Here is a 144,179-nt window from a genome sequence, read left to right as displayed (position 1 = left end):
GAGTCACTCACTATCATTTGATATACGACAGTGGAGTATGGAAAAATTCCAGCAAAATGGTCCCGAACAGACAAGTCGACCCGATGTCGGATCAATGTAAGTCTAATTTAAGGTCGATGTCGACCCAATGTCGTGTTGTTTACGGTTAATTTTGAGATTATGTCGGGTCAATGTCAGGTCAACATCGGGTTGGAGTTTGGTAGAAATCAGGTTGGTGTCGGGTTGGCTTAGCTTTTTCGCCGGAATGTCGACCAGAGCTCCGTTTATGTGTAGGTTACACTCAATTGAATGATATATAGCGTTTCTCAAATGAGAATGATCCATGCCTTCGTCAAATTACTAAGCAACTGATATCACCCATTCGGAGGAGGTCCCCTTTGATAGCGAATAGCTACTTTTCTCATTATCATCAAAAATGTTTAAATTAAATTTTTGAGAATTTACAGCACTGCGGTCATGTACGATGTTTTGTTCACTCTGAGCTTTCGCACCGAATTTATCCAGCGCGCATCGCAGACGACGCGGTAGTTGATTATAAACAACTGACCCTGAAATGTGTGACTGCTCTTAAGTTGTCGAGAGTGTATTTTCTCCTACCGTATAGGGGTCTATTTCTGGTTAATTTCCTACTCGGATTGATGTTGGAATTTTAGGCCTTTGCACTAGATCATCCAATACTGGGACTAAGTTTGTAGTGTCGAAATATGCCCAAACAGATTCATGGTGTTTATGTTGTAACGGGCAGAACAAAACTGCTTTTTCATTCACCTTAACTAGATTCTAGGGTCTATGGCGTGCCAAGAAGAAAAGGTTTTTTCAGGTGTGTTGTAAGGCTGGTTTTTCTTTTCTTAAATCGGTGATGGGGTTATTAGAGTGTGTACAATGGGCTGGAGTGTACTTAAAGTTATCTGACCTGTTTTTGGACGTGTGGTTTCGGTGATTTTTGCGATACGCTGCAGGGTGCCGGTGGGGGGTAGTTTTCAACCAACGGCGGGCGTCGTGGTGGTACGAAAAATTGTGGTTTCGATGCGATATACCACGCGGCGTGCGTCTTGGGTATCGCGTCGTCGAGCTTCGAGAACGAGGGCACGAGGTAGCAGATTACCCCACGCTACTAAGGTGAGTTTCCGATCGGTGGGAACGAAGCTTCCCCCACGATTTTCACCTGAACAGGTGGCTATCGACGGATAGGTGGCGGTCGAGTAGCGCCGGTATCGTTGGGCGGCGTCGAATCGTTGGGGTTCTGTTCGATAATACGGCCGACACGTGGACTCCGACACTCGGTCGAGTCGGTCTGGTGAACGGGATCGGCCAAGGGGGCGACCCCGGCGTAGTGGTTAACATCCATACCTCTCACGCCAAAGTCACGAGTTCAAATCTCACCCCGGACAAGTCACGAATAACCCAAGAGTGTTAAAGTAACTATATAAAAAAAAAAAAAAAAAAAAAGAACCAGATCGGCCGGTTCTATTTTTCTGTCCTGAGGGGTGCACCCTTGTTTAAAAAATTGGCTAATTGCAGGGATGTATGTTCAATTACCTGTGCGAAAACCTTATCACCCACGCGTATTCCACGTAAACCTCCAATGCGCTTTTTTTTTTGTTTCTATCTAAATAATAATTTTAAATCGCACTTTTACATTATTATTTTTTTAGACTTACTAAGCACCGTAAAATTTCCAGACGAATTACAAAACTCGTTAACTTTTTCTACCACCGTTTCCTACTAATCTCTGCTCTAACCCGATCTAGCCCTTCACGCAGTTTTGAACCAATAACTATCCAATTGGGGAGTCTCTCTCATCTCGACTCGTGAACGAACCCGAAGTGTAGCTTGTTGAAGTTCGGTTCCCATTATTGCACACGTTCGGACGAGTCTATCCTGCGGCATAAACTCTACCTACCAAATCGTCATATGAATTCCTCGTTTGACGTTCTTTGTCGGTTTGAATCCAGAGACGTGGAACGCGATTCGCTCATGTGAAAATAGTAATTTAAAGAGGTTGTGTAGGAATGTGTTTTAACTTATTTTTTTAATAAATGTAACCTTGGTACAATGTGCATCTTACATGACCTACTGTCATGTATACCAGATGTTCTAGGTTCATCAAATCATCCTGGAGAATGTGTGTAGTATGAAAATATATCCAAAATATGTTTCAATTGAATATGTTTGGACCGGAATAGGTCAGATCACAGAGGTATAACAACCATTCTGATATTTTTCCAGATAAAATTTGTACTGAAAATTTCATAAAAATATCTCAAAAATGAAGTAATTGGCCATTATTTTAACTTCAATTTTTATGTCGGACTGAAATGGGTTAGTTGTTGAAATTTGTATGAAATTAACTATAGTAATCTTACATCTCTGTGTCTATTGAATTTCTAATGAAGCAGATTTAGAGAATTAGAAAAATAACTAAGTTCATGCACTTTTTGTGAGTGACCTTTCTTACATACTTAAATGCCTTGAAATATGTTTGAATGTAGTCATCGAAATTAAGGCCCAGTCTATTTTAGATTATGTCAAGAGTAAAGGGTGTCCACGATGAAATTGCCACACACTAAATTGATTCGCAAAATTCGAGTTTTCATCCGATTGCCATCAAATTTTCAGGAATTGAGAAATAACTATTAAACTTCATTTTACCATTTTACTCGTATTTTATTTACAGTCCATACGCAAATGCCCGCACCTTGGCCTTAACCCCGGCCATAAGATTCTGCACAACCTGTGAATCAACCGTTTTTTGCATGTAAACCCAAACTTTTTTCATTTCCTCGACTGTCTTCACTACCTTAGGTCGTTTAAGAAGGTGCTGCTTCATAATCGCCCAGTACTTCTCGATGGGGCGGAGCTCCGGAGTGTTGGGAGGGTTGAACATTTTCGGCACGAAATTGACCTTATTGTCCGCATACCACTTCAGCACGTCCTTGGAGTAGTGGCATGAGGCCAAATCCGGCCAGAAGATTGTTGGGACGTTTTAGGCCTTCAGGAGAGGAAGCAGCCGCTTCTGGAGGCACTCTTTTATGTACACCTGTCCGTTCATCGTGTCCTGGGTCACGAAAGGTGCACTCCGCTTCCCGCACGTGCAGATGGCTTGCCAAACCAGGAATTTCTTCGCAAATTTGGACATCTTCTGAGTGCGGACATGCTCCGGAACGCTGAACTTATCCTTGGCCGTGAAAAACAGGTTGCCGGCGATCTGTTTGAAGTCGGCCTTCACATATGTTTCGTCGTCCATGATGCAGCATTCAACTTTCGTCAGCATGTTGAGGTACAACTTCCTGGCACGGGTTTTGGCGGACTTGTTCTGCTTCTCGTCGCGATTAGGGGCCTTTTGTACCTTGAACGTTCGAAGCCCAGCCTTAGTTTTGGCCTTCTGGACAAAACTTCGGCTTAGGTGCAGCTTCTTAGCCACATCCCTAACGGAGGCGTTCGGATTTCGGTTGAAGGCCCCAACTACGCGGTTGTGATTTTTGGTGTTGTACGGAATACTTTTTCCTTCACTTCTGGGCTTCCGATCGGTGGTCAACCGTTCCTCGAACCGCTTAATCACTCGCGACACCGTGGAATTCGCGATTCCCAACGTTTTAGCGATGGAACGATGCGAGAGATCCTTGTTCTCGTGATGAATGCGCAAGATTTTATCACGCACGAGCTGTTCTTTCGACTCCATTTCCGCGAGTTTTGATCACAGGACTTTAAAACTTGCAGGATGTAAATAATGCACTATGAACTAAATCCACCCGAATTTTCATTAAATTCTACCCAACGGTTAAAAAGTTAGAGCAATTTCATAGTGTGGCAATTTCATCGTGGACATCCTTTTAGTCATGGAAGTGTATTAGGGCCTCAATGATCAAGTTAATGTCATTTTATAAGTTGCCTGATAATTTTTGGCTTAAGCCAGCCCTGAGGGTTCCGGAGATTCAACTTCTCGGCAATATTCTAGTTTTTGAACACTTTTATGATTTTGTATGCCGCATGACGCATATTTTGTTATGATATGATTATGATGATCATAGTCACTTCCGAGGGGTCACTGCTAACTATGAAAAGGTGTAATTTGAAAATTTGGCGGCAATGATGAAGTGTTTTCCTTCTTAGAATACACATTTCTTCCATGTATGGAATAAAGTGTTCCTAAATAACATACCGAAATTTTTTGGGTTTATTTTCTATCGATCCAATTCCAAACGGGAATGCATGGCTAAATATATAACAATATAATTTATTGCTCATTTCAAGCACTGAAAGCATCCTTCATTAAAAAAAAAGAAAATACCGCGGCTGCAGCTGTTACATGGCTCAACCTGTTGCTGACAGGCAAATTATTTGATTAGTTTATTGTTCATTATAAAAGAATTTTATACAGCATCAGCCTCTGCACCTACAGTATTGAGACTTTGTGCATAACCTCCAAAAGAGTCCTGTAGCAGAGATGAGGCCAATTTGAATATCAACGAGGCGTTCATTCATGAGCGTAAAAACCGGCACGACCGTTAACTCATTGACTAGTTTTTTTCCAGCCACCTTCTTTTCCGCTGCCTGGAAAGCGTCGCAAAACAGCGACAACCGGAGAACGAAACCCAAGTAAACACACTCCACTTGGGTTTAACATTACTGCATTACCGTACTGCATCGTAAAATTTCAACCTACGCAAATTTACCTTTATTTCTTGCCAACCTTACAGCCTCTCCACTTTTCATTGACAAATATTCGAGGTCCGCCTTTTGAGTCTCGCACGTCGTTAGGTATACCCACCAATTCATTCATGAAAATCTCCAATGCATTCATTAAATAAAACTTTGGTATCACCAGTCACCATCATCGGTCGAACATGTTTATTTACCCATTTTAGTGTTAGAGTTTTGATAAATTTTACAGCGTTCTGCACTATACCATCGTAAAAGGCAACCAGTTCTCAACGATGATTACATCATCGAGTAGGAGATTTTACACGCTCAAAGTGCCCCGTCCGTAGGTGATGCTGTAAATGGCACGAAAACACCATTGGCCATTTAGTGAATGAAAATTTGCGCGGGTTTCAAAATGCATAGGGCATAAACGGCGACCACAAGAGCATGCTTGTGAAAGCATCATACATACGGCAGTGGATTTATTCCATTTCGCATGATAGAAGGATTTAGGTCAGGCGATGTACAGTTAATACTAAGCGATAATTTATTAACTTGATACTGTTGCACAATGTTGGCGGATCCATAAGACAAACTCGTGACGCCAGTATCTATTTGATAACCTTTTCACGTGTTTTCTAGAACTGCACCAGTCAATTACCGATATTGAGCATAGCTGCATCTTGGAACGTCAAATAATATAATATTGTACGTGACATAGAACTACCTAGTTAGTGAGGTTTCGCAATCCGGAGTGGATACCCACTTAGTTAGCAGCAGCAGCAGCAGCAATAATCCGCTGTCTAAACGTCAGAGCATAAATTTAGTTTACAGGCCGGTCAGAAAAGCGAACAAGATCCCATTCATTCAACCGGGCAGATCGAATTTCCATCTTTTGCATTCTAGGCGTTATGCACCCGTGCAATTCACCTAGTTTGCGCTGCGCTGCACCTCTATAGATCTATTTGAAAGTGGTTGCAAATTTCATGTAGGATAGCTATATCACGGTAAATGAATCCGCATTTACCTAGCTCAGAGTGCAGTCGGTTGTCTGTCTGTATAGTCAACAAACTATCTAGCTAGGTGGTTACCGGTCAGTCAGTGCGCAGTCGCTTGTGAGCTTCACGCTTGCACAATCTTAGTAGCTGGTTTCAAATTTCCTACGTTTAGTGTTTTGCTAGATTTCATTCATAAATTGATAAATATGGATTGAAATAATCAGGTCAATGCTAGCAACTGCCCGATGAAGATTTGATAAATGAGATTAGTGGACTTTGATACACCAATGGTGAGTTAACAATCTAGAACCGAGACTCATGCGTCTAATGATTTTTTTTAAATAAATCTGGCCATCATTTGATAAAATGTACTGTAAAGCGAAGGAAAGTAATCCTTAGTTACAAATGCACTGTATACAGTACAATATTTTCAAAATGAAAGTTTTGCATTTAACGTAGGCTTTAAGGATTAAATATATGTAGGGTTATGAAAACGATTCTCTGCCTGCTGTTATTTTTATTTAACTCTGGATCAAACCCAATAAACATTCAATGCTAAATAAGAACTTATTCCGACAAAAATTTACTCCTTCAGCTTGTTCAGCATTGAATCAGCAAAAAATATTCGCTGAGAAGCACCTTGTCTATTCTAACGAAACTCTAAATATTTGATGTAGCCTAAAGGGCGAACACGAAATTATTGCGACACCGAAAATGTCATGCCAATTTTCTTATAATGTTTAGAATCAAACCAAAATTTTAGGGTAGTTTTATACATATATTTACTTCAAAAATCAAACGAAAAGTTAATCGATGGAGCCTTGAGTGTAAAATTGAACGCATTTTCGCTTGATGCCCTCCATCAAAGTCTTTACAGTGTCATCCGGTACCAGTTTCTCAGTTTTTTCCATTTTCTTAACATGTCCTTCTCGTCTTTGACTGTCTTCTTACTCTTCCGAAGTTCCCGCTTCATTATTGCCCAGTACTGCTCCACCGGGCGCAGCTCCGGACAGTTTGGCGGATTCATGTCCTTTGGAACAAAATGGACAGAATTGGCCTCATACCACTCCAGGACTTTTTTAGAATAGTGGCATGATGCCAAATCTGGCCAAAATAGCGGAGCTTCGTCGTGCTGCTGCAAGAACGGCAAAAGGCGCTTCTCGAGGCACTCAGATTTGTAGATCTCGCCATTTACTGTGCCCTTTGTCACGAAAGGCTCACTCCTCAGTCCGCAAGAGCAGATGGCCTGCCCATGAGATATTTGGAGGCGAGCTTCGACATTTTCTTCTTCTTAAATTTGTCGTCCATATCGAACTTGCTCTTGCCGGTGAAAAACTCCAACCCCGGAATTTGCTTAAAATCGGCTTTTATATACGTTTCGTCGTCCATCACACAGCAGCCATATTTTGTAAGCATCTTCTCGAAGAGCTTCCGTGCCCGAGTTTTAGCCGTCGATTGTTGCCACTCATCGCGGTTTGGGAAGTTCTGTACCTTGTATGTATGTAGTCCAGCTCTCTTCTTTGCATTCTGGACGTAGCTCTGCGACATGCCGATCTTTTTAGCCAAATCACGGCTTAAGACGTTGGGATTTGCTTTAATCATCCGCTTCACCTTTCCCTCCGTCTTTTTGTTCTCCAGTCCCGGTTTTCTTCCAGCTCCTTTGCCGTGGTCCAACGTCAACCGCTCCTGGAACCGCTTCAACACTCTGGAGACGGTTGAATGGTGAATGTTCAACATTTTTCCCAACTGCCGGTGCGACAGGTCAGGAAATTCCAGGTGTTTGGAAAGAATTTGTTCTCTCAACTCGCGTTGGTTCACCTCCATTTTCGTTGAATCGAAAAACACGACTTCGAGTTTGACAGCATGTACACAATACACATCAATGAGAAAGTGTGCAAAATTTGGTTGATTTTTACCCAATGGTAAAAAAGTTATGCCCTGTTGAATGTGTCGCAATAATTTCGTGTTCGCCCTTTATATGAAAAGAATTCATGTAGAAGTATTTCAAACATAAACTCTAGTAATTTTCCTGAAATAGAAGCAGAGGGCTACACAAATATCCCGTAATGATGATAAGTTCCATCGATGATTAAAAAAGCGTACACACATTTCTCAGCTAGGCGTTGAAATCTTTGATGGTATGTCATAAAAAATATGATGCTCGAGATTGAAGTCAATGAATATTAGTAAAAAATTTATATTTGTGTAGGATTTTAAAATCGAAACCACAAAAGTTTAAGCATCTTAAATGATCCTTAAATTGCACTTACTACTGGATAAAATGCTGATTATGAAAACCTGGAAATACGTCGTATTTTATGTTCACCATAAAAAACCTGGAAAAAGTCGGGAATTTCAACATTTCACCTTGATAATCATTTGGCAAATAAATTCAAAATAAGATTCATTGAGATATGTGCTTATTTTCATGTTTGCGTTTTCAAAATACAGCATATCAAGATTATTCATTTGCATCTCGATCGTATTTAAGCCATTTTTCAATCAAATTTACTATAAAATCCAAACCTTTTCAAACGAAAGTTAAATAATGTGTTTATTAATTTTAGATAAATAAAAATAAACGGGGAATAATCTTGTTCCAAATAATTTGTTACATAATTTTATTATACTAAATTCATGACACATTTTTCATTTTAGATAATTATCTTTTGTTCATGTATTCTGATTTGCTCAATATGCATAATTACCATTTTGGTATTGTAATGTTTTTTTTTGTGAGGTGATTTAAGGCCATTTTGACGTATAGGGGAAATCCGGGTAAAACCGACACTGTGGGTAATACCGAAACCCTTTGAATTTTCAGATTATTTGCTGTTTTTACAAAGTCTTAGCAACCCCTATGCACACTTGTGATTTCTTATGTTCCGAATCCCATTATCCTGTAACTGTCAAAATAAATAACAAAACAAATTCGGTTAGCGTTGACCCAACAGATGGTTAAAAGATTTCGCTCTCGAGTTTAAACTGTTTTAGACATAACATTTTATAACATTCGGTAATTGATGTATGCCTAATTCATCATAAAACATTCTGTATGAAAGTTGGTGATTTTTTAGTTTATTTATTCTTAAAAACTTCGTTAAAAGATGTTCATTTCATTCGAGACACTTTCAATCAGGGCAAAATCGACATTTGCAATATGCTTCATAAACAGGATATACCTTAAGTTTAATGCAAAATTGATGTATTTTCTACATTTGTTTATAGATGCCTCGTTCATTTGATATAAATTTATATGGTGTAAATTTTACCCCGATGTCGGTTTTATCCCAACTGTTGTCGATTTTGATCAGAGTTTTGATCTTCCCCACACTCCCGATTGTTTCGCCTGAATACACATTTTTTTTTTATATTTTGTTAAAAGCTGTTATCGTAAGATCTCATGGAATGGTGCATGTAAAGTCAAAGTAAGATTCTTTGACGTGTAAATTGTGTAAAAACAATGTATACCTGTGAAAATCGTTAGTGTGTTGGTTTTACCCAGATTTTCCCTAAATAATTGTAGTATTTATGGCTTTTGGATGTATTTGCATTTTGGCGTTTTTGAGTCTTTTCCGAGTTTTGCGAGTAAAAAAATTATCCTTCTTTTTCAACTACATTGTCTTTATACTCATAACTGTCCTATGTTATGTGTGTAACGGTAGTACTAACAGTACCCCTTCGATTTTATCAACTCACATCTTATTCTTATTATCAGATGACTTCATATAGCTTCACAATTCTACTGACAATCTAAGACAATATTAAACCAGAGTTAATATTTAAAAATGCAGAGCACAAGAAAGTTGCAAACATTGAGATGTCGTGTTATAAAAAATCGAACGGATTCTGAATTTGAAAATTTTAAAATAAAGAAAAATTTGGAAAACCAGGCAAAAAAACTGGAGTTTGAAATGGGAATTCAGTTGTTATCCTAGTAATAGTTTTCCTTTTTAAAAGTTTAATTGATCTTGTTACAATTTAAGGTAGACAAGCCGTTTTGACTAGAAGTGATTGTTTTTTCTCAGTATATTTTAATCTATCAGTATTCAATAATATCTGACACATTCTACCGGTATGCCGTTTTTGCCTGATTTATTGAAAGATTTTGTATTGTAACTTAAAAGAAAATTAATGCTACTCTCAAATATTATTGCACATTGCCAAAGTATGATAAAAAATTTCTACAAGAATTGATCTTGAGTTTATGATTTGAGAAGGTCAAAATAATTTGGTGAGAGACTATGTTGCGTGACGTTACAACGTGTTGCACTTCTCAACTACTCACCAAAACGTTTTGAGCTACTCAAATCAAAAACTCTTGATCAGTTCTTATAGGCGCCACATCTATTGGCGTTAAAAAATGAAACAATTTTCAGTTTTTGTTTATGACGCATACTGTAGAATGCTGCATGGTCAAATTTTTAGTTGACCATATTTTTCAATTTACTAAAACATTGGCCACTAATAATCTGGCCACAATAAATCTATGGTGCCATGTTTTAATTATGCCACGCTAATTTGAGGAAAAATGTGACCCCTCCCTTCTTTCGTAACGCATTGCTTGCAACTCAATCTTATACCCGGAATTTGAAGCGATTTGGTGGATTAATGTCCTTTTCGATAAAATCCACTCCGTTGTCACGATACCACTAAAATACATCCCAGCTGTAGCGACAGCTTACCAAATCTGGCCAAAGCTTCATAGGTTCTTTGTGGCATGCGTTTTTACTTCGAGTGCTTCGTCTTCTTTGTGGAAAAATTCTAAGTTTTTGCGGCCGCAACTGCAGATCTACTGCCATATCATCAGATTCCAGGCAAATTTGTTGACGAAAGCTAACATAAACTTGTCGGGGACATCTCCTCGTGTGTCGGCATTTTTTTTTTTTTTTTTTAACGTGCAACACCCAATGCACACAATCGGAAAACATAAATTTTTAGTAAAAATTTGAACTTTTTTTACAGTATAAAACTCTTAAAAATGCCCTTGTTTAGTTATTGAAGTTTTTAACAGTGTTGAATTCCACATAAATTCATTTCCAGGTTAAATATTTAAAAAAAAATTAATTTCTGACTCAATCTTCTCCGATTTGCGTGAAAGTTTTTATTCTTTGGGGTTTTAACCAGATGAAGGTCATTCCCCCTAGCAAGATTGTTTGTTATGGTCAATCATTAACATTTGAGCTGAAGTTCAGCCATTTGGAATCTAACATAAAAAGGGGTATTTGAAATTTTTCAACAAATCATAATTCGACAATGTTACTTCCAATCTAATTGTCGTCTTAAACGAAGTTTTTGGAAAAAAATATTTCATTTTCAGGAAAAAAAATAGGGGAAATGGATGTAATGTTGGCCTAAATGCTCCTAATTTGGGCCCATACATATATTCACCAATCGACTAAATTTTCAGAAGCAACCAAAAATATCCATTAGTACCGTCTCAATGACGCGTTCATGTAGATAAAATTTATAAATAGCAGATTTTTAGCGATGGGCCCAATCTTAGATCCATAGACCAACATTAGGGCCATTTCCCATATAAACGATAAAAAAAAATCAAGTTATTTTGGGTAAAGCTACATTAAGCTACAATAACAAAAAATGACACTCTATAATATTTTTGAATATTATTTATAGAAAATCTCATGCAATATGCTGTGTCTATAATAATAATTAAAACCAGTCCAAATTTAGTTATCTGCGTAAAAGTTTATAAAAAAGTTATATAAACAAAAAATTACAAAATTTGGCCAAAAGTTGCTGTTTTATGATTTTTGTTAGTTTTGAAATGACCAACTTGAAAATTTCACATTTTACATGAGCTTTTCAGTAAAATATTTAAGTTTTAAACCTTTTTTTTAAATTGTTATGAATTATTTTTTCCTACAACTTTGTCTCACATGTCAATTCAATTTGAAGTGGCGTTTTCGAGTTATGATAAAATACATTCAAAGTGTTTTTATGTTACTTCATACGCGAAGTTAGCGATTTTCAGAGTTGGTTGGAAATGCTAACATGAAGCTTTAGTGAGATAATTTATTAGATAGAGAATGATCTTTAGAAGAGGGTAGGTGGATAGTTCCGTTAGAGTACGGCAGTATGAAAATTGAATAGAAGTTGAAAATGAGCGAAGGGCCATTACGTCACGAGCTGTCTTCGGGCGCGGACGCATTTGCATTTTGCTCCGCAAGTAATTTGTATATATATAAATTTTTTTTTTTACACTTCGACAACGACGCGTGTGGGTCTCGCTGGCCATTTGTCCTTATAGTATTCGTCGAATATTTACAACATAAGCAGTTATGCCGTGCGGTGTAATATCATGCAGTATCAACGACGACCGCTTTCTATGGAAGTGCGAATTGCAGTTCATTTTTGACAAAACTGCTAATTTAGGACTGAACCAAATCAACCACATCAAAAACCAACAAAATTGCTATTTGGACTTTTTACTAACGAATACTTATGAAGATTTCTGTGTGACCGAATCATTAAATCCACTGTGGAAAAATGAAGCGTTTCACACAGCAATCGAATATTCTTTATTTATGCATGAAAACCAAAGACCCAACGACTGCGAATACGAAGAAGTCTTTGAATACAAATTAGCAGACTACGAAAAAATAAAATTTAAATTAAACAGTGTCAACTGGCAATTAATTTTAAGGAATGTAGGAAATGTCGAAATTGGTATAGACGTGTTCTACAAAATTTTAACAGAAATAATTTCGGAAGAAATTCCTTTGAAGAAAAAAAGACGCAACAGAAACACACAAAATCCAGTCTGGTATAACAGACAAATAAAAAACTTGACAAATCGGAAGCAAAAAGCACATAAAATTTATAAAAAACACAATAGTAGTAATAATTTATTAATTTATTTGGATCTATGCGATCAACTGAATTTAGCTATCAGTACTGCATTTGAAGAATATAATGCAAAAACAGAACATGAAATAAAGTCCTGTCCAAAGAACTTCTTTAATTACGTAAAAACCAAATTAAAATCTGACAATTTTCCTTCAATAATGCAACTCGATGAAAATGTCGGTGATAGCTCGGAAAAAAACTGCAATCTATTTGCAAAATTTTTTCAAGAAATCTATACGACATTTTCTGAAGAAGATCGCGACCGCGATTATTTTGCATTTTTTCCAGAATTTTCAAGGGACATTGGCCTCAATCAACTTCAAGTGCAGGATATTTTGCAGGCTTTAAAAAATTTAGACGCCTCAAAAGGTCCTGGACCTGACGGAATTCCTCCAGTTTTTATTAAATGTCTAGCAATGGAACTCACTGCTCCATTGTTCTGGATTTTTAATATGTCCCTGGAATCTGGAACCTTCCCAAAAACTTGGAAAAGCTCATTCCTAGTGCCTATCTTTAAATCTGGCCGAAAATCTGACGTACGTAATTATCGTGGTATAGCCATTATCTCTTGCATTCCTAAACTTTTCGAGGCAATTGTCAACGAAAAATTATTTCTCCAAATCAAAAATAGAATTACTGACATGCAACACGGCTTTTTCAAGGGTCGCTCGACCTCGACAAATTTACTTGAATTTATAGACTATTCATTGAATGCAATGGATAATGGAAACCACGTAGAAGCTCTCTATACAGACTTTAGCAAGGCATTTGACCGCATAGACATACCAATGCTACTTTTTAAATTGCAAAAAATTGGAATTGAGTCAGGGCTCCTAAAATGGCTTGAATCATATTTAACTAACCGCCAACAAATAATTAAATTCAACGGAAAGAAATCGAGTCCAATTCAAGTCACTTCAGGGGTCCCCCAAGGCTCTCATTTGGGACCTCTTCTTTTTATTCTATACGTAAACGACATTTCTTTCATTCTCAAAAAACTTAAATGTCTTATTTATGCCGACGACATGAAGCTCTTTTTAGAAATAAGAAATGAAGAAGACATCAATATATTCCGGAATGAAATACACATATTCTACATATGGTGCAAAAAAAAGTCTACTAGAATTGAATGTAAAAAAATGTAACTTAATATCATTTAGCAGGAAAAGAACAACTTCAAATATTTCAATTGCACTAGGAAATCAAAATGTAGAAAAATGTGAAAGAGTTAGGGATTTAGGAATTATCTTAGACTCTAAACTAACTTTCATAGACCATTACAACACAATTATTCACAGGGCAAATAACATGCTAGGCTTTATCAAGCGCTTTTGCTATAACTTTCAGGACCCATACACAATTAAAACACTATATATCGCCTATGTGAGGTCAATACTGGAATATTGCAGCATTGTATGGTCTCCTTTTTCAATCACGCACGAAGAAAGATTAGAATCCGTACAAAAACAATTTCTATTATACGCTCTTCGTAAATTAGGTTGGACATCATTTCCTCTTCCATCATATGAAGCACGCTGCATGCTTATAAACATACAAACATTAAAAGAGCGTCGTGAATATGCAATGGTTTCATTTGTAAACGATATCGTTTCGCAACGCATTGACTCCACAGAACTTTTATCAAAATTAAATTTCCATGCACCTACTCGGCAACTCCGAAATCGAAATGTATTTGCCATAAAACATCATCGTACAAATTATGCAAAATATGGGCCATTAAACCGCATGATGGCCTCTTACAATCAATACTGCGAAACCATTGACTTTATAATGTCTCAGCATAAACTAAAACAATATTTTTACTCCATAAGGCATTATAACTCATAAAAAATAGGAAAGCTGACACTGCTTAATTTTTATTAAAGAAAAAATTATACTTTTAACCTTTTGTCCAAAGTTGACGAAATAAATAAATAAATTTAAGAAAACAAAACTGTATTCTCATATGTACTAGTCTACGTTGGTTGACGAAATAAATAAATAAATAAATAAATAAATAAATGCGACAGTTTTTAAATTCAAACGCACATCTTTTTATTTTAGAGTTTCAAAATGGGCGAGTTTTGGCACAATTTACTGTGTAAAGTTTCAAGCCAATCGGAGAAGGTCGTATCTGATTGAGTTGTCGTTAGGCGTGGAACTGCTCATTAGCCAAAAATAAAACAAATCTCTGTGACCTAAATTTTTTTCAGCAGCTTTGAGGACCTTTCAACATCGAGGACATCGACAAATTTTCAAGATGCTGAACACAGACAACATTTTAAAACTCTGGATCCTATCCCCCGAAGAACGTGTGACCCACTGAGTTCTATCCACCGCTTTTTTTTTCGGCGGGAGAACTAGTCACTTGCAGAAAATCAGAGCGATTGGTTGAAAATCCACTGAGAAAAAGCGATGGGTAGAACTCATTGGATAAGGCGTTCTTCGTTTACATAAAAACTATTCTGACCGCGACACAATCTCGACAGCGTGCAGTACTATGAACTGTTAAAAACCCTATGGGCTTTGTAGTCGTGCGGTTAGCGGTACCATTCATTGTTCAGGCATATTGTGTGTGCCACGAAGTGAGAGTTTGATTCCCGTTTCAGCAGCTGGAACTTTTCGATAAAAAAAAATGTCCTGACTGTTCTACTGTGTTGACCGTTGTCTAGAGTTAAGTGTTCACTCTGTGCAACCTCTGGTTGAAGACGGTGTCAATTTTCTTCGTACCTTCGGATCTAGAAGCCGACTCGGAATCTACTATACTACATCAGCTGTTGAAAATAAAATAGCTTTGTGGATAACGTATGAAAGCTGAAGTATGAAAACTCAACCAAACGAAGGGTGAAAAAAACTCATTCCTTCACATACCCGGATCATCACGTGTTGACCTATTTAAAATTTTAGTATAAATCACATCCATTATGGAATATGGCGCAAATGGCATCACAACATGAATCTGTGGCAAAGCTTGAAATTGCATACGTCACTACAAGCCATGCATTCTAATTAGCTAGGAAACGTACCCCACAGTGCAGTTAGGCGCAGTCTTTTCGTTTGATTTGCATTTTCTTGTCTGTATGTTCGTAGAGATAACTCTGGAAAAGGTATGGTTCAGGAGACATGTTTAGCATTTGTCAATCGAAAGATACATTCAGCTTGATCAAAATTTATTGGCATGATTTTCTAGAATCCGAATCTGTGAAACAAACAATCATTTATCGGATATACACGAACCAGTTCCTATTCACCTGCTTTAGAGTGTTTTTTTTCCGCGACACAGAAACAAGTACATGAGTTTACTTCAGGCTTTGGCTGGATAAATCGTGCACAAAGTGCAACCGAGGTTCACTGATTGCAATTTAGCTTGCGAAAATTCCACCTTGTTTGAGAAAACAACAAAGGGGCCCGTCTTAGAGGCCTCTGGTGAAGCAGGCTTTCGCAATCAATATCACATTAAACGTGATCAAAATTAATCTCCAGCTAATTGAAATCTAATTCTTATTACGAGTCCATGTTGTATGCTGGCTATCCTGGTGTGATTTGATCCCAATCCGCAAGCTATCGATCTCAGAGGGAAGTAGATACCAACTTTCAGTGAGTATCCATTTGCAAATATGAACTTGGTGACTTGTCGGATTACCAGTCGCCTCTGGCGCTCCTTTTCATATTGGGATTTCCGAATAGCGGTCTCTTGTAGCAGTAGTTTACGTGCCATTCTTTTTGATTTATTACTGAGTTCACCTTATGCACAATCGACCTCCTGTGGAGCTGTGGAGTGGTCTCACTATGTTCCTGTACTTCTACGATCAATAGCAGCTCATTCATGCTCCAACGCTAAATCTCATATAAATGATCAGGAAAATATGCTTATAATTCCACTATCGTAAAACTAGCCACTCATCAATCCATCAGCACAAAGACAATTCTGCTCGTATCTATGTATTGAAAGGCGCCTACAGATGATTTTACCATTAGACCAATTAAAATCCGATAACTGCCAAAAATAATGGCTCCCATAAACTAACTATCGACGCTTATATATGGAAGCAATTGTATCTTGTAATGGCTCCTTAATCGTTTCTCCAAAAAAAAAGCGTGCAACAAACCAGCGGATAATAATCTTTTTTTTTATGCTTCACCCGTTTGCCGTAAACCGCATGTTATTGGATGCACTCAGAGCTACCTCTCTCGGTTGCCGTCGTCGTCGTTGGCATCGTCATCATTGTAGTCGGTTAGTAAACAACAAGTTGAACAATCGGGAAAGTGAAAAGCAAAAACAAACAGTCGAACGTTATTATTATTGATTACTTTCCATTACCATAGGGCAGCAGCAATAATAGCAGTTGCAGTGAATAGTCCGTGGTTAGCGGTAATTTGGGTAACAAAAGCGAAAGGGATAGGTCGAAAGGCTACGCTTTTACCAAGTATTGTGCGCTTAAAACTGGCTTTTAGCTTACTAGTGTTGTATAGCTTTGGTGCTAGCATCTGCAAAGAAAGGGTTGGGTGTTTTGACAATTTGGTTCAACAATTTACTTTGAGTAATCAATAATCTCTGTACTTTACTGAGAAATTCAATGTCTTTCATTCATGTGACTAACAATGCACGATTTAGAGTCACTGAAAGCGTAAATGGATTTTGTTTTTCAGATGTTGATTGTTTAGAATCTAAGCCATTTAGTATTAGTATTATTCTTAATTATAGAGGTTTTATTTTAACATTACAGACGCCATAAATGCTTCACCTAAGCAACTGTTTGATGTTAGAGTTTCTGGATCTATTTATGTACCTCAAATTAGTGTTTGAGCACCTCTTCATGAAGAAAAACCCGAGGTACATGAAATTTAAATAATCCGTTACTTCGGACAGGGCGTGCCCCTCCCTCTCATGTAAGAAAACGTAACAATATCTATAACACCCTAAGTGCATATGTAATTATTGAAAGGTCCCTTTCGATTATGATGATGTAGAAATTGAACTGGTAACAGTTACAGATGTGAATTCCCTCTAGAGTTTACAGTTGGTCCACAGTGTCTCTTAGTTCGCCTTTTTGTCCACCTTAAATATTCATAAAGTTAATGAACAATCAACAAAGCACCTAGCAACGAGTTAATGAACAATCAACAAAGCACCTATTCAAAAGTCGTTATGACAGCTATCCATACAAAATAATCCGTTTGAGGTAACTTTGTCAAGATACATAATTTGTCAATTAATAATAAAAAAAAGTAAGAGGTTGTATCCAAGACACGATCGTAGATTTGACGTAGGATTACGAAAGATAGTTACGATGTCACAGCAAAAGTATAGTAAATATTAAATTGATTTCTTAACTCGTTGTCAGTGAAAAATTTACCTAGGTTGAAATTCGGAAGCAATTTGAGAGTTCTGTTTTTGAGGTGCTCTGTCGATGTCGATGTAGTACAAGCCAATCCTGGACGATATGTCTTGGATTCAAGCTCTTACTCTTAGTTAACTTTTTTATAAGTCATTTGTGGTCCTGAAAAGGACCGATGGGCTGGAAGCTTGGAAGCTAGTTTCCTCGATGTTTTTGGAGATGATGTGGAAATGAAATATGTATTAGGGAGAACACATCAATCACAGAATCTGAGCCTACCTGAAAGTACCTACCAAATTTTAAGCGCCTTCTATTAAGAGAATTCGGCAAGGTTTTTTTTTTTTGACAAAATGCTCTTAATAGGAGGGGCTTTAAATTTGCACCAAAAGGCATAAATATCGGTACCGTCTGGCATGCTCAGTGTTTGGTATCAATATTCGGCGGCTGTGTTAGGGAAACCACTTTTCGCATCACGAAACCGCCTCGGTTTTTGATGACAAAATTACGCATTTACGTGCACAAAACGCACGGAATTTTTGTTTTATTCAATAGATAATAAAAAAAGCGAATATTGATTGGAGGAATTTCTTGCTCAATTTTTTCCAATCGCGAACGTTCAATGACAATTAACTCTTAAACAAAAATAATTTAAGGTGATTCTAAAAAGGACCGTTTTGTCGTAATCAGGGTTGCTTCCACTCACTTGCTATAAAAAAACGATTTTCTGAATTTTGAAATCGTTCGATCTTATAATGATATTTTGTACTTGTTAGATACAAGAAGCGGATGAAAGGCAAGTGTTTGACTCATAAAACCTGTCAATTTTGCTACCAGAGTGTTACAATAAGCGATTTTATGATTCGTGAGCGTTCACTCAGAGTGAGCGCTCGCGAGTCGTAAAATCGCTTATTGTGACTATCTGAAAGCAAATTGGACAGGTTTCATGTGTCAAATACTTCCCTTTCAACCTCTTCTTGTATCTAACAAGTACAAAATATGATTATAACATCTAATGATTTCAAAATTCAGAAAATCATGTTTTTATAGCAAGTGAGTGGAAGCAAGCCTGGTCGTAATGGTTGAGTAATGCTGAGCTATTAGGGTGTTCAACGCGGATGAGGCTGGCGAGCTGTATGTTGTTTGGAGCAAGGGTGACGCGCTTGGCATAGATGACCCGCAGTGACTCACGAAGAAACTGATTCTGATCCATAGCGGTGCGGCTTCTTCCTCCTTCTATGGATGCTCATGTGAGCTCTGCAGCTCACTGCTTGCAGGCTGCCTTTTGTTATGTACTGGAGATCAATGTTCAACGCCACACGCCGAAAGCACTGCTGCTGCTGACACCAACGACCGGACACCACCTCACACGGTGATTTAATGAGCACCGTTCAGTGAGACCGCATGGAATTCGATTTTTAAACCTGAGTTAGGAAAATAGCTTTTTGAAGGCAATCGGTGATAATTTTGATCACCATTGCAACAGTTGGACATTTGTTTATTTTTCAATAGTGACCTATTGGAAATTAATAAAGTTTTTAGGGATTGGTAGATACATTTCCAATCGTTTGGCTTGTTTAGAATTAAAATCCATCAGTTATTGACAGAGTTATATGTGGCCAAAACCTGACCTCTTTTTGTAATGCGGTCGATTTTGGTTTTTTGAAATTTCACTCCCGTTGCCGAAAGACGTAATCCTACGTCAAAAAATCACTGAATGTCTCTTAAATTCTGCTAGTATTGTTGCACATCGTGGCATTGAATTAAAAACTTATTGAAATTTATTGCTTATAAAATTTATTGCTTTAAAATGCAATGAATTCTGTGAAGCACAAGTCAAGAAATGTGGTGTTTTTATTTCATCCGAGTTTCTACTATTATATCTATGAAAATCACTTTCTCTTTCAATTCGGTCACACAAATATCGAAGTAGAAAACAATTAACTATTTTAAAAATGAACACCATTGTCAAATACACTATTCTTTGTTTCAACGATAACCATTTTAAAGCATCCAGCATCAAAGTTGAGGAAGTGAATCTATAACATCGCAAAATCAAATGCATTATTTTACTCTGCAAGCGCTGTAATCTCAATATATGTGTTAAATTGCCCAAAATAAAAATATGGACGGGCAAAAGTCTAGATGAGGAGAGATGATTGTTTTGTATAGCTGTATTTTACTGGCAATAGTTAAATCGTTTTTAGTCGACATAGAAATCCATACTTCTTGGCAATTTTCTTGATGACATTTTCAGTGTGAGAATTGAACTGAGGTTGTCATCAATAATCACGCCAAGATATTTAATCTCCCGAATGCAATCAATAGTCTCAACACCAATTACAACAGAGACGTTATGATTTACTCGATTCCGCTAAATTACCATGAATTTAGTTTTACTTGCATTCAATTTCAACTGCTTACACTTCAACCAGCTACTTGAGAACACAAATCTTCATTCAAGTGTAAGATGATGTCTTCTATAGGGTGTCCCAGAAAGTATAAGCACAGTTTATTATTGAAACAATGAACTCAAATTTTCATTTTTTATTTATCGATAGATTTTAAATCAACAAACTTTTAAAGTATGTAGTTTGAAATGATGCCAATACATTTGAAATTGGTCAATAAATGGCTGAGCTATGATTTTTTAAACATTGCAAGTTTTCCGTTACACATTTTACCGGATGCACCGTGTTTGGAGTGTTAAAGTGTTTCCATAGATATCCCTTGGAAAGAGACCAAAAAGTTTTGATTTGCCAGGCCTACGAACAATTCGGAGGATTCATCTCTTTTGGCATGTATTACACATTGTTTACTTTATACCAAGCTACCATGTCTTTTGAGTTGTACATTGAAGCCAATTCGGATCAAAATAGTACTGGGCCATCATGTTGATGAATCATCGGCCACATACGCCGATTCAAACACTCCTAAACGTAAATTGCAGTGTTCATTGCCTCTTTCGTCACAAATGCCTTTGAAAACTTGCCAAACCATGGCCTTCTTACCAATTTTTTCGGTAAAAATTGCCTTATCGGCATCGCTAACTTCCTGACCATCACGGACTGTGTAGTATTGCTCTCCCTGAAGCGTCTTGTGTAGACAAATTTGACGTATGTTTCGTCATCCATGATAACACACGCCAATTTTCCGTAAAGCACGCTATCATATTGCTTCCGAGCTCTCGGGTTGACGGATACGGCTTGTTCCTGGCTCCGTTTCGGCATCATCTGCTTTTGAACGTTTTTAGCCCATTTCATGCCTTGGCACGTTGGGCATTACTCTTCGAACTTCTCAGTTTTTTACCAAATGTCGAACAGAGGCACTTTTTTTTATTGACGAAAGCTTGGGTGATCTCCCTGTCCACCCTCCCCATGGACATGGAGGTTGAGGGTACTGAAGCAAAGGGTTATGTTTAATTTCTTTATATTTGCAACGATGATGATTTCCTATAGTGACACATATCACCTTCTTAATGCTTCAGTATGCCTCAAACGATTAATTCTTGGTTGTTAATAGAACTTCCTTGATGAAATTGGCTGCTTCATGCAGACTGAGCAATTCTGATTATAGTATCAGATTTGTTCTGTATACAGAGGAACTGGGAGGGCTTATTAGAAACTTCGCACCAATAAAGTAATGATCTTCTAGTAAATTTTGCATATAATCTTATTAATATTTTATTTTATTTAAACATATTATTACAGTCTATTAGCATTAGCATACTATACAAGATATTTAATATTACTTGCTCGTTTTTGCGTAAAATAATCAATATGTATTTTACTTGTAATTTATTACCTTTGAAAGTCTTCCTCAATTTTTTTTTTGTGATCTGAAAATTTTCCCAGTTTGGTTAGAAGTTTCGAAGCTAACGCATGTCCACAGGCCTAATAGAAAGATAGGTAGAAAAAGTGTATCATGAAGAATGGTTGCATGCAGGGTTGCTTCCACTCACTTGCTATAGATGAGTGATTTTCGGAGTTCATGTTGTTATGGAGATTTGTGTTGTTGGATGCGGGAGGAGATTGGAGGGCGGGTGTTTGACGCATAGAGCCTGTCAATTTAGCTTTCAGAGTGTCGCAGTCAGCGGTTTTATGATTCGTGAGCGCTCGCGTTTCGTAGAATCGTTGAATGTGACTGCAAGTGGATCTGGCGGGTTTTGTGTGTCGGACGCTTGCTTTTTGGCCTCTTCTTGTGTCTAACATGTGCAGAGTATTATTATAGCGTCTAATGGTTTTGAGATTCCTGGTTGCGTGATATATATTTGTAAGAATATCTTTTTGAGATTTTAGTAGTCACGTTTTGTTTGTAGTTTATATTTTATTTCTTTCATGTAATTCTCGTAAGTAATAGTTATTCAATAATAGATAGTGGATCCATATATTCGTACTTTGACGCAAAGCGCTGTGGATTTTGAGATGCTCGATGACCCTGTAGGGATCGATTTTGCTTACTGAGCAGAAAATCATGGATTTAACCCCAAGCTCTTCCCCAGCACAATAAATCGCCACCATCATTTGTATATTTGATATTGAACATTAACCTCGGAAACTATTTTCATATCAAGCGAAAACGTAGTCCTGTATTGTCGCGAAGCGTTATGGTTCTGAGATGCTCGATGACCCTGGAGGGATCGTTTTGCTTACTGAGCAGAAAATCATGGGTTTAATCCCATGCTCTCCGTCATGACTCTTAAAATTCATGATCACTAAACAAAATGAATGTGTTCTTTCGACAGCCGGCTATCGAGAGATTAAATAAACAACAAATAAACAATACATACTTTTGGTTGCATCGCCAACTTGAGGTGAATCCTAACCGAATACCCTACCCAACCCTCCAACTCCGTAGCACTTATGAGGGTGTCGCTAAGTCGGTGGCCTTTCGTTAAGTAAGTACTACATCAACATTTCCTTCCCTATCCCTAGTTATGGTAAAGATGGGCGTGGCCGGGAATAGCGACAGTCATGCTTCTGTTACTCTTGTTTAGATTGGAACCAATGTTTACTCCCCAGCATTATTCCTGAAAGTAGTCTAACTGAGAATTTCAGAAGAGACGTGAGTGTCGCTAGTATCCAATCTACGAAGTATATCATAACAACGCTAACGCTAACGAAAGCTTGGGTGATCTCCCGGTCCAGTTTTCATTCCACCGGTCCCGGTTTACGGTCAGATTTCGGTGTGTCCTCGAAGGTAACTTCTTTACTGCACCCCCTTACTGATAGGTTGGGAAAAGTTTTGTGCACGATCTGTTTGCGTTTTTTTTCCGGGGAAATGCCTTGCATTTTGATGATTTTGTAAAAGTAATGCACTTTACACACACAATTTTGTTGAGTAATAAGTAAACAACAACACAAATCGATAAACAGTTGAAAAACTTTTTTTTCCTTGAGTTGTTTTTCGACGATCTTGTTTTCCGTACTGACTGCCAATGCTATCGACACCAGGGAGGCAGCTCCCACACCTGACCCTACCTATCGACCCATCAACTCATGGAGCGGGGACTTCGAAGGAAGGCGTAATCAGAGAGTTTATACCTCAGAACATCCCGGTGGTGCTGACTGGGATTGAACCTGGGTGAGAAGCAATCACGCTCACCACTACACCACTGGGGCCACTAGTTGATAAACTTCATGGGGGTAGAAATGGCGGCGAAATGAAAGTGTGCTTATACTTTCTGGGATACCCTATAAATCCTTAGCTGCATAAAAAATATGTCACAAAATCGTAAAACACGTCGCAAGTCACTAAAAAAGAAGCCTTAATACACTTTCCTGGGGCACTACAATGTTATTCCACACGGGACTGGAAACAGAATCATTTAAATCGGTCAGTTGAATTCTGTCACACAAATAGTTTTCAAATCATTAATATTCAGTACTCGTAATTCCAAATCGCTTGATTATATTTAACAAAAAGAGCCTAGAAATTGTTTCAAAAGTGCGATTCAGATCCAAAAAAACAGCAACAGGATATCTTTGTCAAAGCGCTCGGTATAGACATCGGCCTCTGGGAACTGAATGCGAACGAGTTGACACTGACAGAAACATTAGTCCATCCTGAGGAGGTTGGAGCCAAAGAACAGACGGTGCCCAGTTTTCTGGTAGAATGAGGCACTATGTTCTAATTATCTTCGAGTCAGAAGACGTATTCAGAGAACCAGAACTGAAACAGACACCGATGAGGGGAGGGAAGTACTTAAAGCGGCGAGAGTCGCACTAACACGGGTTATAGCTTAGCAGGATAAACCACCGACAAACCGACATGAATGACCATAGCAAAAACAATAAAATTTCTGACCAAAGCACACTAATGACATCTGGCTCCGGGTTGACGGGAAATATTTAGCTAAGCCATGAACCCCCATGCAAAAGTTATGAATTGGTTCATGTTTGATCTATTCTGGGCAAATTATTTTTATCTAGATCAAAAAATCCTAAGGTTTTGACAGTTCGGATCACTGCACATTTAAATCGACCGTTTACGATTTTCGGGCATAAGTCAGAATTAAGTGTCATGTCGGTTTGTCGGTGGATAAACTGCTTAAAGGAGCTGTGCTGAAACGGTGATGCTAACCCTGACGACACGGAGGATTGAGTTGAGATTGCGAAAATCAAAGACACCCCCTCCGAAATGAGCCCAGACAAGCTGAATGTCATCATAAGCTAAAACTGAAGGAAACCTTGAAAGATAAACCAACTACCTGCATGAATTTGAATTTTAACATGATAACATGCTCTTGATCGAGGAAACCGCAGTGTTTTGAAGTCAACAATTGTTTTTGTTCATTCAAAGATTCGTATTCATTATCGCTTGTTCTGTTGTCATATCAATATTCATAATCATCTTCGTGATGATGATTTTGAGTATCAAATGAGAAATGATTATTTTCGTTTTACACAAATATACCGTGTGGAACGTGTTATGCTGCTTTCTTTTCACTTAGATCGATAGACGATTATTGCCTTTTGCAGAATTGATGATAATATCGAGGTTTTAGGCTCTGCAATTGATAATATTCAAAATAATCATGTATGACAAAATGAATTCGATTTTTTTGCTTTTGAGAATCGTTTCCAATTTTGAAAATTTTGGGTTGGAAACTCAAGTGTTGATTAATATCAACAAACGCGTATTCGTAAATGGATATTGAACTCATTTGTTCGTTTCACTCGTACGATAACAGCGAAGATTTTCAAAACAATCGCAATTCATCTACACTGGGTAGAGCGATGGTCAGTGCATGTGAGGGTAAATGAGAAAAACAGACACTGGTCATCATTGAGAGACTCTTCACAAAAGTTCGACTTAACGACTTGGCCACCTACACCGTATGGCAGAGGGAACAAGTTTATCGAAGTTTACATTCGGGACAACCCTTACAATTATGCTTAGGATGTCTTAGAATTTTAAATTTGGCTGCGCTTAGTTGCACTACCACTTGCAGGGGGTCATTTTTGTTAGTAATAAATCAAATATTAAGCCGAACATTTTTAATTAAAATCTACCTACACCTTTAAAAACAAGCAATTAAACCGACCATTTGTTATGTACAAATGAATTATTTTACACATGGACGGAAAGCTGAACATTTGGTCTTAGATAATGTTCTATGCTGCCGGCGCCGGTGGTGTAGTGGTAAGCGTGACTACTTTCTCACCCCAATGGATCTGGGTTCAATCCCAGCAGAGGTCGGTGGGATTTTTCTAAGGCATAAATATCTCTGGTCACGTCTTCCTTCGAAAGAGAAGTAAAGCCGTTGGTCCCGGCCCATGTGTGTTGTTGAATGGGTGCGATATCCTACGCAGTTGTAAAAACTTGCTTCCTGCACATTCGATTGCCGTCAATGGATGGCAATCGATGTCCGCCGGTGATTGGCACTAGTTTGCGTGGCTGCGTTAAACGACGTTAAAAAAATTTGTTTATAAATATGTCAGTCATAATATTAATTTAGAATAATTCTCACTTATTTGTATCCATAGAAATCCCCGCAGAAATTAACCCTAGAGTAATTTGGAGAACATTGAATATCAGGGCTGTCATCTGAGCGCAGTGCGTTGTTTTTCTGTAATTCTCTAATTTAGAATCATACAAACTCAAAGTTTGCTAGTCTTTCACCCTGCTTAAGTGTAAAGCAGCGGAGAAGAGAAGAAAGACACACACCCATAAATAACAAAAACTCAATGTGTAGCCATCGCTCCGACGGCTCCGACGCAAAGAGCTCTACAAAATGTAGGGTAGCATGCTTCATTTAAAAAAAAATCTGATAGGCCACTCTCCAGGCCATTAAAACGGTCCACATAAATGCGCTAGTGTATTATGGGAATTTTCGAACCTACGTCCGAAACGTGGGCCGCAACCAAAAAAAAAATAACTAAAGACGTTTGCCATCAGGATTCATACGAAGAATTCCTGCCGCTAGTGTCCCGACGCCTGCGACGACGCTGTGAGCAACGAGTGACGGCGCGGACCCAACATAATTCTCAATCGACAAAGTAGGCAGCCCCTGAGGGAAAAGGTAAGTTGCATGCTACCTTTATAATGTTATAGGTTGCCAACAACCTCTCAAAAACTTTCCACGTGGAATGTGGACAGCGCCTTAGCAGAGTGATGGAGAATGTTATACAAGAAATGTGTAGAGACGATGGAAGTCAACAGGACTGTAATGCAAATATTGAGATGTTGTGAAAGTGGAATGACAATTAGCGAACTACAACTCAGGCTAGCTGAGCTAAAGAGAGGCTCATGAGAACAACAGAGAACAAAGCACACCGAAACAATAGCTGCTTTTGAATATACAGACAAGGGGAAATGCATGTAATGTTGGCCTAAATGCCCCTAATTTAGGCCCATACATAAATTCAGTAATCGACTAAATTTTCAATAGCGATCAAAAGTATCCATTAGTGCCGTTCTAATGACGCGTTCATCTAGATAAAATTGATAAATAGCAAATTTTTAGCGATGGGCCCAATCTTAGATCCATTGGCCAAACTTTGTTTCATTTGTGCCGTACAATATTATAACACCGACAAACCGACATGACACTTAATTCTGACTTATGCCCGAAAATCGTAAACGGCCGATTTAAATGTGCAGTGATCCAAACTGTCAAATCCATAGGATTTTTGATCTAGATAAAAATAATTCGTTCATAATAGATCAGACACGAACCAATTCAATGGCTTAGCTAAATATTTCCCGCGAACACGGAGCCAGATGTCAGTAGTGTGCTTTAGTCAGAAATTTTATTGTCTTTGCTATAGTCATTCATGTCGGTTTGACGGTGATTATAACATTTATTTCTATTTTTAGTGCATCTTATCTTAATTGACGCCATATTATCAATCACTTTACCCATAACTACAGTTTCCTGCTAATAAAAATTAATAAACACATATGCTGACATTGGCCAAATCTGGTTCGTGTAATCTTGATGGCAAGCCCCAGTGCCATTTCACTTTTGGAACATAACTTTTTCCTGTATGCATGAGCCTTATACGGGAAAGTGACATCCCGTGGGGTTAACACCTCTAGTATGGGCACGACCGACGACACGGTCTACGGGTTGAAGAGCTTTGGCAGCGACCATGATTTATATCCGAGCGGCTCCCTTTCTATGCTTCCCCAAACATCGACAGATTTAATTAGACGCGACGGAATAGCAAATTAGAAAATGTCAAAATAATGTGCACCATGTTAGCACTAATGTCGTATTTCTTGTTTTGCATTCACAGCGGTGGTGTGCTGTTTTGGTACGTGCTGGGAAAGCGAATTTTATGGAGACGAGCAAACGCTTTCAAGACTATGACAGAGTACCTTAACTGTGTAATCCCAATCCTGGATTTTCAAGTTGGGGTTTGAAACGGAAAAATAATGCAGATCTTTAAAATCTGATTTGTTCCTTTTGGCGTTTCGTTTAAACGCAAATTTGTGTACATGAATGCACCATATTGGTGTAAAGATTCTCTGATAAAAAAAATTTACACGAAATTAGTAAAAGTAGAAATGCTTCACGTGATAGTGAGGGGGGGGGGCAAACGGCACAAATCAGCATTTGAACTAAATCAACCTTCGATGCACACTTAGCATTCTTATGCCAAAATGTCAAGTATTTCTCATCTCGCTGGCTTGATGTGATACAAAAAATGCCGACTATAAATTTGTCAGTCCTGACAATTCCACTTGTCTGTCGCATGCCGACTTGTGCACTTCACAAGTCAACCGAAGCGTGGCTTGGAATAAAACATGTTTCTCACGCGGTAACTTGTTCAATTTCAAGGCAAGGCAAGGGCACGGATAGTATGAAGTGTCTACTCCAACCACATACCACTACATATCAGCTTCTGACCGACCGACCAACCGACCCCGGGTGTTTCCAAAATTGACCTGCACCGCCGTTGATTTTGTTATTGCTGTTGAGTAGTCCTTTCTTGAAAATTACAAGTAATCCAGAGCTCGAAAACTATTTGACTGGTGTTTCGATAATGACCGCGTAGCTTTCGCTTTTATAGCCATCACGACGCTGTTCCTGTATCTTGACGGTAGAAGATGCAGGAGGTTGAAAAAAAAAATGAGCGTGCGAAACTTAACTGCTGCTGTTGTAAAAGTGAAATCGAAATCATGAAATTCCAAGAAAATAGCGGCGATGCATGCATGCTAGTAAACAAATTTCTAGAGCATCGTTGAGATGAGTGACGTCCTGTCCAAAAGAGGTTAATTATGAGAAGCATGGTTTGCATTTTTTTTTTCGTTTATTCCAGGTGCTTAACATGTTGACTGGTTTTTTATACTGTAAATGAAGTGTTATCAGGATCCACACTAATTACATTCCGTTTAAAAAAAAAGCTGCGTATAATAATATTATCGATTTTTAAGCATGAAAAACAAGAACTAGGAATTATGTTAGTAGAAGTCCTTCGAATTAGAAAATTTATTGAATCAACAAATTTCCAACACTCATAGGATATATCCAACCACAAACAAAACCATGTCTAATGGCCCATTTATTTTTCACTTTGTCACTTTCGTTCACGGATACACGTTACATCACAGCGATAGGCGAAATACAGATAGGATTGTTTCATATCTGAAGTTCACTGCTTACTCGCTGCCCTCCCGTGAAATTGAGTTGAAAGGGAGACAACCCACTGCGAACTTGGATCAAAAGCTCATTCGTATTTAGAGTGGTGTGCAGTGTATAGGTGGTGTACCTATCTATTCAGTTATGAATTATGAAACATCGTTGATTCGAGAGTTCAATTCCTGCCGTCGTCCCCTTCATCATCATCGTCAACAGAGCGCCCATCGAATCCAACAGTGCCGCGGTAGACCATCGTGCCGAAATGAAATAGAGTATTTTATTGTGAGTAATTATACCTTTCTCCCACGGAGGATTGCGGAAATCTTTTCCATATGTGTAAAACAGTCCACCATACCTATACTAAAAGCTGAGTAGATTGGTCCAGGTGGGTCGCAAAATTTCTCACTGCTACCATCTAATCGGTTGGGTTCCCACTATGGCGCTACGCGTGCGGATATCCCATGACGGTGACGGGCGACTTTCGACGTCGTCGTACGATAGACTGTGTAGACTAAGCTTCGCGATTGAGATTAATGATTGATGACCTGCACCGTCGACAATATGATCCTGGACGACTGGTAGAGTGGTGAACTATTTGATCCGAACGAGATTGGAAACGATTGTGTGTTGCATGGATTGTGTAATCAAAATTATTATGTGACTGGAACGAATTAGATTTGATAATGTCCCTCATATTATCGTGTTGCTATGAAAGTAACAAAAGCAAAGCCTATAGCATTTGATACCTACCATGAATACAAGAAGTGTTTCGTCAAGCTTGGTAGCTTCGAAATCCAAACTCATCTTGTGGCTCGAAGCATAATAAGCAATGCTCTATGGAGCGTGAATATTGATTCAAGATTATTGTTGGTAAATTGACGACGGAGCCCAGCCTTTCTTCTGTGCAACGATACTCGTGAGAGGAATTCGCATCGTGTCCGCTTGATTCTACGTTGCATCACGAGACAGACGAGGAGGAGTGTTTCGTGCATTCAAGCGATGTACTGTGCTGTGTTAGTAGTAGTATCAGTAAGCAAAAGCATAAGCAATTGCAACAATTGATTGAATCATTCTTAGTTACGTGTTCACCAAATTGAAACGACTCACAATGGGGCAGTGAACTCGGTAGAGTGGCAAAAATATCTAGCGCCGTGGGTATGCATTCTACAGATTTTCAGTCATCGTCAAAGTAGCTCAGTTCATCAAAGGCCAACTTTTGGGGTTTTCTTATCAGTACTTATTCCTGCCGCATAGTATCAGAAACCACCAAAAGCTGTCTCTTTGTAAACTAAACAACTTTGTCGAAGACTGCAAATCTCTAGGAAAAATGCCGACGGTGCTAAAGGTTTTGACCACGCTATCTGGATGATTGCTTCATTGTGCATGCAACGGCAGTGAACCAAATAAGATATAACGTTTACAGATTAATTAGCAAAAATTGCAATGGTTATGTACCTAATGATGCGAATTTCTTTTAATTGCTGACTTCCTTTGCTTGAGTCACAGTCAAAGTCATCCACCAATATCAATTATATTTTTAAATTCATAAACTGCCCAGTTAAAGGTAAATTAATTTAACTTTATCATATGTTATCATATAGGGGAAATGGTTAATGTCGGCCTAAATGTCCCTAATTTGGGCCCATACATAAATTCAGTAATCGACTAAATTTTCAATAGCAACCAAAAATATCCATTAGTACCGTCCCAATGACGCGTTCATCCAGATAAAATTGATAAATAGCAGATTTTTTAGCGATGGGCCCAATCTTAGATACATAGGCCAACGTTAGACCCATTTCCCCTATATAAATATGCACCTTACTTCAGTTTGTGGACGATTTAGACTGTGATTCACTGTATATCCTTTAATAAGAGCATTCGGTTGGAAGGAGATTTTCTATCCCTGTAATGGATGTTGTGTAAGTCCATCAGTTAACTGGTCCACAACTCCGTTTTTAACCCCATACAACGGAATAGTGACGATTACAGGGTTGCATACTTTGATCTTAGTAGGAACCTTATAGCGAATTTGTTTTTGATCCAGTTTCAACCTGGATTGGATAGCAAGATTGGGTCGGCTAGTTGTTTGTCAAACGTCAGTGCAAACGTTTGTTTTTGTAATTTGGCTCGGGTTGAGGAATCCGCTGACAATAAGCTACACACTTAGAAAAAATCATTTAAATTTAGCTGCTCTGAGAGTGACATATACGAGCGTCAATTTTGACATAAATTTGAGTCATAACAGACGCGAAATATAGCTTAATCGAACGTACTTTTTGTCGAGCAACGAACTTTTCAGTCTCGGAGCACTTAATATTACATGACATGTTTGTTTACGTCTCATATTTTATGTCATAGACGGATTCCGTCACGTGTAAAATTAGTTATTTCTAAGTGTGTAGGGTTCGCACGGGTTGGAACTGCTTTCAACCTCGATAATAAACAAATTCGGTATTAGCCATCGCAATCATCTCAAAATCAATTGAACATTTTTGATGAAAATGAGAAAAGCAGCTATCCGCTATCAAAGGGGACCTCCTTCGAATGGGTGATATCAGTTGCTTAGTCATTTGACGAAGGCATGGATTATTCTCATTTGAGAAACGCTTGATATCATTGAATTGAGTGTAACCTACACATAAACGGTGCTCTGGTCGACATTCCGGCGAAAAAGCCAAGCCAACCCGACACTAACCTGACTTCTACCAAACCCCACCCCGATGTTGACCCAACATTGACCCGACGGGACCATTTTGCTGGGTTTCTTCCATACTTCACTGTCGTATATCAAATGATAGTGAGTGCCTCAATTGACAGTGACGATGAGAAAGGGGTTCTTCAAATGATGGGCATGTGAGAATTCGTTTTCACATAATTGATTGAATGGTTGAATTGGTTCATCTTCAATCGAATGATATGAAAATTAACAGCACTGATCGCAAGTCCTGCGCTGGCTGGTGGCTTCTTATCACATGACAACTGTCGGAGCAAAATTACTACACATCTAATCCTACACGGTATGAAAAAAGTACCCAAAAGTAAGTTCTTTTCACTCATCTCGGCACTATAGTGCAGGAGCCCAAAAGTAGGTAAAGCGGGTCAAAGTAGTTTTCGTTTACTTGTGTACAATTCGTATGGAATTATCCAATAGCTTTCTACCCAAAAGTAAGTTAGTTGTACCCAAAAGTAGGTATATATGATTATAGTCAACGTTGGGTTCCTACACTTTACTACCCCTGTTGCCTCTCTGTTTTTGACAACATTAGAAGGAGAAAAGGAGACAAACTAGTCAAATGTAGGTAAAAGTGAACTGGCCGTTGGGTACTTTTTTCTTACCGTGTAGTGTCGAAGGTAGGACGCAACTTGGAGCTACACTCAACAAAATGCACATGTTAGTATCACGTGTTTCACAATTTCATGTGTGAGTCTTATGCCAAAAGTTATTCTTGAACACCATACGCTCAAATGTGATGCATTTAGATTTCATATGTCTTCCAAGGTATTGTCAACAGGCATGCACATTACCATCAGATGTTTTATGCTTTAAAGCACAGGGTCAACCAATTCAATTTCGAGTGTCTTCGATTTGATTGATATAACAAAACATCCTAAATTATTTTTCATTTTGGAATGTTTAATATAGAAATTATGACATTTATGTTTATTCAACAAAGTTAAAGGTTGTGTCCAAAGCACGACTGCATTGTTGACGTAGGACTACCAGATTATTGTTTTTATTTCCTTGATTTGTTTTCGGTCGATCTTGTTTTCCGTGCTGAGCACCAATGCTACCGACGCCAGGGAGGCAGCTTCCACACCCGGACCCAACCCATCGACCCATCAACTCATGAACCGGGGACCAACGGTTTTACGAAGGAAGGCGTGATCAAAGATGTTATGCCTCAGAACATCCCGGTGGCGCCGACTGGAATTGAACCCAGGGATCCTGGGGTGAGAGGCAATCAAGCTTACCACTACACCACTGGCACCGCTAAGATTATTGTTGCTGCTTCATTCAATAATATAATGATAACAAAATAAATGGGTTAGAAATTAAAAATGCAAACCCAACTTTCGGAAACTTACTAATGTTAGTCATGGCAAAACAACTTTAGAAGTCAAAGTGTACCTGACATCACAAATATCTAGGTTGCAGAACTATGACAGACAACTGGATTCCAACTAAAACTTATTTAAGTTAATTTAAATTCAGTTAAGCTTTTCCTATTATATTTATTAAAAATCTATTAAATAGCAAGCCATTTAATTGAATAAATGAAATATCAATTTGATTGTTTCATTGTAGCATATTAAACTTACAATAGAATGGATCATTTGGAAATACAACATATAGTTCTAGTTAAAGTTATTGTTTTCATATTGTTCATTATTCATTATGGCACAACTCAAAATCTGTCAATTTTCACAATCAACATTTGAAAATGTGGGTAAAATAAAACTTTCTGCTTTTCTGTATTAAGTGTTAAATTTTATGAATCTTTTCATTTCCATTGGACTGAAACGAGTGTGTTTCATTCATTCTATCAAATATCCGATCAAAAAATAAAGAGTCCCAGGATTTCTACTACTTTTTATTTGAGGTGTACCCCATTGTCTTGCAAAAATGGGTTAACTTTTTTGAGCTGTGGCCATATTGCATGAAAAAAAAAACAACATGCTAAAGGTCATAAAAATAGCATGCTTATATGAACAACATAGGCACAACTGAAAATGTGCCTTTGATACTACTTTATTTTTGGCTTTAATTACATCTACCTATAACTTTCGATTTTTCAAAGGTATTCTGATAAGAAATCCAAGGAAATCTCAACCTGAGAGTTGCAAAGGAGTTCTAAGGCGAACTCTAATTCGCAGGAATTACGAATCACGAGGAAGATTCCTAGAGACTTGTAAGGAGAATATCGAAGAACATCAGGAAACATTGCAAGGATACCTTAAAAAAGGGCTGATCGAAATGATTACACAATGATTACAATGATTTCAAGAGTTTTTCAAAAATATTTAAGGAATAGTAATATGTGTTCCTAAGCAATAAACCGGAAAATTCAAAGTTAATTCTGGGCATAATTACTATTATGAAATTACAAAACACATTAAGCATCTTTGAAATGTTTGGTCAGTCTGCGGGCATACATTGCACAGACTGAAAGCATTCCGCGGGCCGCACAAACTCACCCGGCGTGTCACATGTGACCCGCGGGCCGTTGGATGAGTACCACTGGATTAGAGGATAGCTATTCAGTATAAATTAAGAACACTGTATATAGGTAATGCTGCAAATGTTAAGATCGGGTAAGTTAAGTTGATAAGTAACTTAGGTAGGTTCAGGCCATCTGACGAATCGACTTTCTTTTTCCCTCTTTGAATTCCATACAACTTTGCATAATTGTTCACTAGGGGCCAACCAAGTTTGTGCCGCAATTCGGCCATTTTGTTTCACGCCAAAATTTTTTGATATTTTTCAATAAATCATGGCGAAAACGACTCATCATTTTCATAAAAAAATAAACTATGACAAAAATCACAAATTTTCGTCATCAAATTAAAAAACTTACTATAAGAAAAAGGCTACTAATGTAAAGTCTGTATCCGGAAAATTCGGGACAAACAAAAGTTCATGCCAAACAAAATTGGCTATACACAGCAAACAAAAATTGCAATATCGAAGAACGCAATTCAAGCTGATGTATTAAATATTGATGTAATTGCAAAAATCAGATACAATATTACATCCATGAATGTAAATTAGTTCGCAACATTCGACTTGACGTTCATTATTCGACATTAATTTTCAACAACATCCGGAAAGTTTTTTACAACCTCTTTTTTACTCCTATTAGTTTTGAATAAGGCCACGTGTCACCAAACGTTGATACATTTTATTCGGAAGCATAATGAGAGAGAGAATGATTAGTAACTTCCATTTAATTCCACTACCTTATTTGCTTATCCTTGACATATACGCGTATTTCGTCTACAATGTGCAGACTTCTTCAGTGTCTTGTACTAATACTCTAGTGTAACAGTCGAGTATTAGTACAAGACACTGAAGAAGTCTGCACATTGTAGAAGAAATACGCGTATCTGGCAAGGATAAGCAAATAAGGTAGTGGAATTAAATGGAAATTACTAATCCTTCTCTCTCTTATTATACAGGTATTCTACTAAGACGCTCACATTCATCAGAATTCGGAAGCAATTCAAAAATGTTAACTACAATTTTTATTTTGTGCAATATTCGAATTTTTATTAAAAATTGCAACTTTTTTCAAATGTTTTGATTTTATATATAATCAACCCATGTTCCTGTAACACTTTGTTGTGATTTTCACACAAAATATACCATCATTTTGTTTTTCTCCTTTTTCGGGTTTTGTTTCTCTCAAATATCCCTTTCACTCTTCAAGTTGAAAATTGCATTAGGTCCAAAGTAACATTGACAGATTCTCTTCGTCGACTTTCTCTTTTCCCCCCCATGGCAAGAACAAAAACATCCACAGGTATTTTCAGCACACTGATCGATAAAAGAAGCTTTTATCTAGTATCTAATACGACAAACGCAACAATAAACGGTTATGTACTGAAGTTATTAACGAAAGAGAAAGTCGAAGAAGAGAATAGATCAATGTTACTTAGGACCTAATGAAATGTTCAGCTTGACTTGTATTTAGTTTCATACAAGACAGATATGTGTTTTGGCCACTTTCAATATTATTTTCAGTAGATAATCTATCATCGAAATGTGTTTAACACTAATTTTAACATACCTACTTTTAACATCATCAAATGTTTGGGCCAGATCGATAAATCAAGATTTTAATTAGAACTGTACAAATGAATGTTGAGCGACCCTTCACATTAATCCATACACCTCATAAAAATTTTATTCATTATGCTATAACAGCTCCCGGAACAAAGATGAAAATCTGCGCCAGGTCATTTAACCTCAATTGTACGTTTCGGACTGTCTTCCCCTACACAAATTATTAATGTACGCCGATTTCAACTGGCTTCAGTACCGATAAACAACTTCGACTCTGGCCAGAGCACAGAAGCACTTCAGCGACATTCGTTTCCTGTTGCGAACATATTGGCATGACGAATTTCACCTCTCTATGCCCCACTATCTGATCTGGTTAATCTGATTAATTAGAGAACGTGTAAATGTCGAGCACTGTCAAAACCGTGCTTGGAAATCATTAATTTGCCACTCGCTCGTTCATGATTGCAACCATTTGGGCGTAACATAAGGAAGTGAAGATTACTTCATCAACGCTTTAACCTATTCAAGTTATTACTGCGGTAGAAACGTGCACCAAAAACTAAGCATTGTGCACAAGGTTTCGTTGCTACTGTTACTGTCTCTCACTTGTTCCTCTATTACACCGTATCAAGTTTCAACAATTGCACTTACCTACCTATAATGCAACCCGACCTGGGAAAATCGGATCCCATCGTTTTCGAGTCAACCAAACATCCTCACCTCATAAATCGCTCCCAAAGGCAATTTAAATGCCACTTGAAGGCGGATAACCATAGCATTATAGCACGGTTCCCGAGGCTGGCCGACGCCGAAACTTATCATTGTTGTGTTCCGCAAAAAAGGCATTTTCAAACCTGGCAAAATATTGGCTATTCTGCCACATAAACCCTACTATTTGCGGGTAATGAAAAAACAATCGACCGGACCACCACGACGATTACGAATGCACTTTTGCCGCAGGGTCACATCGGGGGATAAGGCTTCATTAAAACAATAACTGTAGTTTGGCACTCGAGAAGAAATATACGCTTATTACAGGTATTTTTTTTATGTTCCTGCCACGTACACTGGCCAAGAAGAAGTCTTAAAATAAATGATAAATAACCCATTTCACTTTTTGCATCTCGAGCGCATTTCATGACTGTGTTTTCTTCTCTCGGTTTCCTCCCAGATTTGGCAGCGATTCGTAAGATTTTGGAAAACGAAACCGGTGGCGCACTATGTCCGAGCTGTCAGATGCCCTTCGATAAGGGCAAAAAGAGGAAGCTGATAGACACCTGCGGTCACGAGCGGTGCTACTCATGCATGTTTCGAAACGAGATCTGCCCAATATGCCACCCGAGCGTGCAACAGGATATTGACCATGGTAAGTTTACATTCTTTCTATTCGCATTGCTTTTGAATAAATTTTTGAATCCTAAATTTAAAAAAATAACACATAACAATGTGTTAACACATAACAAATAAAAATTAATATAATCGTACAGATCCTGAGATCTTGAACTTAGGTAAAAATTGGAGAAATTTACAAGATTCTGGAACTATGTCAGAGAATAATGCTGAAGATTGTGTGAGGAAAATTGCAGGTTAATTCTAAGAAAATTTCCAGGGTAATTCTGATGAGAGTTACATGGTGAAGAGAATTTAAAATGAATTCAAAGGCATATTCCACTGGAATTCTGAAGATAATTCAAATGGAATTCTGAGGGTAATTCCAAAGGAGTTCTGAGGATAATTTTAAGCTAATTTCATGAAGAAATCCAAGGAAATCAAATTCTGAGGATAGTTCGCAAGGAATGCTGAAAAGAATGACTTAGGGGAATAATCCAATGGAATTTTTAATAAATTTTCAAGATTCTGGTACTACGCAAGTAAATCTGAGGAAATCCATAGAAAATTATCAAGAGAACTCCAGCAGAATGCTGAGATAATTCTGAGAAGATCCATGAAAACTTCGAAGAAAGTTGCTAGGTTTTTCTGATGATTGTTCCAAAAGAATTTTTGGAGGACAATTCTGTGAAAATTTTCACAATAATTTTTAGCAGAATTTCATCACATTTCTAGAGGCATTCTATAGAAATTCAGACGAGAATTTGAAACATTAGCGTGGCAGGGAACAAAGGGAACTTCACTGTTTATTACTATTATTAGTTAACAAAAAAAAATCACATCATTTTAGGTGTCCTAAAGGCCAAATAAAAGCTCCCAAATGAAAACAATGACTGACAGTGCACCTTTAGGAGTTGTTTGCTCATTAGTGATTCGGGATATTTTTTCAGGGTTCTTGAAAATTTCTCAGCATGAGTGCGTTTGATGGTTGGTTTGGTGTGACTGGTTTTCCCTCGCACGTGCGAAGGTAGGGGAAAATTTCTCCTATCTGATGGTGGTGTTGGCATGCGTGGATGCATTGTTTGCGGGACCGCATGCGTCCCTTCGAGGGAGTAATCGAGATTTATTTGATCGTTTCCCATTTGCCAGAGGGATGACCTCGATCGCGTGAGACATGTTCCTCGGTTTTTACGGTTAGGTACCTACGAATAATGCATTATGATTTTTTTTTTTCATGATGAAGCATGATTCACAAGCTTGGCACGATCACGATCATGAGGGCCGTAGTGGAAGACTGACGGTAGTCACGGCGGGTCGTGTTTGTTTGTGTGGTTTGGTAGTTTTGATGCGGTAGTTTGACGCATAATCGGGGTGGTCCGGTGAAATATGAAGGAGCAAACAGTCGTTTTAAAACGTAATAGAGTTCGGTCGGGATAGTTTAAAAGATATGCAATATTTGTACGCTGGTAAAATCATCACGTCAGTCGTAGTTTACTTTGTGAAGTAAAGGGCACGGTAACCCAAAAATGTGAAAGTTTTAAGGCTTCTGTTCCCGTCTTACGTAAGGACCAAATGGAACAATGAACGTCACGTAAAAGTATAATTTAATGAAGGCATATGCGCTTTTTCGTAGCTTTTTTGTCACCAGGTTTAAAAGATCATCGGTCGTAGAGGCTTATTCTTGTGTAAATGGCACCGCTGTCGAGTTTGAATAGATTTTTTTTTTTTTTTTCTTTATTTAAGAGATTTTTAGCCTTAGGCTAGTTCATCTCTAAGTTTGAATAAATGCCAGGTCCTATAATATTAAGGATACTTATAGTAACATCGCTTAATTATCGTGTATTTTGTGCAACTAAACATCGTCATCATCGTCACCTTCGGGGCCGGTTTTGAATTATGTGATGAGTGGCTTGGTGGCCTTAAAGCGACCATTTTTGTTTACTGAGTAGAACATCATGAGATCGATATCAAGCCCCTCCACATTAAAGATTCGTTAATCGCTTTATTTGTAAATGTGAATACATTTGAATAACATCAAATCGATCATTGGTGTGTTGTAATGAAAGGAGCTCGTTTGCCTAGTGGCAAACGTTTTTGCTTACTGAGAAGAAGTCCGTGGCTTCAGTCCCAAGCTCCTTCGCGTTATAGGATCGTTAGGATATCAATTCAGTTTATCGTTAACCAAAACAAATCCTGCTGCAAGCAAACCCAACCCTCTACCCAATATCCCAGTGCAGTCACGTCAACACATCCCTACCCATTCCTTTCTTGAACTGCGTTCGGGCGCGGCCGGGGCTGGTATTGCCTAGTTTGATATCACCAGTTTTTACACATTGAGGATGATTGCTAGTCCCAAGCATCGTCCATTGGTTCTCTGTGTAACTACAGCTGATCTGACAATAACAGAGTAACAAACGTGGGCGGTCAATCACGCTCATGCTTATGCTCATGCCTATACTTGAAAATTTCTCGGAATTCTCAGCTTCTCCAGCTGAGTTAAAAGACGATTTTGAGGATAACTCCAAGGGAATTCAGAGGTGATTCTGGTGAGCATTTAAATTTAATTCTGAGGATTTGCTGGTTGAAATTCTAAGTTTACAGGCTCAAGAAAATTTCGAGGAAAATTCAAAGGGAATTGGATTCTGAGGAAAGTTTCACCGAAACTCTGATAAATAAGAGGAAAATTATTTCAAAAAAAAAACAAATAAGAATTTCAAGAATGATTAACAGCGGTGCCGGTGGTGTAGTGGTAAGCGTGATTACCTCTCACCCCAGCAAGCCTGAGTTAAATGCCAATCAGCACCGCCGGGATGTTCTGAGATATAACATCTCTGATAAAGCCTTTGTTCCCCGGTAGTCCCCGGTAGCTGCCTCCCTGGCGTCGGTAGCATTGTATCGACGAAAAACAAATCAAGGAAAAAAAGGATGATTAATATTGTTCATACTTTCCTCAAAGTTGTCCTTGATCGCTTTCTGTGTGTGTGTGTGTCATCCTCTATCCCTCACCCAGCCGGGGGCGTTGGACAAGTAGAACTGCGAATAATTTGATCAAATCTCATGCTCCGTAATGGTGCCCTTTATGTTGTGAAGACTAGTACTTCAAAAAGGGTAACTTTTGAGGCAAGACAGGGTGTCCTCAACAAGTTAAGGGAACAGGATGCACTAGATGTTCACAACAGGTACAGCAAAACATCACATAGACGCCCTTATTCACACTAACTACTCAGGGGGTAGAAGGTCAAGAAGAGCCACCGCCGCCAACTAAAGCTTGAACCGGGTACCTGGGACTCCCACGATATACCCGCGGCAATGGTCAGCAGACGATGCCCTGTGCGTATTTAGTATGTAATATGTTTTATTTGGATACACAAAATGTTTGAAGCCATGCGTCATCTAAACCATAATTTGCATCACCACAAATACACTTGTCAACAATCTTCAACTGGAACGTACTCACCAAATCACTTCACCCGGGAGCGCATTCCCTATTCCACGCACACAACAACCAAATATCACTTCTCTTCACTTTTATTTTTCAAGTCACTCCGTGCACAAAAGAATGCACATCGCAAAACCCTAACAATAGATCAGCGCCGTTCTCATCACCGCGCAAATAAACAGAAATTAAAATTTTCACTCGCGATGCCACAAATTTATGTTCCGGGAGAAACAATCAAACCACGCAGCGCCAAATTTTCTGATGCTTGCAAGTTTGCAAACATGATGAATCATGTTTTTTTTCTCGATTCTAAAACTTCTCAGAATGCGAGAAAACCACCACTCACACACGGATAACCGTCCGGGAGGCAGAGTGCCAGCGCTAATCCGGCAAATGCAGCCGAAAACTATGAAAGCGAATGCACACACAAAACAGAGAAAGAACTTAACACACAACCGTATCCAAAGGTGTTCGAAACTCGACTCCAAGTTGTCCTTGATCGCTTTCTACTCTCTATATAGGGGAAATGGAAGTAAGGTCGGCCCTAATGGCCCTAATTTGGGTACATACATAAATTCACCAATCGACTAAATTTTCAATAGCGACCAAAAATATCCATTAGTACCATCCCAATGACGCGTTCATCTAGATAATATTGATAAAAAGCAAATTTTTAGCGATGGACCCAATCTTAGATCCATAGGCCAACATTAGAGCCATTTCCCCTAAGCACAATTTTCACACTGCCGTACTCTAACGGAACTATCAACTCTATACTTTCATCTCCTCATCTATTGTATAAGTCTCCCTTTAAGTTTGTTATTTGACGCTTAGCATCTTCAACTATGTAGATAGTTAACTTCACACAGAAGTAATACAAACAAATAGTTAAAGTATTGTTAATATGGTTAATATGCGTAATATTGTTAATATGGTAATAAATGGTTTAAATTATAGCGCTTTTTTTTGCATGATGATACATAATGTATTGAAGCATCTTTTGGCCAAAATTAAGGACTCAAAACCTTCCCCCTGACGATATTAGGTAAACCAGCTCAGGGCTGAAAGTTTCTATAATAATGTAAAATAATAAGAAGATATGGGCTGTACGGTGGCTACACCCGTCCGTATAAGCAGATGCTCCTGTATTCACTATTTACACATGTCATCTTGCTTAATAACCACATTTGTTACCGGTCTGCATTCCTTTGTGTCCACGGATGAATATTAGAGTGGGTCAAAAGGCTAGCCTTCTTCGTGAACTTATCATTTGCATGGTCAATATAGTCTGAAGAAGTGATAGAAGTCTGCAAGTAGTAGACAAAATACGCGTATCTGTCAAAAAATAAGCAATTATAACGGAATTAAAAGGAAATAAATCGACACACTCAAAGCTCTTCATAAAGGGATTCCGTTAAGAGGTTCGACAAATTTAAAAAAATCTAAAATGATTTTGAAACGCCAAAATATTTAAGAAGGCAGCTCAATTTGGATTATTACTATATAATTTTATGTTCAGATTCATGTAGCACCTTGCAGTTGTCTGAAATTTGTTCCGCTTCGTAGCCGTTAGAAAAAAATATCAGCAACATCATACATTACATCTTTACAATTTGATATACAATCTACAAAACCGTCACGATTAATATTTCTTCCATACTTTTATGACGATTCTATAACATTTTCCCGAATGTCACTAGCCCGAATGTAACATTAGCCTGAATGTAACACAAGCCCGAATAGTCTGAAAGTAGTTTAATTTTAGACTCGGTATTTATAATTAAGTCACAAAAAATTTCTGAAATGTTTATAAATATCAGATATTCTAAATTTAAATTATGTTTTCTCTTCAAACATTCAAATACTATAATTCCAAAATATTCCAAAGCTCTCGAAAGAACTGCTAGTATTTAAAAGAAGAAAAAGTCTAACAAAGTTATTATTTTCGGGCTAGTGACATTCACGCTAAATTTTAAGTAACATTTTTTTTAACTGTACGAGATATAAATCCACTGCGACAAGTAATTGTATCTGTTGTACAGTATGAAGACAGTTTTAAGAGATTTTAAACCTTCCTTTGTCCCTTTCTTTTTTTTTCCAGGACAATAAACCATAATTTTTATTTTTATTTTGGATGAACTACTCAACAAACTACCTTCTCCTAAAGTATCCACGTGTTTTGTGAACAGCCCCTTATCTTAGCTAATTTTATGAATTCCCTCCATAAAAGGTACCTTTTAAAGGTTAATTTTCACTCGCTACAAACTGGTGGAAGCACTACATTTGAAATCCAAATACGCCAAGGATGAGAAAACGGCAGCAATTTTTTACATCTTAACGAAATACTCCAGCATCCCATAGTAGCGTAAAGCACATCCTCATAAATCGTCAATATAAGGTAATACCCTCAGTATAACAACCACATAAATTCTGGCATTTGATAATTTATTAATCCTGGAATCATGTGCCATATTAGCGGCTAGCATTATACTTGTAGGTGGCTAAAGTCAGAGTTGCAAGAAATGCAGAAGCAGACTTTTCGCACAAACGCGGTCTTGTTTCGGTAATTTGTTATCCGATTAATTCCTCACGATCCCCCACTGATCGTCCCACTCCTTCGTCGGAATCTCAATGGAAACGTGATGATGCAAATTATTACCCCTGCCTGCATATTGGCCCGATTTAGGTACCTACGTGATTTCGTTTACCCTCACAGGGATAAAGCCATTACTCTTTTTACCCATTTTCCTAGATCCTTCATCTGTCGTTCATCAAGTGCTTTAGTTTTGCTGGATGTTTTTTAATTTTCTTGAATTGCTTGCTTACCATTCACCCTTATTCTCGCCTTGCTTTGACAGACGATTCCTGTCCCCTAAAATGGAAATTGAGCGCATAAAAACGTGTGATATGTTATTGAATTAATGTGAAGGATTAACTTAATGGACAATGCATAGCCAATCGCGAGTCGTTTAGGACAACGCGAAAAAATTAATGCTTTATGGCGATTCGATCCGCACTTTGCGCAACATGAAAGCGACTGATGAAAATGTTACCGATCCAATCCATTGACAAGGGCAACTGAGAATGATTGAATGCATAAAAAAATAAATTAAACTATTAAAGTTATGTCACCTTTATGGACGCCGGTGGCATATAACGCGTTGTGAACACCATCCAAATTGATATGAGAACAAGTTTCCTTCCTCCGTTGATTACAGCCCATACAAATGTACCCTTGAGAAGAATTGCCCAGTATCAGACGATGATGACAGGCTTGAATTTGCAAAAGTGATCAAGTCTTCATTTCACAATCATCATAACCGAAGCTAATGTTCTTTAATAACATGAATTTACCATAAAGTTCGAACGGTAAGAATGGCATTGAACAGTGTTTTTAAATTCCATGGAGTTCAAGGACCAACGCACCATCACATTGGACACCTTAATTGATCGTTAACAGCTATGCTTATTATGTAAAGTAGACAAAATCAATAGCACCTTAGCATTGACTTTTTCGCTGACAAGGTGGCAGAGGAATAAACGGTTTAAAAGCAAAACCTTCCTCTGGATTGTGATCCTGATTGGAAATAACGAGGTGATGACAGTTTGTATGTGCGAAAATTGCAATCGCCCGAAAACATGTTCTACAGCTTCGTGCAACATGCAACCGTATGTAATTTTATTTTCGAAAGTAAGCCAACGAGCCAATCTGTCTGGAAAGTCAATCAAACAAGGACCTATAGTACTTGAGCCCAATTTACAGACGCAATTCAACGAAAACTTCTATGAATTTAAACTCACATTGCATGGCACGCGATACAGCAATTGGCCGGGAGACAATTTTTGCATGAATTCGTGTTTGATTGATATCTTGATAAATATATCATTTAACGGTGAGCAAGAGAGCATAGAATTTCCATACATGGATGTGGACACGTTCGAATCCAGGTCATGCTACGTCAACCAGCGTGTAGCGTAGAAGCTTGTCAACAATACTGATAGGCTGTTTTTTTACTAGCGATAAACTAGGACGATGATAAGTTTACACATGCGATTTTTAGAAAATTGTATGACTTTCAGTGAACTTTTGTATTTGTGTCAAATAAAGTCACAAGTGAAAAAATACCATTCTAGCTATCGAATTTTTAGTGTACACGGCCGCTGAGACTTGGCTCAAAATGAGTAGAATTTCTATCATTTTGGCGAAAACTGAAGTATATTCAGATCCCTTATAGCACTAGTTTTAAAGATCCTGAACCTTTAAGTAAGTTAAATTTCATCTTCCCTATTTATTTTGGCTCATAAAAATGGTATTTATACATACATGCAGTACCGGACATAAATGGATGTCCATGAAATATTTTGGAATCATGGCTGCTAGTTGATCAAATATTTGAGATTTATCGGTAACGTGTTACGTGGTAACGTAACTATGTTTTGAGCGTAATTGGATGAGCTTGTAATACGAGCATTTTTCAGAATGGAATAGCCTATTTAAAATTAGAATTTCCTGTTGTGCAAAGAACCTACACAAATGATAAAATTTTCCATGTTGCATAATTATTTTTTTTTCAAGGTCTCCGAGCCTCAAAATTTGTTTGAGTTGCGGAAACATGAAGTTTTTTGATAACCATTAGATAAAAAGTCATTGAGCTGCTTTGGCTGTAAACTCAAATATTGGATAGAGAAAATTAATCTATGAATTTTTGAATCCATTAATTAAACAAAAAAGTTCCAGGAAAAACACTTCGAGATCGCGGACATGTTTGATTATTGCAGACAAAATCTTCAAAATTCTAGGACTAGGAGAAATTTTCGATTAATTGTGACTAACAGGCATATTCAAGGTGGCAAAAGCAATAAATTCAAGGAGCTGCATTCTTAAACATACTACAAGATTTAGAGTGTTGGAATGTTTTGATTGTTCTTAGAATTGGAATTTATTTTGAAACTTCAAAGAATCTTCTTGAAAATTTCGAGTAAAATTCCAAAGGAATTTTGAGAAGATTGGAAAACCATTTCAATGCATAATTCCAAGAAATTTTATAAAAAATACAGGAATTTTTAGCAGAAATATACAACACCTGGTGCATTGTTAGAAGAATTTCAAGATAGTTCTGAAAATAACTCTATGAGAAGAGAAATCCAAGTGAGATCTAACGATAATACCTATAGCATTCTGAAGAGAATTCATTTTTTTGCAATTCGTAACACATTCCTTTCATCTGTATGTATCCTTCTCCTTGGCAGTAGTAGCAGTAGCTACTACCATAAGTAGCTTAAAATAATCCGGTTGTTGAATGAAATCCTAAAAAAGCAAAAAATCTCAAATGTTATTCTGAGCAGATTTCTAAATGTATCCCCAGAAGAATTCCAAGGGACAAAACTCCGAGGATGGTTAACCGAAATGAGAATGTTTTGAGGAGAGTCAAATGACGTGTAATTTTTTATTGGATTTCTGAATAGCAATTTTAGAAAATCTCGGGGAGCATCATAGAGAATTCTGCGAAGGTATATTGAAAACAATTTGAAGAGTGTTCTGAGAATAAACTCAGAGGAGAATTTCAAGGCATTGTGAAATCTTGTTTTCCGTACTGAGTAGCAATGCTATCGATGCCAGAGAGGCAGCTCCTACACCTGGACCCTACCTATCAACCCTTAAAACTCATGGACCAATGGCTTTACTTTCCTTGATCAGAGATTTTATGCCTTAGAAAATCCGACGCCAATGGCGCCGACTGGAATTGAACCCAGGCCTTTTGGGATGAAAGAATTAAACCTTAAAAATATGAAAATGCCAGTTATCTGTCTTAGCCTAAGATCTCACAAATTCGTATAAGTTCCTAAATATTGAAAATTGATATATTGGTTTGTCTGCAGGTCGGATGCTACATTTGCAGGGCTGGCGATTGCAAGCAACTTTGTGCATGCATAGCAGAACACTCGACAAAGAGTGTGTGGTACTCCCATTTTCTTCGCACACTATTTTCCAACTTAATCTTTGAGAAAGTGATGCACACAATGGGCGATACACTCGATGCGACGCAAGGAGCGAATAAAACACAACAAGCAGCTAACGTCTTCTTTGAGTTCTTTGTCGTATTTGCTTACCATGATAGCATGCATAGCAGATGAAGAGGAGCACAACAAAGAAGAATGAAGATTTGTAGAAATTTGAGCAATATTTGAATATTTGGCAAGCAAATTAATAGGTTCATTTAGTTTCCAATACAAAATTTAAAATTCTCCCGCAAATCCAGATCATAATAAAATTCGTTCATTTGTTACTCCGTTGTTGGGAATCTCAGTACATATCGGTAGAACAGTAGGGAACAGGGGGTTTTGATCCACAATACAAACTTGACCCACCCTAGCCGCCATCTTCTCTCGCTGTTCTTCGCTCACTTGAGAAAAAACAACAACTTTTTCGGTTTTTAGAACACTTTTTGTTTAATTTTCTTACTGAAATTACTACTAAAATGGAGAGAATTGTGTTGTATATAACAGTGATCCAGATTGGGTTGAAAAAATCAACCAGCATTCTCATTTCAAGGACTATTTTCGAGGGGACGAGCCTAAGATGTTGACAGTAGGCCGATGTTAAATAAATGTTCCTGAAAAGTTGTTATGTGAAAATGGTAAGTTTATCTTGCTCAATTGCTACGGAAATTATGACCTTATAATTAGTAAGTAGAGTGTATCTCAAAATTGAGTGTGCAGCTGTACTTATATATTTGTGAATTTACGGCTGAAATTAATTAAACATTCATCGGTTATCAATACAGTATTGGGCTGATTTGACTGAGTTTGTAATAAGTTAGAAAAATAGCTCTAGAAAACGTCTTGAACCAAACTTTTTGAAATTGTGCTCATTTGCAGTCATAATAAAGATCCTTCATATGCCACTAATTTTAGTAAAATCCGTCCACAAAAAAAAAAGTTGAAAATCAAGCGTAAAATAACTCAAACTTCATACTGGCTCTGTCAATAAAGTCTTAAACTAAATGGGGAAAATAGCTCTAATGTTGATAAAAATCTGCTGTAATTAAATCTGCCCAATAAAAAACAATATTGTTGCATGCTAGTGAAACATTGTCAAAAATGCTTTCTTTCAAAATTTATGCCTTTGCCCAATAGTAAGGACACTTAGGTCGACATTAAGGACAATAACCCTAGTTGTTGAACTATCAGCTAATATTTCAAAAATCTATCTATTTAAAGTGTTTAAAAAATCCATTCAAGTGTACGCTCAATTTTGAGATTCACTGTATGTTGGCAGTTGAATTTCGTCTGTAGGTCAATAATTTGTTGAGATATAATTAAAATTTATGGTCGTTTATTAGACTCAGGCAAGGGACATGTACTCTATTTGAATATTAAGACAGACAAAACGTAATTACAGCATTTTTTTTATAAAATAGATGTTATGTAATTCAACTATTTTGAATCACATCACATTTTTTTTTTTTTGAAAATGGAAATGGAAAAATATAAATTTCCCAATAAATCATAGCACGAAAACGTCTCGTTTTATCGCAATGAAAATAGATTTACCTTCGTAAAATTACGATTTTTTTTTCGCTCAAATTTGTTGGACAATCAATTACATTTATTTCGTGCATTCATTTACCTCTAATATTTTTCATCAATAGAATTCCGTAAAATTATGTATGAAGCTTTTGTAGGTTAAGGATATTAGCTACAACTTTTGAGAATAAATCAAATCTGTGTCTCTTATGCATGACGAACTAGAGCGTTATGCCCGCTTGTTTTTGTTTTTCAGTGAATAATGAATGTAATTTAAATTCACTGAAAAACTATGGTGGATTTTGTTCGCTTTGGTTCATCGTGCATAAGAGATACCGATTTGAGTTATATACAAAAGTTGTAGCTACACGGAAAAAAATCTGAATTTTACAGGTGATGTTAACATCCATGCATGCAAACATTTATGCATGTAAACTTCCTTTTCACGTAAATTAGCAAATTGCAGGAAATGCTGCTTACAAAGATGGACAGTTGCATACAAATAGATGAAGACTAACTAACTCGTTTTTTCCTTATTTCACGATCATCCTCGGTGGACAAAGCCAAGTCTTGTCACTATCACCAAGGCATAAAAAGTAACAAAGACTAATGTGTTCCTTTAATTACTGAAAAATTCTGTTCTTCTAGATTGAAGTAGTCAGGACAAGGAATCGATGGTAGATCTTACATCCCGTAACTTACTCACGTTACGTGGCAATTTTGAAAGATGATCCCATCCCCACACACATCAATAAAGTTTTACCACGCCCAAATCGCAATATTTTGTAATATTCACCCTATTCTTGTTTAAAATGTATGACGTATCCAATACGGATGCAAACAAAAATAAGGGTGATTATGTGTATAACCTTTAACAATGGTAACCATTTTGAAAATTTCAGAAAAGGTAACATTTTTGATGAGCATTAAAATAAATATAATTAAAAGATATTAAAAATACGTTTTTTTTTGCAATAGGAGTATTCATCGATGTCGTCATCATGATGTTAGTCGTTTCGATTAGATGAAAAGTTTTAGTGTTATGATTTATTTAAAATATCGAATACGCTATTTTGAAAAAAAAAATAAGGCGCTCACAATGATCAAACTCCAGCACAAATTTGAATAATTAGCCATTGCAAACAATTATATTAAGTTTCATGGAAACGGAAAGGGTAAAACCTGATCGATTCGTCAGATGGTGCGGAAATGCTCTACTGATCTTCGCAACATAAAGCTGGGTTTAGACAGGGCAAGTCAATTGATCAAGTCAGTTGAATTTAACTGACTTGAACGCGAATAGAACGTGTAAACCATGCCATTCAACTGACTTGATCAACTTGAATTGAAAAAAGGTGAACCAGGCTCAACTTTTCAAGCCAATTGAATTCAACTGAGTTGATCATTTGACTTGCCTTGTCTAAGCCCAGCTTAATGCTGGGTTTAGACTAGGCAAGTCAAATGATCAACTCAGTTGAATTCAATTGACTTGAAAAGTTGAGCCTGGTTCAACTTTTTTCAATTCAAGTGAGTTGATCAAGTCAGTTGAATGGCATGGTTTACACGTTCAATTCGCGTTCAAGTCAGTTGAATTCAACTGACTTGATCAATTGACTTGCCCTGTCTAAACCCAGCTTAAAGGACACCACTACGGAGCATGGGATTCGATCAAGATTTGAAGTTCTATTTATACAACGCTTCCAGCTGGATGAGAAATAGAGGATGACACACACACACACATAGCCTCAACTAAGCACTCATTCACAATTGAGAACTTTATGAGGCAACGGAAGCCTTCCTATACATAATACGGCTACATAAGCGGGATTTGAGTCTTAGGGTGCGGCCAGATTGGCACGACCAGGTGACACGACACGATGCAATCATTGCAAGGAATAATAATAAATAATAGGATTCTTTTAAATTTGTTGCGTCGCGTTGCCACCTTAAGTATTTTTACAAGGTGTGTAATCCAATGCCTTAATTGCTATCAAAACATGCGTCATTTAAAGTTTATATAAAAGTCATAACCTGTTTACTTTAAACCATAATATTTTCCCTCTTTGCAGACATTTTATCAGGCCACGGTGGATACTTAAGTAGAAAGATGCATGGTTACGACACAGGAATCGGCAGCACAACGACGCTGCTCAGTCCTCTCGGTTCACCTCAACCCGTTTGTCGCTCACAGGCTCGACAGCCTGGACACTTTTCACCAACATATCAAGTAAGTTTCTTTACATACCTGCTTTGTTTTGATGAATTAATATTCGATGATCATTGACTTATAGTCTCAGAATGTTATTTCAGTTACACTATACTGCCCATAGAATCATAACAGTCACATCTTTGCTACATTTCCTATTCTAATGGGACTGTTATGCGTTGATGTTTAGTATAGCTCTGATGAAGGGTTCAGTTTTATTTTACTTAAGGCTTCGGTTAAGGTGCAGCTATAAAGCAGGACCATGCTGGAGGTGGCTAGGTTCGATTCCCGGTCCGGTCTAAGAATTGTATGATTGTACTTGCTACACAATAATACTAATGCAAAAAATGGTAAAGCTATCAATTAACAACTGTGGAAGTGCTCAAACTTAGTGTTAAGTTGAGAGGCGGCATAAAGTCCCATTAGGGACGTATTAAAGTAAAAAATAAGAAAGAAGACACCGTCAATTTGTATTACTATTCTTTTTGAAATATTCTTCAATCATCATCATCATTAGTATACAGATACAGAAAGGTACCGTTGTTTGCGGATAGAGCTTTAACTGGTATTGTTTTTCTGGATTCCTTGATACTTGAGTTTTTGGTAATAAATATACCATTTGAGGACAGTATTATCGGCTAAAACTTCATCCACAAACAACGGTACCTCTCTGTACATTCACACACTAATCATCCAAAAATTCAACTCAAGGCTAGAATCGGAATCCTCCTTGTTACTTAATAATATTCAATATTTTAATCAATAATAATCCTTCATTTAAGTTATGAGTTATGAAATAGAAGTGAAGTTCATATATTTAATGCTTACAATTACGAATTTATGAGAACATATGAGCAGCATTATTGAACATTGGTCAATCTCAAGCTGCACCCAGCCAAGTGATAAACATGATAAATATATCAATCCCCTCATATAGGTAGGTAATTGCTGTTGTCAGAGTTTGACCTTAAACTTAATTAACTAGCTGATGAATAGAGCCGCTGCAGTCGACAGAGAACGAAACACCGCATAGAAAAGCTTCGGACCAAACCGGCGCTGGCTGCAACGAGTGAAGATTGGCAAAAACGCCAATAGCAACCGAAATGTATTATGTAATATGCCTCTTGCGCTACCGCTAACAGAATTGGTTCCGCTCTGTTCGGATTTCGGTGTGTAACAAGCATCACTTGCGGGGCTCCAGAAATGATAAATGACCGTTACAAACGCGTAAATGAATTTTGACCATGAAATCCGATGGCGGTCCTAGTTTAGACCGTTGCCGCAAACCAGCCGCAGTCGATTTCTTTCGCGGTGAACAACCGTTGAATAGCCTCCACTCATTATGGGTGCCATTATTCGCCGCAAAACTAATTGAATCGTGTCTTTTTTCTCAAAAGCAGACACAACCACAATTATTGCCGTGTTTGAACATGAAATATTGACGCGTTTAACCATTAATTGACACTTTTCGTCACGCTTTCTTGCTGGTGCTGAACAGAGAAAAAAATGTGTATACCTACATAGTGGCTTGCGAGCTGTTTAGCCTTTGCTACTCTTGTCAGAGTGTTTTGTCTATGTCTTTGGTCTCGGTCGCGAAAGCCTAGATTGCAATGCAAATTACACGGCTCGTTGACTGACTACTTGACTGCCATCGGGAGGTGGGTGCTCTATTGCACAATTACAGTTAATCAAACATTGCATAATAGTTTCGGTAGCGTTCGTTTTGAATTTGACATGATACTAAGAGTTTGACGTGTTTAATATGGCGTTTAGATATCCTAGTCATAAATTTGTCCCTCAGTACATCAACTGTTCGATGTGCTAGAGTACTACAAATAGTAAGGATTCCCACATGCAATAGACCAATATGTCTTTCACGTTGACCCTTTGCACTACTGGAATCATTTAGGGTAGGTTTTCCAGTAATAGTGGTGTAGGTACCTATAGTTGCATGGGGGTTGTGCCGAAATAATTGGGGAAAACCGGTAAGGTTATTTTTCATCGATAGCTCTCCAAAAACGAAGAAGATTTGCATATTTTAAACTTGAATTTACCCCAACAATGACGGAAAACAATTAATTTTCCTTGAGATGTTGACTCCTTTGCACCTCCTTGACAGTTCTAAAAGCGTAGGTCTCTCAGCGCATGAGTAAGCTACGCTTTAAGAAATATTTCCAAACGAATGAGTAAAAATTACTCACACTCTAACTAACAATTTTAGCTGCAGATTAGCTTATTCAGCCAAAAATTGGCTTATACAGCTAATTTTTGCCTGTATAAGCTAGTCTGCTCCTAAAATTGTTTGTTGGTTGGTGTCGTAAAACGCATCGCTTGCCTAGCATAAAACGGTTTCACTTTTAAATTCGCCGATTCTTTCACGTATTAACTACTGTTCTGCGGTATGAATCAAAACTCAATATTGGCAAAGGATGAACGTAAGCTGTCAGTTTTAATCTCACCACTTTTGACAGCATAGTGCCAAAAAGTTATTGAATATTTAATCTTAGAAGATTTGATTTTGATTTTAGATTTAGCAGATTTTATTTGATTTTAGAAGGGAGAACAAAACAGGTAGATCAGTTCGATAAAAATAAAAGCTACAACATGTATCTTTTTATTTTTTAGCAGAAGGGCTAATTTCGTAAAAATCTATATTATCCGGTTTTGCGCATTCAAATTTTTTACTATCGTCATCTGTTGCAAAAACTACAAGGGACAGCCTATGGGGTTGTACGCAATGGTGACGTAGAACTACGTGGTCTTATATAATAAATTTTATTTGTTAACTGCAGTAGGAGCTTGTGTTTTGTGTAGGAATAGGAGTTTGAGCAGGGTTCTCTCTGTTTATACTCTTTAGTATGACGCGCTTGACATATTTGGCCCACAGCAACTCACGAAGAGCTACTGATTCTTTCTTTGGATGCTCATGTGAGCTGCAGCTTGCTGCTTCCAGACAGCCTTTCGTTGTGTACTGGAGAACACCACCACTCACCACCCGGTGATTGAATAAACACCGTTTGGTGAGACCGAATGGAATTCAACTCTGAAATCTGTGTTAGGGAAATCGCTTTTCACAAGCAATCGGTGCTCAAAGCAACATTCGTGCAATTGTCAATATTATTATTTTGAAAATAATAAAGTTTTAAATTTAACAGATGCGTAGAAATATGTCTGATCGATTGGTTATAAAATTATTGAAATTGGTCCAGGGGCAGCTGAGTTATTAGCGTTCAAACTCTTTCATAATTTTGTTACATGTTTCATTTTCAGTTTTCACAAAGTGTACCCCCATATTAAAATCACAGATGTAGTCCTACGTCAAAATAAATCATGTTGGTATTCTATTAAAATTTATCTCCTAACGACCATTGAGCGGCACATTACGCGATTGTACCTGTCTCATAGCAGTCGTATGAGAAAACGGGAGAGTTGTCAGTTTTCTTGATATATTGTCTTCACTATTAGTGTCCTGGTTTCAAAATTGTGCACATTGAGGCCTGAGAGCGAAATTTAAAAATGCCTTTATTTTCTGAACAAAGTGTTTCTAATTTTATTAATTAATACTGGGGGAGCGAAATAATAATTCAGTAACTTAAAACTTATTTTTTTTTTCCCGAAATGTAACTAATATTGAATGAATTAGATTTCAATATTGCTTCCCCTGTAGCAATAGCCAGACCAGATATTTAAAAATTTTAAGATTTCTATTTCATACCGCAACGTATAAATTTTGAAACCATCACCATTAAGATAGTTCTCATATGCATCATCAGGAGATAACTTTTTATTTAAAAAAAAATAACGAAAAAAGGATTAAGCACCAAAATTAATTTGATCACCTAGAGATGAGCTAACCACCGGCTAAAAATCTTTTACATAAAGAATTAAAAAAGATCACCGCTCGTGGATTTGATTAGTTCTGCAAGGTTGAAAGTTTGTCGTTTGGCACAAATCATCGAATTATGTTTTATCCTTAAAGTCTTATGATTAAAAAATGATGTACCTAATAGATGAGAAAGCTGTTGTTTTTTTTCCACTGCTTTAAAAAATATTAGGGTAAATGTTGGCTTCGGCACCCATTGACTGTTTTCGGCAACCAAAATTTAAACGTTAATTTCACTATGTTTTCCCATCAACGCACTTCCCTGAATGTGTCCAAACGATTGTTTAGCCTTTCAGCTTCAATCTGATTATATTTGAACGATCGAGCAATCCAGTAATGCTACATTTTTCTTCAAATAAAGCATACGCACTACAAAATGGAGTTGATTTCGAGTTGCCGATAATAGAACAGCTGGTTAACACGCAGTTCTAATGCGAAGGTTGCCGAAGAAAAAGAGGCTGCCGACAATAGTCACACTCACCTGAGAAGTTTGGAGCGTTGTAAAAACGCTTTCAAAACGTTTTGAAAAATTCTGTCGATTGGAATGGGTAGAAAAGCAAGCAGCAGATGAATGTAAACCAATATACACATCATATAAGTGCGTGACGCTGAGAAAATGCAGACGCTGCTTAGATTGACGAGAATACGTAAATTCCCCTATGTTATGTTAAAGTATGTTCTTCGCATTACATTCAAATCATTTCACGTATTTTTTTAATTATCTATTTCTCTAAAACAATATAACTTAACAATCCATTATCACTTTATCACATTCAGGCTATATAAAAACCGAGTGGCATACTTAAAAAAAACACATTTGTTGGTTTTGGTACAAAGTGATGCACGAATCGTCATTAAATAACTGAAGATCGGCAACAAAGATCTGTTTAAGGCTATAATTCAAAGTTTTCCTGAGTATCAAAATATTGTTAGACCACAAACTGCTCACCACTTTCGTAGAAACAGTAATAATGGTCAGAATTTTGAAAAAACTTCAAAATCTTCCGATTATAAACACGATGACCGATCACCGTGAATACTCTTGAGATTTCCCAATACTGCATGCAAAATTACGTATGGTATCAACCAAACCATAAAAATATTTAATCATGTGAATGTACTTAATTTATATTGGATTATTTCCCTTGATTATGTATGCATGCAGTACATATTGCCCACTTCGAAAAAAAACCCTGAGGATATTCCAATAATCAATTTGTAGGGCCATTCAATGATTCAATCTCATCGAAACTACTCAATCGCATGTAGAAAACGGCTGATTTATTTCAAACTGAATGAATAATTGCCGGCAAAAGTATGTCATTTTCTCAGGTGTTGGCACGCTAACTAAAATGCATAATTTCAAAGGGTAATGCATAAACCCATTAAATTTAATTACGCTTTCAATGTCGCCGTTTAAGCGAATAATACGCTCACTCTGCACATTCGCGTATATGTACAAAAATGGAGATTTCATGCTAAATCAGGTGCGACCATTTGATCTGCCTGCATCAATCAGAGCCATCAACCACCGACCAGAGCTGTCTGCATATGCTGCTGATGATGGCTGGCGCAAGTGGTCAAAGTGTCACATCAATCAAACCATATGCAGCGGTTTATAAGATACGCACGATCAGTGCAGCTAAACTTGCATCTCTTCGTTGTAGTGTGTGACTGTGAGCTTGCAAGCACACGAGATGTAGCATATGTTCCTTGAATAACCGCTCTCTTCACACACTAGTGGCTAATATTTACTGCTTAAACAGGCATCAGTGAAAGGAGATAAATACCATTGAACCGTGAATGAATTGGCGCTTGCGATGGAAATGAATGGCAAAACGCTATCCAAATTGTCGATTCCAAGTACAACACTCATTGTTCCAATCCGTGTGACTGGAATCGGTAAGCTATAAGCAGCGCTAATTCACACCACTAGAAGATCATTTGGCGCTTACGAAGTGGCTCCTGTGTCATTTGCATGGGTTAGGAAAGCAAAAAAAAATACTAGATTGTAAAAATGGCATGAAACACACTATTGTTCGGCATCTATAGCACAATCGAGCCGCTCAGAGAATTCTTGCGCAAGCACATGACTATACTTGGAATACTATTAGGTGTTTCGATTCAATGAAATTGTAGCTTAACGCATTCGGTAAGGAAGCCTATATATTTTCACAACAATTTGCAAATTGCAGCGTAACCATAACCATAGGTCCACGAGTGGCACTTGCCTATGAAACGCATAGATTTATTGAACTGCAAGGTCATAAAAAAGTGGGTAAGTAGCACAGTGAACCCAAAATGTTTTCGTTGGTTATTAGTGGCGAGTTAAAGCGAATGTGGGAGATTGGTTGTGCATGTGTTGATAGTAGAATAGTTTTTAAAATGTTTAGAGAGTTTGTTGTCAAGATTATACTAAATAAATTGCGTAGGCTATGCCATTTCTGTTTAATTTCATTAACAATCATTTGAGTAGCTTTCAATTAGCATTGATAATCTAAAAAAAAAAGCACTCTTACACGAGTTGTTGCCTGTTCTCTTAAAAGAAGATGAAAAAAGTGTATCCTGAAGAATAACTGCATGAAATACATTTGTGAAAATATCTTGTTGAGACCATGATTGTAGAATGCTTTAAAACCTCCATAAAACTTGCAATGTTACTTGGGTGTAGTCACGTTTTTTTCAATATTTTATTTTATTTTTTCCTGTAATTATCTTAAATAATAGTTATTCAATAATAGATAATTCAGCCATATATAAGAGTACTTTCGATCATTCGGGTAAGACCCTTTCTTTTTGTTTGATTACATTTTATTTTATACAGGATTGAAATTAAAATTGAAGGTCGACTAGCTTGACGGCTACCGCTTTTGCTTACTAAGTAGAAGGATTATTACTAAGCTTCTTCAAAAGAAAACAATTACTATGGTCGCATCGCTTGCTTAAGGGGTTACATATATGTAAAATCGACCAAAAAATGGTCAAATTCGATTCGTTTTAGTAAACACGTGTTAGTATTAGTATTAGTAAACACATATTCGCATTAGTAAACACGTGCATAACTAACTAACTGTGTTAAGGTGAAAAGTTGCTGTTTGTAAATAATTGAGGTCTAAAGATGGATTTTCTCGAAATACAGAGTTGATTTACGGGTCCCACTATATCTCAGGACTGGATCGACCAAATTGGCTGAAATTTAGGGTGAAGACGTGAAAGCAGTGGGACCCGTTTTTTTTTCAAACCAATTACTTCAAATAAGAATATCTCAGCAATTTTGTTACTAAATGTCTTCATATTTATTTTGTTTACAATTGAAAATGTACATTTTGGTGCCCTGAAGACAAGTTCAAAACAATATTTAAATGTGTGCTTATACCAACCCATGATTTTTTTTACCGACTTACTTATATGTATCCCCTTAAGCGAATCCTTACCCATCTCCTACCTCGTCACCTACCCAACCAACTCTGTAGCATCTAGGGGTGCGTCGGTAAGTCGTTGGACTCCTGTTAAGTAGATGTTACATCAACAATACCCTTCCTTTCCCCGTAACGCACAAGGTGGGCGTGGCCAGCAATGGTAGTTTTCTTGCTTTCCTGTTCTTTATTCTGATTGGAGAGCTATTCATAACCAAATAGTTTTCCTTCGCAATTAGAATAAGAAAGTTAAAGTAGACACATGACAGTTTCCAATATGCAACCTACAAATTACTCCGTTACAAACGCAACGCAACGCAACACCAGTTTTTGCCTGCTCTCAACTTGGTTATTTGAAGTACTTCCACAGTTATTATTTGCGAACTTTCTATGCCAACTAGGGCATGAATTTGTATACTGTTTTGCAAGCTGTAACATTTTTTTTCTTCTAATTATTCGTCGTACCACACATGTTTGTTATGTTGCAAAGTAGACGTATTTTTTTTTTTCATTTCGTTTATTTGGCAGGCTCAAATGTTATAAAAATAACTCAGCGGAGCCAAGTAACATGGAATACCAATTTTGGTACTCAAAATACAAAAAACAAAGGTATCAAAATGCATTTTATTATAGGATTTTCCTGGGTGGCGATCGAAGCAGCGACAGAGCGATCTTCTCCAGTACACGCAACTTTTTTCTTTCCCGAATTTGTTCCTCATTTTCATTGAACCCGCATCGTGATCGCTGCAGCTGCTTCTGAACGTCGTTTCCCGTTGCATGCTCTCCGCTACTCTCGTCGGTCGTCGGGGTCGTCACGTCCATTTCGTTATTTTCATTCAACATCTCCAACCCCGTGTCCGTTTCCTGGTCGCTAATGACTAACGTCGCATCTTCCACCACTACACCAGCATACGTACTGCTGCTGTTTTGTTTTCTTTCACTTTGCTGCTTTCCTTTTCCTTAAGTTGCTTCTCCGGTTCCTTCCGAGCCTTCCGCTTGGGGCAGGGAAGCTTCCGGTGTCCGTCTGCCTTGCACAGAAAACATTTATCTTTGTTGTCATCATAAAATATATTTCCTTTGCAATTGAAGAAATGTAATGACGTGGGGATTTCTTTCTTCACATCCATATATATACCGCATATCCCTGTATATACCTCAAAGCACAGATCAGTTGGAAATTTCTCCCGGATGATGCGTTTAATTTTTCCATATTTCCCCAGCAGTTCATCCAGCTCTTTGTCGGGTACCTCTGGATATTGGATAAATTCACCAGCATGCGACATGCATACCTTTGCCGTCGTTCCATTCGCATAATGGAAGATTAAAACCTCCGAATTGTATGTCAGAGCATGGAGCATCGCTTCCTCTGATTTGAACTTCATGAAGACTCCCCTTTCCTCGCCAATGCGATAAACAGCTTCCATTTTATCCGGTTCTGCGTCGAGTGCTTTGACGAAATTTACAATCTCTCCTATGTTTGGTTTATCATCACCATGGCTGAAGCTAAACTTGATGTTGTTTTTTTATTTCACATAGGGGAAATGACGGCTTCGGCATGACAGACTATTTTAGGTAACACAAATTGAAACACTATTTTCACTGGATTTTCTTACGATAACACTTCGCTGAATGCATGCAAACGATTCTTTGTGCTTTCAGCTTCAATTTGACTATATTTTTACCACTGAGAAAAAGCAATCTAGCAAGGTTTTCTTGAAATGCAACACACGCACTACAAATTGTAGCTGATTTCGAGTTGCCGATAATAGAACAGCAGATTTACATGCAGTTCAAATGGAACGGTTGCCGAAGAAAAACTGGTTGCCGACAATACTCGCTCTCACTAGAGAAGATTGGAGCTTTGTAAAAGCATTTCAAAACAGTTTTTGACAATTCTTTCGACTGAAATTGTTAGAGCAGCTGGCAGCAAAAGATTGTAAACAAACCAATACTGCATATGTGTGCGTTCCTTAGAGAAAAAGGCTATAGAAAGAACGTCGCTGCTTAGGTTGCCGAGAATACGTAAATTCCCCTATATAATAACGAGTCTCGAAAACAGGCTATCGCGTGGTTCACACCGAAATAAAAAAATTACTGCTGCCGTAGACAGCTGTGGGACAACTGAAGTAGAAGTAATAATTAATTTAAAAAAATACGATCCAGCATTACGGTAGTTGTAACAAAGAAATTAACGAAAAGATACACAATTTAACAATCGCTAATCTTTTTATTTATTTGTTACCAATAATATTTGTATACCGTTTTTGTTACATTGAAAATCTTAAAGTTTTAAATAAATCATTCTCGATAGCACAACGCACAGAAATATTGTTGTAATTTGGGTTTGGAAATTGTAATGTAAATAGTATCCCAATGTTTCTTTTTTTTCGGTAACGTGGGTAGATTACATTTTCGTGGTATGCTACGGGATGTAAAATCTACTAACGATACAGTAGTCAGGACTAGACTAGACTAGAGGAAAAAGATTTTTCTGTAATAAATGGAACACATCTTAGTCCTTGTTACTTTTATACCTTACCTTGTGATAAGTCCTTGGGTTGCTTGGGTGATCTTGAAACAAAGGAAAAATGAGTCAGTTAGTCTTCATCTATGTGATTCCTAATCTTCTATTAGTTGTTCTCTAGTTTGAAGTGGTTAATTATCGGTGTCATTGCTTAACTTTGTTGCTAAGGAATCCAATTTTGAATGAGAAAGGGGTGAACCTTTGGAGGGTACTCTCACTATTCGGAAGATATAAAAAGCGGGACCATTCAATTAGAATCGATTCCTTGCGATGAAGGCAAGAATGACAACTGTATCAAAACACTTCATCATTTCTCAATAGTGATGGAGTAATATGACATGCATTAAACTAAGGACACGGGATATACTATAATAGGTCAAAATACTGGTCGAAGGGGTTGTATGTCCCGAACAGAGGAAAACAATTGCAATGTTTATTATACATAGTCATCATTTGGTTAATAGGCTCCAATTTCGCATAGTTCGTATGATGATAATTTGTAGCAAATAAATGTCGATGTCGTAAATGCCCTGATGGTATGTAAAAGCTTAATTTTCATAAAAGTTCCATTGAATCGAGAAGATAAATAAATTATTTCATTTCGTTACATTTGAAAAAGTCTTATCAGCTTTTTTTGAACAAAACTTGTAACGCATGTTTCTCATCCACGCAAACTTACTACACCACCAGAGGGGAAATTCAACCCTTCTCGATAGTGTTCTTGGTTCTAAACTGAAAATTAAATTTAGTTTATGCAACGAAAGCGTTAGAGAACCAAAGGCCATATCCTACGCCACGGCAGCAGCCCAACGTCTTCCCGACCAGTCGGTGGCACGGTCTCGCTAAAATATTTAGCGTTTGGGATTTGGCTGTATCCAAGATCAGAATGCGGTCTATGTCCACCGAAAAATTCACGTCGACTGCTCTTTCATCTAGACAACGATTGACAGGAGGATTAGTTCCACTAAAAATTGCAAAACGATGGTAATTACTCACCTCATCAGGGACCGTGAGCTTACCGATAGCCCTCGATGAAAGCGTATTTGTTGCATCCATTATCTTGATCGCTCTCAGGTAACCATGGTCAGCGCCAGGATGGCCATCGCTTATGACTGGACTCCCAGCTTGATCCATGTTTGCTCCTCCGTGGTGCGTTTTCGACGCCGGGATCGGACCAAACAAAATTCAACTCTACACTTTTACAGTCCTATGATGTCGAACGAATCGAGAAACTTTCGCTCACAAATATATTTTTCCTTCTAGCTGTGATTGTACTTAAAAACATTCGTTTCACATACGGACTGTTAATGAGCGTCTAATGCTATAATGCACGAATGATTTTCGTAGGTGAACGTAGTTTACACGAACGCACTAATGATTTACGAAGGCAGTGTTTACGTCCGTACGAAATTCAGTCATTGTATTGTACGAACTAAGCGTAATGGGCCGTATGAATAAAACGAGTTTACTTTACTTTCCCGTGCTTTTCTTACGGGAAAAGTAAAGTAAACGCTTTTATTCATACCACCTAATGTTAGCATCATGCCTGATAACATACAATACAAATGTTTCGTACAATATACGAAAATTATGTTATATCTACGAAACCCATTTTTACGAAATGAGCATGAGAGAATTAACGAAAAAATATTTTCAGTGTAGGCGAATATCGGTTCACATGAAAACGGCTTAATATGTTTTGCTTACAAATGTTGATAGACCCTTTCCAAATGTAAAGCGAAAATTTCAATTTTACAATTAATTATTGCTCTTTCACCGGCGATTTGTGGATAAAACGGTGGGCTCTTCTCACAACTTATACGGGCATCCTGTGCCACTGCATACAGTGATAATTTTAGGGTTTCCAGTGAATTTTCATTTTGAAAATCCCGGTTCAAATCAAAAAAAAATTCATGGTTTATAATATTCAGAAAAAAAAACGAAAGTATCCAATGATTATTTTTTAAAACGTAACCAAATGCGATAAGACTTGTGGGTAAATTATCTTCTTACTATATTAAAAATAACCCATTAATTTGATCCACAAATTTTTTTTTTCAGTCATCTCACAATTATGGGGCGGCTAGTATATTCCACTCTTTACAATTCGATCTAATGACCCATTCAGCTCAAAAGCATTTGGCCTAATGACCATGAACATATTTGCTCAGTTACTCAGTAAGTTCTATGGTAGTTCTAAGTAGTTCAAGAACTATTTAAATGAAAAAATTATAACGGTTAACGAAAACCGTGCGGTTCACCAAAGTTGTTAAAAACAGGGTTTAGTTTAAATGTCCTAATTTCTTCGTCACGCTGGTTCTTGAATATCGATTAATCGAATAAACATTGGAGGCATGAGAAAATCACACCTTTAAGTGAACCACGATAAAAACTGTCCGGTGCAGCATCGGTTCACAACCCAAGTCTGCACAAAATTTGTTAAAGATGGATCATAGATCATTTCGATATCATAATAACTTGGTGGAAAAAAAACACATCATCAATTATAATAAACTTGTACATTCTTAAAATCTAAAAATACACCGTATAATTTAAGTAATCATATATTATTGAATTTTCCCGGTGTTCAATTCGAATTAGCGGTTCACGCTATGTCTGAAAGCACTTTTTTTGCAACTATTATGTACCTCAGTTTTTTCTTCACAGGAATTTAGTATTGATCATAACAATCAAATCTGTGAAGGTTTTAAAATATTTCATCTTGGGTTTTTTGAGAAAAAGTGTTTTGAAGTCCACTTAGCCGTTTATTAAGGCGTATATGGACTATTGACTATACAAAACTGTTACGGATCGAAACAAATTCAGCTGAAAATGATTCAAAAGAGATTAAAGTAGTCAAAATACTATGTTTCAACGGTATAGTAAGATTCCTTTTTCGGTACCATAAGATATCGTAGACTTGTTATGATCTCATAATGTTTAAATTAATAAAATAATTAAACTCTTGCAAAAATCTATGTTTTCATATTTTATAATATGGCCTACCGGAGGTTTCGACAAACTAAAAAAAAAAACCCATGCATTCAACCATGAGTTTACTACCGAAACAATGTCTCATAATAGCATCCATATTATCCAAAACCTATAGTTGATGATCAAAATTGCATCCTTCCAAAACTACACATTTATCAAGCAATGGCGTTTATCAAGTACCTACAATGGCAACCAGCGAATCCAAATTGCGCATGCCGAGTTGCAGCCACCCAATTTGAAGCGTTATTGGGATCATTTTTGGCCGCGTTGTCTATCCTCATAGCTGATTTGAGGCCTTGCTGGATAGTTATTAAATGCTGACCTTATTGACACTCAGATTAAGATCTTTCTTATAGCTGAGTAAATCTTCGTGAGAAATCTAAAACAAAAATCTGACTGTTTCAAATTTAAACCCACTGGTCTTCTTGTGACGTTTGAAACGACGTTTTTGTCATAACTGCAGCGGTTCTCAAGTTTTTTTCGATTGCGACCCACTTTTAGAAATTGTATAAGCTCGTGACCTACCAATATTATATGGAGATGTTATTAGGCCAAAATGATGTTTAAAATCCATGATACCCCAAAAGATAAAACGACTAGAATCGACAAATTTGTGGTAAATTGGTAAAACCATCCAAACATTATCTGAAGACTCTGAAAGAGCTATCTAAACTCATGAGTAACATAAAAAAATCAAGTATAAAACTAAAGTCAACTCTCCACAACTCGATGTCCGCTAACTCGATATTGAGTTTTAGAACCATAGTAAACATTAATTTCATGGCTACTGTAATAGCGATTTTGTATGGCATTGTTATTCTATAACTAGATAATTCTTTAACTCGATGGTCCCTTGAATATTGAGCTGTATAAAGTTCAATGTAATCAGAAAACCACCTAATAACGATGTTAAAAAAACAGAATCAAGACCTACTTTTAACTCCAGACTGATTATTAAAAAAAAGCCAAAATAAAGGCTTTCAATCGCGAAAAAGACCTCAGAACGCTAACATGACTTAGAAACGTCAGAACACCAACAAGGCCTCACAATCGCTAAACAAGATTAAAATGACCTAGAATTGTATCATAAACGCTTAATTGGTCTACAAATCTTATCAACAGCATGAAAATGACAACTCCTATAATAATCATGACACGTTAAAATACCCAAAAATGGTCCAAATAAGTCAAAATGGTCTAGACTTTCCAAACTGGCTGTATTATGCCAAAATGGCTTTTAAATTGATTACCCCTGCATAATTTTAAAATCAGAATTATTCTACATGCTAGTTAAAAAACCTATGATCAACAATCTGAATTTCTGCGGCCAACCTGAGGGTAGCTTGCGACCCACTGATGGGTCGCGACCCATAGATTGAGAAACGCTGCTCTAATGCAAAGTGATCCTTAATTTCGTCAGCCAATTCGGAGAGATTCTGAAGTTTCCGATTTTCACTACATGCATGACGTTGCTTAGGAGAAACCTGCATCAGACATGATTTGCAAATTTCTACACACCTCGGCAGTTAAAATGGTTTGAACTTCTTGTTAACATCTTTCTTCTGGATATTTGTGAACCTCAATTTTTATAAACTTATTGTTTATACAGGTAAACGGCAATGTAACATGCGTGAGCCATAATCACGATATTTTTTTAGGTGGCGAACTCTCATTTTTTTCGCCCTCCACCCTGCTCATGCCGTTGATCACATTTCATAAGGGAAGCGTAAAAGAGAAAGATATATATCGCAACAAATTCTCTCTATTATACCTGTTTTCAAAGACATGGAGTGGAAGTTGTTCCCGATGAGACAGTTTAAAGAAGCTACATTCAAATTCAAATCCCTATTCAGAAGTTTTTCCTTGATTTCGATGAACTTCGATGAAATTCTTCAAACTTTCCTGATGAGAACGTGTGTGTTGTGTGAGTTTGTCATTTTTTTCTTGGATTTCTCAGATATTTCTTAAAGTTCACAGTACTTTCCTAATGTTAGTAAATTTTTCCTGTGGTTCACAGACCATCCTAAAATTTGCAAAAAAATCCTGGCGTTTAAAGAACTTTTTGCAGAGCATCATTAAAATTCATATAATGTTGCTACAGTTCACAAAACTCTCTTATCTTCGTAGAACTTACCAGGAAGACAATAAACTCGTCTGAAGCTAACAAAACGTCCCTGAATTTGGCAGAATTTTTCTGAAGTTCATAGAACTTCTCTGAAGATCGAAGCACATCTTGAAAGTTTGAATAATTTTCCTGAAGTTTGTAGAACTTCTCTGAAGCTCAATGAGCTTCTCTTTAAGTTGCTCTGATTCTTTGGAGGAGCGTCTTTAAAGTTTGCACAACTTTCCTTAAATTAACTACAGTCCCCTATAGTTCGCGGAGTTTCCTAGAAAGTTGCTGAACCTTCCTGAAAGTTTCCTTAGATAAAATAAGGGAACTGCAAGAAGCTCTAAAAATGCTGTAGTAATTCAAGATAAGGGCTACTTAAACATACTGGGCAAGAGTATCTAACCTCGTGTGGGTTTCATTCCTTTATTATGGGCATTATCGGTAAAAAGATTTTCAAACAAATTTGTCATGGTTACTAGAATTTATTTTCGATCTTGCCGTTGAGTCAAACACTTCTATTTACTTTTAAAAATCTAAGCAAACGCCGCCTTCGCCACCTACTGAATACAGGACACAAAAATTTCGGATACTTACTATCTCCTTTATTGAGCTCCGATAAAAATCTTTCCTTTATTGAGCTCCGATAAAAATCTAAGCGGCGTGAATTTTTTTTACGGGGTCACTTTTCCGAAGTACAAAAAGCGAATTCTCTATTTTCTTTGTGAGATCATTTTACTTTTTCCATATAAATGATTGATAAATTTTAGATAAATCTACAAAAAAAACACTCGACACAGGACGAAAATCAATGCCTACTATGATAACGTGGCTGTCTTGGATTGTCCTGCTCGTTTTCTCTCTCTTTTACTCTTATGAGAGAAGAAAAATTATACAAGAAGTTGTTCTAGCAACAAATATTAATTGATTTTGTGCAAACTCGTCATAACCAATACGGATCTTACTTGCGTGTCAAAGAGAGCTCTTTAACGCCATTTGGATTGATTAAATCAACTTTTGAACCTTGCTTGACTGCATTTGTTCAATTCGTAATAGTTTGGTATCGGCAATAGTCGATATACGCTTTCATAATCGGCGTTGTAAATTTCAAAACACTTTTTCTCAAAAAACCCAAGATGAAATATTTTAAAACCAGCACAGATTTGTATGTTAGGATCAATACAAACATCCTGTGAAGAAAAAACTGAGGTACATGAATATTGCAAAAAAAGTGCCTTGAGACATAGCGTGCGGTTATTTCTTGGTTTTCCCGGTTACTTGTCAAATTCACTGGCCCGCAAATTGAGATGCCAACGTTCGGATCACTCGGCAACTCGTATGATATATTGATCCATTCATATTTAAATTTATTTTTCAGAAGGATGATCAGCGGTCCTGAAACACCAACATCATGAGTTGTAATAATTTGTCATATTCTGCAAATGCCAACATAAAATGTTAATAGTGATGTTATACTTTTGGTTATCATATTTCTTAAGATATAAGATAATGAAAACTAGCTAGGGGATTAGGGACCATCAGGGCACCCGATGGAAGCGATTTTGATGGAGGGCCCATGCATTAATCATGTCAAGCTAAATCGAGCAAAAAATTACCCCCCCCCCCTATCGTGACGTTTTTCCTATACCTAATGCATTGATTGTCACAAAATCTTAGACCTCCCCTCCCCCCTTAGAGCGTGACATAATGTATGCATCAACCCAAAGAATGAAAATGTCAACTCCCTGTTGTTAGAATTTCTTGGACTAACACGCGTAATGTAAAAAGTTACAACAATAACATGTGTTATATTTTCTGCATCTGTGTATGAACACAAAATAAAACAATTGAGTGAAAGCAAACCTAAGCCCAGCCCTTCTAGAGATCGAAGATGCAGGAAAAAACACCTTTTCGAGTTTTCGACCAGTTTCGAAAGTACAGAACATTACCAGCTCCTGGTTTCCCATGGTTTCTTTCTTTCAAAAGTTAGTACTCAAACATGGAAATGATTTATTTCCGTACACAACGGCCAACATGAATCAGCTGTCACATCGTATGTAATGCATATCGCGAACGGTAGCATCGCTAAAAACGGTTTAATTTTTCTTCCATCACCCGCGGACTACTTGCCTACCTACACTGCGGACAGAGGAAGACTGAAGAGAGTGAACCCTGTCCTGTCCGACCGGCAGCGACGACGCCAAAAGTGGACGTGACTGGGAAACAAGAAAAGCGACTTTAAGTCGAAACGAGACCTCTTACGGTCACTGGATTTTACTGCTTTTCGTTCGCGACGCAATCAGATACAATTATTTGTTTCTTATTTTGTTATTGCAAGCGTAATGCAACGGGAGAACTGCTTATTATTTTATCACATGCTGTTTGAAAACTCATTGTTCGGATAACATCAAATCAAACAGGCTTAGCACCAGAGGGCACTGCGGTTAGTTTATGAAATCTATATTTTATAAATCTGATAATAAACATTCTGATTAAATGAAACCCGACAACGCTTGCCGAGTGCATTTTGGTCTGATTGACCTTTTTTTCCATTGCATCGCACAGTTGGGTTTCTACCCGTTTTGGGAGAGAAATTGAAACGGGATAATTTCTTCTGCTTCTGGGATCGCCATACTTGGCGGAAAACGGCTTCAGAAAACCGAGGTGGTGTCAGTCAACAACCACAACAGTATTATTTTTAGATGGCGAATGAGGAAAATGTACAAGCAATAACCTCAAAAACACCTTAAGTTGAGCAGCGGTTTGAATCTTCAGATCAGCCGATTTGATGGTGTACCATAGCCCAGAGGCAAATTGATCAAACATTTTGAAATAAATTTCAGCAGATAGATATTAAAGGCAAACTAATGTTATTTAAATCATTGCTGTATGTATCATGTATCGTTTATTATTGGGAATTTTTTGTCACTACAAAAATAAAAACAAAACAAAATATTGAAAATAAATGTGGATTGAAATAGGGGAAGCTTATTGCGCCGGAGAAAAGAATTACGTTAGATTTTTAATAAAACATTTTCTAATAGGGTGGGTGAGCCAGTGGTGGAGGTACTAAGCCAATTTATTAATTAAAAAATAAATATACGATGCACACACAATTCTTATACGTCAATCTATAGCTTTCAACCTCTTTTTTGATAGAAAAATATTACATTGTAATAAAATTGCATACAATTTTAGAAAACTCATCCTGCATTAATAGGGACACTGTTGCAGTAGTTGTGGTAGTTGCTAACTTTGGTTCCTATAATAGTGAAATGCGTTGGTTTCTTATGGGTTCCACTATTATAGGAACACTACCGCAACTATTGGTGCAAAGAAGTGAAAGTCTTAAGGAAAATTAATTATTTTCCGTCACTTTTGGGCATATTTTAAGTTTGAAATATGCAAATTTGCTTTATTTTAGGAGAGCCACCGATGAAAAATAATCTTATCCGGATCCTCCTCACTTTTCCGGCACAGCCTCCATACCGCAACTATAGGTACACCAATATTACTGGAACACCTAGCCTATGACCTATCGATTTTGATTTTTGCCCAACTTTAGATATCATAATGATATAGAAAAACCTGAAATAATACACCTATGGTAAGATTTACCCAATGAAAATTTAACCAAACGTTCCCCCATCAAGCTGAACAATGCATTAGGTTCTAAGTAACATTGACAGATAATCTTCGTTTACTTTATCTTTGCATTATCATGGCCATGTTGAGATATTCCCAGCTAGTTTCAGCACACATATCGATGAAAGAAGCTATTATCTAGCTTCTAGTACGACAAACACGACAAGAAACGGTTATGTACCCAAGTTATTAACGAAAGAGAAATTCGATGAAGAGAATCGATCAAATTTACTTAGGATTGTTCAGCTTGTCATGATTTGAGGTATCACATGATGGACCCGAAACATGACCGGATGTGGCCAATGTTGTTCTGGAAACTCCAAATGACTACAATCTAACTGGTTTTTGAATTATCATATCATTTGAAGTGTCACATGATAGGTTTTATTCGTTTCAGGTCGAATATAGTCTCATGGCCCTCACAAACTGGAACATGTTCCGGCCTTACCTCCAGAACAAGTTGACAAATTATAAAAATATGAGGTTTTTTCATGTCTTACATATTTAAAGATTTCCAGTGACATAGTGGTTTAAAAGACGATTTTTATGTTCTTAATCGATAGCACCATGATAACGTTTATATTTTGGATATATGACTTTTCTGACTAATCCCCCTAAAATACTGCAAACTTAATTAATCCTAAAAACATAATAAGTAACCCCTTAATATTATAACAGATTTGGAAAGTGCGATGAATTTTCTATAGGAAATGCTCCAAAAGTTTCTGTACTGTAGCAAAACGTTCTAACGTTACGCAACATAACCGCTCATTAAATCCTATTAATACTCAAATCAGAAACATTTAAGCAATTCTGATACACGGCCGATGATACTAACTCGGAGACACAAAGGTCACTCAGCCCTGGGGTCTGGACTATACGAGAAAAATTTGACATGGCCAGCTCCTTTTTGTTAATTCTCAGATACCTATGACATTTTTCGCGCAACCAAAAATGATGAACATCTGCGTAACCATTAAATGTTCATCAATCTATAGGGTGTTTTGAGGATGAGCCCCAGGCTTCCAAGCAAAGCATTATTATGGGCCACTATATCCACTACATTTTAAAATATTCCAAAATTGAAACAAAATGTATACTCAAATTTTAATTAAAATTTTTGATTTTGCGAGACAAAAGGGGGTCTTATGAAGGCCACACCTCAAGTCTCAAGGCCACATTCCATAACGTGAGTGGATCAAAGTGATTACGTCAAACTATAATGTCTAAAATGAACCACATGCCCCACACAACCCCTAGAACGGCTCCCATACACTCTCCATGCGGAATCGTGATGCAGGTCAATTGAATATGTCTAAATGAATTAGTTGCAATGATAACAGTAATGACAATATAGTATACTATACTATAATATATTGAATAATATTAATATTTACCTGTTAATAATGATCGAGATTGGTGAAAAGTAAGAGAAGTTGTTAGTTGATTTTACCATCACAGAGTTTGACAGTACTGCGATGGTATATTATTATGATGCTGATTAGACGAATCCTGAGAAAGCATGATCCTCGTCGTTAGAGAAACCTTTGAAATCCGGGATGTTCAGTTGATCATCGCTACTTGAATCACTTAGAGTATCTTCCGAGTCTTGTCGTGGCTATTTTAAACTCGCATCAGCTATTAGCCACCTTTTGCCAATAATCCACCGATCGACCGCTTCCTTCTACATCGTGTTTTATTTTTTTATTTTTTTGCAGCCATTAGACTTAATTATTCAGAAAAGCAATACATAGTTAAAATCATAATTCTAAACTACACAATTATTCAATTTTGGCTCTCAAATTGTACACATATAAACACGAGAACCAATTCCTCATCGATTGAATGTTTTTTCATCAAAAACCATTGAGATATGAACTGCCTAGAATCGCATATCAGTCCCATATGGAAAAAGCAGGCATTGATGAAATGAAAGTCGAAGTTACGAAGTGCAATTTCCATGTAAATCTTCGAAAAATCATAGCAAATTCATTGATAATTTGTTCGAGTTATAATCAGTTGCAATAAAGTTCGCATGTTTTGTTATATCAGCGAATAATATGGTAATTTGAAAAACAAAACTGTAACTTGACTTCAAGAGGAATAAGTTCAGAATGGGACTCACATATTTCACGATCAAAGTCCGTAGTTTTATCACATACCTAATATAAAAGTAGATGCAAATTGAGGGGATGTCCATATACCACGTGGACACTATAAGGAGGAGGGGGGTTGCCAAATGTCCACGGTCGATACAAACTAAATATATATATATATGGATGATTGTCCACGAACGGGAATGGAGGTGTCTAAAACCTCTCAAGAACTGCCCACGTGGTATATGGGCAGCCCCTAAACGTATTTCAATCAAACATATCACGGCATTCAAACAATGTGACTAGGAGTTTTGAAATTTATTTCTCTCAGCTGAAAAGCTCTTTATTGGGTTTCCATTAAGCATTGAAAACAAAAATTTCTATCTTCTTTCCATTTCAGAGCCCAAGTGATCTCATGTCAACAGACATTTACAAATTGAAGGACAGGCCGCCCAGGTGCCCGTCTGCATCAGGAAAATCTGAATCGCATTACGCTAGCATATCGACTGCTTCCTTCGGCGTCGGTATGAAGCCTTCCCAGCGGTCGGGACTTAATAGCAGTAGTGAAATTTCCTCCAGTGCCTGTGCAACACCTCCACAGAACCGAAGACGCCTCTTCAGTCCCAAAAACCTGCGAAGTCCATTCGGTTACCGTAGAAGCAATACTGCAACCGACAACTCGACGCTGTCTGGTAAGTTCTCCAATAAGACACTTTCCGTCAACCGTCAAAGGGTCAATACTTGAGGCCAATTAAGAGATCAAGCCACTTAATTGCTAATATTTTAATATCTGCTCCACACTGTCCGGTCGCCAATAACCAATTCCGTTGATTATTCACCAACCAATCAGCGGGTAGAAGCCTGAGAACATTTCTGTAGATTCCTTCCGTATACCCTATAATTACGAGGATTTATGATAACATCACGGCATCGGGATCCATTTTCATCGCATGCATTAGGGCTTTTCGAGAAAATTCATCATCACCATCGTTCACATAAACACTAACGTCCATTTTTAACTATCCCCAATCATAAAAATTCACTCTGGAAACAGGTTTAGCGTCTCTATTGAATCCGGCCACATATCATCGGACCGCAACGGCAGGAACCAGCAATTTACCCTCATCGGCATCGTCACCAGCAGCAACGACTTCCCCGACAACGGTCAACAAGAGACAACGGAACGCTAATGATAGCCATAAATTTCATCGTCTGAGTTTGGGCAAAGCCTCGATGGTTTTTGGCAAAATTAAATCCCTATGGTCAGCGCAAGCGTCGACGGCCAACGCCGGACTGAATCAATTAGCAGGCACGGGTTGTTCCGAATTCTGATTGCTGTTTTTTTGTTGTTGACTGTTCGTTTTTCTGTGTGGATTACATGATTTTTATTTACTCTTTCGTTGACTTCGTTTTCGCTTTCATATTTGATATTTTGACTGTGGTGTGCACTTCCCATTTGATGTTTGTCAATTTCTTGCTAACTAATTGAGGGCTGCCCTTGAGTGTGTATGTTTATGTCGTTTATGTACAGTAAAAGTTCATCATAGAGTGAAGCCCATGTTACATCACAGAGTAGGTGTTTCATTTATGATGAAAAGAGTGTTATAGATTAGTTCCATGTCAAATTTAAAAAAAAAAAGCATTGAATTTTCGACGCGGCTCTCTCCGGTTTGTATAAGAACTAAAGGAGGGGGGAGCTTTCGTAAGTGAAAGTCTTACAGTGTGTTACAAGGGGGGAGGTTCATAAAAAACTCTTGCATAATTTATGGATGACTCCTAATATAATATCAAGTACATAATTTGATTTCTCCTTCTATCCCAACTGTAACTTTACGCTAACCCTCAACTTAGTGTTCTTGAAGCACTTCCACAGCTATTAATTGAGAGCTTTCTAAGTCTGCACCATTTTTGCATTCGTTGAAACAAAAATCTCTATACCTAGTGCATTAAGCTTAACGAAATTCCGAATAATCAAACATAAATAAATAATTGGTTGCAAGATTTTCCTTTGTGCCTCCCCAACCTCCCCAATGACAATCTTTCATCCAGTTCCGCGCCAGCCGCATTTTGTCGTTACAACAAAATCAATGTTATTTTGTTTCGCTTTTCCCTGTAAAGCGCCCTTTGCCATTTCTTGCACACAGTGCCAAGATGCAACTCAGAGATCCCAGACGGGTCGGTTTCAAAATATTCTTCTTCTTCTTGTTGTTTTACCTACACACAAAGAGCTTATTTTGTGATGAGTCAGCGCTGCCGCATCCAATAATATGCGATAAATTGACTCCGGCCAGATTGGACAGACGATGATCGAGACGACGCTCTGGAGATCGAAGGCACATAATGTTGGCGATCGATGCACCGTGATCGCACATTGCCGTTCTTCTTGAAAGTTGAAAGTGTGCTGCAGCAGCAGCAGCAGCAGCCCAGAGACGAATGTGTCTGAATTTGCTAAATTTTAACCGCTCCGTGACTTCTCCTCAGAGAGGGCGAATCATGTTGAAATAAAACTGCAGCAAACGGCACGGTGTAAAACAGAAAGGTAATCAAATTGGTTGAAGAATTCTAAAGTTTTTCGAGCCAGAAAATTGGTAATAATTTACTCGTTTTAATGTAACGCTGACTGGGCGATTTTTTATGCTACGGTTCATGAGAACAAAAGCAATCCCCAAGTTGAAACATGAGTACCTACTCACTCGCCATGCGAAGGAACGGCTCTCGAGCTCAAAATACAAAGCACTAAAATCAGATACCAAAACATTAATTACGCAACAATGCGCGGTCAATTTTTTTTTCTTGGAGAACAAAACATTTATCAACGGGGAAAATTAAAAGCCAAATTAAGTAAACGTTCTAAAAATAAATTGCATTTTTCATTACAAATCCATTTATTTAGGCTTGCAACTGACCGCCGTTCCTTCTTTCGCTGATCTTTTGTACTAGGTATCATCATGGTACTGTGATTTTTTGTTCCTAAGTCATTTTTCAAATTAAATAAGGTTTCTCATTCTTACATGTTTTTGTTTTGTGCCTAGCAATTGTGTTAACAAACACTGAAAATTTGTTTCGCTTATGGATACTATTTTATCTTTCCATGAGTCCAGTAGGGTGGGTCAATTGGCTCATATTTGTTTGGTGAAATACAACTCTCTGTTCCCCACTGCTCTTTCTATTCGTACTGAGGTCTCTGTGCCACATTTGAACAAATTTTGTTGCGATTTGGATTGTAAACCCGTTAGCCGAATTAAAAAATGGGTCAAACATCCATTCGGCCAAACGTCCGTATGGTAAACAACCATATACACCAAACGAGGTATCATCGTACAATAAAACGATGATACCTCGTTTGGTGTATATGGTTGTTTTCCATACGGACATTTGGCCGAATGAATGTTTGGCCCAATTTTAAATTCGGCTTACGGGTTTTAAATTCGAACAAACACATAGGAACGTCATCGGATTTACTTCGTCATATGAATGAAGGCAAACATGGAATGGAAAAATTAATTTGCTTGGAGTGCTTCATTTGTTTTTAAGAACAAAGAGTGTAAATATTCATAATTTTATTATTCCTTTTTACAAGTATGCAGGCTCGCGGCAGATTCAAGGAATGGATGCGGTGTCCTCATCTGTTTATCCCAGAAGGCAGAATAGGATCGTAGAACCTTGGGGAATTTCTTTTCCTTTTAGCGGTGTCCAAACCTGTGTATCCCAAGCTGGGCAGGAGAGGATCGCAATCCAAAGTTATTCTTTGATCGAAAGTATCTGTCTTTATTAATCAACTGCTTGTGCTTGCTAGGCTATTAGCGTATTGAAAGATGTAACATGATCCGCGCATTCGGGTTCGCTGTTCTGGGTGTAGGAAAGGTAAATGAATAATTCTGTTTGGCAAGGCTATGGTAGAAGTGAACGCTTCTGACGTGAGTGCAATTGCATGATATGCATTTTTCTGTCTTATCGGCAAATTTAGTAAGATCAATTCTTACAGTGCCGTAAATGATTTTAGCTACATATGACACTTTGAACCATGGGGAACGACACTCATTTAGACGTATTTTATTTCAAAAAAGGACTTGCGAACTGGTTATAACTGGTTAGAAAGAATAGATAGGAATAAACAGAAGGATAAATAGGTATGTTCAGGATATCTTGCAAAAAAAAATAAACAGGGATGCATAATAGTAGAAATGGGATGTCTGAAATAGAAAAAAAAAATCTAAAATTTGTTATTTATTGTTGATGTGGATGAGAATACAGATTTGAGGATAAAATAGATATGGGATGCGGATGGATGAGGATGTATCGTTTCCCCTGCTTTGCACTCTTAAAGGCTTTGTGTTGAAGCTTTTGAACTAAAATTGAATCGTTAGAGCTGGAATCATATAGATTTATAGGAGAGAAGACGCCTTCGGATCTTCTTTATCTATTATCATCAGGGGGTTAATGAAGTCCTAGAGCACTGATTTTTAACACTCTAAGACTTCATTTACCCCGCTTCCGATAATAGGTAAAGAAGTGCCGAAGCCGACATTTCCCCTAGTTGATGTTTTCTGCTCGATAGTACAAAAATAGGCGCTTAGGTCGAAGTAAATTTGCACCCTCCTTGCAGCGTAACGAAGCGGAACATAAAAATAAAGTAACCTTTCTGACATGTAGTGTGCGAATTGTAATCATGTTTTCAAGTGTAAAGTATGTTTCACCACCAGCAAAAAGGTCATTTATTTATGTTTATCCTCACTTTCAGGTTCATGTTATAAAGATAGAATCAACTCCAAGAGAGAGCGAGAAAGCATTTTCAAGCATGTTCAGTTTTATTGTTCAATCTGTGAAAGAACCGCTCATGTTCTAAAGTCGGAGCAAACTCATTGAGAGAATGAAATGACTGTGATCATTTCCGATGAATTGCTCAAATTGCATCTAAATTCTAAGTTTTTCAAAAATATTGTCCTTCTGCCTTCTGCCCTTTAGATTCTTTGTCCTTCGACCTACAATCAAATAAACACTCCAAAAGAAGAAGAAATCCTTCTAAATATTTCAAATCTTGCACTAAAAAAATCTCTTTCATGTTTATTAATTTTCCAATTAAAATATTTTTAAAGGCTCAAATATCCTAAATGACTCTACGTAACCTAGAACCAGTAACTATTTTATAATTAAAAAAAAAACATTTATGTGAAACATTGTTCGAGTTCTTCTTACTTTTCCTGAGAGACGACTTGAGTTTTGCTTCCGCTGCCGTGCCCGTAACTACCTTTCTTCTTCCAATCGTTTTTTCTTCTTTATTTTTATTTTATTTGTCGTCAATCGGTGTAGGCCGGAGACGAACCAGCCCAACGCTGAAATTCTCCTTAAAAAAGTTATAAAAAAATCAGTGTATAATTGTTACCGTTTTATAATTGTTGGCTTAAGGGGGTATTCCCAATCTTTTGCCTTTTTTCGGCCTGTTTTTCAATTAATTTTTTTTCAAGGAAAATGAATAGTAATGCGCCTAACTCTTTGGGATTCTTGTTTATTGAACATTAAAGTTTGCAAATAATTTTTTTTCGACATAAAAAAAGACATTATTGACGTCACAAAATGGCGACAAACAGACCCCTGTTCGCCGCAAACGCCTGGACGGGCGAAGACTTTTCTCTGGAACGGCTTCATCTGAAACAGATTTCGTGATGAAATAATAATCTGCATAAGATTCTCTGGAGCTTCTCCCGTTGGCAGCAAAAAATCTTGCAAATTAACAAAATGGCGGCCATATGAAAAAACAGGCGATTTTTAGCCCGCTTTTTTGCAACTTTAAGGTGCTTCAAACAATGTTAAATGTTAATATTTTTGGCTGAAAGTGGGAGAAGCTCCAAAGAATTTAATAAGGAACAAAATGCGCAAAGATTCAAAAAATCTTCGCCCGATAAAAAAAATGTGGTTTCGAGAAAAACGCGTTTAAAGTTTTGACTTTAGTTAAAACCATTTGGGGGTTCTTACCATTAGTCAGCTATGCCTGGACACCGAATTCGCTGATCGGAAAACGGCTTGGGGGGATGAAAGTATATAGTCTAAAGTACAAAAAAACGTGAAAAAAAAAATTTGATTTTTTGAAAAAAAAGATCGGGAATACCCCCTTAAGTGCTATTTTTCGCAATTTTGTCTTTGTTATATAAATTTTAGTAGGTATGTCTTGAGAACAAATAAAAAAAACTACTACTACTCGTTACGCGAGGAAAGCATTGCTTTAATTTGAGTTTTGTCATTGTAATGTCAATGTTATCGAAGTGCTTATTGTATGTGTCTATCATTCGGTTCAAGGGCTCATATTTGGCATAATTTGTGCGATGCCGGTTTGAAGCAAATATATTTCTATTTCGTAAATGTCTTGTCGTAATTTTAGAGATTACAATACTGCAGTTATACGCATAACTGTCCCATGTTCTATGCAATCCTTATGTACCGTGGGACTCTTATGCGTATAACGGCAGAATAGTTCTATTGAATCAATGCGATGTGATACGATATCGTTTACGAATGAAATCATAGTTTGTATGTTTGGATATTCATGAGCATACATCGAGCTGTGTACACACTTAGATTGTTTGCCGAGATGGGCACCACTGAGCAGATCGGCATTTTATTTTGCTGGATCTCAATGACAAACTTGCCGTGATTCAGCTAACAAACGGAAATTTTGCCGAGATCTCAGCAAACAAACATAAATTTTGCTGAATCTCGGCAAATTTTTCACTGAGATCCAGCATATTTAGTTGACCGCCAGCAAATTGTAAGATTCAACGAGAAAACATCTAAGCCAATTCAAGTCACGTCAGGGGTTCCCCAGGGCTCGCACCTAGGTCCCCTTCTTTTTATTTTGTACATTAATGACGTCTCTCTTATTTTAAAAATTGTCAGAGTACTTATATACGCTGATGACATGAAGCTATTTTTAGAAATAGGAAGCGATAACGATATGAATTTGTTCAGAATGAAATAAATGTTTTTTTACAGATGGGATGGTGTAGTTAAAATTTATTGAAACTAAATATTCAAAAATATAATCTTATAACGTGCAGTAGAGCAGGCAATATGCTTAATTTTATAAAACGTTTCGGTCTCCCCTTTAAAGATCCTAATACAATCACTTTACGTTGCTTATGTAAGGTCAATATTAGACTATTGTAGCGTTGTTTGGTCACCTTATATGAAGAAGCATGAAAAACGAATAGAGTCAATCCAAAAGCAGTTTTTATTATATGCACTACGTAAGCTAGGTTGGACGGCTTTTCCTCTCCCGTCATATGAAGCTCGTTGCTTGTTGATCAGCATTCAAACATTGAAAGAACGTCGGGATTACGCAAAGATTAAACAATATCATTTCGCAACGCATTAACTCAGCTGATCTATTGCCAAGATTAAATTTGTTTGCACCTTCCCGTCAATTACGCAATCGACACTTGTTTGCAGTAGATCGCCATCGAACCAATTACGCTAAATTTGGACCGGTAAATCAGATGATGACTGTTTATAATCATCATTGTGAAACGATTGACTTAAATATGCTCTCAACAGAATTAAAAATATATTTCAGAACCCTGCGAAGTCATAGATCATAAGTCATAATGTTAATATGTAGTCTACGATTTGATTGATTGACGAATAAATAAATAAATAAAAAATAAAATGCCGAGCTGCTCGGTGATGCCTATCTCGGCAAAAAATCTAAGTATGTAAGATGGCAGAGGAAATACAGTCCAACCTAACTTGCGGAGTGGAACAAACTATGCTGCAGTATTCTAATATCGACCTTATGTACATTTTTTTTATGTTATACGGATCGTGAAAGATCCCTGACTCTATCACATTTTTCCACGTTCTGGTTTCCTAAAGTAATGGTTATATCGGGTATGTTTCGTTTTCTACTAAAGGTAAATGAGTTACATTTTTTTACATTTAATTGTAGCAAGCTTTTGTGACACCAAGTATGGAATATCTGTATTTCCTTTTTGAATATGATAATGTCTTCGGCATATTTAATTTCCAAAACAAGTTTAATGTCGTCAGCATAGGTTAAAACTTAACAATTTCTTAATGACGAAAGAGATGTCATTGATGAATAGAATAAATAAATAGAGTCCTAAATGAAAGCCTTGAAGAACTCCCGAAGTGACATCAATGAATTTTGTATGTCTTTCCTTTGTATTTTACTATCTGATGATAGTTAAATATGATTCATTTGAGGAGAGTGAAATGAATTCCCATTTTTTAAGTTTAAATAGAAACATGGATATGTCAATTCAATCAAACGCTTAGCTGAAATCTGTATACAACACTTCTATATGGTTTCCGTTATCCATTGAATTCATTGCATTATCCGCTTCTTCTCGGTAAAGAAATGCCGAAGTCTTCTTTTCCCCTAATTGAAGAAGGCGGCTGCTGTTTCTGGATATCGCTTACTTCCTCTACACTGTTCTTCTCGGCACCCGGGAACGTCACATCCATCTCCACCACCTCTTATTCCAGCACATTAACTGCCCTGTGCGGCATAATAGTCCCATTAGCATTTTTGGTGAAAATGAGTTATACATTCACACCTATAAACGATTACCGACTTCGGTAAATTTTACCGAACTTTCAAAAGCTTAACTGTTCGGTAAAAATCAGACAATTTAATTCATTAGTTTCAAAGTTTCAAAAAAAACGGCGCCGGTGGTGTAGTGGTAAGCGTGATTACCTCTCACCCCAGCAGGCCTGGGTTCAATCCCAGTCGGCCCCGCCGGGATGTTCTGAGGCATAACATCTCTGATCACGCCTTCCTTCGGATGGGAAGTAAAGCCGTTGGTCCCCGGTTCATGAGTTGATGGGTCGATAGGTAGGGTCCAGGTGTGGGAGCTGCCTTCCTGGCACGTCGGTAGCATTGGTGCTCAGCACGGAAAACAAGATCGACGGAAAAACAAAACCAAAGAAAAAAAAAAGTTTCAAAACAAGGAAAATTTCACCGCAATGGCAAGACTCGATTATTTAAACAAAGCTGACAATGTTTTGAAGTTAAAATGTAGTGAAAAAGCTTTTGAAAGGAAGTTCAAAGTTTTACCGAACGTTCAGCTGTTGAAAGTTCGGTAGAAAATTACCGAAGTCGTTAATCATTTCTAAGTGTGTTGACATTGATTGTCAAGTAACATCACTTTACAGTGTACACGATACGTTTCCTACGTTGTTCAGAAAATGACACGAAAAATACCAGAACTATGTTATCCCATCCATAAGAGCCCATGAAGAAAAAAAAACCCTTCAACAGCGTTTTTTTCGGCTTGTTGTTTTAACGAATGGGACAACTATACTGAAAAGGGCAGTTAACCGCTCCTCTGTTTTTATTGTTGTTGTCCAAAACGATGCACCTCCAGTCACTGTTCTTCATTCCGCTGTTGGTTTTTTGACTTAGGACTGCGACTTTGTGAATATACTGGGGTGAAAATCAAAAAATTGTGTGACGAAATAATGTTAGGTTTTAAACGCTTATAACTTGGTCATTTATTGATAGATTTAAATTATATTCACATCGTTTGATTCAGAATTGATGTAAGATTTTTTGGTAGGATTATAGTAATTTATTATTAGTAGACTGTTGAAAATTGATCAATCTTTTGGCCGCAACTAACCAATCACGTGCTCGCTTGCTGTAACTATCGAGGGAACAGAGAGAGGCGACCGGTTGCGAGGTTTTAAAAGAGCTTACCTGTACGTTTTGCTTCAAATCGTCTGGGGATGTGACGGTTGTCACATCTAAAGAGCCTAAATTTATAAAGAGGCGACATGTCAAAATTGGAACAATCGATTGTCTGTCAAAGTCATATGAAAAGTCATTCCAATCGAGCAGAAGACCTGTCAAATGGATAAGATGTCGTCTCTTTATAAATTCAGGCTCTTTAGTCACATCGTAACGACGCTGTACACGGCCGATGAGACTAACTCAAAATTGAGTAGGATTTCTCTCAAAATAGTAAAAAGTGAGTAAAATTTTCACCAAAAATATGCTTGAAGAAAAAAACTTTACGTCTTTTAATCTATGAGTACACTAGTACACGGCCAATGAGATTAACTCATATTGAGCCGTATTTGACTTAAAATTTGCAAAAAAAAAGCGGTTATTAAGTGAATGAGTCAATTTTTCCACGATTTTCTAGGAAAACTTCTTGAACACCGTAGAACCCCATTGAATAGCTAAAATTGCATTTAAACGGCGTTCACTTTGAATTTGTTTAACGGATATCCCTATACCGCCCAACGGCGCTACGCAATGTAATGCAATTGTGAGTTGAATTCGACTCAGGTATTGAGTTATTTTTATCGGCCGTGTAGTCTGGTTAAATTTTTCATAATTTTCGTTATATCCAAACAGGTTTTTGAGGAAAATTTGACTCACTCAGTGAGTAACCACACTTTCATGATTTTAAGTGATCAGGTTCAAATAATCCATTAGGATTAAATACAAATGGAGATAAAATCCCATTATATCCTTACTTTATTTATAAGGATGTATTTGGATTTGCAATTTGTATTTGAATTTTAATTGGATTTATTTGAAAGTTTAATTATTAATTAATAGGTCCATCAAATTTTATCCCTGCCAATCCTTTAGTTCCTGTTCATATTCAACCAGAATGGTATTTTTTATTTGCTTATGCAATTCTACGATCAATCCCTAATAAATTAGGAGTAATTACATTAGTATTATCTATAGCTATTTTAATAATTTTACCATTTTTACTCATATTAGTACATTCCGAGGACTTCAATTTTTTCCTTTAAATCAAATTTTATTTTGAAATAAAGTAACATGAATTGGAGCACGACCTGTAGATCCTTATTTTCAGTGATGTCATGGTGGTTTTAGAACTGGTAACCCTCCAGGGTAGAAGGTTTCTGTCTTTGGAAAAGTTTTTCAAGTGAAAGAAGCTTATTTCTTTTAATTACTTTCCATTTGAAATGTTGATCTTTGAAATCGGCCTAATGGTTCAAAGTTATAACTTTTTGAAAAATTTCATTTAAAAAAACGATTTTTGGGCCACCCTAACATGGAAATGGTCACCCTAATGACAAAATAAAATATAATAAGGGTCTAATATTTTGCGATAAGGAACAAAACTACCAATTTTTACGAAATTCTGAGAACCACTATATCGTTTTGTTATGGAATGGCTTTTTTTCCTTGATTTGTTTTCCGTCGATCTTAATTTCCGTACTGAGTACCAATGCTACAAACGCCAGGAAGGTAACTTCCACACCTGGACCCTATCAATCGACCCATCAACTCATAGACCGGAGAACAACGGATTTACTTCCCTTCCGAAGGAAGACGTGATCAGAGATTGTATGCCTCAGAAAACACCGGCGGCGCCGACTGGGATTGAACCCAGGCCTTTTGGGGTTAGAGGTACCACCGGCACCGCTGTATGGAATGGCTGATTTTTTTTTATTAATCTACGTTTAAAATATTGCTGATATCACGTAAGACTGTCTTTCAATGAGCAAATTTACTTCAAATTTTCACCGAATATCATAGGTATGACTTTTGATATCAAGATAGCCTATATTACGTGATATCAGCTAAGTCTGAAAATACTATTAAATTGGTAGCAACGAATGATATCAGGAAAGCACGTTTTGAATAATCTAACATTTAGAATTCAATTTATTTTATAAATAATCAACGGCATTTGATCTAAAATACAATTTATACAACTGAAAAGCTTAATGTTTTCTGCATGTTGATTTCATTTAACATTCCGCATCAGTTCTATTGTTTCTTTCATCATACTTAAACCACGAACTATTAATCTTTCACAGACGATGAAGGTGGCAACGTAAAACCGATGCTACTCAACGGAAAATCCAAATCATCGCAGGACGAGTTGCAAGTTCGACTCGGTTTCTTCCTGGAAAACAACCCTCGCCGAAATATGCGCGCACCGATACAATCCTGTAGTTCGCTAGCCTCAACCAACACCAGTCCGGTGTCGACCCTCACCGGATCTTCGGAAGCCGATGTTTCTCGTGCTCAACAAATACAAGAACCAAACCACTACAATACCGGCTGTGATTCCATAGGCTCAATGATGTCGGTATCAATATCGGAGCAAAGCAATGCATCCTCGAGCCCCATGAGTCGGAGGCACTCGGTTACTAGTAAGTTTATTTGAGTATTTTCAATTAGAACAAATTTTACCCAGGAAATGTGTTATTCTAGCATCTCAAGGTGGCGGTAATGTGGACGACCTAGCATTGTTCAAAACCAGGAAAACTACTGTTAGAAGGTCGGCTCGATCGGGTCAAATCAAGGGGCCAATTGATCCGAAAATCAGATTTGCACAATACCGTCAACATCTACAACTTACGTTGAAACCATTATTCTTCGAAGTACCTACACAGGAACCGGATCCGTTGTTTGTTGGACGTCATTGGTTAGTACGCGAACTGGCCAATGCTGTCCAGTCTACCGATTCACCTGGTATACTATTGAGCGGTAACTTGGGAACTGGAAAAACAGCTCTTCTTCTGCAATTGGTAGAATACTCATGTTTTGGACGTCGTAAAGAAATGCCTATCCAGGAGAACGATGGAATCTACTGCCAAATCAACGTTGCACATGACAGATTGCGTAATCTTGCTTCGCACGTGGTAGCATACCACTTCTGCCAAGCGGACAACAATTCAACCTGCCTTATTCCGGATTTCATTCACTCTCTAGCGGCTCAACTCTGCCAGGCACCACAGCTGGCTGCCTACCATGAGTTCCTACTCGGTGAACAAGCTCTTCAGAATGTTCTTAGTGTAAAAGAATGTATTGCTGACCCTGAACGAGCCATGATCATGGGTATACTGGAACCATTATCCGCACTACGGAGGGTGGGAAAGATACCCCCTAAGAACAGCGTTATTCTGATAGACGCATTGTGCGAAGCAGAGTATCACAGGCCAGATCACGGTGAAACAATTGCATCGTTCCTGCAAAAGATGGCAGAACATTTCCCATCGTGGTTGAAAGTAATTGCTACAATTCGGACGCAAATGTTGGAATTCACAAAGGGATTGCCATACACGAAGATGAGTCTCGACAATTGGAATAGCAATGAGGCGCTGCAAAAGGATATTCTCGAATATATTACATTCCGGATCAATCAGAGTTCCAGCATTCAGCACAACATTGCCGGAGGCAAAGAAATTGTTAATACAAGCCTACATTTCAAATTTGCTCAACATTTGCTAAGTCTTACGAAAGGTTCCTTCCTGTATGCCAAGCTGACGTTAGATCTGATCGAACGTGGTAGCTTGGTTATCAAATCGAGCAGCTTCAAGGTGCTTCCAGTTTCATTGGCTCAAATATTCTTACTCAACTTTAATCTGCGGTTCCCGACAACGACCGCCTATGACAAGATCTCCAGTATTTTGAGCGTCTGTTTGGCTGCTCTCTATCCGTTGACATTGACCGAATTGTTCTACTCGGTCAACGCCTTGATAGTAGAAGGTGAAGGAGGGGAACATATCGATTGGGAAGAATTTATGTGCAGATTTAAAACATTGACGGGATTCCTGATCAAGCGGATAGACAATACGTACATGTTCTTTCATCCTTCGTTCAGGGAATGGTTGATAAGGCGTGACGATGGAGAAAGCACTAAGTTCACTTGTGATCTCAGAAACGGTCATGCTGGTATATCTCTGCGCTTATCTCGCCTGCAAGCTCCATTGGATCCAGAGCAGGCCCTCGAGCTGGGTCACCATATACTGAAAGCACACCTTTACCGTGCAGCGCCTCAGCATCAATCACCAAGAGATTTGCAAGCATTTTGGGTCGCTTCTGTAACGTTGTGCGTTTCTTCTGCGTTGTGTACCCTTAGAAATGTGTACAGTCCCAACATTAAAGTATCTAGACTGCTTCTGCTAGCAGGTGCTTCACCAGATCACATAACTAGCTTTTTGGGCAACGCCACCGTCCTATGCATAGCTGCCCATGAAGGAATAGTGCCAATGGTTAGCCTCCTATTGGAATTTGGAGCCAACGTTGAGAAAACCAACAGCCAAGGTTGCACTCCACTGATCCTAGCCTCGGCGAAGGGACACTGCGATGTCGTTCGACAGCTTGTTGCCGCTGGTAGTGCTCTTGGTCAGACAGATACGTCCCAGAGATGTGCATTGGTTCACGCCGCCATCACTGGGAAGCTCAAGGTTGTTAAATATCTCGTGGCATGCGATTGGAACCCAAGACCGAAAAGTAACGACGTCACATTAGAACAGGCAGCTCAACAAGCATTGATAGCTGCATCAGGCCAAGGAAATACCGAGATTGTAGAGGATTTCTTGGACATGGGTGAAGTGCACGTGAACAGGTTGGACATCATTACCGGTGAAACGGCGCTAACAACGGCTTGCATAAATGGACACACGGAAACTGTGACAATCCTTCTCAGTCGAGGAGCTGCGACTGATGTTAGAAACCGAAAAGAGCAATCGCCTCTGCTAATTGCAGTTAAGGAAGGTCACTGGGCAATAGTCGAGAGATTATTACAAAATCAAACTGACGTCGAACAGACAGATAGCAATGGGAAAACAGCACTGATGGTTGCAGCTGAAGAGGGACACGTTGGAATAATTGAATTGCTACTCAATAGAGGTATGTAGGTTATCATGTAGACATACATTCATTGAAAACTAATGGATCTTTTCACACTTTCAGGAGCATTTCTCAGTACGTTAGATAAGGATGGCCTCAGTGCACTCAGCTGGGCATGCCTTCGAGGAAAACAACAGGCTGCCAAATGCTTATTGGAAAGAAATGCAGATAAACAGCATGCAGACAATACCGGCAGAACCCCACTGGATTTGGCTGCCTATCAAGGATCGGCAGCATTAGTTCAAATGCTACTAGATCATGGAGCACAGATCGAACATGTCGACATCAATGGAATGAGACCCTTGGATCGGGCTATTGCATGTCGTAATGTTCAGGTGGTACAGGTTTTCCTGAAACGGGGAGCTAAGCTAGGGCCTGCTACTTGGGCCATGGCCAATGGGAAGTCCGAGATAATGTAAATTTACCTTATCCTTCGAAGTTATTCAGAAATCTGATAAATCTTACTACTTTTCAGGCTCATACTTTTGAACAAACTTCTAGAAGACGGAAACACCTTATATCGAAAAAACCGCCTGCAAGAAGCATCTCATCGCTATCAGTATGCTTTGAAGAAAATACCTTCGGTTTCACAAGCTTCAAACACCAGCACAACTAATGATAATGGCACAGAACAGTCACCTCTGTACTCAGCTGATACTAACAACAACTCTGCTAATCATGCAACCTTCCAACAATTAAAATTCAATTTTTTGCTCAATTTGTCCCGCTGCAAGAGGAAAATGAATGTAAGGGCTTTCGGCCTTAGATCTTAGCTCCTGCAACTAATTCACATTTTCCCTTTTTCAGGATGTTGCAGAAGCAATCGAGCTAGCAACACAAGCAATTGAAATCAAACCAAATGCCTACGATGGATACTACGCACGCTCGAAGGCGCGGATGGAGTACGCAAACTATGGAGAAGCTCTAAGGGACGCCGGCATAGCTCTGACAAAGGCACATTCAACATCGTTGGAAATACGCGAAACGCTCACCCGATTACACAGTGACCTGCAGAAACGGCATGTGCAGGCTATGGCAGAAGCAGGAAATTCGACAGTGTTAAGTGGAGCTGGGGAAAGCAGCACCAGATCTAGTTCCGTGCATAGCAGCCGATCAATCGCTGAGTGCATGGACATTATTACAGATTTGTAATGTATAAACGCAACTCGATACTTAAAGCAGAATAAGTTTAGTTTTACAATTTAACAATAAAAAAAAAACGTAAAACCGAAAAAAGACTAATGCAAATCATCATTCGCAATGCAATAAAACCCTTAGTGTGTTAACTTTCCTTAGGGTAATCTTTTAAATTTAGTTTTCATTTTCAACATTTCTACTTAATAGCACTAAAAGTGCACAATACTATTGTAACGTATAATTCCTTTGAAAAATGTTGTGCAACTTATTCAATCTAGCTTAAAATCGACAGCCTTAACTTAACGAAGCGAATGTTATTCTAAATTATTTATGAGTGATCCAGGAACGTTAACTTGAAGCATTTCTAGAATTTGTTCTTAATTCTATTAGCCATACATGCAATGTAGGTATTGTACATAACTTGATGGGATGTTGAAAGAAGACATTTAATACATTTCAAACTATTTATCATGCATGTTCTAGGGCTTAGACAAAAGGTTTATGTGGTTTCAAGCATTCTTAGGATAGAATTAAATTATTTTGAGTGTATATAAAACAACATTTCATCATTTCTGTACCCAATTAAATCGAGAATAAAATAATGTAAATTTTAGATAAAACTTGTTCAATTCTTTTGCCTTTTTTCAAGATTCAAGCCATGAGTCATTCCGATTTTTCGCTAAAGGGGTATTCGGGATAAGACGGGCAATGGGGATTAGACGGACAGTTGATAGTTTGATGGCTTAACTATTTAATCGGGTTTTTGTTACATGCACTCTTAATTTACGATATTTAAACCTCTCCTTCCCTTCCATGGTAGTCCATAGGTAATCCACAATTTTTAGGTCCCCCTCATGTTTGTCAATCTACCATTTAAAAGTCTTCTTCGTGTGCTCATTTTTCTCGTTCAAATGTGTTCTTATGAATTCAACTGAGCAACTATTGAAAAACAATTGATGATGATGGTGATTTTTGTGTGAGTTCATTAATTTATTTGATAAGGCTCAACCGAATTCACTTTACAGAGCCGAAGATTCTTGTTCACTACACAAAGCATCTTAAAGCTATTATCAAAAGGTACACCACAATAAATTTATCTTCCGCTATCCAAAAAGCCTCTTCCATCAGAATGGGAGCCGCTTCCAGTGATTTCATTGTATGGCAGTATCGCCAACGGGGGGCAGAGCGCTTCCATTGCAGCAATGGACGCAAAACGTGGTCAGCACTAGGGGCACGCAATAACCTTGAACTCCAACGCAGGCAACGGCTGTAATTAAATTAATTCCATTGACATACTTTAATTACATTAATTACACAATGTAGAACATTAACTACTCTTTATCTCCAGCTACAACATAAATCCTATTAGAGCGCATTGTATGAATATTTACGCTCATTGTTCTCAAAACAAAAGAAGCGCTCCCAGCGAATCCCTTTTTTCTACGTTTATCCGTAGGACGAAGAAAATCTAATGGCGTTCCAATGCGTTAGGACGGAATTGAAACTCGTTGAACGAATTTAGAATCAAGAATCTGTATTAGATTTTAAACAATATCTCAACAATTCGTGACTCTTTATCAAATCTAACGGTACGTATGGAAAGGTGAATAAATTTAGAAGTAATCTTTGACAAAAAATATGCCATTTTTTGTTCAAACCCGTTCAAAAAAAGAGGGGTAAAGTGAGGGTTGTGCTTAGTATGACGGAAATTAGATCAAAAACCCTACTTTGCCTTTAATTTTTAAAATAAGGATGTGATATAAGTAGCAAATAATTCATTCCTAAATTGCAGTTTGGGCATATTGTATGTATTAATGCGATATGTTTTCAAGCTTTTTATGTTTTAATCTCCATTCCATTGGTTCTTATTACGACTGTCACTTCACGGTGAAAACGAAGTGAAGTGAAAATGAGTATCTCACTGTGACATGAGTCGGCTTGCAAATCACTTCACCTTGAGTGATTCAATGTCACTTCATTTCGTTTTCACCGTGAAGTGAAGCCCGTAATAAGGGCCATTGAGTTCAACGAAAATCACTTATCATGCAGAAACCATGCTTTGAGTACTGAATCATATTCCAGCAAATTTCTGCAACCCAGGATGCCTTCAGTTATGAATTGCACAAAGTATCGTGCCGATCTTTGGAACCGTAAAATATTCCACAAATATTTATCGTCATAGGTAGCTGAAAAAAAAGAATAAATTTGTTAGAAACACATTCCTATGAGACAATATTAAGTAGCTATGGGTGATAGGATACGGTCAGTTGCCGATATAATCTTGAATGAAATACGGTACAAATCATTTCCACAAAACGTGAAAGTTTGAATTGTTGTGTAGTTTCAAATCAGTCTCGTCATCGGTATCATCATGGTAAGCAGCGTTGGAAAAGATCGCGATATTTCACGAAGTTCACCAAGGGAAAAGTTCGCGAGTCATAGTGAGTTTTGGTGCACTTTTCCAACACTGATGGTAAGTTTTGTTATTTTTATTGAGTCGGCAAAAAAAAACAATTGAAATACTTACTTGTTTGAAAACCAGCTACCACACTGCACCAGGTGCAATTGCTATCAAGTTTCTGAAACGGGAAACAGAATCGAGTTGTAACAATACTGGTATTCAATATAGAGTATAGTTTGTGTGGGAAAGGGAATCAGTTTAAAATTAAATGCGTAGGAATTTTAGGAACAAGTTTTCTTCATGTTTCTATCATAGCGAGCTGAGTAGTAATCATCACATAAGTGGTTAATTAGATTATTATCATGTTAGCTGTTCTTACCTTTCTGTTTGGAAAACGATCCTCTCAATATCCATCTTTATAGATCTCGCGATTATCCGATCCTACGAAAAGAAACCAAAAACGATTAGAGCTGGTTCGACCATTTAAACATTAAAGAATGCAATAACAAATTGAATCAGCCACCAATATAATCTTGGAACGAAATCATAACATCCTGCTTCTGTAAAATACAGAAACGTTGGTTGTCATATGATTTTGTTTCAGTCTCGTCATCGGTATCATCATTTTTATGCTATTTTTTATTCCGTAATTTAACGACATGCTACAAATTTCCAGGACTTGTATTTGCTGGGAAATCTGAACAATATCGTTAGGTTGATAGGTATAGGACATTTATTCACCTTTTGACTTGGACCAGACCGAGGCTGCCCATTTTATCGGTTCAGAAGATCTGTAAGGAAAAAACAAATCCTCATTGTAGCTAATTTTGTTACTAAGAGACCGTCAGTGGGCACGATAAGGAAGTCAGTAACTAAATAATGCGTAGGAATTAGGAACAAGTTTTCTTCATGTTTCTATCATAGCGAGCTGAGTATGAATCATCACAAAAAATGGTTTAAAAAGTACTGATGAAAGTTTAGTTGATCTTACCTTTCTTATTTGGAAACCGGTCCTCAGTTGCATTTCCTTTAATCATCATTACATGACTTGCAGTTGTAACAGCTTCGTTCCTGTGTAATCGAAAGAAACCCAAATTATTAAATTTTGCTCAACCATTGAAGATTTGAACACTGCAATAACAAAAGGAATCAGTTGCCAATATAATCTAGAGCGTAATCGTAACATCCTGCTTCCGTAAAACACAGAAACGGTGGATGTCGTATGATTTTACTTCAGTCTCGTCATCGGTATCATCATTTTTGTTAATGCAGTATTTCCTTCTATTCAGTATCTGTCGGATTTCCACTAGTTTATCAGAAGCAAGTGACAAGTTTGTTAGGTAAATCTGAACGATAACGTTAGGTGCGTTGTATTATTTAAATTGTATGTTTACCTTTCTGCGCCAGCTCGTGCAGCTCATCTCGTTTCATTGGATCTGAAAGAAATAGAACAAATTTTAATTGTAGCGAATTTATGAAGAAGCCGTCTATATGAAAATGATACCAGTATTTTAATCAGTAACTAAATAATGCGTAGGAATTAGGAACAAGTTTTCTTCATGTTTCTATCATAGCGAGCTGAGTATGAATCATCACGGAAACGATTTCAAAATTAGTAAGTGATGAAGCTTTAGTTGATCTTACCTTTCTTATTTGGACAACATTGGTCCTCAATTTCCTTTGATGATCAGTATGGCTTGCAGAAATGTAAGCGATAATGGATTCGTCCCTGTGTAAGCGAAGAAAACCCAAATTATTAGACCTTTTTCTAGCGTTCAAGCATTGAACACTGCAATAACAAAATGAATCAGCTGCCAATATAATCTTGAGCGAAATCGTAACATCCTGCTTCCGTAAAACACAGAAACGATGGTTGTCGTATAATTTTGCGTCAGTCTCGTCATCGGTATCATCATTTTTGTTAATGCGGTAATTCCTTTTTATTAATTACAGTACCCGTCAAAAGTATGGAAACGCATTAAAAAGTATACACTCATTTTGAATAGGGGAAAAGTTGGCTTCGGCAATACCTTGACCAATTATCGTCAGGGGGTAAAACAACATCCTTGAGAGCTCAATTTTGGCATGTGGATACATTGTGTTTCAGAGCAACTATTGGCCAAATTTGAGAGCTCTAGAACTTTGTTTACCCCCTGACAATAATAGGTTAAGGTATTGCCGAAGCCAACTTTTCCCTACTGCATTACCTAGAAAAGTTTAGCAATACATATATTACCTAGTATTGCAATACTTTTTCCATACGATTCCATACTTATGGTGGATAGTATATATCATTGTAGTAAAATAGATGGATTTTTTACCTTTCTGAACTAGGTTGTACCTCGTATGTCTCATTTCAAAGGATCTGAAATAAATAAAATACATTGATACTATTAAAGCAAATCAATATGAAAAAATCTTATGTATGGTAATCAGTAGCTAAATAATGTGTAGGAATTAGGAACGTAGGTCGGGTGGAGCAAGAGTGCCACCTCCTATAATTTTATAAATAAACACGTTTTCAATGCTAATAATTCACCCATGAAACTATGAATGGTATTTCTATGCAGCATTATAGAAAGTTCTGTCCAAAATGAAGCATTTCAAAAATTACAAAAAGTTTGTTTTCACCAAATTTGACAAAGCCAGCTACATAAAACATCAACAAAAATAGTTTACATTTGATTTCATTGGTAAACATAGTTCATTTGTTATGTATTGAATAATATTGTAAAAATCAATTGTTAAATTGGGTGAACAATAACAGCTGCTGCTAGCCTCACCTCACACCTCAATACCCCTAAACAACCCAAGTTAAGACGCATGGCCTTTTGCCCCATTGCAGTTTCAAATAAAGATTTGAGATGGCATTTTGAAAAAATCGAAAACAACTTTTTACGAGATATAATTTGCATTACATTGCTGATGTATGAAGGCAATAATATGAAGTTGCAATACGGTGTAGAAACTCCTACAAATATCCACTATTTGGCATATATAGAACGTACAATTAACCACTTTATTCTAGCACTTAAAATGACGTTTGCTACCACTCGAACTTTGAAATAAAACATTATTTTGAGATTTTTTCTTCTAGAACCTCGAGAAAAGTAGCCGACATTCGTGCGTTTCATAAAAAAATAGAAATTAGTTGGTCCAGTTTTGTGAAATCGCTGGTAGAAAGTCAAGCCAAAACTGCTTGACAAAGTGGTCAATTGTTAAGGTGGCACCCACCCGACACTATATAGTGTTTAGAATCCTTAACGCCTTAACTGTGATGAACGATTCTCTTTATCGATTTTCTCTTCACAGTCAAGTTAACCAATTTTCCGAAATTATTCCAATACAAACTAGTTGTAATAACTAGAAAAAAGCAACATCAAACTCACCGACAAATGTTAATCCAGACAATAATTCGTCAAAAGAGAACATCGATAAAAATAATCAATCATTGCAGTTAGGCCGTTATGATTCTAAACGCTATATATGCTCAATTTGAATGACAAAGTTTTTCGTTTCGAGATACGCAATGTGGTCCCTTAAAATCAAGTGCAGTCCAAAGGGTCTTGAAACTGTTGAAATGTTCAGAATCACATTTTTTCGAATGTGGACTTGGTATATTTATTTCCCGATTTGTCATCAAAATTCACGGGCTTTTCCAGGTGATTTCGAATTCACTGGTCACCCTGATATTAGAAGGGTGGCTACACGAATGATCAGACCGAATCACAATTGAGTCGAGTCGACTCAATTTCGTCAAAAATGGATTTCCTGCAGCTCCATTCACCCAGGTTAATTTTGAGTTAAATGGCTTGAAGTAGTTGTTATTCGCGGGCATGTAAACAAACTACTTACTATAAGGTTGTTTTCACCCAACGTCAACTTCATACAACTCAATATAAAATTGTAAAATTGTATAAGATATAAGATATATATTTAATTTCTGAATTTACACTAAGAATTGAAGTTTTTTTTAGGTATGCAATTTGATTACTTTTGACGAAAACCGAATAATGTGGCGTATATACATAAACCACGATGAATAATTGTTGATACAATCGAGAAACTTCTGTACTGCCATACATAAGATTATTTCAGGTATTGTATACCTACCCTAATGTTCACAGCCACAGCTAAAGCTTCTATAGTAAACCATCAGCGTTAGAAAATCTGCGAATAAAAAGCATAGAACAAATTACATTATCTATTAAACACAGTCGTCTACTGTTAGAATGTGATTACTGCTTCAGTGTATAATTTAATGCGTAGGAATTATAGGAACAAGTTATCTTCATGTTTCTATCGAAGCGAGCTGAGTTGGTAATCATCATTGTTATTGTGTATATTACGTAAAGACTACAATTATAACATGTTAAATTATCAACAAGAAAAATTTCAGCAAGATAGCCTAATAACCTCTTATAACATGTTATAACTCCATAGTCTGAACCTAGCAAAAGGAAGCAAACAATACGTACCTAAACCAATTGTGACTGTGCTTCCGAAAACTCATGTCCGATTATGCAAGAACCTGTAAAATATTATGGAAACAATGACATTTGTTAGAACGCTTATCCAAACTACCTATATAATGTCAGTCGCGACAAATGGAATGGGTCAGTAAATTCAATTAAATGCGTAGGAATTAGGAACAAGTTTTCTTCATGTTTCTATCAAAGAGAGCTGAGTAGGTAATCATCATTTTGCGATTTAAGAGTAAATCTTTTCAATAGAACAAAAAATGGGCTACATACCTTCATCGTAACACTGCGTTTGAAGGACTCATCAACAAAATCTGCAACAATAAAACAAACACATTTAATACTCTGTACCACAGCTGACGTACACATTTTTTTCACATATGATTATTGCTTCAGTGTATAATTTAATGCGTAGGAATTATAGGAACAAGTTTTCTTCATGTTTCTATCAAAGAGAGCTGAGTAGGTAATCATCATTTTGCGATTTAAGAGTAAACTTTTCATTAGAACAAAAAATGGAATACATACCTTCATCGTAAAACTGCATTTTAGAAACTCATCAACAAAATCTGCAACAGTAAAACAAACAACACATTTAATAGTCTGTACCACAGCTGACGTACAAATGTATTTTGCAAATGATTACTGCTTCAGTGTATAATTTAATGCGTAGGAATTATAGGAACAAGTTTTCTTCATGTTTCTATCAAAGCGAGCTGAGTTGGTAATCATCATTGAAAAACAATAATTAATCGAAGGTGAATAATATGTGATTTTTTTTTTTACCTTTTTGTTTCGATGTTGCATTGTAAAATTTATGATTTTTGCTGCGTTCTGCATACGTGTACTCTGTAATAGAAGAGAAGATCGATTACTTCAAATGCCCAAATCGATAATTTTAATCAGTCAAGGAAAAATCGAAGCCTAGTCAGACGAAATCACGTGTATCGTTCATAATTGTTACAATTCAGAGACGAGAAATAACTAAAGGAATGATCGAATCATCACAAGAAGCATAATCAATTCTATTTTTGTTCTAATCAAAGTTGATATTTACCTTTTTTATATGGAAACGAAAACACTCCCCTCGTAAACCAATCTCTGCTAGATAATCTGCAAATAAACATAATTAAGCATTTTATCTTAACAAAAGACAATACTAACCTGCATTACATCTTAAAGGGACTAAGTGCGTTAAGACAACAGGAGGGAAGGATCTGTGAGAGGACAAAACAACAACAACAAACAAAATGGAACAATAGTCTTGTACAACAGTTTCGGTTGTATTTCCGAGTTCTTTCCCCTCGCTCTGTTCACTGTTCTTCTGCCTAACGGCCGTTGTTCTCCTTTTCATACATGGAAAGTTTCTGCTTTAATTAACGCTAAGATGCATAATGCTGGCTTAAACCGATTCCTGTACCGGTGGCTCGTAGCCCTCCGGACGATCGACGGTGACACCACCCTCGGCAGCTCCGGTCGACACCTCGGCACCCTTGCCGCCACCGTCACCGTGCAGCTCCAAAAGATTGGCCAGATCGAAGCGCGGCTTCTTCAGTACCTTAACCTGTACGGAAAGTGACGGAAGATGGTGGAATGAATGTTAATCCCAAATGCTATTTTAGGATATTTTTTTCGACTAAGAATCAATTTTTTTTTTGCATCTTTCAACCCTAGATTGGATCAATGTGCTGAAAACAGGTGAGCAATATGAATTAATCGTATCTTACGTTCTCCCGTTGTTTAAATGGTGGACGGAGTGTGACGTCAAACTCCGCCATCCATTTAACAAAAGGGACAAGTTCTCTGGACCTCACCTGTTTACATCTCATAGAAATTGGTTGCTCTCCAAAACAGTCGATTATTAAAACTTGTTGTATTAGCGAGCTCAAAAACACTATAGGAACATACACCTGTATACACTAAGATTATTTACCGAAATCTCAACAGCTGAACGTTCGGTGATTTTTCACAGTTTTCCTGTAATTTTTCACAGATATTCGATGAAAAATGACAGAAAAACTGTGAAAATCGATGAAATAATCTTAGTTTATGCAGGAACATTTTTGCTTAAGTAACTCCTTTTTAGAGAGCAACTGCTTGCGGCTAGTAGAGTTTAAGATTCAAATCCTGTTGAGGTCTTAGAATGTGGAATTCACTATGCACTAGGTATTCACATTGCTACCGTTTGTATACGGAACAATTACACAAAGAATCACATAACGTATTCGGACTTTTTTTTTCTTCGCCGGTCACACTACCACTTACCTTACGAATGTAGACATCGTGCAGCGGGTAGATACCCTGACATGCCTTCTCGATATCCTTGGCGATCGAGTCAGGCAGCAGCTTGTTGACGACCTCCTTCAGATCCGAGCTGGTCACATCACGGGTAATGATGGTAGTCATTTTCCGGCGGATTTCCTTGATCTGGGAGTGCTGGGCATAGCAGGTCTTGCGCTGCGACACCGAATCCTTGATGGTGAAGCCGATGCAGAACACACGCAGCAGATAACCGTCGGTGGTCTTGACATCGACCGAGCACTCGATCAGAGTTTGCCATTTCTTGACCATGGATCTGAAAGGGAATTAATAATTTCTTGGATTAGCAATTTTTCAATATTGTTTACCAGGCGTCCTCAAACAACTTCTAGGTTAGGCGGACGACGGGAATATAAAGAATACAGCAACAAAACATTGACTTCAGGATGAACCCGATTTGCTTACCTCAGTTTATCGGTGGTCAAGTCCATTCCGTGGAAGTTGCACAGCACATTGCGGCCATGGACATCTTCAGCAATCAGCTTGAACTTACGGAACGATCTCTCGGCATCGGTGTCGTTCTGCAAATCGGCCAGAGACACCTCAAACACGCGGCCCTTCAGACCGTCCGAAGCGATCCTTGTTCCCTGGGTACGGTTTACCAGGGTCTTACCGACCTGACGGGTCGAGAACATGTTCGGGGCCTTCACATCGTACCAATCCTTGCGGGTGAACGGATCCACAACCTTCTTTTTCGATCCTTTTTTGCCTCCTTTGGAGGTACCCTTATTTTTGCCGACCGCCATGATTACACTTCACGATCAAAAAGAACGGAAACACTCGACGTTTGACAGCTCGAAAACTTGATTTCCACTGAACTGAATTATTAGTACAACGCCACTCTTTGACATAACGTCAAAGATTTAGCACTAGTCTAGTACGGTGTTTCCGAATGTCAAGCGTATTGTCAGAGAACTGTCATTAGATTTTGTTTACCTTTCTGTTTTGTTCTGCAAATCGTAATTTCGTAACAAACTATCATTGTGACCTTATTAGTGTTTTAAAATGGTAAAAGATCGACAAAAAATCATTTTTTTCATTAATAGTAAACCCCATCGTTTCAGACTGGTTCTATCATCCTAGCGGGCCTGGGATTGGCCGCCATTGGCTTTGGAGGACGAGCTTTGCTCCGGCAGATGCCCAACGCCGCTAGTAAAATGCAAGAAGCACTTCTAAATTTGCCCAAGTTTGATGCGGAATCGATGGCTAATTCCAAGTACTACAAGGGAGGATTCGATCCGAAAATCAACAAGCGGGAGGCAGCTCTAATCCTGGGGGTCAGTCCGTCGGCATCCAAAATTAAGGTAATTTGTTTTTAGGTTTTAAATTGCGTAATTATAACCATGTTTATGCAGTTCGTTTTGTTATTGCCGCCAAGCAGGGGGCTCTATCCCTGTCAGCAGAAGTGAGTCAATTTAAAATCGTTAGTTTCTACCGGTTGGTAGAACCAACCGGTGGAAAATAACAATTTTAAATTGGCTCACTATTTGACTAGTTACCTCTATGACTGAACTGTCATCAGACTGAGATTAACCCCGACGGTGCAAAACCTAATAGCGGGAATTTGTGGATTCTATATTTCTTGTTCTTAGGTGCAACTTGTTTCAGCTAGCGGACTTTCAGTTCAACATCATTTCAGTTAAAACTTTCACTAAGCGAAAGGCGAGTGTATTCACTTATTTACTTTCTTTTTAGATCAAAGATGCGCACAAAAGAATCATGCTTCTGAATCATCCAGATAAAGGAGGATCCCCATATTTGGCCGCCAAAATCAACGAAGCGAAAGATTTTATGGATAACTCGAAATAAAAATCATTGATTATTAAACAGCATTGTGTTGCATACATCGTTTATAGATAATCGTTTTTGTTTTAGGATATGTGAAATATATTGAGTTAACTCGATAAAAAGCTAGATTGTTTTCAATATAATGTATTTATTCAAACATTCAAGCTTATAATACGATAGGGTGGGCGAGGCAGTAATGAAGGAACATTTAATTTATTTAAAAAAAATGGATTAATCTAAGCAAATATAAATTTATCATTTTTTATCTGCTGTAGCAAATAATTTTTATTTTATGTTCAACAATAAAATTTTCGTTCTTTTTGTTTGCTGAACATCGAAAGTAATGTTCTTAGAAGATTGGCAATGCTTCAACCATAATAAAGAAATACCATAAGGGTTCGTCCATTAATTATGTCACACTTTTTATGGGGTAGGGGGGGAGGTGGTTTGAAACTGAGACGAGCCATACAAAAACAAATAAGATCCATACAAAAAATGTGACAAAGGAGGTAGGGGGGTTGAAGATGGGCCAATTTTGCGTGACATAATTAATGAACCATCCCTAAACGAACTGTATCCCGGATGGATAAACTATCCCACAAATGGTTTGGATGATACCTCGAACACGTCGTTAAGCTCTCTTTTTATGGTCATTGGCAATTTAGTTCATTAGCTTGAAGGTGGGCGTTGGCCAAATTTGGATTTTTCAGATATAATCCTAAATAGGACCTAGATTATTTAATACTCTAGTAACCTCAAGTCCGTGCTCTGTCACAATGTTTCATTGTGATTAATCAACACTCAAAGGGGTAAAATATCAAATTTGGGGTGAATTTGAAAGAAAGGGAACTTGGAGTGTAGAGCGCACTGCCCACTGGACGATTCTGAAGCCTGGCCAAGTGAGTGGGGTATGGGTTTATTTGATTGAACGTCATTTCCAATGTATATATTGATACATTCAACCATTGGCATTTGAGATAAGACAGAGATAGGATGCGGAGGGCCCGCTTAGGGGAAGCGTAACCCATGTTATGGTTTCCATTTATTAAATAGTTCAGATAGGCTGGAAATGACATGTTCATAGTGAGAAAATGTACCATATGGGGCCCGTTCACTGATCAAAATCAGATTCACATCGTCAGACCCTGCCCAAGAATAAGAGGATTGACGATGACTTGTCAAGTTTTATTTTGAATTTGCGTTTTGCATTTAATACTCTAGTAAATCTCGCGTCCGTGCTCATTCACAACAGTGTGAGGTGTCAATACTCACTGGGTCATATATCTTAGACCAGTTCCAAATTAGTTTGCTATTAATATCTTCTGCATCGCAGTTCGCGATAGATTCCTAAATATGGGTTCTCTTTTCCGACCATAATAGTGTGGGGGAAGGGGGTGAGTTCTGGATCAGCAGTGGAGGGGGGCCCATCGGTTTTTGTGGGCAGACCGTCCAAAGCCCATTCCTCACAGATCGGAGGCTGCTCACGCAGACCAACGCCATCTTCGTGTAGGTGGAAGTTTTCCCTATCCGATGATGGTGTTGGTTTGCGTGGGTGGCCTTCGCTTTGTGGGTGGGGGCTTTGGAGCGGTTTGTTTACAAATGCTGATGGGCCCTTTTCTATTGTTGATCCAGAGTTAAACGTTGCGATATGAGAGCGAATAGAGGCGAGTAAATAGGGAAGACAACACCATGACCCAAATAGGTAACCAATGCATGCGGCTCACACTTAACTTGTTCTATTTCTTTCTTTCTTCCTATCATGTACTAATATTGACTGCCTGAGGACAAATGGGAACACGACCAGAAGATCAATAGGAGAAAAAGAAAATTTGAACTAGAAAAGAAGAATTAAACTTGCACCGGCAAGAGGAAGCAGACAGAAAGGATCATGCCGGTTGGAGACAGCCAATGTATACTGGACGAAGCTTGTATCTAGGAAAAGTCGTATGTGCAGGAAACCGTAAGTAGGATAAGAATCGTAAAAGGTGTGTGCTTGCTTGATAAGATCCTAACTTTACTTTAAATACACGGTAGGAATCGAATATCCATTTATGATTAAGGTTTTGCCCATTTTTCAGTGGGAGTGGCAGTACTCATTGATGAGTGATTTATCGTACCCATTTATTAGTAACTGTTAGCAGCTAATGATTAATTGATTTACCTATTTTAGAAATACCTATACTTCACATCAGAACCTCATTTCCTTCAATTACTACTCCGTCGCAGCACACACCTTATATGGATCGCTAACCTTTATTTAGTTTCAGCATTTTCGACATTATAATCAAAAGGTGAGTTTTAAAAAGTATAATTACCATGCATATAGATAAGTTAATGTACCAGAACCTGGACGGACACGAGCCTACCCAGGGGAGGACCCGGATACGACCACCCATGTGTGTCTAGAGTATCGCACGAGCTGACGAGTGCAACGGGAAGGACAGTAGGTGTATAGACTAGGGGGTTGGTCCCTAGATAAGCCTTCTTAGCGGAAGGCACAGCCTATGCACTGAACAATTACAATTACAATTACAATTGGCAATTTAGTTCATTAGCTTGAAAGCATCATCATATCAAGGAAAACTACACCACAATAGAAAGAATGAATTATTTAAACAAAGCTGACAGTGTTTTAAAATTAAAATTTGGTGAAACAGCTTTGAAAGTTCTGTAAAAATAATTTCAAGTGTATATAAAAGTAGAATGCATTGATTTCTTTGGGTTCCACTATTACAAAGGATAGAAAGTCGGCGAAGAGAATCTGTCAATGTTACGTAGGAGCTAGTGCAATTTTCAGCTTGAAATGGGATATACATTTTAAAAAGATCTTATTGTAACCACAGAGAATTGTAACCTGACACCAGAATATTTAGGCTCTGAACCATTAAATTTTGGCGGATTATTTTAACTTTTGGTTTAAATTTGACAGATGGAAAGTTATCTTTGAGGCTGTGCTCCATTTGGTGAATTGAACCTCCACAAAAATCAACCGATCAACATCTTAATTAATTTTCGAAATGTCAAATTTAAGTGAAAATTTACCAAATGGAACACATCAAATATGGACCAACAGGTTTGTGCCATAAAAAGGAGGAAATGGAACACAGCCTGAGCATGGTTATTTCTGACAGACAACAACCATAGAGGTAACTCTAAGACAAGTACACACCAAAATTCATAAATTTTGTTCGGTATTTTTTTTTTGCTGAATTTGATCTGTAAAATGTAATTTTTACCGAATGTTTGGTAAAATTTGATGTTTTACCACTTTCCAGCAATAAGAAAAACTGCATATCTGTAATTTGCAGAAAATTACCGAAAACTGTATATAAACATTACTGATCGAAACAATACTAAATACTAAACATTACTGAAATCCCACAATACTGTCAAAAATTGACGAATGTACTGTAAAAACAGTCTTTTACAAACCAGACTGTAAAAAGTACCGAACGGTTTGTAAATTGTCTGTACTGCCAAACTCAACATTTTTCCACCATTTTAAAATTGAATTGAATATTGCGCAGTTCTCCGTAGTTTAAGCATAGAGGAAACTCTAAGACCACTGGGTCCCGAAGAAAATCATTATTATTTTTGGCTCACTCAGTACCAGAACAACGGTCCCAAGCAGTCCCAAGCTATTTCACTCACCCCTGCATGTTCTGCATGAATCCACACACCCCTGATGTTATCTGTCAAACTTTCATAGCAAATCAAAACAAACATAGTGTAGTAATAGAATTTCAACTAGAATAGGGTACGTTAATCGTTTGCTTGGGACCAATAGGCTACTAAAGTGGTGAGCCAATTTAAAATCGTTAGTTTCGTATTGATTGTTGGTTTAAGTGCGCAGTTAAAGTAAGTGTTAAAAAATGGAAGACATCAAAACAAATTGGAGCTCTTGATGGAGGAGCAAGAGATCTTTTCCGTAAGTAAAATTAAAATACATTTTTTTTTCATTGTACTTTGTAGATGGATCTTCAGAATGATTTCAACACGGTGCCAAACGGTGAAGTCCCACTTTTATACCTAAAAGGAAATTTAATGGAAGATACTTCGGAGGGATGCATTGCATGGAAGGGATGGTCTGCTTCCATCAAGAAAGATGCCAAGTATTGTTTCCGAGTGCTGTGTGAGTGCTTCGCTGCTTTCAACATAAGCTGCAAGTCAGAAGACAAGCAATTTTTCTTGTTTCCCTCTGCAATTTTTCAAGGCGTAGGAAACCTTACTACCACGGGAGAGAAATTTACGAGAAGCATCAATTGATCGAAACTATTAAGAAATTTTGAAACTGATAAAGTTTAAAAACTGATTAAAATCATCATGGATTAATAAATGTAAAAAAATAATTCAAATGAACCATATTATTATTCACACCAAATTTGGAAAAAGAAAAGAAAAAAAAATCGATAAAAACCAGCTACAATTCAATCGGTAGTTTTTGCTGAACAAATTGTAAATTTTAAAATCAAACCAGTAATTAATTTTACTGAATTTCGGTAAAAATCTGACAGAAAGCTTTTTTGTTTATTTTATCAATCATTCAGTTAAATTTGCAATGCGTTTCAGCAAATTTTGACAGCTCATATGACCGAAGTCAAAATTACAGAACGCACTGTAAAACAAAAAATACCGAATAGATTACCGAATGTTCAGCTGTTCCATATTCGGTAAAAAATTACAGTATACTGTAAAAAAATCTTAGTGTGTAGGTCCCGAAGAAACGTGCTCAACTTTTTGGCTCACCTCTGGTACTATCTTCGGTCCCAAGCTTGTCGAATCACCCCTCGAAAAACCAATAACCCCTCATTTTATCTGTCAAACTTTCATAGCGAATCAAAACAAACATTGCGTAGTACTAGAATTTCGACTAGAATAGGGTACGTTAATCGTTTGCTTGGGACCAATAGGCTACTAAAGTGGTGAGCCAATTTAAAATCGTTAGTTTCGTATTGATTGTTGCAACAACCGTGTTTAGCCGGTTTATCAACAACGATGGCTGAGTTTTGCTCGAAAACCGGTCAATCGATAACACAGGGATTTTCGAACAAGGAAAATAACTTTCAAAATGTCACTTTTAACCACGAGTTAAACCAACAATCAATACGAAACTAACGATTTTTAATTTGGCTCACTACTTGACTAGCCTATTGGTCCCAAACAAACGATTAACGTACTCCATTCTAGTTGAAATTCTAGTACTACGCAATGTTTGTTTTGATTCGCTATGAAAGTTTGACAGATAAAATGAGGGGTTATTGGTTTTTCTTATGTTTCGAGGGGTGAATCGATTGGCTTGGGACCGAAGAGAGTACCAGAGCTGAGCCAAAAAGTTGAGCACGTTATTTCGGGACCTTCTATATAGTCTTATACCACAGACAGACATACAAATTAGTACCGTTGTACTTCTTTAATCTAGTACCTCAAAACGTACAATTTGTGGTACTAGCTTAAAGCAGTACAACCATAGAGGTAACTCTAAGACCACTGGGTCCCGAAGAAAATCATTATTATTTTTGGCTCACTCAGTACCAGAACAACGGTCCCAAGCAGTCCCAAGCTATTTCACTCACCCCTGCATGTTTTGCATGAATCCACACACCCCTGATGTTATCTGTCAAACTTTCATAGCGAATCAAAACAAACATAGTGTAGTAATAGAATTTCAACTAGAATAGGGTACGTTAATCGTTTGCTTGGGACCAATAGGCTACTAAAGTGGTGAGCCAATTTAAAATCGTTAGTTTCGTATTGATTGTTGGTACAACGGTAGTACAACCATAGAGGTAACTCTAAGACCACTGGGTCCCGAAGAAAATCATTATTATTTTTGGCTCACTCAGTACCAGAACAACGGTCCCAAGCAGTCCCAAGCTATTTCACTCACCCCTGCATGTTCTGCATGAATCCACACACCCCTGATGTTATCTGTCAAACTTTCATAGCAAATCAAAACAAACATAGTGTAGTAATAGAATTTCAACTAGAATAGGGTACGTTAATCGTTTGCTTGGGACCAATAGGCTACTAAAGTGGTGAGCCAATTTAAAATCGTTAGTTTCGTATTGATTGTTGGTACAACCATAGAGGTAACTCTAAGACCACTGGGTCCCGAAGAAAATCATTATTATTTTTGGCTCACTCAGTACCAGAACAACGGTCCCAAGCAGTCCCAAGCTATTTCACTCACCCCTGCATGTTCTGCATGAATCCACACACCCCTGATGTTATCTGTCAAACTTTCATAGCGAATCAAAACAAACATAGTGTAGTAATAGAATTTCAACTAGAATAGGGTACGTTAATCGTTTGCTTGGGACCAGTAGGCTACTAAAGTGGTGAGGCAATTTAAAATCGTTAGTTTCGTATTGATTGTTGGTACAACAGTGAACTTTGTATGTCTGTACAAGGTATTAGAGTTACCTCTATGGTTAAACTTAACTCGACAATTGGTTCACAGCCTTATATTCTAAAGCCCTACAGTAAAAGTATGGACGTCTGTCAAAAGTTGTTCCAATCGAACCGTCAAAATGCACCGCTTTGCTCGATTGGAACAGCTTTTTTTCAGTTTTGTGGTGACAGTCGTCCATACTTTTACTGTAGGGCTTTATTATATTCCTGTACTGCATGAACTAAAATTATCCCATTTTGATAATTTTGATAGGTGTTATAATATTATTGAGCTGAAAAAATGTCAATGTGTCAGTTTCAGTTTGTTTTCGTTTGTTTATTTTGCTGTCAACGTCAACGAAAACTTTCGAGTCGCAGCGGCAGTCGCGTCCAGATTTTTCTCTACAAAAAAAGGCGATATGCCTGGGCACAAAGCGTACGCGTAAAATAACAACAAACAGCTGTGATATCCTATTTGATCCTTTAACATCGATTTTTGCTTCTACAATTGGTAAGTTAAAACATTTTTATAAAGTAGTGGGGTCTGCTCCAAAAGCAATTTCGTAAACTAAGCTTATTCCGCCGGCAAGCTCGAAGTTCCAGCGTGGCACTTTTGAGGACTGATAGATACAGTTATTCTGTGTCGCATCTTATTGTTCAATATTCCTTATCTTATCTCATTGATTCCAGAGAAAATCTCTGGACGTTTCCATTGTCGATCAAAATGCGCAAACTACGGGGAGGACAAACGAAAGAAACCCGCAAGCAGAAGCAAGAACGCCGCGAGGAAAACCTGAAAATCCAACAGCAGCTGAAAACGATTGTACTTCCCATCTGTTGTGTGTTTTTCCTGTGCATGGTGGTGTATGTTTTTATGAAAACGCGTCCCCGTTATGAGGAACTGTAAGCCACTGCGAACTGCAAAGGTTGGAATCGTTTTCTTTATCGATCACTGCAATATTTTACTCTACAGATTAGTTTAAATGTCATCAAAGATTACTATTTTTCACAAAGGAAATATTTTCCATATATTTTGTCGCATTTCAAGAATCTTATGATGGGAACATTGCATTTAATTCTAACATACATCTACAAGACGAGAGAGAGAGAGGAAGGTAGCCCAGTTCATGCAATGTATGTACAAAGTTTACAAAGTCTATCTATTTCTATAATAAAGTGAAAGCTATTAAATCGAAAAATAATATTACATCTTGTTTCTGTGACATTTTTCCTTTTCCAAAATATTATCGGTAGTTGAAAACCGGAAAACCCCACACGCGTCAATCGATTTTAGTCTTGTTCTGTACGTTAAACATAGTGTCAGGCACAGTGCGCTTTATTCGCACAATTATGTGCACTATGTTCGACGTTATGTTTAACGTACAGAATGAGAGTAACATCGAATGTCGCGTGTGGGGTTCTCCGGTGTCCAACTTGACTGACAATAAATGAATGCCATTTCCCGATAGTCAGCAAATTCCGGAAAACCATGTTAAAGGCACCGGTTTGACCCCCATCTAGTCTAAAAAAAATTCGGCTCAGAATTGGCAAATCAAAGTTGGCACTCGTGGAGAATAGAAGAACTATGAGAATGAGAGTGATGAAGGTTTCAAAATTTTCCACGGGGAGGTTATACGAGTGCAATCTTAAAATGCTTTTATTTTGCAAATGGAGCATTTTATTTAAATCTCGTAACGACGAAAATTAAAGATCCTCATGCAGATATGCCCAATAAAGATAAAGAAGTCTTGCAAATCTTATGGATATTTCTCTAAATAATCAAAGCTCAAAGACAAATTAGTATGTTACATTTGCGTAACCGCTTCTAAATCCAAGATTTTCAACAACGCTGACAACACGTGAAACACAGACTTCAACAAGTAAATCCTGGCGTACATGGTCGGCAGAAGATGCTCGCGATTTTCCTGGCAAAAGACATAATTAGATTAATCAACTACTAAGTCGCGTATCGTACTTACCGTCAATATCCGCACTCGACGATAGTATTTACTTAGGCAAATTACCAATCCCGATGCGAAGCTCAGTACCAGATGAGGTGACATTCGCGATAGCTGACCATCGCCTAGCGCTTGCTTTATCATATCGGGAAAACCAACCACATAAGCCCAAAACAGATGCCATTCATCCTAAAATAGTTAAATAATAGAAAATATAAATTTTCCATATTTTTACTGAAAACTACCGATATTAAACTTTAGTTAGTATACCTCTTCTTTGAGTAGAGTGAAATCAACATTTTCTACTGAGGGTAAATCTGGGTAGTATCGAGTTCTTTGCTTTTCTGATAGCGTTTTAAACAAGACAGATATTCTGGCGTAATTATACAAAATAAAGGCGGCACCTGTAAATCAACAAACCTAATGTTATTGGATCGCGTATATCAATATTGAAGAAAATACCTACCTTTACTGGACTGATTTTTTTCTGTCTTCATGTCAATTGGACTGGATGCTTTGGATTCCAGCATATCAACGATGGCAGCCGACCGCCCCAGACTAGCAATCATTTCCTGGAATCGCTGATGGTCTCTCACGCGTATGCCATACTTGTGCTGTGCGATCAGCTGCATGTCGTTTGCACGTTTCCTAAATTAAATAAATATTCTCAAACAATCCGAATAGAAAATGTTAGAATGTTTACTCACTTAATGAAATCCGTAGCGTTTATACCATTCGTTGTTACTGGACCACATATAAGATCTATTTCATTGGTAGTTGCCTTGCTACGATTGCGGGTAATTTTAATAGTCAGTGTATTTTCTTTCAATGACCTATCGTTTGAGAAATTAAACCCGCCGAATTCAAATAAATTCCTAACTACGTTATTTACTGTTAAAATTCTAAATTCCGTTATATTCATATTATCTAGACTTTCTTTATCCACATCAGTACTTAAAATTATTTGTTGAGCATTGTCCCTGCGCCCGAATTTGCCTTCTAAACATTCGGTAATAAAACAACGAAATGCTGTTTCTCGTTTCAGGAAGAAAGCTACAGACGAATCTGTTACACGTACGCTTTTAACCGGTAAAACCCATTCTTGACTTTCTTTAACAAAGGATTGAGCATCAAAATTAGCCAAATCGTTTTTTGGCTCAACAATTTTGACCACGATATCGCCATATTCGGTCAACTGTTTGTTTAGATATTTCAATGAGAGCCGACCCACCTTTTGGAGGCAACGCTTTAACTGTTCTTCTAGATTTTCTAAATTATTCATTATAATTTATAAAAAAAAACACTTGCTTGCAAAAAAAACAGTAGTTAATCCTGTGTAAATTCTCAAAATTCTAGAAAATAATTTTAATGGTAACAAGGAAGCCTTCGTTCAAATATGTAATAATTCTCTCTTAACATTTGAAAATGCCCTATCAACTTTTGCAAACATAATTTAATGCTCTTTTCACACGAAGAAAAGCTCGCCTACGCAAATCAACAACACCATCAGGTAAGGAAGATTATTTCCTTCCCGATAATGTTCTTGGTTTGCGTAGGCGAGCTCAAGTTCACACGAAAAGGGCTGTACAAGTTTTGTTACAAAAGTCGATAGGACTTTTTCAAATGTTACGCAAGATTTCGGTTTGTTTACGTTACTATGCATAACGCATAGTTTACCACCCTCCCATCCCCATGAATTTCGTCCACGCCCGCTCAGAGTGGGTGCTTGTAGCTGTGAACGTGCCCCACATGTTGAAATCCCCCAAAAGCTACACACCGACCGCTGCACGTCCGCACGACACAAACAGACTAACAACAACGCAGTGAAAACTTCAAAGTGCACGACAAAGAACGCAAAATCGTAAATATTGAAGTGCATTTGCAAATCTTTATGAAGCCGCCCACACTTAAATCTAATTAACTCCAAAAGTCTGAAAGCACCAAGTTTAAAATCCAATAATGTGCAAAAAATGTGAAATGCGGCTCTGATTACATTGTGACTAAAGGCTCATCCATTTGCAATCAAAGAACACGAGAAACCGCTTATCTTTTCGCTATAAGGATCCATAAATTGCAATTAGCATAACCGGCACTGGCGAAATGAGCTTCAATCTAACGCAAACAGTTTTCTCGGCGCTCAACGCAACAATGAAGACTACGACGGAATCTGGGGTAGGGGTGCAAGTACCTGATAAAATACACTATCCGGCAAGCTCCGAAAGTTTGAATTTTGTAGTTATTCCACTTGCCGTCCTCATCACTGTGATGCTTCTATCTGTTATGGTATTTTGTATTAAAATAGTGAAAGTTGTAAAATCAATGTTTTAATAATGGATTTAATTTCCAGGTCTACCTAATGGCAAGAAAGAAGCATAAAATTTTTACGAAACATTCCTACGTTCCCAGCTTCTCGTTCGATTCGTCGGATCTCGAGGACGATAATGACCTGGAAACGGAACACTTGCTGAAGGGAAAGCTCCGTTTGGATGAACCCTACTTCAAGGGAATCAATAGCAGTAAGACCTACACCAGTGGCCAGGAATTGTACACTTAAGTCTAAATTAAATGGAGTGCACGATTCTCGCTACGCCAGCCCCCATATATTGCCATATACTCGATGCCAGAATCCCATTTAGTAGCTTCTTACTCGCTACGCTAGTATTACAAACTTATATTTATTCGCAACCAGTTAAGAATACACCAAATAATGCATCCACTTAAGTTATATAATAAGTGTTTTTCTTTTTTTTTTTGTTTATTGTTAATTATTTGCCTAAAATACATTACTACTATATAATAGAATCGCTTTGACTAAGATCAAACGATAGTTCCAAATATTTACATTGATTTTGTCACTATTTCTTGTCATCCGAACTCAGCATCCGTGATGTTAGGTCGTAGAATCCGAAAAATATAGCCCCACCTAACGTAATCCACAGCACACGGGGTACGAAGCCTGCAAAAACGCTGAAATGACATAAAAACACAAATTCGGACATAAGTCTCTGCTCTGATTTTTTATTCAATGTGGTGCGGGCATCGCTTATCTTCTCGAATAGCTCACAAATAGCGTACCCGGGGAAAATTAACCATAAATAACCAACAAATTCTATAGAGGTCTCTTAACACTCCGAATACGGTGGGTAAAAAACTTTACGCCGACTACGAAGCCTCCGAAAAACGTGTAACGGCAAGTTTGCAATGGCACAACTTAGCCATTTCTTAATGAATTTCAAAAATTGTGGTGCCTTTAGAATTCCTAGGGTTTCTAGATGATTTTGATTGCAAAAAACTTGAAAATAGAGTCGTCTACTTTTTTAAAAAGCGAAAAGAGTTGTTACACGTTTTTTTGAAAGGTGTGTTTGTAGGGTTTTGCAAGTGGCGCAAGATCTGTAATTTAGATTAATGGGCACAAATGTTCACAACTAGCCAGAACACAGTCATGGTTCCTATATATGGATCCTGGAGACAACGGAACGGTCCTCGAAATATCCGGAACATCCGTAAAAATGGTTAATCCATGATCCTGATCCTAGAGCTCTGCGGTTTTTTTTTTAAACATTAGGAACTGTGATATAAACAAATATTTGGGATCGTGACATAAAATGTACCTGGATGGCCATGGGACCGTCCTCCGGAAGATCCGGAACATCCGTAAAAGTGGACAATCCATGAAACTGATCCTAGAGCTCCGTGTTTTTTTTAACATTAGGATCTGTGATATAAGAATGAATTTGGGCCATGGACCCAGATGGCCATGGGACCGTCCTCCGGAAGATCCGGAACATCCGTAAAAGTAGTAAATCCACGATCCTGATCCTAGAGCTCCGTTGTTTTCGTGAAAACATTAGGAACTGTGATGATAGAAAAAATTTGGGCTTGTGACGTAAACATGAACCTCGATGTCCATAGGACCGTCCTCCGGAAGATCCGCAACATCCGTAAAAGTGGACAATCCATGAAACTGATCCTAGAGCTACGCGTTTTTTAACATTAGGATCTGTGATATAAGAATGAATTTGGGCCATGGACCCAGATGGCCATGGGACCGTCCTCCGGAAGATCCGGAACATCCGTAAAAGTAGTAAATCCACGATCCTGATCCTAGAGCTCCGTTGTTTTCTTGAAAACATTAGGAACTGTGATGATAGAAAGAATTTGGGCTTGTGACATAAACATGAACCTGGATGTCCATAGTACCGTCCTCCGGAAGATCCGGAACATCCGTAAAAGTGATCAATCCATGAAACTGATCCTAGAGCTCCGCAGTTTTTGAAAAAACACTAAGAACTGAGATGATAGAATGAATTTGGGGTCGTGACATAAACATGAACCTTGATGGGTATGGGACCGTCCTCCGAAAGATTCGGAACATCCGTGAAAGTGGAAAATTCACGAAACTGATCCGAGAGCTCCATGGTTTTCATGAAAACGTTAGGAACTGCGATATTAGAATGAATTTGGGATCGTGACATAAACATGGACCCAGATGGCCATCGGACCGTCCTCCGCAAAATCCGAAAATTCAGTAAAAGTGTCATTGATCCACGGTTTTTTCGAAATCTCTTGGAACTGTCATATATAAATTAATTTGCGTTCGTGTCATAAACATGTACCTAGAAGGCCATGGGACCATCCTCCGCAAGATCTAGAACATCTTTAAAAATGGTCAATCCTTGAAACTGATCCTAGAGTTGTACGATTTTTTCCAAAGCATGTGGAATTGCGATATAAGAAAGAATTCGGGGTCATGACATAAATGCGTACCGGAGACGAACCAGCCCAGGGCTGAAAGTCTCCTTAATAAAGATAAAAAAAAACACGGACCTGGATGGCCATAGGACCGTCCTCCGGAAGATACAGAACATCCGTAAAAGTGATCCAGAGGTTTCTTATATCACAGTGTTTAAAAAAGAACTGCAGAGCTCTAGGATTAGTTTCACAGTATGATAAATTTACGGATGTTCCGGATCTTTTGAAGGACAGTCTCATGGCCATCCGGATCCATATTTATGTCACGACCCTAAATTCTATCTTAAATCGCAGTTCCAAGAGTTTTCGAAAAAAAACCACGGTTTTTTTCACAGTTTCATCGATGATCCACTTTTACGGATAATCAGGATCTTCTGGAGGACGTTCCAATGGCCATCCAGGTTCATTTTTACGGATCTTCCGGAGGACTGTCCCATGGTCATTAGGTTCCATCTTTATGTTAAGACTCCAAATTCATTCTAATATCACAGTTCCACGGCTTTTCGTTCTTGGATGAATTTTATGGCTTGCAATCGGGCTAAGGCCTTGTTGTCCTCTGCTGTCCGAAGAAGTCGTCTCAACTCTACTCGATCCATGGCCAGACTTTGCCAGCCTCGTAGTCTGCGAAGGGTCCGCAGGTCACCTTCTACTTGGTCGATCCACCTTGCCCGCTGCGCGCCTCTTCTTCTTGTTCCTGTTCGGGCGCTTTCGAGAACCATTTTCACTGCGTCGTCGTGCAACATTCTTACGACATGCCCAGCCTACCGTTGTCGCCCAATTTTTGCAATGTGAACGATGGATGGTTCTTCCAACAGCTGGTGCAATTCTTGGTTCATTCGCTTCCTCCACGTTCCGTCATCCAAGGGCGCGTTTGTACTCCACGAGCATAGTCACGGTCTCGTGGCCGTAGACGACCACCGGTCTAATCAGCGTCTTTTAGATAGTCAACTTCGTGGCGAATTTTATTCGACCGGAACGTCTTCCGGAGTCCAAAGTAGGGACGATTCACTGCCATAATGCGTCTTTGAAATTCTCTGCTGGTATCATTTTCGACGGTCACCAGTGAATCCAAATACACGAACTCATCGACCACCTCGATTTCGTCACCGTCAATCTGAACTCGGGGTGTCTTCCCTAGAACCTTTTCCTTTCATGTATTTTGTGTTTAATGCGTTGATGGCAAGTCCAATCCACCTAGCTTCAGGCTTCAGTCTGATGTACGTTTCCGCCTTCGTCTCAAAGTTCCGTGCCATGATGTCGATGTCATCGGTGAAGCCAAGAAGCTGTCTTAATACTCGTGTCTATCCCAACTCTTCTGATCACACCTTCTAACGCGATGTTGAATAGCAGACACGAAAGTCCATTACCTTGCCGTAACCCCCTTCGAGATTCAAAGGGACTCGAGAGTGTCCCCGATACTCGAACAACGCACATCACTCGATCCATCGTTGGCTTGACCAATCGCATCAGTTTATCTGGAAATCCGTACTCGTGCATAATCTGCCATAGCTGATCTCGATCGATTGTGTCGTATGCGGATTTGAAATCGATGAACAAATGATGTGTACACACTTAATCTAGCTCGGTAAAATCTCCAACAGCCGATTACTTCGGCATTAACTTTTGCTGATATCTCTGCAAAATATCTGTTTGTTAGCTGATATCTCAGCAAAATTTTATTTGTTGGCTGAGTCTCGGCAATTGTTTTACTGAATCTCAGCAAAATAAATTGCAGAACTACTCGGCTATTGGAATCTCGGCGAAAAAAATTAAGTGTGTAAGCAAGTTGTATTTGTGGCATTTCTGCAGAACCTGCCGAATCACGAATATGAACCCATGAATTCCTGCTGGTATTGCCCAAGAAATCTCTTGCAAATGGTGACAGGCGGCGGCGTATAATTTGGGAGAGTACCTTGTAAGCGGCGCTCAGCATTGTGATCGCGCGGTAGTTTCAGCAATCCAACTAGTCGCCCTTTTTGTAGATTGGGCATACAACACCTTGCTTCACTCCTCCGGTAATATCCTCTCCTCCCAAATCTTGGCAATTACCCAGTGCAGCGCTCTAGCCAGTGCTTCACCACCGTATTTGAATAGCTCACTTGGTTGTTGATCTACACCAGTTGCTTTGTTGTTCTTCAGTCGACCGATCTCCTCCTCAACTTCTTGAAGATCAGGGGCCAGTAGCCTATCGTCTCCTGCACGTGCTCCAAGGTCTGTTTCCGTGCCACCTTCGTTTTCTGCTGCATCACAGTTGAGGTGCTCGTCATAGTAATGCTTCCACCTCTCAATTTTATGGAGTGACCATTTTACGGATGTTGTTGATCTTCCGGACGACGGTCCCATGGCCATCTAGGTACATGTTTAAGTCACGATCACAAATTCATTCTTATATCACAGCTCCTAATATTTTTGGAAAAAAAACTGCGGAGCTCTAGGATCTGTTTCATTGATTAACCTCATTTACGGATGTTCTGGACTTACCAGAGGATGGCCCCACGGTCATTTGGGTTCATGTTTATGTCATGACCCCAAAATATTTCTTATATCGCAGTTCCACATGCTTTCGAAAAAAACGTAGAACTCTAGGATCAGTTTCGAGGGTTGACCATTTTTAAAGATGTTCTAGATCTTGCGGAGGACGGTCCCATGGCCTATGTCACGACTGCAAATTAATTTATATATGACAGTTCCAAGTGTTTTCGAAAAAAAACCGTGGAGCTTTAGGATCAGTTCCGTACATTGACCACTTTTACGGATTTTTCGGATCTTCCAGAGGACGTTTCATTCTATCATCTCAGTTCTTAGTGTTTTTTTTCAAAAACTGCGGAATTTTTCGGATCTTCCGGAGGACGTTCCGATGGCCATCTGGGTCCATGTTTACGTCACAATCCCAAAATCATTCGAATGTCACAGTTCCTAACGTTTTCAAGAAAACCACGGAGCTCTAGGATCAGTATCGTTAATTTTCCACTTTCACGAATGTTCCGGATCTTTCGGAGGACGGTCCCATAGACATCCAGGTTCATGTTAATGTCACAAGCCTAAATTCTTTCTATCATCACAGTTCTTAATGTTTTCAAGAAAACCACGGAGCTCTAGGATCAGGATCGTGGATTTACCACTTTTACGGATGTTCCGGATCTTCCGGAGGACGGTCCTATGGACATCCAGGTTCATTTTTATGTCACAAGCCCAAATTCTTTCTATCATCACAGTTCCTAATGTTTATAAAAAAAACGCGGAGCTCTAGGATCAGGATCGTGAATTTACCACTATCACGGATGTTCCAGATCTTCCGGAGGACGATCCCATGGCCATCTGGGTCCATGGTCCAAATTCATTCTTATATCACAGATCCTAATGTTAAAAAAACACGGAGCTCTAGGATCAGTTTCATGGATTGTCCACTTTTACGGATGTTCCGGATCTTCCGGAGGACGGTCCCATGGCCATCCAGGTACATTTTATGTCACGATCCCAAATATCACAGTTCCTAATGTTTTCAAAAAAAACCGCAGAGCTCTAGGATCAGGATCATGGATTGACCATTTTTACGGATGTTCCGGATTTTTCGAGGACCGTTCCGTTGTCTCCAGGATCCATATATAGGAACCATGACTGTGTTCTGGTTAATTGTGAACATTTCTGCCCATTAATCTAAATTACAGATCTTGCGCCACTTGCAAAACCCTACAAACACACCTTTCAAAAAAACGTGTAACAACTCTTTTCGCTTTTTAAAAAAGTAGACGACTCTATTTTCAAGTTTTTTGCAATCAAAATCATCTAGAAACCCTAGGAATTCTAAAGGTACCACAATTTTTGAAATTCATTAAGAAATGGCTAATTTGTGCCATTGCAAACTTGCCGTTACACGTTTTTCGGAGGCATCGTATTCGGAGTGTTAAACACTACCTTTTCAGCCTCTTACTTACAAGAAGTAAATACAAAATATTATTATAGCATCCAATGACTTCACAATTTAGAGCAATATGTATATTTTATAGCGAAGTGTGTCGTAATCAGGGTTGCTTCCACTCACTTGCTATAAAAAAATGTTTTTCGGAATTATGAAATCATTATAAAAGATAATTCAGTGCCAACATTTCAAAGGGGCGTAATTGCTTTTGTAAACAATGACTTTAGCCGTCAATTTCTCGCGAATGAAATCTTACCTCTCCAAAATTACAACGTTAGCTGGTAGAGGAAACATTCCTCTACCTGCTGGTGTCATTATTTTTCATGAGTGAGCTTTTATTCGCGAGAAGTCGACGGCTAAAGCCATTGTTTACAATTGCAATTACGCCCTTTGAAATGTTGGCACTGAATTAGTACTTTTAAGTTACAAGAAAAGGTTGTAAACTATGTGTTTGACACAGAAACCCTTTCATTATTGCTTTCATTGCGTCGTAATGAGCGATTTTACGATTCATGAACACTCACTCTGAGTGAACGCTCACGAGCCATAAATTCGCTGCTTGTGACGCACTGGAAGCTTAATTGACAGGTTGTATGTGTCAAATACATACTTTCCAACCTATTCTTTTATTTGACAAGTACAAAATATCATTATAGCATCCAATGATTCCATAATTTCGAAAAACATTTTTATAGCGAAGTGAGTGGAAGTAACCCTAATCGTAAGTAGTGTGCCTATTAAGGAGAGTGACGACATTTCAACCATTTGAAAAGCCTTCTGCTCGATTGGCATGACGTTTTCCAAACCGTGCAATGTACTAGTGTACAAACATCTGTGAATACACTGACTTGTGAACATCGATACACCCGAGTGTATGTATGAAATGTACCTGTATACAAGATTGCACGTAAGTTCAAGCTGAACATTCGCTTTGATGTTTGTACACAAGTGCAGCATGGTACCCAGAGTAGGCTGGGCGTGTGAACGAACATGCCGTTCGTTTTTTCCTCGGGGATGGCCAAGAACGCGATTATCCGTTTCAAAAGGAATCAGACCATCTATGCAGAAGAAGCCCTGTGAAAACTGCTTCCCATCCCCTAGGGGATATTGGGTGTACGTCATGCTGCTTTTTTCTTTTGATTTGTTTTCCGTCGATATTGTTTTCCGTGCTGAGCACCAATGCTAACGATGCCAGGGAGGCAGCTCCCACACCTGGACCCTACCTATCGACCCATCAACTCATGAACCGGGGACCAACGGCTTTACTTCCCATCCGAAGGAAGGCGTGATCAGAGATGTTATGCCTCAGAACATCCCGGCGGCGCCGACTGGTATTGAACCCAGGCCTGATGGGGTGAGAGGTAATCACGATTACCACTATACCACCGACGCCGCTTAATCATGCTGCTGTACTGGATGCGATTTGCTGCAGACATACGGTTTTTTTTTATTCAAGTTGGTGGTTTAACGACAACCTTCTTTTCAGCAAGTTACCTACCACTTTAACTTTCAATGCGCACCTAAGGCCGTTCGCAATGCTGTTGTATTTTATAAGGACTGTTTCAATTTGAAACTAGAACAGAAACGCACCTCTCGCAATGCTGAGTTGCAGTTTCATTATTCGAGCACTATTTTGCACCAGATTTGCAACTGCTCGACTATTCTGTTTTATTTCTGAGCAAGTTTGAAACACGAATGGAACTCTGTTTCAAATTTCTTTGGATGTGTTGAAGATGTTTCGAAGAGCTCCACAAAAAAAAAACGGAGAACTTCATAGAGAACAGTAAAGTTTATGGAACTTGATGATTACAAACATGTTTTAGAACTGTGCGTTGCGCTGATCGTGTTGCAGTTTTATTTTTGACAGTTTCAAATTATAGAATTGACGAGTAGTTTGAAACAATTTTGAAACTCAGCATTGCGAACGGCCTAAGAGTGCTCGATTTTACTCTGACAGTTATGTTACGTATTCTCGGCAAAACGAAAGTTTGGAATGTTTTCGTTCTGACAGATATTTTAAGTATTTTCGGCAAAGTAAAATGTGAAAATAGCCGGCGCCGGTGGTGTAGTGGTAAGCGTGACTGCTTTCTAACACCCCAATGGGTCTTGGGTTCAATCCCAGCCGAGGTCGGTGGGATTTTTCTGAGGCATAAAAATCTCTGGTCACGTCTTCCTTCGGAAGGGAAGTAAAGCCGTTGGTCCCGGCCCATGTGTGTTGAATTGAATGGGTGCGATATCCTACGCAGATGTGGAAGCTGCCTTCCTGCACATTCGATTGCCGTCAATGGATGGCAATCGATGTCCGTTGGTGATTGGCACTAGATTGCGGAACAGAGACCGACGTTAAATAAAGGAAAGAAGAAGAAGAAGAAGAAGAAAATGTAAATGCCGTATAGTTCGTTAAATTATTTTGCTGATTTCGGCAGTTTGAGATTTTTCCAATTAGATTATTGACGAAGCTTAGTAAATGTTTGTTTAACCAAAATTTTGCTAAAAGATGATCCGAATTTTGTTAAACTGTTGTATCTTCAACGAAACTTTGGCAAATTTTCAGTTCACTAAACTGTTACGGAACTATATTTCATCGAGGACAGTTTTTGATTTTAAGTATGTACGAGTATTGAAGATACAAAGTATTCAAGAAGGTCCTGATAAACTTTGATGGATACCCTGACCACCTTCAAGTTTTTCGAGCCTTAATAAATTTCCATATCGTTTCAGTAGAATGAAGTATGCTCCGAGGATACTTAAATAATCTTAAAGACATGTCCAGATAACTGGACATTTATTCAATTCATTGAAATCAATAATAATTACATTTTATTTTAATCTACGTGCTCCAGCTACTACAGTATCTTAAGCCTTAATTGTTATGATGTATATCTAAGTGTTTTTACATTATTTCTGCCTTGGAAATTCAGTATTTTAAACAGGCTTTTTTTTTTTAACTTGCATGTCAGTATAACAATTTACATCTTAAAACTCAAAACTAAAACTAAATCTTACCTAAGTATAAAGGGAGTTAATCGTTGCAATAGAGGATTGCAACGATTGTTGCCTGAAATTATTAATTATGTTGTTGGACATTTGTTCTAAAGTCTCAATATTCGAAATTCTATCTACCTCTATCTACTGTACCAGGGAGGCAACTTCAAAATCATCTTCAGAACTTTGTTCTGAATCCTTTGAAGTGCTTTTTTTGCTGGAACTACAACAGATAGACTATATTGGCACAGCGTAAAGCATGGCCGGTCTAAAAACTTGTTTAAATATTAGAAGTTTATTCGTCAGGCAAAGTTTGGATTTCCTGTTTATAAGAGGATACAAACATTTTATATATTTGTTAAATTTGGCTTGAATGCTCTCAATGTGATCTTTAAAAGTTAATTTTTGGTCAAGTACCAATCCAAGATATTTCACTTGACTTGACCAGGAAATTTGGAACTCTGTTCATAGTGACTATGTGACTACTACTAGGTTTCAAAAAGGAAGCTCTAGGCACAGACAAACAGACATAACACATTGAATATTTCTCATTGTAATAGTACGTTCAGACTACAGAGTTATAACATGTTACAGCGCTATCTTGATGGTGGTTTCTGTGTTGCAATTATTTGACAACCGTTATAACATGTTATAACTGCTCAGTCTGGACAGCGCTTAAGACATCGTCGCTAAAACATTACCGCCATCTGTTGAGTACACTGTGGTGGGTAGTACGCTGAACAGATGGCGGTAGTGTGTAAACGTCAAACGTAAGGGAATTGACTATGCGCGCCACAGGTGGCAGTACTACCAACTGATATACTTTTAAATTGACCTTTAAATGCTTGTTCGATGAACAACTTGTGAGTGTTATGTCTGTTTGTCTGTGCTCTAGGCTTATGTGGAAATATTATAAGTTGAGTTTTGGAAGCGTTGGGAGAAATCTTCCATTTTTGTAAATAAGAAGAGAAAATATCTTAACTTTTCTGCAGTCTGCTGCAAATAACATGAAGACTTCTTCCCTTAGCGGAAATGCCTGTGTCATCGGCGAACAAAGATTTGTGGCAACCCTGAGGCAAATCAGAGAGGTCCGAAGTGAAAATATTATACAATATAGGCCCAAGAATGCTACCCTGAGGAACTCCTGCTCTAACAGGTAGTCGATTGGATTTGGAATTTTGATAATTTACCTGCAGAGTTCTGTCAGTTAAATAATTTTGAACTAATTTCATAATATAGAGTGAAAAATTAAACTTTTTCAATTTAGCAATCAAACCTTCATGCCAAACACTTTTGAATGCTTTTTCTATGTCTAGAAGAGCAATTCCAGTTGAGCAGCCCTAAGATTTGTTTGAACGAATTAAATTGGTAACTCTTAAGAGTTGATGAGTAGTTGAATGCTCATGGCGAAATCCAAACTGCTCATCTGCAAAAATTGAGTTCGTATAGTACTTATTGAAGAAAGCAAACTTATTGGACGGTAGCTAGAAGCTGCAGCGGGATTTTGAAGCCGGATAAAACAACTTTTGCATTTTTCCATTTATCAGGAAAGTATGCCAAATGGAAACATCTGTTAAATAATTTTACCAAGAAAGACAAAGTACTCTATGGGAGTTTTTTGATGAGGATATAGAAAATTCTATCAACCTGGAGCTTTCATATTATGAAACTTTTAGTTATAAATCTTACTTCGTCCAAATCAGTCCCCTAGGAATCATAAAAAAATATTTTCCGGAGAGAAAATATTCAGCAACCTGATTCTCAATAGAACTAGTAAGACCTAAACTGCAATTATGGGAACTCTCGAATTGCTTAGCAAGTTTCTGAGCTTTTTCCAAATTTGTGATCAAAATTGTACCACCTTCTTTAAGCGCAGGAATAGGCTTTTGATGTTTTTTTTTCAAAATTTTTGTGAGTTTCCAAAAGGGTTTAAAACTCGGGTCTAATTTAGAAACATTATTTTCAAAAGTTTTGTTCCTCAGGGCAGATAATAGCTTTTTAATTTGTTTTTGCAAATCCCGCCAGATAACTTTCATGGCAGGATCACGTGTTCTTTGATATTGTCCCCTACGGACATTTTTAAGACGGATCAAGAGCAGAAGATCGTCGTCTATTATAATTGAATCGAATTTAACCTCGCATTTTGGTACTGAGGCAGCTCTTGCTTCAACCACAGACAAACAGACATAACTCTGACAATTTGTTCATTGAACACGCATTTAACGGTCAGTTTAAATGTTTGTAGTTGGTAGTACCGCCACTTGTGGTGCGCATAGTCAATAACCCTTGCGTTTGACGTTCACACACTACTGCCATCTGTTCAGCGTACTACCCATCACAGTATACTCAACAGATGGCGGCAGTGTTTTAGCGACGATGTTTTATTTTGAAAAATATTCAATGTGTTATGTCTGTTTGTCTGTGCTTCAACTATAGAAGTAGTCAGAGATTCAAGAGCATAATTAATTTAATCTTTGGTTTGCAAAGGAATGTTTGGATCAAAGCTATATTCCATAAATGTTCGATATTGCTCCCAATCAGCTCTATGGTAATTGAAAGTAGAGCTGTTGGGATTAGAAATTATTTCTTGGGATATTTCTCAAGGGAACTCAAGGGAATTTACTATGCGCGTCACAGGTGGTGGTACTACTAACTAAGAAATTTTTAAATTGACCGTTAAATGCTTGTTCGATGAACAACTTGCGAGTGTTATCAAACAGACATTCTGTTGAATAACCTTTGTTGTCAATAAATGCCATTAATGGTACCTTTCATTACCGGAATAGTTAGTGTGAATTAAGTACCTTTTGTGGACATTTTAGTTCATTGAAAAAATGGAAAATGGAAGTTACGCACAACGCGAATTTATTTTGGGATAACTTGACAAAATAGAAAGTCCAAGTGGAAATCAGGGGAAGGGGGAGTAAAAAATCATACTTTTTCTGTCCGCGTGAATGGCCCCTTTTGAGTTATAAGTATTAATTAGAGTTTTTAAAAATACTCCTAAGGCCGTTCGCAATGCTGTTGTATTTTATAAGGACTGTTTCAATTTGAAACTAGAACAGAAACGCACCTCTCGCAATGCTGAGTTGCAGTTTCAATATTCGAGCACTATTTTGCACCAGATTTGCAACTGCTCGACTATTCTGTTTTATTTCTGAGCGAGTTTGAAACACGAATGGAACTCTGTTTCAAATTTCTTTGGATGTGTTTAAGATGTTTCGAAGAGCTCCACAAATAAAAAACGGAGAACTTCATAGAGAACAGTAAAGTTTATGGAACTTTATGATTACAAACATGTTTTAGAACTGTGCGTTGCGCTGATCGTGTTGCAGTTTTATTTTTGACAGTTTCAAATTATAGAATTGACGAGTAGTTTAAAACAATTTTGAAACTCAGCATTGCGAACGGCCTAACATGACCGAATCATCGGACGAAGATAATATAAATCTAGATAAACATTTTAAAAGGTCCTATCTACATTGATATATCGTCAATAACTCAGCTGCAAAATCTTTCCCTGTTGTATTTGTCGTTTTGGATGCTAGATAAGAACCTCCTTTATCAAACTATGTGGTAGAATTAGCGCAAAATCTGTTTGCATAGCAGTGGTTATGAAAAGAGAAAATCGATGAAGAGAATTCATCAAAGCAGATAGGACCATTTGAAATGTTCATCGAGAAATAGTTTTCGATCTAATCCTAAACTGAAGAGCCAATCCCTTAAACTTGTGTTTTCAAGGGTTCGATTCGAAGTCTGTACATCCTCTGGTTTAAGACGGTGTAAATAGTCTTAAAACAATTTTATCCCGGTCCATAGGAGCATGTGATTAGTTTACACCCTCAAGTACGAGGGTGGTCACATCTAAATATCAATCCTAGTAGATGCTACTGGGTTCGGCTATTGAAGTGAAACATAATAACATGGTCAATGTCAATACTTAAAGAAGTATATAATTTATCATAAACTTTCACTATTCAAAACTTATGAAAAGGATCATACATGAGCATTTAGCAAACTATTTTTAGTAGTGATAATCGCTTAGTAATGTCTTACTACAGTATAAATAGCAGACAATTTTGAGATACACGAAAAAACCAGAGAATTTTCATAATTTAAAAGTAACATACGATTATCATATGTATCATGGCTAAAATCATAGTAATTTAAAAAAAAAAATTATGCTTAAAATCTAAAGGTCATGAAGAGAATCGATCAAAGCAGATAGGCCCTTTTCCAGCTCTGATCATTTGACCAATAAATATAATTTACTATGCAAGATCACTGAATGCCCAAGTTTTAGTGCAAACAAAACCGAGGCACTCGAAGTGTAAATGCAAGCGTTCACAAAAGTGAGTATCTTGCATTTATTCTTAGAGCGACTCATTTTTGTTTGCACTAACACTCGGGCATTAACACTCCGAATACGATGCCTCCGAAAAACGTGTAACGGCAAGTTTGCAATGGCACAAATTAGCCATTTCTTAATGAATTTCAAAAATTGTGGTACCTTTAGAATTCCTAGGGTTTCTAGATGATTTTGATTGCAAAAAACTTGAAAATAGAGTCGTCTACTTTTATAAAAAGCGAAAAGAGTTGTTACACGTTTTGACGTAGGACTACGTCTTTGATTTCTATATGGGGGTACACTTTGTGAAAACCGAAAATGGAACATGTAACAAATTAAGAAAGATTTTGAACGTTAATAACTCAGCTGCCCCTGGTCCAATTTCAATAATTTTTATCACCAATCGATCAGAAATATGGCTACGCATCGATAACAATGCTTCCGAATGTTGATTTTAACAAGAAACTATTGAAAAACTGGTAAATGTCCAGCATTGTCCAAAAGCGTCGAATTAACTAACAAATCCACCAATTACCTACATGCATATGTTGCTTCCCTAGCACAGTCGTCAGAGAGTAGTAAGTAGACGAAACAAGTCAAAGTGGCATTCGAGTCCGATCCTCGGGCGCGTGCGAACAGGGAGGATGGAATTGCGTAATATTTTGCACACTCATCGCCATACTCAGAACCACACGCTCCCAACGACCACACCACCCAGACAACCAGAAGTCGTATAACAATGTACAGACAGTATCGTAAATTGCTACAGTTTAAGTCAAAATCGCATATTAGAATGGCATACCTCGCATTATGTTTAAGTTAAATCGTATAGAATGCAAATTTCCGACTTATATGCAATGACTCATTTTTCCGTCGTACTGTATCACAAATTTAATCGGATTACATCGTAAGACTTTTCAAAATGGATTTGTTATTACAGATCAAATTGCATATGATGTTAAATCAACTCGTTTAAAATTAAACGAAAATATGCACGTATATGGCCTCCACTTTTGTACGTATAAGCCATTTCTTTGCATTCTATACGACTGGTTTGTTTGTATATATGTTTGTATATCACGAAAACAACTTTGAATATACGTGCATTCTGGTTGTCTGGGCACTGTGTGGTGGTTTTTTGGTCGTCAAAATTAGTAGCACTGCAGTAGCAGCAGTAGCAGTGCTTTCGGCGCGTGGCGTTGAAAATTGTTCTCCAGTAACAACGAAAGGCTGCCTGCAAGCAGCGAGCTGCAAAGCCCAAATAAGCAACCATCAAAGGAGGAAGTAGCTGCACCGCTATGCTAGGATTTGTTTTACTTCATATTTCACATAATTGCTTTCGAGTGTTAAGACATCGTCTCCCGCAAAGTTTACATTTTTCCCTCTACCATCACATACATCAGGGCTAGATAGATGTCCACAGGATCTATAGAATCCACGCAATTTCAAAAAACCAAAATGCACAGCATTACGGTCAGGTTTCGACCAATAGCAGATAGATTTTAATTCTAAACAAGCCAAACGATTGGACATTTATCTACCAATCTGCTAAAATGAACACTTAGTTAATTTTCAATAGGTCACTATTGAAAAATACCAAATATCCAACTGTTGCAATGGTGATCAAAATTATCACCGAATGTCTGAAAACAGCGCATTCCCTAACACAGACTTAAAAATCGAATTCGATGCGGTCCCACCATAGAGGTAACTCTAAGACTAGTAGGTCCCGAAGAAAATCATTATTATTTTTGGCTCACTCAGTACCAGAACAACGGTCCCAAGCAGTCCCAAGCTATTTCACTCACCCCTGCATGTTCTGCATGAATCCACACACCCCTGATGTTATCTGTCAAACTTTCATAGCGAATCAAAACAAACATAGTGTAGTAATAGAATTTCAACTAGAATAGGGTACGTTAATCGTTTGCTTGGGACCAATAGGCTACTAAAGTGGTGAGCCAATTTAAAATCGTTAGTTTCGTATTGATTGTTGGTCCCACTGAACGGTGCTCAATCTATCACCGTAAGTGGTGGTGTCTAGTCCAGCAGCAGCAGTAGTAGCAGCAGCAGCAGCAGCAGCAGCAGCAGCAGGAGTGCTTTCAACAACAACAACAACAACGAAAGGCTGCCTGCAAGCAGCGAGCTGCAGAGCTCATATAAGCAACCATAGAGAAGGAGGAAGAAGTCCCACCGCTAGGCTAGGATCGGAATCAGTAGCTCGTCGTGCTGAGCTCAGCACTACTCAACCATCACTACAAAACGGTCCTTTTCAGGACCACCATAAATTTGTTAAGAGTATTATTTGGACATTTGTCAAGGTCATCAGTTCCCGCAAGCAGCTAGCTATCAAGGCTCAACCTGGTCTCTATAGAAGGTGTGGAATTGTAGGCCCGAATGTATTGGTGAGATTAATCATCGTCCAACCATTTTCCAGAACACGCTAGTAGGAAAGGTAAATATCCAATAGAATTTGAGAGAAGTGGGAATAATTCGCTTTGGGTGTATATTCAGTCCCCTGAAAGCCAATAAAATCAAATTTGTGAGAAAATTAGCTCTCACGAGTTCAATCTCTCGAAGTCCCTCCTTTTTTACATATTCTGCACAAACGATACTTTCCGCCCCGCCCCATTCATATAATTCGGAAGGAAATCCTGTAAGGGGTGAATTGAATATACGTTAATACTAAAATGCACAAAACTTAAAAATTCGTATATAACAAAAAATTCAAAATACACCTACACTCGGGTAGATGAATCGAAAATACTCAAGTTGAGAGTCCCTTGGATTCTCTTCATCAACTTTCTCTTTGAAATAAATACTACAAATTTGATACGCTTACAAATAAACAACGGAAAGAGTTAAGATAATTGATGATTGATCAATTAAAAGAACTAAATGTTCACATTTGTTCCGTCCACTAGCGGTCCTACGTCAAGCTTCCGTTCGTGCCCCTAGGCACAGACCCTTCTACTCTTTTTTTGAAAGGTGTGTTTGTAGGGTTTTGCAAGTGGCGCAAGATCTGTAATTTAGATTAATGGGCAGAAATGTTCACAATTAACCAGAACACAGTCATGGTTCCTATATATGGATCCTGGAGACAACGGAACGGTCCTCGAAAAATCCGGAACATCCGTAAAAATGGTCAATCTATGATCCTGATCCTAGAGCTCTGCGGTTTTTTTGAAAACATTAGGAACTGTGATATTTGGGATCGTGACATAAAATGTACCTGGATGGCCATGGGACCGTCCTCCGGAAGATCCGGAACATCCGTAAAAGTGGACAATCCATGAAACTGATCCTAGAGCTCCGTGTTTTTTTAACATTAGGATCTGTGATATAAGAATGAATTTGGACCATGGACCCAGATGGCCATGGGATCGTCCTCCGGAAGATCTGGAACATCCGTGATAGTGGTAAATTCACGATCCTGATCCTAGAGCTCCGCGTTTTTTTTATAAACATTAGGAACTGTGATGATAGAAAGAATTTGGGCTTGTGACATAAAAATGAACCTGGATGTCCATAGGACCGTCCTCCGGAAGATCCGAAACATCCGTAAAAGTGGTAAATCCACGATCCTGATCCTAGAGCTCCGTGGTTTTCTTGAAAACATTAAGAACTGTGATGATAGAAAGAATTTAGGCTTGTGACATTAACATGAACCTGGATGTCTATGGGACCGTCCTCCGAAAGATCCGGAACATTCGTGAAAGTGGAAAATTAACGATACTGATCCTAGAGCTCCGTGGTTTTCTTGAAAACGTTAGGAACTGTGACATTCGAATGATTTTGGGATTGTGACGTAAACATGGACCCAGATGGCCATCGGAACGTCCTCCGGAAGATCCGAAAAATTCCGCAGTTTTTGAAAAAAAAACACTAAGAACTGAGATGATAGAATGAAACGTCCTCTGGAAGATCCGAAAAATCCGTAAAAGTGGTCAATGTACGGAACTGATCCTAAAGCTCCACGGTTTTTTTTCGAAAACACTTGGAACTGTCATATATAAATTAATTTGCAGTCGTGACATAGGCCATGGGACCGTCCTCCGCAAGATCTAGAACATCTTTAAAAATGGTCAACCCTCGAAACTGATCCTAGAGTTCTACGTTTTTTTCGAAAGCATGTGGAACTGCGATATAAGAAATATTTTGGGGTCATGACATAAACATGAACCCAAATGACCGTGGGGCCATCCTCTGGTAAGTCCAGAACATCCGTAAATGAGGTTAATCAATGAAACAGATCCTAGAGCTCCGCAGTTTTTTTTCCAAAAATATTAGGAGCTGTGATATAAGAATGAATTTGTGATCGTGACTTAAACATGTACCTAGATGGCCATGGGACCGTCGTCCGGAAGATCAACAACATCCGTAAAATGGTCACTCCATAAAATTGAGAGGTGGAAGCATTACTATGACGAGCACCTCAACTGTGATGCAGCAGAAAACGAAGGTGGCACGGAAACAGACCTTGGAGCACGTGCAGGAGACGATAGGCTACTGGCCCCTGATCTTCAAGAAGTTGAGGAGGAGATCGGTCGACTGAAGAACAACAAAGCAACTGGTGTAGATCAACAACCAAGTGAGCTATTCAAATACGGTGGTGAAGCACTGGCTAGAGCGCTGCACTGGGTAATTGCCAAGATTTGGGAGGAGAGGATATTACCGGAGGAGTGAAGCAAGGTGTTGTATGCCCAATCTACAAAAAGGGCGACTAGTTGGATTGCTGAAACTACCGCGCGATCACAATGCTGAGCGCCGCTTACAAGGTACTCTCCCAAATTATACGCCGCCGCCTGTCACCATTTGCAAGAGATTTCTTGGGCAATACCAGCAGGAATTCATGGGTTCATATTCGTGATTCGGCAGGTTCTGCAGAAATGCCACAAATACAACTTGCTTACACACTTAATTTTTTTCGCCGAGATTCCAATAGCCGAGTAGTTCTGCAATTTATTTTGCTGAGATTCAGTAAAACAATTGCCGAGACTCAGCCAACAAATAAAATTTTGCTGAGATATCAGCTAACAAACAGATATTTTGCAGAGATATCAGCAAAAGTTAATGCCGAAGTAATCGGCTGTTGGAGATTTTACCGAGCTAGATTAAGTGTGTACACATCATTTGTTCATCGATTTCAAATCCGCATACGACACAATCGATCGAGATCAGCTATGGCAGATTATGCACGAGTACGGATTTCCAGATAAACTGATGCGATTGGTCAAGCCAACGATGGATCGAGTGATGTGCGTTGTTCGAGTATCGGGGACACTCTCGAGTCCCTTTGAATCTCGAAGGGGGTTACGGCAAGGTAATGGACTTTCGTGTCTGCTATTCAACATCGCGTTAGAAGGTGTGATCAGAAGAGTTGGGATAGACACGAGTATTAAGACAGCTTCTTGGCTTCACCGATGACATCGACATCATGGCACGGAACTTTGAGACGAAGGCGGAAACGTACATCAGACTGAAGCCTGAAGCTAGGTGGATTGGACTTGCCATCAACGCATTAAACACAAAATACATGAAAGGAAAAGGTTCTAGGGAAGACACCCCGAGTTCAGATTGACGGTGACGAAATCGAGGTGGTCGATGAGTTCGTGTATTTGGATTCACTGGTGACCGTCGAAAATGATACCAGCAGAGAATTTCAAAGACGCATTATGGCAGTGAATCGTCCCTACTTTGGACTCCGGAAGACGTTCCGGTCGAATAAAATTCGCCACGAAGTTGACTATCTAAAAGACGCTGATTAGACCGGTGGTCGTCTACGGCCACGAGACCGTGACTATGCTCGTGGAGTACAAACGCGCCCTTGGATGACGGAACGTGGAGGAAGCGAATGAACCAAGAATTGCACCAGCTGTTGGAAGAACCATCCATCGTTCACATTGCAAAAATTGGGCGACAACGGTAGGCTGGGCATGTCGTAAGAATGTTGCACGACGACGCAGTGAAAATGGTTCTCGAAAGCGCCCGAACAGGAACAAGAAGAAGAGGCGCGCAGCGGGCAAGGTGGATCGACCAAGTAGAAGGTGACCTGCGGACCCTTCGCAGACTACGAGGCTGGCAAAGTCTGGCCATGGATCGAGTAGAGTTGAGACGACTTCTTCGGACAGCAGAGGACAACAAGGCCTTAGCCCGATTGCAAGCCATAAAATTCATCCAAGAACGAAAAGCCGTGGAACTGTGATATTAGAATGAATTTGGAGTCTTAACATAAAGATGGAACCTAATGACCATGGGACAGTCCTCCGGAAGATCCGTAAAAATGAACCTGGATGGCCATTGGAACGTCCTCCAGAAGATCCTGATTATCCGTAAAAGTGGATCATCGATGAAACTGTGAAAAAAACCGTGGTTTTTTTTCGAAAACTCTTGGAACTGCGATTTAAGATAGAATTTAGGGTCGTGACATAAATATGGATCCGGATGGCCATGAGACTGTCCTTCAAAAGATCCGGAACATCCGTAAATTTATCATACTGTGAAACTAATCCTAGAGCTCTGCAGTTCTTTTTTAAACACTGTGATATAAGAAACCTCTGGATCACTTTTACGGATGTTCTGTATCTTCCGGAGGACGGTCCTATGGCCATCCAGGTCCGTGTTTTTTTTTATCTTTATTAAGGAGACTTTCAGCCCTGGGCTGGTTCGTCTCCGGTACGCATTTATGTCATGACCCCGAATTCTTTCTTATATCGCAATTCCACATGCTTTGGAAAAAATCGTACAACTCTAGGATCAGTTTCAAGGATTGACCATTTTTAAAGATGTTCTAGATCTTGCGGAGGATGGTCCCATGGCCTTCTAGGTACATGTTTATGACACGAACGCAAATTAATTTATATATGACAGTTCCAAGAGATTTCGAAAAAACCGTGGATCAATGACACTTTTACTGAATTTTCGGATTTTGCGGAGGACGGTCCGATGGCCATCTGGGTCCATGTTTATGTCACGATCCCAAATTCATTCTAATATCGCAGTTCCTAACGTTTTCATGAAAACCATGGAGCTCTCGGATCAGTTTCGTGAATTTTCCACTTTCACGGATGTTCCGAATCTTTCGGAGGACGGTCCCATACCCATCAAGGTTCATGTTTATGTCACGACCCCAAATTCATTCTATCATCTCAGTTCTTAGTGTTTTTTCAAAAACTGCGGAGCTCTAGGATCAGTTTCATGGATTGATCACTTTTACGGATGTTCCGGATCTTCCGGAGGACGGTACTATGGACATCCAGGTTCATGTTTATGTCACAAGCCCAAATTCTTTCTATCATCACAGTTCCTAATGTTTTCAAGAAAACAACGGAGCTCTAGGATCAGGATCGTGGATTTACTACTTTTACGGATGTTCCGGATCTTCCGGAGGACGGTCCCATGGCCATCTGGGTCCATGGCCCAAATTCATTCTTATATCACAGATCCTAATGTTAAAAAAACACGGAGCTCTAGGATCAGTTTCATGGATTGTCCACTTTTACGGATGTTCCGGATCTTCCGGAGGACGGTCCCATGGCCATCCAGGTACATTTTATGTCACGATCCCAAATATTTGTTTATATCACAGTTCCTAATGTTTTAAAAAAAAAACCGCAGAGCTCTAGGATCAGGATCATGGATTAACCATTTTTACGGATGTTCCGGATATTTCGAGGACCGTTCCGTTGTCTCCAGGATCCATATATAGGAACCATGACTGTGTTCTGGCTAGTTGTGAACATTTGTGCCCATTAATCTAAATTACAGATCTTGCGCCACTTGCAAAACCCTACAAACACACCTTTCAAAAAAACGTGTAACAACTCTTTTCACTTTTTAATAAAGTAGACGACTCTATTTTCAAGTTTTTTGCAATCAAAATCATCTAGAAACCCTAGGAATTCTAAAGGCACCACAATTTTTGAAATTCATTAAGAAATGGCTAAGTTGTGCCATTGCAAACTTGCCGTTACACGTTTTTCGGAGGCTTCGTAGTCGGCGTAAAGTTTTTTACCCACCGTATTCGGAGTGTTAACACATTTTTTTTCCTTTGGTTTGTTTTCCGTCGATCTTGTTTTCCGTGTGCTGAGCAACCAGAAAGGCAGCTCCCACACCTATCGACCCATCAACTCATGAACCGGGGACCAACGGCTTTACTTCCCTTCCGAAGGAAGGCGTGATCATAGATTTTAAGCCTCAGAAAATCCCGGCGGCGCCGACTGGGATTGACCCAGGCCTGATGAGGTGAGAGGCAATCACGCTTACCACTTCACAACCGGCGCCGCTAGTGTTTGACACCTAAAAACTGTCAATTTGGAATATTTATCGATCATAAATTCGCTGATAGTGACTCTGAATGTGAATATGTATTTTCAGTTATTTTATTCTCCAGTTTGTTACCAATGCTTTTTGGATAAATTTTAATAAATTACCAGCCTTCTCTGATCCTTAAAAAACGTTCTCGTATGGGCATAAATTAAAATTCGATGAATTTTATAGGAAGTAAAGAAACCAAAAACACCAAAACCGGGAAGGCATTTATGCACATTTTTATGCAAAATGAATGGAAGTAACCCTGCGCGTAAATAAACTTTTATTTTATTGATTGGGTCATCAATATCATTAAATACACAGTGAACGTTCCATTATTGTTGAATCACTTTCCTGTCTCAATTTTAGAATCTACAAAGTGTTGAAACAAACACTTCAAATCTATGATTCAACAATTAGTTCGGTATGCCAAGAGTTAACATTTTGTTGAATTCACATGCCATTCCTCTGCGAGTATAACAAGTAAAACTGAAACTACCGACATATAAAGATCAAAAACTTACCCTCGAATGCCCCGCTCTCGGTAAATTCCTCGTAGAATTCTGTACGCACTGGTTTTGTTCACTTCGCTCTGATCGGCCAGCATAATCCTGGTCTTTACCACATCCAACGGAGTTGTCAGTCCTGCGGCGATACCTCCAGCAATTGCTCCACAGATGGCAACCGACACCGGTGTCAGTGCCGTTCCCGTAATGGAAGTCCAGTTCAGTTTGAAGTACTCCCACAATGGAAACTGGATGAACGAGAATGGTACTTCTCGCATGATCGTTGTACCGAAGCCACGGTACAAGCCCCGTCGGATACCTTCCGTCTTCAGAGCATTAAAGAGAATTTCCACCGATGATGTGTTGTACTTGATTGACAAGACCTGTCTTCTCTGTTTGGCGATTTCCACTGGGACACGTATAAGACAGGCTACTATTTCCGCACATGCTGCGGATGCCATGTGGACATAGGGTTGTTGGGACTTTGTCGCTAACTTACCCAGATGAGATTTCAGCCCATCATAGGTACAGAAAAAAAGAGCTGCTGTCGGAGCACTGCCTGCAGCTGCCGGAGCCAACCCTTTGTAAATGCCTCGGAAACCGCCGGATCTGACGAAGCCTCGCTCGCTCTGGAGCCGTGTCTTGATTGTGTCAATTGGAAATAACACAATATCTACAACCAACCCGGCGACTCCACCGGACTGACAATGATAATATCATAATGGCATAAATCATATGTTTCGCGTATGATTTCACTGTGAATCAATTACTTACAATTAATGAAGACCAATACACGTAATCCGCGGCAGAATGGGATCTAGTTTCCAGCGTCATGTCTGTTGATTTTGTGGACGACTTTTATTCACCACTCACATGTGATTATGAACAGAAATAAAATATTCCTTTGGAACTGAGATCTATACCGCAGTTTCTGATTTATGATGCGGTTTGTATTTCTCGGAGTACAAGAGTGCAATCAAAACAAAAACAGCTATGAGCGTACTCCCATCCCGAATGTGCTAAAAAATAACGTATGTTACACCACGGAATTCTCCCGAAATCATACACGGCAAATTAACTCAACTCATATTTGAATCCCATTCAAATAAAGAAAACGTCTTGTTAATATTTATTTATTTATTTATTTCGTCAACCAACGTAGACTAGTACATATCTGTACATATTAGAATACAGTTTTGTTTTCTTAAATATATTTATTTATTTCGTCAACTTTGGACAGAAGGTTAAAAGTATAATTTTTTCTTTAATAAAAATTAAGCAGTGTCAGCTTTCCTATTTTTTATGAGTTATAATGCCTTATGGAGTAAAAATATTGTTTTAGTTTATGCCGAGACATTGTAAAGTCAATGGTTTCGCAGTATTGATTGTAAGAGGCTATCATGCGGTTTAATGGCCCATATTTTGCATAATTTGTGCGATGATGTTTTATGGCAAATAAATTTCGAATTCGGAGTTGCCGAGTAGGTGCATGGAAATTTAATTTTGATAAAAGTTCTGTGGAGTCAATGCGTTGCGAAACGATATCGTTTACAAATGAAACCATTGCATATTCACGACGCTCTTTTAATGTTTGTATGTTTATAAGCATGCAGCGTGCTTCATATGATGGAAGAGGAAATGATGTCCAACCTAATTTACGAAGACCGTATAATAGAAATTGTTTTTGTACGGATTCTAACCTTTCTTCGTGCGTGATTGAAAAAGGAGACCATACAATGCTGCAATATTCCAGTATTGACCTCACATAGGCGATATATAGTGTTTTAATTGTGTATGGGTCCTGAAAGTTATAGCAAAAGCGCTTGATAAAGCCTAGCATGTTATTTGCCCTGTGAATAATTGTGTTGTAATGGTCTATGAAAGTTAGTTTAGAGTCTAAGATAATTCCTAAATCCCTAACTCTTTCACATTTTTCTACATTTTGATTTCCTAGTGCAATTGAAATATTTGAAGTTGTTCGTTTCCTGCTAAATGATATTAAGTTACATTTTTTTACATTCAATTGATGTCTTCTTCATTTCTTATTTCCAAAAAGAGCTTCATGTCGTCGGCATAAATAAGAAATTTAAGTTTTTTGAGAATGAAAGAAATGTCGTTTACGTATAGAATAAAAAGAAGAGGTCCCAAATGAGAGCCTTGGGGGACGCCTGAAGTGACTTGAATTGGACTCGATTTCTTTCCGTTGAATTTAATTATTTGTTGGCGTTTAGTTAAATATGATTCAAGCCATTTTAGGAGCCCTGACTCAATTCCAATTTTTTGCAATTTAAAAAGTAGTATTGGTATGTCTATGCGGTCAAATGCCTTGCTAAAGTCTGTATAGAGAGCTTCTACGTGGTTTCCATTATCCATTGCATTCAATGAATAGTCTATAAATTCAAGTAAATTTGTCGAGGTTGAGTGACCCTTGAAAAAGCCGTGTTGCATGTCAGTAATTCTATTTTTGATTTGGAGAAATAATTTTTCGTTGAAAATTGCCTCGAATAGTTTAGGAATGCAAGAGATAATGGCTATACCACGATAATTACGTACGTCAGATTTTCGGCCAGATTTAAAGGCACTAGGAATGAGCTTTTCCAAGTTTTTGGGAAGGTTCCAGATTCCAGGGACATATTAAAAATCCAGAACAATGGAGCAGTGAGTTCCATTGCTAGACATTTAATAAATACTGGAGGAATTCCGTCAGGTCCAGGACCTTTTGAGGCGTCTAAATTTTTTAAAGCCTGCAAAATATCCTGCACTTGAAGTTGATTGAGGCCAATGTCCCTTGAAAATTCTGGAAAAAATGCAAAATAACCTCGTTAATAACATACTTTATTAGACGCTCGGTTGAACACACGCTGCAAACCGTAAATAGCGCTCCCTAAGCTATATTTAGTTCGAAAAAGTGGAAGTCTCAGTATAAGACTGTTGCGTAGTGATCGAGGTTGAACATTAATGTTCACTTGTTGCAGAATTGCTTCGCAGTCGATTCTTCCTTGCAGAGTATCGGAGACGGTTAAGGCTTGTTTGTTTTGTACGTTTTTAGTGATCAAAAAGCTTGTTAAATTGTAGGAAAAGAAGCCTTCTTCAAAATGGCAAATGACTTTAATGATATCACTGGTTGCAATCAGGAAAATAGTTGATTTTTTTAAAACGTTAAGCTCCACCGCTTAACATTTTCATTGCTCTTGCAAGATCGTTGCATTATCCCGGGATGCAACGAGAACAAATTTCAACTTTTTCGTATTTCGAAGTCGGGAAGCAACAAATTCGCTTAGTGGAGAAAGGCTACCACCTAGGCTACCACTGTTTACAGGGACAGAGCGAATAAGTATAAAATAAGTTGCAAAGTTTGTTGTCATGGGGTAATTTGAGATTAATTTCAAGTGGCCGCTCCCCGGGATGGAAATTGTGCAGCACAAACCCATTCTTCTGGTGTAGCCCAGGCACACAATATGCTGGGACTCTAAAACCGCTAGTCCTTCCCGTATAGGTCGCATGGAGTCCCCCCAACATAATCCAGTATATCCAGCAGCAGACATGGATGTCAATTTCGGGATGGTAATCTGCAGTCATGCACAACATAACCTAAATAATATCGGTGTATCAAAAAACGCATTTTTATTAAATTTCAATCACAGTGCAATGAAAATTTACATAATATTATATTATTCGACAAATTTCCTACATGTATCATTCATAAAAATGATCGTATTTCACTATTTGAACTTTTTTTTTCAATAATTTATCATTCAAACTCTGGAATTTGAACCGGTTGCAATAAATTTATCACCATCGAGTGATATTATTTCCGAGATTATTTCCCACCACTAGTGACGCATAAATTTCTCTTGGATTCTACCGAGGGGGACGACTCTATCTACGATGCAGGAAATATTGTGTTTTGATGTGGCTAGCTGCGCGTATGCTGAGTAGATAGAAAGAAGATCTATCACGATTTTGAAGATTTCCTGCAAAAAGATGATGCTCGATGCAAGTAGATGCGAGAAATGAAAGAAGATTTTTCGAAGATTTATTCGCTAGTGTGAGATTTTTTGAGCATCTAGAATTGAGATTTAGATGTGTCACCCCCCTCGGATTCTACCACAAACGAAGTGACAGACGGAGTGGCTCGAAAACTTTGGTGAGGCACCTGCTATTGCAATTTTTCAGTGTACCACATGGCAACACCACTACTACTGGATTGTACCACATGGCAACTCTACTAATGGATTGTACCACATGGCAACACTAAATGTACTAGAATGTTTCGGTTCTATCTCTTCTCACGCTAAACTGAAATGCATAAACAAAATGACAAAATGATACACTCTTTGCACACTGTCAAAGATCATATTGCACACAAAATCAACTATGTTCAAATCAAAACAAAAATACTAGCCTATCTGGTGGCTGATGGCACAAGCTTCTAAGAAAATTCTATTACAGCGAACCACATTATTTTAATTGATTTCTTCGCCAGTTAGTCGTCTGTCACTTCGTTTGTGATTCTACTACACTGTAAAAAAATCTTAGTGTTTACACACTTAAATCTTTTCGCCGAGATTCCAACAGCCGAGTACACAGAAAAAAAGTTATTGAATATAACATCTAAACTGCTGCAACCAGGTCAATCCATCGGTTGTGTAATATAACGTTGTACCACAGACAAACAGACGTAACACATTGAATTTTTCTCACTGCAAAACATCGTCGCTAAAACAATACCGCCATCTGTTGAGTACACTGTGGTGGGTAGTACCACAAACGAAGTGACAGGCGGAGCGGCTCGAAAACTTTGGTGACTAACCTGCTATTTCAATTTTTCAGTGTACCACATGGCAACACCACTACTACTGGATTGTACCACATGGCAACACTTTTACTGGATTGTACTAGCATTTTCACCAAATGTATTAGAATGTTTTGGTTCTATCTCTTTCACTCTATTCAAAACTGAAATGCATAAAAAAATGACAAAATGATACGCACTCTTTGCACACTGTCAAAGAATCATTGTACACAAAATCAACTTTGTTCAAATCAAAACAAAAAAACTAACCCATCTGGTGGATGATGGCACAAGCTTCCAAGAAAATTCTATTACAGTGAACCACATTATTTAAATGGATTTCTTCGCCAGTTAGTCGTCTGTCACTTCGTTTGTGGTAGTACGCTGTACAGATAGCGGTAGTGTGTAAACGTCAAACGCAAGCGAATTGACTATGTGCGCCACAGGTGGCAGTACTACTAACTAAAATACTTTTAAATTTACCGTTAAATGCTTGTTCGATGAACAAATTGTGAGTGTTATGTCTGTTTGTCTGTGGTTGTACGATGTACATCGATTTTGCGAACAAAATTACATCCATTGATGTAATACTGTATCTGCTTTTTGCTATTACATCATTATTTCATACATCAGCTTGAATTACATTGATCGATATTACATTTTTTTTTGCTGTGTATTTCTGCAATTTATTTTGCTGAGATTCAGTAAAACAATTTCCGAGACTCAGCTAACAAATAATATCATTTTGCTGTGATATCAGCTAACAAACAGATATTTTGCAGATATATCAGCAAAAGTAAATGCCGAAGTAATCGGCTGTTGGAGATTCTACCGAGCTAGATTAAGTGTGTACACACTTGAAATTTTGCGCCAATATTCCAACAGCCGAGCAGCTCTGCAATTTGTTTTGCTGAGATTCAGTAAAACAATTGCCGAGACTCAGCTAACAAATAACTTTTTGCTGAGATATCAGCTAACAAACAGATATTTTGCAGAGATATCAGCAAAAGTAAATGCCGAGGTAATCGGCTGTTGGAGATTTTACCGAGCTAGATTAAGTGTGCTATAGGTCCTAAGTAACATTGATCGATTATCTTCGTCTACTTTCTCTTTCGATAATAACTCGAGCCCATAACCGTTCCTTGTTGTGTTTGTCGTATTATAGATGCTAGTTAAAAATTTCTTTTATCGATTTGTGTACTGAAAATATATAGGAATATCACAGACAAACAGACATAACACTCACAATCACATTCATCGCAAATAATGTTTTAGTTGGGAATGTGCTTGCATTTGTCATGGTGGCGCTACTGAAGCATTGAGCAAGCCACCACATTTCAATTTTATCAGTGATGCCAGTTCTTTTTCACATCTAATTAGTAGATGTCAGCTCTTGAAAATGATAAGTGGTCAAGGCATCCCACTGGATACACATACTACATCTGACGAATACAGAAAAAAAAGTTGTTGAATATTACATCAAAACTGCTGCACATTAGTCATTCCGTTCCTAATATTACGTTGTACGATGTACATAGAATTCGAGAACAAATCATGTTGATGACTGTAATATTAAATCAACTTATATCAGTTATTGATGTTCAATACTTTACCATGAATATCATTGATTGATACGTATTTTTTTTTCTTCTGTGTACACATTAAAGTGATGAGCGGTGGTAGAAAGGGCACTAATAAGTGATTCATTACCTCGTTCAAAAACTTGTTTCCAGCAAAAGAAAAAGCACACTAAGCAAACAAAACAAATCCCTAAATAAAAGTCTTGCCTTGCTTAAATACAACTAAATCATAATGTTTCCTAATGTTTGACATCAGGCATACATTTGATTTCGATGCTGATGTAGACATCAAAATCAAACGGTGAGCTAATGTAAATGTCTATTCGGGTTCTGTGACGGATCCGTATTTCTGCAGGATTCAATCAATTCTAGAGAACTTCGGAAAATTTCGTAGAACAGACATCACTGACTTCCATCTGTTTTGTTTTTATTCAACACAGCTGACGCGTTGACAAAACGAGGGAAAAGCAACTAGTGAAAAAATTGCATGAACGAGGTATGCTTCCAATGCTTGGGAATGTGGATGATAGATGGTGCTTGTGCGCATGCAAAATACGCCTGACGATATATTTTGAAGAATTTTCATCTAAGAGTTATGTCTGTTTGTCTGTGGGAATATATTTACATTGTCGTGGGAATACAAAAAGAAAGTTGACGAAGAAAATCTGTCAATGTTACTAAGGACCCAATGCAATGTCAGCTTGAAATATTTGTATTTGTATTTGTAACGAACACGCGTACAAAATTTATGAGTTGATTCGTGTCTAATCTATTTCGAACAAATGATTTTTATCTAGATATAACATTTCTATGGTTTTGACAGATGGGATCGCTGCAGATTTGAATCGGCCGTTATGGATTCTCGATCAAGAGTTATTTTAAGTTTCATGTCGGTTTGTCGGTGGAAAAAGCACTATACAGCAAAAAAAAAATGTAATATCGATCAAGGTAATTCAAGCTGATGTATGAAATAATGATGTAATAGCAAAAAGCAGATACAATATTACATCAATGGATGTAATTTTGTTCGCAAAATCTATGTACATCGTACAACGTTATATTTTGCCTTGTTCAGACTACAGAGTTCAATCAATACGAAACTAACGATTTTAAATTGGCTCACCACTTTAGTAGCCTATTGGTCCCAAGCAAACGATTAACGTACCCTATTCTAGTTGAAGTTCTATTACTACACTATGTTTGTTTTGATTCGCTATGAAAGTTTGACAGATAACATCAGGTGTGTGTGGATTCATGCAGAACATGCAGGGGTGAGTGAAATAGCTTGGGACTGCTTGGGACCGTTGTTCTGGTACTGAGTGAGCCAAAAATAATAATGATTTTCTTCGGGACCCAGTGGTCTTAGAGTTACCTCTATGGTTATAACATGTTATAGCGCTATATTGAGGGTGGTTTCTGTGTTGCAATTATTTGACAACCGTTGTAACATGTTATAACCATAGAGGTAACTCTAAGACAAGTAGGTCCCGAAGAAACGTGCTCAACTTTTTGGCTCACCTCTGGTCTCGCCTCTGGTACTATCTTCGGTCCCAAGCTTGTCGAATCACCCCTCGAAACATAGGAAAAACCAATAACCCCTCATTTTATCTGTCAAACTTTCATAGCGAATCAAAACAAACATTGCGTAGTACTAGAATTTCGACTAGAATAGGGTACGTTAATCGTTTGCTTGGGACCAATAGGCTACTAAACTGGTGAGCCAATTTAAAATCGTTAGTTTCGTATTGATTGTTGTTATAACTCTGTAGTCTGAACGTACTATAACACCAGCAAGCTGCCTGTTGGCCCGGACCTTATATAAATGTCATTGATATTCAACAACTTTTTTTCTGTGTAGCTTTTCACTTAAAAAAAAAATAAATACCCATTTTTCGACAGCTAAGATAAGATACTCATTTAATGGGTACTTTCAAGTTAGCGTGTAGTGTGTTATTATCAAGCACACGGTAAGAAAAAAGTCCCCAAAAGTAAGTTCTTTTCACTCATCTCGGCACTTTACTGCAGGAACCAGCCCAGTGGCAGGCGCGTAGGCAACATGTTATACAGTGACAGCGGGCCCAGCACAGCAAAATAAATGATTTGAGCCCGGGACATGCTGCCTACTGTCAAACGCTGCTGTTGGTATAGGCCTTGTCACTGGCCTGGCAGGAACCCAAAAGTAGGCAAAGCGGGTTTAAGTCAATGAGGTACAGAGAGAGGTGGCGCAGATCGTGAAATAGGGTTGTATTAGTAAACCAAAAAATCAACGTAAACGCAAGTAGTGACGTCACTACTTGCGTGTACTTGCGTGTATCGTACAGTGGTTGTGTGAGTGATTGCTTCACCTCGGTAATCCAGCTCATTGGGTTTAAGTAGTTTTCATTTACTTGTGTGCAATTCTCACGGTAACCAGCGTAAACACATTAATGTGTAAAATTTCACACATTTCGTGAAAAAAGGGGCCTACACGGTAACCAGCGTAAACAGATTAATGTGTAAAAATTCACACATTTCGTGAAAAAAGGGGTCTACTCATAAAATGTGTAAACTGCGTTTACACATTTATGTGTAAACCCATGAAACGTCAATAGAAGTGTATTTTTTACACATTTTTCAATTAAGGTTTTTACTGCAAAATGTGTAAAAAGTAATCATTTACAGAATTTTAATATGATGGTGACGAATGGAGTTTTCTTATTTGTGCCAATGATTAAATAAAGATTGCACGGATTCAATACTATTTAATTAAAAAAAATCACAGCCAGACAGCGGGCAATGAAAAACTTAAAAAAAAATTTTCTAGGGCTAAGCTATGAAAATAATATAAACCACTTACCCTCTAGCTTGTCCATCGTTGCTCTTTAAAGTTTGGACCGTAGTTCCTCATCCTTTGCCTAAAATTGCTGAAATTTTTTCGCTTAGGCAAATGGCGTGCATCAACGAAGCAGTATGCAACAAGTTTTGAAGTTTTTCTTTACCCATTAATGAGTATTAAAATACCTCCCTCCCTTAGCTCAGTCGGTAAAGGCGCATCTACAAAGCAAGACCATGCTGGAGGTGGCTGGGTTCAATTCCCGGTCCGGTCTAGGAATTTTTCGGGTTGGAAAATTTCTCGACTTCCCTGGGCATAGAAGTATGATTGTACTTGCCACACAATTATACCAATGCAAAAATGGTACAGGCATCGAAAGCTCTCAATTAATAACTGTGGAAGTGCATCAGCTGTCAAAAAATGTGTAAATTAGGAGATCTTAAAATGTGTAAAAAAAATACACATTTTAAGAATGAAGTACCAGTCAAAAATGTGTATTTTTATACTCATTAATGGGTAAAAAAAAAACTTCAAACTTTGCAGTATCCTGCGTAAACAAGACGCCATTTGTATATATTTCCTGTTGAACGGAAAATGAAGGAACTATGTTCCAAGCTGGACAGTGCAACGATGGACATACTAGACGGTAGGTGATTAATACTATTTTCATAATTAAGTTTACATGCATATAAATAATGTATATTTTTTTACTCATTAATGTGTTTACGCTGGTAACCGTGTGTAATTTTCCACTCGAATTCTACCCAAAAGTAAGTTAGTTGTACCCAAAGGATTTTCCAGGGAAAAATTCCCGTCAATTTTCTCATTTTCCGGCAGATTTTTTAGGTTTTCCATCGGAAACCATGAGACAAATTTTACTCATCGTTGAGTTCCTGCACTTTTGGCGATTATGAGTGAACTATAAACTCAAATTTGGCGTTCTCATTCGCCGTGTTGAGAAGCTACCAATAATGAAAAAAAATAATCTGGCCACTCTGTTGTCAAGTCCCGTCCCGGATCTCAGGCATCTCAGGATGAATCATAACGTCATTCGAGAAAGTTTGTAAAGAATTTCAATCCTAGTGTTTTGGATATTATATCGTAAATTTTCGTCAATTGTAAGTAACAAATTGGAAAACTTCGATGCAATATCACATTATCGACTGTATTTTAGGAGTAGCTAGCAATTATTACATCGAACATAATGGCGGGTATGCCAGATCAACAGGCCCTGTGGAACATTTTCCAGAAGGTGGACCGAGATAGGAGCGGGTACATCTCTGCAGATGAACTACAACAAGCGTTGTCCAATGGAACGTGGAACCCATTTAACCCGGAAACCGTCCGATTGATGATTGGAATGTTCGATCGTCAGAATCGTGGCAGTGTTAATTTTCAGGATTTCGGAGCTCTTTGGAAGTATGTCGTGGATTGGCAGAATTGTTTTCGCTCTTTCGACACGGACAGCTCCGGGAACATTGATAAAAACGAACTAAAACAAGCGCTCACGACTTTCGGTTATCGCCTTTCGGACGGCCTGTACGATATTTTGATCAGGAAGTTTGATCGATACGGAAACGCTACGATTCTGTTCGACGATTTCATTCAATGCTGTATAATCTTGTACACACTGACGTCAGCCTTCAGACAGTACGACACAGATCAGGACGGGGTGATAACAATTCACTACGAACAGTTCCTCAACATGGTATTCGGTTTAAAAATTTGATTGGGAAATTTTTAGCAAGTTCGCCGATTTTTGCACTATCAAGTACCATTAGCCTGTAAGGTAGACAAACCTGGTTAGTAATAGTTTAACGTACTGAATATCCAGTTTGTCACATGTGTATCCTTTCCTATCGCAACTTACATGCATGTTCAGAATTGGCAAATAAAAGAATATATGTATTGCACGTCGAAAGCAACAAAAACATATATTTGTAGCCTTAATGTTAATCAAAATATTGGCGTTGGCTGATGAGGAAATTTTATCTAAAAATTAGTAAATACTCAAAAAAAAACAAAATTGGTTCAAATTGTAGATTGTCTCAATAGATGATTATCTTTATAAGTAAAAATAAATATGTTAAACTGCTGTACCACGAATCATACAATCAATAGAAATACAGTTGCCAAAACTTGAATAAACATCTATAAGTGTTATGAATCAATTTGTGTCTTCTACAACATAAAAATATTCAATAAAAAGTAAAAACATTCAAATGGAGATGAGTGTCACACATTCAGTAGGAAAGAAAAATTACAGCCATAATGGAATTTGCTCCTTCTCTTCTCCTTAATAGCTATTTAGTCCCACACAGAATTTCACAATATTGGTGACCTTTTAGTAATGCCACATTTGCAAAGTTAGGCTTTCTAACCATGTACATATCATTTTTGCATATCTTTTTGTTTTGCTTGCCTCATTGACATGGTTTTTGAACATCGAATAGTCGGGTTGTGAAGGGTTCAAATTCAGGACGTGCACTATGTTCCTGCGGCTTATGTGCTTGTTTATTTTTGTAAGACCCCTTTCACTCTGGAATTTATAGAGACAATAGAGACAGATAACAGCGCCAAACGGTTTGTGATGACAACGTTGAACTGCAGCGTTGGAAGAAAACACGCATACCAACATCTACGCACGTGCGAACCTACATCACGAACCCGGTACAGCGCAAATCAAAACACGAAGCGGTGTCATCGTTGTACAATGTCATTTATGTAAGGTCCGGGCCAACAGACTTATTAGTATTAGTGAAATGTGTAAATGTTTAGTGGTGTTCGTATTTCATTGCAATGTTTATCTTTTTACACGAAACAGCTGTTGGCAGTCAATGCGTGGATTACCGAGGTGAAGCAATCGGTTAAGTTGTGTGAGTGAAACCCATGTAAGATACTAGCAATTAGTGACGTCACTAATTGCGTTTACGTTGATTTTTTGGTTTACTAATACAACCATATTTCACGATCTGCTTCACCTCTCTCTGTACTCATGTGTTGGCTGTGACGTGAATCTCACTGTTCGCAGTAAGGAATGTTATGGTAGCGTGACGTCGTCACTTGAGTGCTCAGCATAGTTTATAATATGTTTGCTTATAACACCAGCAAGTTACGAGGCAAGTTGCTGTTGGCCCCGTTGGCCCTGAACCTTATGTAAAATCATTGATCGGTGTCTTCACTCATCGTCATCGTTCGTTATCATTAAGCTTCAGCTGCTTCCGTTTGCGTTTGCATTCGCCGGCGTTAACAAAATTTGTTAATACGTTCCTATACGTTATAAAATAGGAAAGAGTTAGTAATCATTATTTCAACGTAATTTTGGAATGGAATGCGTGCTGCGTTGGTCAAGGGAGACGGCATATTTTATTACGTTTGATTATCAATGATTTCGAAGCGTTGCATTTCTAATGGCTTGGTTGTTGGAATAATTCTTCAGGCAGAGGGAATGTGTTTTCCTGGTTTACTTCTATGCTTATAAAGATTATTTTGAGCAACAGCTTCGCAAATCATCTATTACAGCAGTTTATGGAGCTTGTCAGAAGACTTAATTAATTTATTAATCTTGACGTTCAATTTAAATGTGGTCTTGAGCATAGTTGCTGTTAAGAAAATTTCACATTAGTACAAATAGCAAACTTTTCCGCAGATCATTACAGCGAGATGAGAATAAAAAGTTCACTTTTCCCATACTAATTCATATATAAACTTCAAAGGGCCAGTGCACTATGAGTTCGCATCTTAATGAGTTCAAAATACCATAAGAAATTTGAATTGAAATCGATTAAGCTTGGTGGAGCAATAGGTCTTATTTTTTTTAAATCGTTATTAACGAGATTTTTAGTCATAGGCTAGTTCTTCGTCTTCTTCAAAAACTTCTCAGGATATTTTCTCATTAATTCAGAATGATCAAGTAGGGTTAACTACCCCATTTCCGGCCTATTAAGCACAAACCGCATTTAGTCTTTCTTAACCTAGCGCAGTTTAGCACCAAACGAAATGTTATTATTACTGATGGCTTCCAAATTTATTTACCTTTTCGTACGTACCGTAAGATTTGATAAAGAGAAACGAATCGTTGAGATATTGTCAAAAGTCTAACACTGCTTCTTGACGCCAAACTCGGCCTACGGATTATAAAGTCGGCCTAACACATTGCAA

The 144,179-nt window shown here is 38.0% G+C and overlaps 7 protein-coding genes and 1 long non-coding RNA gene across 10 annotated transcripts; 4 read left to right on the top strand and 4 right to left on the bottom strand.

Annotated features, from left to right (window-relative positions):
- Positions 1–36,899: 36,899 nt before the first annotated feature.
- rols (rolling pebbles) lies at positions 36,900–87,287 on the top strand. 2 transcript variants are annotated; one of them, XM_065229194.1, is made up of 9 exons: positions 36,900–37,090; positions 50,089–50,246; positions 71,291–71,582; positions 71,945–72,199; positions 82,714–83,052; positions 83,114–85,537; positions 85,601–85,952; positions 86,013–86,283; positions 86,345–87,287. In XM_065229194.1, exons 1-9 carry the CDS (start codon positions 36,961–36,963, stop codon positions 86,687–86,689), a joined length of 4,566 nt encoding a protein of 1,521 aa, XP_065085266.1. In that variant the 5' UTR covers positions 36,900–36,960; the 3' UTR covers positions 86,690–87,287. The 2 variants fall into 2 exon arrangements, with proteins under 2 accessions (XP_065085266.1, XP_065085267.1); XM_065229195.1 differs by lacking the exon at positions 71,945–72,199.
- A 365-nt stretch (positions 87,288–87,652) lies between these two features.
- Positions 87,653–94,333, bottom strand: LOC135707394 (uncharacterized). 2 transcript variants are annotated; one of them, XR_010518226.1, is made up of 12 exons: positions 94,085–94,333; positions 93,830–93,870; positions 93,554–93,606; positions 93,189–93,245; positions 91,397–91,440; positions 90,720–90,804; positions 90,470–90,511; positions 90,067–90,146; positions 89,817–89,866; positions 89,455–89,516; positions 89,202–89,253; positions 87,655–88,860 (listed from the first exon to the last, which is right to left on the bottom strand). It is a non-coding gene; the product is annotated as an uncharacterized LOC135707394 (long non-coding RNA). The 2 variants fall into 2 exon arrangements; XR_010518227.1 differs by lacking the exon at positions 93,830–93,870 and having other exon boundaries at positions 87,653–88,860.
- Positions 94,334–94,815: 482 nt separating this feature from the next.
- RpS3A (ribosomal protein S3A) lies at positions 94,816–96,653 on the bottom strand. Its single transcript, XM_065229208.1, has 3 exons — positions 96,281–96,653; positions 95,822–96,131; positions 94,816–95,120 (listed from the first exon to the last, which is right to left on the bottom strand). Exons 1-3 carry the CDS (start codon positions 96,619–96,621, stop codon positions 94,959–94,961), a joined length of 813 nt encoding a protein of 270 aa, XP_065085280.1. The 5' UTR covers positions 96,622–96,653; the 3' UTR covers positions 94,816–94,958.
- A 160-nt stretch (positions 96,654–96,813) lies between these two features.
- Positions 96,814–97,705, top strand: LOC135707400 (mitochondrial import inner membrane translocase subunit TIM14). The gene is made up of 3 exons (XM_065229216.1): positions 96,814–96,883; positions 96,940–97,179; positions 97,571–97,705. Exons 1-3 carry the CDS (start codon positions 96,881–96,883, stop codon positions 97,682–97,684), a joined length of 357 nt encoding a protein of 118 aa, XP_065085288.1. The 5' UTR covers positions 96,814–96,880; the 3' UTR covers positions 97,685–97,705.
- Positions 97,706–104,412: 6,707 nt separating this feature from the next.
- On the top strand, positions 104,413–105,255 carry LOC135707393 (single-pass membrane and coiled-coil domain-containing protein 4 homolog). Its single transcript, XM_065229211.1, has 2 exons — positions 104,413–104,564; positions 104,744–105,255. Exon 2 carries the CDS (start codon positions 104,778–104,780, stop codon positions 104,958–104,960), a length of 183 nt encoding a protein of 60 aa, XP_065085283.1. The 5' UTR covers positions 104,413–104,564; positions 104,744–104,777; the 3' UTR covers positions 104,961–105,255.
- Positions 105,256–105,850: 595 nt separating this feature from the next.
- LOC135707388 (DALR anticodon-binding domain-containing protein 3) lies at positions 105,851–107,297 on the bottom strand. The gene is made up of 5 exons (XM_065229203.1): positions 106,719–107,297; positions 106,478–106,659; positions 106,282–106,415; positions 106,033–106,200; positions 105,851–105,978 (listed from the first exon to the last, which is right to left on the bottom strand). Exons 1-5 carry the CDS (start codon positions 107,291–107,293, stop codon positions 105,859–105,861), a joined length of 1,179 nt encoding a protein of 392 aa, XP_065085275.1. The 5' UTR covers positions 107,294–107,297; the 3' UTR covers positions 105,851–105,858.
- Positions 107,298–108,579: 1,282 nt separating this feature from the next.
- Positions 108,580–131,750, bottom strand: LOC135707390 (S-adenosylmethionine mitochondrial carrier protein homolog). Its single transcript, XM_065229207.1, has 3 exons — positions 131,606–131,750; positions 130,850–131,532; positions 108,580–108,978 (listed from the first exon to the last, which is right to left on the bottom strand). Exons 1-3 carry the CDS (start codon positions 131,663–131,665, stop codon positions 108,867–108,869), a joined length of 855 nt encoding a protein of 284 aa, XP_065085279.1. The 5' UTR covers positions 131,666–131,750; the 3' UTR covers positions 108,580–108,866.
- A 9,296-nt stretch (positions 131,751–141,046) lies between these two features.
- On the top strand, positions 141,047–142,232 carry Alg-2 (Apoptosis-linked gene-2). Its single transcript, XM_065229215.1, has 2 exons — positions 141,047–141,136; positions 141,193–142,232. The coding sequence occupies exon 2, from the start codon at positions 141,223–141,225 to the stop codon at positions 141,745–141,747; it is 525 nt and encodes a 174-aa protein (XP_065085287.1). The 5' UTR covers positions 141,047–141,136; positions 141,193–141,222; the 3' UTR covers positions 141,748–142,232.
- The last annotated feature ends 1,947 nt before the right edge of the window (positions 142,233–144,179 follow it).

Source organism: Ochlerotatus camptorhynchus, unplaced genomic scaffold, assembly GCF_037179485.1.
Source record: "Ochlerotatus camptorhynchus isolate MF236.1 unplaced genomic scaffold, CSIRO-AGI_Acam_v1.1 ptg000309l, whole genome shotgun sequence".
NCBI lineage: Eukaryota > Metazoa > Arthropoda > Insecta > Diptera > Culicidae > Ochlerotatus > Ochlerotatus camptorhynchus.
This window is presented reverse-complemented; position numbering and strand designations above follow the sequence as displayed.

What these genes read in the sequence shown, in the direction of transcription:
- rols (XM_065229194.1), top strand. Translation starts at nt 36,961, where the DNA reads ATGCCCTTCGATAAGGGCAAAAAGAGGAAGCTGATAGACACCTGCGGT. An exon ending in GCAACAGGATATTGACCATG is followed by an intron (nt 37,091 to 50,088) that starts GTAAGTTTACAT and finishes CCCTCTTTGCAG; the next exon opens with ACATTTTATCAGGCCACGGT. An exon ending in TGAATTGCTACTCAATAGAG is followed by an intron (nt 85,538 to 85,600) that starts GTATGTAGGTTA and finishes TCACACTTTCAG; the next exon opens with GAGCATTTCTCAGTACGTTA.
- RpS3A (XM_065229208.1), bottom strand. Translation starts at nt 96,621, where the DNA reads ATGGCGGTCGGCAAAAATAAGGGTACCTCCAAAGGAGGCAAAAAAGGA. An exon ending in TTGACCACCGATAAACTGAG is followed by an intron (nt 96,132 to 96,280) that starts GTAAGCAAATCG and finishes ATTCCCTTTCAG; the next exon opens with ATCCATGGTCAAGAAATGGC. An exon ending in ACGATGTCTACATTCGTAAG is followed by an intron (nt 95,121 to 95,821) that starts GTAAGTGGTAGT and finishes CTTTCCGTACAG; the next exon opens with GTTAAGGTACTGAAGAAGCC.
- LOC135707400 (XM_065229216.1), top strand. An exon ending in CGTCGGCATCCAAAATTAAG is followed by an intron (nt 97,180 to 97,570) that starts GTAATTTGTTTT and finishes CTTTCTTTTTAG; the next exon opens with ATCAAAGATGCGCACAAAAG.
- LOC135707393 (XM_065229211.1), top strand. Translation starts at nt 104,778, where the DNA reads ATGCGCAAACTACGGGGAGGACAAACGAAAGAAACCCGCAAGCAGAAG.
- LOC135707388 (XM_065229203.1), bottom strand. Translation starts at nt 107,293, where the DNA reads ATGAATAATTTAGAAAATCTAGAAGAACAGTTAAAGCGTTGCCTCCAA. An exon ending in AACGCTACGGATTTCATTAA is followed by an intron (nt 106,660 to 106,718) that starts GTGAGTAAACAT and finishes TATTTAATTTAG; the next exon opens with GAAACGTGCAAACGACATGC. An exon ending in TCACTCTACTCAAAGAAGAG is followed by an intron (nt 106,201 to 106,281) that starts GTATACTAACTA and finishes TAACTATTTTAG; the next exon opens with GATGAATGGCATCTGTTTTG.
- LOC135707390 (XM_065229207.1), bottom strand. Translation starts at nt 131,665, where the DNA reads ATGACGCTGGAAACTAGATCCCATTCTGCCGCGGATTACGTGTATTGG. An exon ending in TGTATTGGTCTTCATTAATT is followed by an intron (nt 131,533 to 131,605) that starts GTAAGTAATTGA and finishes TATCATTGTCAG; the next exon opens with TCCGGTGGAGTCGCCGGGTT. An exon ending in CGAGAGCGGGGCATTCGAGG is followed by an intron (nt 108,979 to 130,849) that starts GTAAGTTTTTGA and finishes ATGTCATTTCAG; the next exon opens with CGTTTTTGCAGGCTTCGTAC.
- Alg-2 (XM_065229215.1), top strand. Translation starts at nt 141,223, where the DNA reads ATGGCGGGTATGCCAGATCAACAGGCCCTGTGGAACATTTTCCAGAAG.